Source organism: Mastacembelus armatus, chromosome 15 (genome assembly GCF_900324485.2).
Source record: "Mastacembelus armatus chromosome 15, fMasArm1.2, whole genome shotgun sequence".
NCBI classification, from domain to species: Eukaryota; Metazoa; Chordata; class Actinopteri; order Synbranchiformes; family Mastacembelidae; genus Mastacembelus; species Mastacembelus armatus.
Genome location: NC_046647.1, coordinates 6,149,792 through 6,293,970, shown reverse-complemented (window position 1 = coordinate 6,293,970; position 144,179 = coordinate 6,149,792). Strand labels below are relative to the sequence as shown.

Genomic DNA, 144,179 nt, shown 5'->3' with positions numbered 1-144,179 from the left:
TCTTCAGTGAGGTTTTTTTTTTTTTGAGACAGATGCAGCACACTGTGGAGAGATGTTCTGTCTGGTGTTTATATAGCTCAGCTCTCGCTCATGTCTCTTTATGCAGTTACAGTAAGAATTAGCCGTGAGTAATTGATTGATTATGTGCACACAACAGTCTCCTGAGTGGGCTCAATGCTCATGTAGGAGAGAAATCCCTTACTCCTTTCCTTAACGGTAAAGAAAATTATGCCCAGTGCTGCAAGATAATGCAATTTCCACTGTCTTCAAACCACTGCTGGAAATTTCAGTGCCTCTTAGGAAAAAAGTTTAACAGAGAAGAAGAAGCTGAGACTTTCAACAGCCACAGACTACTGAATTAAGCTTTAGAATCATGTCGACAAATGTGGAAAAATGGGTGACTGGTTCTGAGGACTGAATTTTCAGTTTTAATTAGAGACTGTGCTATATTTAGAGGTCTCTAAGAGAAACTGCAAGCGTAACAAATAATTTTATCGCGTTCCACATCGTCCTTTAATGCAAAAATGAGGAAAGTCTAGATATACTGTATGCTTGTACGGGTGCCAATGCAACAACAGAGCATCACTGCTCTAAAGCTTGAATAGCAATGTCTATCTGTTATCCCCACAGTCTGTCGGTCCACTACTTTGGTCCAAACTGAAATACCTAAACAACTATTGAGATGAGGGGAGATAAGACAAGGTAAACTTTGGATTATTTTGACTATATTGCATAAATTAAATTTGGTACGAATCCCTGACTTTTCTACAGGTTTAATTATAAGGTTAAAATTTCAGTTTGTCCATTACAAAACTAATGGCATTTCCATTTCCATTAGTTATTACCATATTTTCCAAACTATAAGTCATGCTTTTTTTAGTAATCTGATTTGTTGTGTGACTTACATAGCGAAGCGACTTATATGTGTTCATTTACTGTAATTTTGTCACTAGCATTAGAATGCACTCTTGGTGCTCACCTTAAAATAATACAGCTGAAAAGGTAAAAACATTTATGTTCACGCTAATTACAGCTGCTAGTGAGCAAAGAGCTATGCTGCAGACTTCAAAGTGCAGGTAATAAAGTCTGCAGCTGAAACACAGTTTGGAGTGAGTATCGGCATTCAGACAACCTGAGAGATGAGGAGGAGATGATGCTTCACCTTGTCCCTGACATAAGTGGAGTTGTTGAACATTAGTTAACATGGATGAATGAATTTTGTAAGGCACTTCTGGTTGCTATTATGCCTAGACTGCTTTCTTCTTAGGCTAATTTAGACTGTAATTAGTATATTTAGAAAAGGAAGGAGGTGTAACCCCTTTGATTCTGTTATAAAACTCTCCGTACTAACCTTGTGCATATATAGTTTGTTAAATACATGCAAAAAAAAAAAAAAGACAAATTGTGATTTTATTGGGGTTTAAGTCCTGGACTATCTGTTTGCAAAGACTTTCTGAAATCTCCATTTGCCACCTGTCAAATGCATCAGAACAAGACTGCAGGAAGTCAAAACTAACTATGTACTGGCCTTAGCCTTAGGCAGCACTTAATGGACAGATACAAAAGTAACGAGTGTTATTTCCCCCCAAAAAAAGACTGTTTTGGTGTGGTGAAAACATGCAGGACACAGTGATCACTGCATAAGACATTTAAAAAGAGCATCAGTTTGAGATTTAAAGATCCTGTCTCAATTTTCCAATATTTGAATTGACAAAAAGGGTTTGACTTTTTTTTCACTGAGGGTGTTTATCTTTAAATTAAAAGCCTTAAATACAATTATCACTCCTCCAACTAACACTCATTTGAGGGTAGAATCTGAAATGTATTAGTGTCAAGTTTTTGTTGAAAAAATCATAATCAAATCAAATGAAATTAACTAAAAGATTACTCTGAAGCTTAATGTTCTGTTGACAAAACCTGTAGATGCTATCATACCGAGTCTGATCGAGATTTTCATTAAGGAAAGTCATCAAAGATATATTTTATGCCTCTGTGGACAATCTATAATTACTTTTGGATCTTTCCTGTTCATTGCAGAGTTATGCCATTACTGAGAATAACAGATTAGTTATGAAGAAAAATGCAACCATCCAGACAAGTTTATCAGCAGAATAATTAACAGGTCTTTTCTCAATGTTCGATGAATGCTGAATTCAGTCAACATGCAGTAAATAATATTTTTTGTCCAAACATTTTTGTCCAAAAGATAAAAATGTACATTTTAATTTGTGTGATTAAGCATGTAGTTGGATATGGATGAATGGATATAGATGAAACTCACGCCCAAATTGTGGATGCACTATGAAGCAGCACTGCACTGCAGAATGAACCATGGAATTACAAGGGTTTATTTTAAAGCTCATGAGTGTCAAACATGGTTGAAATTGCTATTGTCAGGCTAGAAACATTTGAAGATCAACTACACAGAGGCTACCACCCCCAACTCTCAAATTAAAGGCTGTCAGAAGTAAGTCGAGCATCTGAAAAAGAACGTAAGAGTTAAGAGGTTGGCAGCACTTTTATCACATCCATAAGACAGCACAATAAATCAGATCACCAGGGTATTTCTGGGTTAGTCAAACAGCATTTAGGATTTTATAAGATTCCACAGTGCTGCAACATTAGAGGAGGTATGGATAACAGTGATATACGTATAATAAGAGTTTAATTACATTATAAAAAGCTACCAACTTATTTTTGTTATGCAGATGACTTCTGAAAACAGGATTCATTATGGAGGAAGACATGTCACAGTTGCATTGTGCATCAGAGCTCTACACTGCACAAAGCGCACACACTCAGCTGACTGTGAAGCATTTATATTCTGTGAAAGGAACTTTGAATGGAGGACACTTGCTGGGAAGCTGAAACATGCTCAGTGGCAAAATGTTGCTAAAGTAATTCTTCACCCTAGATGCAGTAAAAGAGCACACCAGGCACCTGTATCATTTTATGTGTGCATGGGAAATGAGCTTGAAATGTGGATCATTAGTATCAGATTTGACTTTTTGGGCTTTACTGCTAAAGGGCAACTGCATTCATCAAATCCTTTAACAATCCATCCATCCATCCATCCATCCATCTTCTTCCACTTATCTGGGACCGGGTCGCAGGGGCAGTAGCCTAATCAGGGATACCCAGACTTCCTTCTCCCTGGACACTTCCTCCAGCTCTTCTGGGGGGACACCGAGGCGTTCCCAGGCCAGCCGGGAGACATAGTCCCTCCAGCGTGTCCTGGGTGTTCCCCGGGGCCTCCTCCCGGTGGAACACCTCCCCAGGGAGGCGCCCAGGAGGCATCCAAAACAGATGCCCGGGCCACCTCAACTGACTCCTCTCAATATGGAGGAGCAGCGGCTCTACTCCCAGCTCCTCCCGGGTGACCGAGCTCCTCACCCTATCTCTAAGGGAGTGCCCGGCCACCCTGCGGAGGAAGCTCATTTCAGCCGCTTGTATTCAAGATCTTGTCCTTTTGGTCATGACCATAGGTCCTCTAACAATCAATCTAGATATTTTTCCTGCTGTATGATCTATAAATCACAGATTTTCGTCATGGGTCTCTATTCCAGCTTTACTACACATTTTCCCAGAAAAACCTCAACAGGACAAATATCTAGAGTTTGACTGGAATAGAAATCTGCAGACTGCAGACTCTAGAAACTAAAGGGAACGCTCAAATGTGTGATGCCACCAGGTAGAAAGTTCATACAGCTCCCTTGAGATATTAATGCATAGCAGGAAGTGACTGAGTGAGCAATAAGAGAGATACTGGAGACAATGGTATCCTTTGTTACTGACATGAGAAAGAATGCATTTAAACTTGTTGAATGTATGTCAACTTTATCTGCTTCACCTGATAAAATCATTAAAAAACTGCTCAAGACTCCTTTTCTCCTTTTCTGCTCTGAACAACATGTGCCCATGATGACAAAAATGTTTGTAACAGGGTTGCACTCATCAGAGTTACATTATTATAGGTTATATTTTTTAAAAAGTAATGGATTATGTAACTGACTATTTGAATTTGGTGGCTTGGCTTGTTTTCTGGTACCTCTAAAAGCTAACCTACTTACATGTTGTGTCTCCTTATGTTAGTCGCTGGCAAGTCTGCACCTGGTTTGGATCAGAGTTGGTGGCTGTATGGGTTAATGAACCCTGCAGCTTCACTGTGAGAAACAAAATTCTTGAGCGTTGTCTTCAGTCACTGGGGCTGATGTTACGCTAAGTTGGTAACATCAGTAACATTCTCTAAACCACAGACTCATTAATTATTAAACAATAATGTCTTGTTTTCTATTTGTACACCTGTTAAAAACTGAAGACACTTTGGTGGAGCAAACGAATTAGTCTCAGGTAATGTAATTCTGCAGTTTAGTAATTAGTCGAGTAGTACTTTTTCAGTGGGTCATGTGTAAATAACGTGTGTGTGAGTAATTGATTTTCATGTAATTGTGACATCAATTACCCTTTATCTAAAGACTGATTATTCAGTGTCAAGTGAAACGTGATTATAATGGCCAATTTGTAAACACTGGAAAAGGGCCTCTGCTGTCATCTTGGGTAATGAGGAGGTGAAGCCTAAAAAGCTGTGATGTGTCATCAAAAATGATTCCAAAAATTCTGTTTGCAAGTGGCTTTTAACCATGAGAAAGATGTTCCACAAATAAATGTCTATGACTTTATCATCCAATGGGATTAGCAATCAGCTACAGTAACATCCCTCTTAATGTGCTCCTTTATTAAATTTTCTTTCACACAAGCTCTGAGATTTTAGGAGCTCAAAGGAAGGCCAAAATAAGACCTCTGGTTAGTATTAATTAAAATGACACTACAAAGCGTTATCATGGTAATAAGAGCCTTACCCATGGTCTTAGCTTTGTAGTCTTTTAATATAAAATGGACCTTGGAGCTTTGGAGGAGACTGTGCACAGACACAGTCAATGCAGCATGGGATTTGTTCTTTACACTTCCCCACTGTATACTGAATAACAAACAAAATCACATCTAGAGACTGGAATGGTAGCATGCAGGCTATAAGTAACAACTTAGTTATTTGAGTTAACATTGTCCAAAAGATGGAGTGCTGACATTTCCAGTGTATTTGGTAATTTTTTTTTATTATTTCAGAGATGGAACTCTGTAACCAGGAAAGGAAATGTAAATGAAACTTTTGATTTGCACCTGCAATTACCTGCACATGTGTAGCTGGATAATACTAGGTGATATGTCAATTCATCCTTCCATTTTTCCATTACTGTGAACCGTACTCCTGAAATGAATGGGGGAAGTAACAAAGCAACACTAAATGTGAATTGAAAAAAAAAATACAAAATATAATTAGTTAATCTCATTCATTCAGATTATACTGAATATTTTACTGTTTAGAAAGATGTTCTTTAGCATCTAACCTTATAGTAAAACATTCCCCTCTCTGTCACAATGTTGCTCTGATGATATATTGTTCAAGTATGATGGATGTTCTGACTGAATCACAATCACAATTCAGATGACTTGTTAAAGAGTTAAATTTCAAACTATGTGCATACAAATTCTCCAATGCTAAATGGAAATATCTGTCATGCTTCAGTGAGGGAGATCAACACATCATGCAAACTCAATCAATCATTCAGTCATTTCTTAAGGAAGGATTCAGGCAAGAAAAAATGTGTTTCACCCTTTTCAAGAAGAGCAGTTAAAGTTCCTAGTTCATTAAACATTCTTGGTTTGGTTGTTTTTAGTGTTTCCCAGTAATCTCCTATGAGTTGTCAACAGGCTCCTCACAGAAATACGTCTCTGCAACCATTTGCAGCCAAGTTTAACACAACAGAATAATCAGTTCTAGAGTGAGAAAATTAAAGTAACAATGGTATCCTGACTAACCACTGTGAAAATGGAAATGGCAGAAACCCAGCAGCGGGATGAACGTAATGAAAATGAAAAGCTGGTTTTCAGTTAGCTTGGCTGCAGAACATGATAAATGACCAATTTCAAATAGAGGGAAGAAAATTACTAACAGCAGTTGACTAAAAGATAAAAGTGGACTTTTTTTTCTAATTTAAATGAATCTCAGTTGTCTGAAGACAACGTAGTGTTTTGAGAAAAAGTTAAAATGTTCTCTACTAAATTGTAGGCCGACACAAGATAGCTGCCTTTGTATAGACCAAAATCAGTTCAGTGGTTCTTACTGCAGAACTGTACGTAACATTTGACCAAAATTGAAATCCTCAAGCTATAAATACAAAATTCTTTAGTTCTAATCAACTATAGGCCTTTTCCTAACCTTTGTCTTTACAAGCATCCTGAAAACGTTTCATAAGATCACTAAGGAAATAGTAGACGTGGTAAAATGGGTCATCTTCTTCACAACTAAAAAAATCAGAATCTTACAGTTTTAGGACACTTCGAAAAAGCTGTACACGTCTGATTCTATGTGTTTCGCTGTCTTGCAGTAAAGCTTTAAATGGACTGTGGCATCAGCTCTCAAACATCAGTGGTGTTGTATTTTGGTAACCCTTGACATGTGACATCAGTGAGCTGCCTTAAGCATTAACTTGTCAAAAGCAGTAATATTGAGACTCACTCTTCAGAATCATTCTGCCAAAACCACTTGTTGGAGCCCAATCTCCGTCTCCTGTGATCTCAAGGAAGCTCACAGCTGAGCATGCTTTCAAACTACATGCACATGTTAATAAAATAATACAATCATCAAAACTGACATTTCTTTTTAATCCTCAACTTTATCACCTCCTCATAGATATAATATATAGGCATTTCAATTAACTGACATCAAAATTGCTATTTATTTCCCAATAAAAAAATAAATGGCCAAATATATATATATATATATATATATATATATATATATATTGTAAGCCAATTAATATCCCTCATTTATCTCTGAAATTTTCTCTTTTGTTGTGTCAGGTTTGAGAAAATCCACACTAATCTTTCCAGTGGCAATCAATAAAAGCAGGACAAGCATGGTGTAAGCCTTTAATCTGCCTATAATAGGCTGCAGTAACAGTTGATCCATGCTTTCTGTAACAATGCTGTGAAACCATTGGTGCTTATATGTAGTTTTATGATGTTACTTTAAGACATTAAACCTCCATTGACAGGGATTAAATGAGAACTCAAACACTTCTTTGATGCTGCACTCTGTGTTTGTAAAAGTGACTTGCTAAATGGTTTTCGCAGGTCCTGTACTCTCTTCCTTGAGTTTGTACTCTTTAGGCTAATACAGTAATCCATCCCCCAAATAGTAAGGCTGAGGCTGTGTGCTAGAACCTAGCAACAGTAACAAACTAGTAACTAATTTCACAAAATACATGTTTTTTTTTTAATATATATATTTTCCAGTTTAGTCTCAGTTTAGTGTTGCTATGTTTAACACTTCATGGCATTGCTGACTGCTTCAGATGACACAAATTCAGTTTTTATATGTTATTTCATTTTTTATTTCGTACAAGCTCAGATGTAATCCTCAGCCTCTTGTTTCAAATCTCTTGCTTTGTTCTTTTGACTTGAGGAGAAATACAGTGCTCCAGTGCTGTCTGAGTTTTCAGTGCGAGGTCATAAGAACAAGAGAGGGGAAGTTATCTGAGGCTGGACTGACACTGAAGGATTTGCCAACATGTCATTGTGCACTTCTTCTGTGGTATAATGTATCCTCGACATGAAGCAAGTCATTAATCATTCCACACAATTTAAATAGATTAATAATTTCTAGTGTTAACCACTTAAAAACTGTCAGAAATTATTACACATTATTCACTACTTCCATTACCTCGCTAATTAGTGGTTAAAGCAATGTGTTATATCACTGTGCACTTTATTTTATTACTTTGTAATCAGCGCCTGCAAAGATGCCTTCATACAACTCCAAAACCTCTCCCCACATCACATATTTTATGGTGCTACTTGAGAAATGAAACAATGATTGTGGTTCATTAGCAGAAGCTTCTCAAATCTCAGTGTATTTTCCTCCACAGGTGAACACCAAACCTCCTAAAGGTAAAATGCTGCTGTCCAGATGCACTTGATAGGATCACAGTGTTGTACTTAAATGTTTTTGATGCTTGAGAAAAGGTTAAGTGTCTCAGCCCCATATCCCCTGACCTCAATGTCAATCCATTACTTTTTATTCTGTTGAGTAGCTGTCCCCTGGCTCTGCTTCAGTTGCAAACAAGTCCATTACATGGCTGGCTGACATCGTGACTACTAGTAAGGCAGGGTCCTCTTCAGGAGTGGTTGTGCGACAGTGTGCTGTCAGCAGCTCCCTCACAAACTCTCTCCTATACTCAGCCCTTTGCGTTTTAACTAGTATTCAACATGAAGCCACTCACACGAACACATCATAGCCCAGCTAAAACAAAGTCAAATTGCGTTCAGGCAACAACTGTCTTGTCTGGGTCTTGGCAAGCTCATCATAAAACTGTTGGGTCAATAATATGGACATGGATTGTGGAGAGAATGGTTGTAAGGCATTTACATTCAGCTGGTGAAAAGCAAACAGTCTTCCCTAATTAGACTAAAACCATCAGATCTTCTTTGCTGAGCAGCTCATACTAATAAAAAAGCATGGTATACTGACAGGAGTAGAAATACACAAGTTCAAGAAAAAAGAAAAAAGTATATTAAGCAGGGTTTCTCTCTTTATAATAGCATAAACAAACTATCATAAAATTCCCCAAGGTTCATTAATGGGCTCTATCCCCATGTTGGTGCATTGCAACAAGGCTGCACTCCATGGTCTTAAGATCTTCAACATGTGAAATTAAAAGTGAATTTAACTTGAAGAGACTGCTCATCTGCTCTTGCAGCACATTTGAGCTGCTGTATTCATTCACACAATGCATTTCTGAGGCAACAATTTCCCCTGAGAAAAACACCCCACAGGTTTTCCAGACTGTCAGTCAATAGTGTGTTTAATGTGGATGTAATTGGCCATGATTGTCACAACCTCTATCATGCCTGCCTATAGTGTGTAAAAATACCCAGTATTTTTTCTGATCCCATTTCATTTTACAGTGAACCGGAGGTGGCTACAAAACACAAAAATACCTCCTCTCCCTCTGCCACCAGGTTCACAAAAACAGAGCCCACAGTCGTTCCTACACACAGTGCATGTGAACACTTGATGTTAGAAGGCTGCAAACCAGTCATCATTAGATCTGAGTTGTTTTTCTTGTAACACTGAAAAATACACATATTGTTCCATTTTCCATTTGCAAGCAGGAACAAAGTGGCTAAGCAAGGCAAAGCTGCTTGCCAAGTATTCTCTTGTGATTTCAATGGGAGTTGATGACAGTTGACGCTTGGATTTGCTTTTTGTTGTGCGTTTCAACTGGAAAAGTCTGCACAAAGGGTTAGTCTGCAGACGCTGCCTCCTGCCTCTTTCTTAGTCACATTATTATTCATTATTATCTGTATATATAGCTTCTGAATAGAGGTTTTCATGGGTCTAAAATGAAAGCGAAACTTGAAACTGAAATGCTAGCAGCATAAATTATTGTTATCAAGAAGAGTCTGTACTGGCGCTACCAATTCCCTGAGCCCAGTGGTACTTTGAGCTAAATAAGCCTAGTAATGTTTTGCAAGTATAATGTTTACCATGTTCACCATCTTTGATGATCTTGTTAACATTCACTAATACACACAAAGTATAGTTGAGATTATCTGTTTTTCAGTTGTTTGATTATAAACCAAAATACTTTACGAATATTTCAAAATCGGTTATGTTTCCCTGATAACGGTACTACAGCAAAGGGAAGGGGATCAATGCTGAAAAAGCATGTGTGCCAAATTTCACGACAGATCTAAAAGATAGTTAGATACTTTAGACTGGACGGTGGACATTTCCACTATGTTACTGTACAGAAAACCATATTGCATGGCAAAAATTAACAAAGAGAAGCCAAATTCAAAAGGGAGCTGAAGACATTCAAACACATTCTGAACACAAATAAGGACAATTTGACCCAGTGATCGGTGTCCTTTTAGGGAGTATGTTGTATGTTGAGTGTATGAATGGTGCTATACAAATAAATTTGCCTTGCCTTGCCTTATGTTATGCTCACAAGTTCATAGTAATACTCAGCATACCTTTGATAAAAACTGCAGATCCTAAAAATGAAAGCTCCATTTTAATGTGCACAAAAAAACAAGAGATCAGTGTTTTCCCTATAATAGTGCAGGCATGCCAAATGACATCCCCTGCCATCCCTATATAATATGACTTTTTCTTTCTCAATCTAATGCTGTCCAGTATACGCTTATTTGGAAAGAATCATTTGGTTCTGTGAGTGTCTGTCAGGTAGCTCCACCCAAACACACCCCTGAATTTGAGTAAAATATAAGTTATTTGGCTGTTACTAATGCTAACATGAGCATGGTACCACTGATGAAGTGGAAACCAGGCATTCACACCACGCTCATGATGAGAAAATGAGCAGTTTGTTTCAAATTACTGAGCAGTTCCAGTTGTATTTTGCACCTACTTGAGAGTTTAGTTTTATTATTTGATAAATTTAATAAATGGCCCAAGACTTTATTGCATGCATGGAAAACCTCTGTCATCCTCATGCCACTGTGCCTGAAACATTTTCCAGAGGAACCAGAAAGAGATGCCTTGTACAAATGGACATTCTTCAGTTTTTTTCAGTCTTTACTTAAATGTGCAGTTCTATTACACATAGAACATCCACTGCAACACAACAATGATGAGTTCAAATGTCATCTGCATGGGATCTTTAAAAGCTCACAGATTCGTGAATGAATGGTTAAAGTGTGCTATTGGTATTTACACTAAAATTAGATGCTTTTGCCGACATACTTGTGGAGCAGACAACCTGCTACAGCACATTAATCCCACAGCTGATTGTGCAAAGAAACACTCCACTACAGAGAGAATATCTTATAGCAAGATTCAGAGAGACCCTGTGGGTTTGCCTTATCTAAAATGTGCAAAGTGTAGTCTGCACTTTGAAAATAAACTGCTGGAAGAGGAGAGGCTTCTCTTCATAGTAACAGCCAAATATGCAACAAAACATCGCATCGTTCTCTCTGTATGAAGTCTGCATGCATTATGACCGTATACAATGACTGCTTCATGTGGTACTGGATCTTGCCTCATCAGTTCTTCTCAGCAGCAGCATGTGGCAGTGACATTTCAATGCTTATTGTTTGATGCATGGGGAGTTGTTATTGAGTACTGATGGGTACCAAGAAAAACTATTCACCTCTCTATCTCCTTAGTTTATCACATACAAAGCTCTGGTTTTGGTTCTAATTCAGACCTAACATGTCTTGATTATACTTCCTGGCTCTGAAGATTCTGTAGATCCCAGCAGTTGTGTTTCAGTCTTACCTGCTAATGAGGAGGATGGTGAACACGGTCCCTCCAGGAAGGGAGAGTGCCATGTCTGAATAAGGAGTGGAGACACCAGGTGGAGTTTATCTGGAATAGGAACACACAGAGGATACACAATTTAGAAGGATGCAAGAAAATATGAATGTTGATTCATTGAAAGTAAAGTCTTAATGCATCCTAACAAGGGGATCTGATAGTACTTGTGTTGAACCAGTGACTTCTAAACCTGCCTTATTCTGCTAGTAGGCACTGCAAATGATCTGTGCCACTTTTCCTATTTTTAATCTTTCCAATCTACAGTTTCACAAATATTTTTATGCCGAGGTGATATCTATCACCCAGGTAACGGCAGCTTCTCTATTTCACTTGATTATCTTTTGCTGATACCTCACAGACAGTGAAATGTAGTACACTCTTTCTAGATGTATTTCTAAAGCACATAGTAAGGAGTTGCAGTGCTGACATGCCTGAGGGACATTCTCTCAGGACCACAATGACCTTAGTTAATGACTTCACCTCAACTCCAAGTCTGGCACTGAGCTTCAGACTTGGATGTAAAATAATAAAGCATATTGCAGTGTCTTTCAGAGAGACCTCTTGCTTCCTATATCTTCCTGTTCTCTCCCTCTCTGGCTCACTTAAGATCAAAGCAGACATGAAAACCTTTACAGACCAGAATGACTTAATCACTGAGACCTGACTGCTGTAGACGGCAAGCTGGGCAAAGGAAATATTTAATGTAAAGTTAAAAGCTACCTTCTGCGGCTGAGGTGTTAAAAGTGGGTTTACTGTGATGCATGTTTGAAATACAGGAAGACCTTTTAGTGGCAATGTTATCTTTTGGGGTACAGCTTTGGTTGCATAACGCAGTTGAACGGTTATGTAGCACGTAAGACTGCACAACACTACTGAAGCTAAAAGTCTGACTGACTGTGGAATTTGCCACCATGCTCATAATGTCCTAATCATACTTAGTAAGCAGTAACCTGCTTTGGACAGAGTACAGCATATGCAGTAAGAAAACACAAATGCTGATATAGAGGATAGAGAGACGTGAGAGTGGTACTGTATCTATCTTCTCATCTGTTTCTCTGCAGCATTAACTCTTTAGTTGTCCTTTTTTCTTGGCATCCTCAACAACTAGAAGGTTTAACACCCTTTTAACTTCCTTCAGCATGACTGCACAATAGATTCTAACCTTACTTTATCTTCCCTTGTGTGAGCTTTAGATGTGCAAAACCCACATAATGCTCATGTGAAGAAGCTAAAAAGAAACTGCATGTGGTTGTCCAGCAAAGGGAGTAAATGATTAATGAGGTACGTTGCCTTCATGTAGCATCATCTAATCTCCTTTTAAATTAACAACTGCCGCTAATGAGAGGTTTCACAGTACCATTTTTCCACTGCTTCCACTACCGAACTGGCCTGCCAGTATCATCAGACCGAGCAAATGAATGTGGGTGCTTTTTCGTTCTCTAGAGTGGATCACTTAGGCTCACTGAAGAATGATAAAAAACCAAAAATAACTGTGTTACAGTTAACCCTGGTTTATGCTTTCCCCAGACAGTATACACTAGGCTGCAAATCAAACACACAATGAGTATGCAGCTAGGGGAATTTAGTTAGAAAGTATTTGCAGCATATTTAAAAGAGTCAAAATATAAAGCTTAGTAAAAAAAAATGCCCTGACCCACACCCAGTTTCTGTCCTGTGACTTTTATTTTGGTAGTGTTTCTTGTGTTCTGGTGTATCCTCTATTGTTGTGAGTTTTACGTTGTCATTGTCATTAGTTTATGAGCAGGTTTTTCAGTTGCTGGTCGCTTGTGTTGTAATGTGAGCTCATCTGTGTTGAGTTGTCTGTGGGCTTTCATGAATCTGTCTCCTGTCTTGTGTTTCCTGGATTGGATTACCTCAGGAATGATTTCACAGACTTTGTGGACTCTGGTTATTGGACTTTTCAAGCTCTTATTCCAGTTAGTGTTTTATTTGTGTTCCCCTCGTGTATCTATGTTAACTGCATGTGGTCCCTTCTCCTTGTCAAATAAATTCACTGCCAGTGCCTGAGTTCTGGCCTAGCTGATCCTTGACAAAAATACATCAATACATTAAGATTTTCTGCTCCTTCATCACACATCATACTTCATATTCAGGTGATTAGGAATATCCTACTTGACTTATCGTTACACTGAACACAGGGCACAAAGACCTGACTACACCTTGGTGAATATTTTGATCGAGATCTTAGGTTAGACTTTGGTGGAAAATGTGGTCAAACCAAGTGCTACGATACATTGATCCATCCACCCATTATCCATACCTGGGGATCTGCTGGAGCCTATCCCAGCTCTCTTTGGGTGAAAGGCAGGGGTACACCCTGGACAGGTCACCAGTCCATCACAGTGCCACATAGAGACAAACAACCTCACACACTCACACTCACTCCTATGGTCAATTTAGAGTCACCAATCAACCTGACATACATGTTTTTGGACTGTGGGAGGAAACCAGAGTACCTGGAGAAAACCCACACAAGCACAGGGAGAACATGCAAACTCCACACAGAAAGGCCCCTGATGGGTTTCAAACCAGGAACCTTCTTGCAGTGAGACAACAGTGCTAACCACTAATCCACTGATATGATACATGTGTATGAAAAATGAAAAATTACTAAATTAATTTCAAAGTGCTTCTTTAATAGAAGGTTGTAATAAGGTTGTGACTGTTATCATAAAAATGATTAGACCTGACATTGTTTATATCATTGTCTGTATAGCTGAAGACTTAGAGTCTAAATGAGAAAACTACAAAAGAATGTATTTGTTGTGTTCTCACCGTCAGGTGTAATTGGATTCATCTGTCACTGTCTGTGGTCAGATATTCGATCTTTTTTTAGAAGAACATTACACACAGCTCTCAGACAAGATTTTGTGGCCTTATTTCACATTTTTACAATAGGCAATGACAGACTAGCGCACAAGGTCCATATAAACATACATGCTAAGAGCGTTGACTACCGCTGTTTTAAGTCTAATCTTCAAAGTACCGAATATAGGCTTCCTTGCTATTTTTAGAGAGGAGGCCATAATTTTGCTCAAGGTTAGGCAGGGCTCCAGCTAATTCACTGTTGTCTACTCCTCAGCCTATGTTAATCTGTTAAATCTCTCCTGGCATGTGCCCGAGCTCAGTGACCATCCTGATGAGGGACACTCCAATGTGGGAGAGTGGGTGAGAGTCCTCCAAAGTGAAGCCTGTCTTTCATTTGTGACTCTAACTACTGGCAATCTGATTTTAAGCTGACTTGAAAGGGACAGCAGCAAATATAAAACGAGATGTCAGGCAGAACTGAGTCACTTCTTCTAATTCTCTGGCTTTTCTCTCCTTGGTTGCTCTTTAAGGTACTTATTCTAAGCACACTGGATGAGTCACATCAACAGCTTGCCAGCTGGCCTCCAAGCTACTACTCCATACTCAAAGTGACCCCTTCTTACGGTTATTCTTATTTCTTTCCTTCATAACCATGACTTACATTGAATAATGTCAATGTTTTTCTCATTCTGCCTTGTGTATTATAAAACCACAGATAATAAATAAACAGAGTATTTGTGGCATAAATAAATATAAGAAGATGAGGAAATTTAATTTGTCTATGTGAGATCATTGTGGATTCCACTGCAATGAATACAGCAAAATAGAAGCTGCCTTGGCCTTATAAATATGTGGTCATAACTATCTGTCCACTTTCTCACCTGGATCTTGCTTTCTCTCTCTCTGCGGCCTCTATTCTGCTCTCTTTCCCTCTCTATCCTCTTCTTTCCTCCTTTGTGCTGACAACCAACAGGCAAACACAACCATAAAGAAAATCAATAATCAAATAAGAGGAATAATTGATCCATATCGATTCAATTTATAACATTATTCTAACTCATTAGGCTGCTGTGGGCAATACAGTCAGGCAGCATCATGTCGATCGGCGTGACTAATCTCAAATGTGACCAAAAATCCACCGGCTAAATTTTTATTTCTTCACACTGATACGTCTAACATTTCCTAGGTTTGTGTGTGTGTGATTGTAGTGTCAGTTTTTCCCCCCAAATGAAGGTCAGTAGAGGTGGGCCTTCGCCTCTGCCTTTCATGTCCTCATACACCAATGGGAGTTTGAAACCAAGACCTGACTGCTACTCAGCGGTGACTGCCTTAGGGAATAAAGCAAAAGAAACAAAAATGTATTGCTTTTGTAAAGCTTGCTTCACGCAGTTCCCTTAGTTTAGGTAAGACAAAATGAGCAATGCAAACTAAATCTCAAATAATCCTAATAAAAAAGACCTGAACATTAACCCAATCTATTTCAATTTCATGTTTACGCTATTATTATTAGGACAAGCATTTACCTGACCATTACTCCTGTTTATAGGTTTATGTAACTGTGGGAAATGAGAAAAAGTAACACATCCAATGTGTAACAAAATTTGCTATGAAAAAATCTATGTGCACCTCAATAAAAAGGTTGGGCAGATCAATGCAGCCAAGGTAAAGATTTAGTCTGGAGCCCTGTTGATCTTACTGTCTTACCTCAGCTTGGCTGGTTTGTTTAAACAAATTGAATATCCATCTATAGAAAACATTTACGAAAAGTGGGACGTAATGGCCTGTAATTACAGCATAAAGCCCAAAATTGTAAATACTGTAATCTATATCCTGTAGCTAGAGTTTTTACGGTTTAGCAAACGTGGAAGATTAATTTGGCCATAAAAATAAGGATATGCGCTAAGCAGTTTGCTAATTGGTCATGTGTTTATGTTAAACGTACATTCATGGGAAATGTAAACCTGAAATTGAATTTTCTTTCATTTGTTAACAAAAAATGAACATATGCAATTGCAGTGTTTCATAATATTGTAAGATACTGCTGTTTAATCTCCACTCTCCCATTAACAATGTTCAGCTATCACTGTATCTGTATGCAGATATAACTGGCTTATAAAACCTTTATAGTATGCCAAATATTAATAATGAAGAATTTCTTAGCCTAACACTAACTAAATCAAAAGGGCTTCTTATTAGACTGTGTTATACTAATAACACAGTCTAATATGATTGGCTCATGAAAGCAGTGTACTCAAGGTTGACCATATGCCTTTTCTTGGACAGAAGAAAAGAAGAAAGAACTGGCAAAATTAAATTATTAGTGGTGCCAAAACAAATGAAGTGTGTGTGGAAAATAAAGATCTTTTATCATGACCATCAAAATGAACATCAGAGTGCTTACACATATAAAATGAAATGATTCTTCCTTAAGTTCAGTTCAGTTTTTCTTTAGAGATTCTACACATACATTGGTACAAAACTAATGCTAAAAGAGTCACTAGACAGAAGAGAGTAGCGTGTGAGTGAGTTTCATCTCTAACTCCTAATCTCTACATCTCCAAATTAAGGTTCTTACCACGTCTAACCAACATCTCCTATTATATAAAAGATACTTGACTTTGTGTACTGCTTAGCTCGTCTGCTGATAGACGCCTTCTCAGTCTCACTTTCTGACTTTGCTTTGCAGACTTCAGCTAGGCAGAGGCTTCTCCTCCACTGTTTCATCTGAGGTTTCAGGGGCTTCAATTCCGACTCTATTTCTCATCATCCGAGGCAGGTCTCCCGTCTCCATCACTGAATTAATACTGGCATGTGCTGGCAATGTTGCTGCTCAAATGCACACCATGGAAATGGAATCTGCAGGCTAGCAATTACAGCAGTGATAGCAACAGTGAGGATGATGAGGTGGTGTCAGAGGAAATGGAAAATTCATAACAACTGAAGTTGACGATGGTTAAGAAGTGGTGAAACTCCAGCAACACTTGAAGAATAAAGAGCATGTAAAATAAATGTGTCCCACTCTCCTCTATTGTTCCCTAATCTTCATTTTATTGCATGTGACCACTAGATAGTTTCCACTGTCCATCAGCACTAGAGTCTGGGCTTTGGCAATATTTCTGTCACATGTGATGCTTGAAAAGAAAAGCCTGAGGGACACCTGTTGATCTTAAGACACATCTGGATGCTGACGAATCAAGAATGTACAATGCCAGGAGGCCCTGTGCCATCAGATTCTATTACTGGTGACATATGACAATGAGTAGAGACAAGGTCCTATTAGACACAAGCCAGAAAGGAACACAGCTCGTTCCCATGATGCACTTGAGCAAGTCTAAAATGGCACTTTTAACTTTAAAATGAAAAATTACCAAAATAACTGTATAAATTCTGCATAAGAGAAAGGCTCCAAATGTTGTGAGAAAAGACAACTGAAATGAATCACCAGAGGCCTATTCCAACCACACAGGGCCATGCTCCCACTTAGCCTCTAGACCACAGAAAACAATCAATAAGCAGATAGAAGAAGCAAATAGAGAGGTGATAAATCAATACAGGGACAACTGTAAAATGGAGACAATGCTGTCACATGTCCAATGAGGCACAGCCACTCCAGTTCTTCACTTTGTTGTTTAAGAGTGTGTCTGTTTTTTGTTGTTGTTGTTGTTGTTGTTGTTGTTGTTTTTAGATCTTCCATGTTGTCCATCTGAGAGGGAAAGTAAATGCCACTCCTAGCTCTGGAGTTCTGATGATAACAAAGAGCTTTTCCATTATCTCTACACAACTCTATTAATGTAAATCTCTTTCTTCTCCCTTTCTGTACCTTCTTGAGACGGCTGGCCTGCACTGAGAGAGCTAAATCTGAAAGGCAGCTGGCAGTTCATGCCCAAGGAATGAACAAAAAAATCTGCACCATTTAAATCTGCCTCACAGTCTGTGTTTCTTTCAGCGATTCCAGGCATTATCTTTGTGGTAAATATAGTCAGAGATATTTGAAGAGCACTATGGGAAGCTCACCATAAGGCTTCATGGAGCATTAGCGAGATTTTAATTACATTTTTATCACAGGATCATAGCATTGCTGGGAGTATTTGTCTGTTGATGGCTTAACTGTTTTTTTTTTTTTTTTTTTTTAATCTGATACAGAGCTGCTGGGTAAAGACGTCACCAATGATAAGAAGTATCTAATACACAAGGTTAGACTGGGTTGTAAATGTCTGCAGACTGAAGAGGTTAACCCTGATAAATTCTCCATTTATGTATCCCAGTAACACTATGAAGGCACAGCTTCACAGCAGGCTGCGCGTCACCCTGGGGGTCTCTATGAAATTCATATGTGACCTTCACTAACTTGTCATTTTGATTTTCCTAAGCTCAGTCCCTGTGCCTAGTTAAAAGCTGTAGTTTTCTCATGCGCCTGATCACAGCGGGAACACTTAAACGGTCCTTCGATTATAAACTGATCTTCGTGATAAAAAAAAAAAAATGGCCCAGGGGAAAAATCAATCAACGATCATGAGGCTTGAGCAGTTAAGCAAAAACTTGTTAACCTCGTAACCCCAATTCACATCAAGAAAGAGCATCATCCAGGCACTGGTGCTCCAGCAGCTTACAGAGGCAGACTTAATGAAAACAGCAGAATTTAGGACGGGGACGCACACACGCACTGAGGCTCGTGCATATAGACACCCGTGCATTTGGCTGTTAAATAACATCGTGATAAGCCTGAAATCACTGGCTACGCATGAACATAACATTTTTTACAGATTGTCGGGCTTAAAAAAAGATCAGTCAGTACTTCAAAGTTACAAAAGACGGCGGACTTTGGTATCCAGCATGTTCTATACAAAGACGCGCTGGTCAGAAAAAGCGCACGAAAAGACGGCAGATGTTTGAGGCCAACGTTTGAGGCGCAGCGAACATGGAGAGGTGCCACTATTATTTTAAACAAAATCACTCAGAGTAATAAAACTTTACCTGCAACTGCCGATCGCCGCGAGCACGTCATACATGTCGGCGCATCTCGGAAATAGGAGTCCGTGAAATGAGAATTTTCCCTCAGATCGGTGTGGTTGTAATTGAGACTTCCATCCAGCACCTGCTGATTCGCGCATACATATGCCCGCACGAACAACCAGTTGTGCTCTGTCAGCGGATTCCTATTAACCACTATGGGCTGAACGCGCCGCTGCGCAATGACGCACACCATGGACTCGCAGCTAATTTGGAGTCTCCAAAGATGCCTAGACACATTCCCAGCGCATCTGTCATGATGGTGTCTGTTGCGCCTCACCATTGCATTGTACGGAAAAACACAACTAAATCATGCAGGTGTTTATTGTTTTTCCTTCATCATCTCCTTTACCTGAAACAAAGACATACTTAATGAATATGTGTCTCAATCCTTATCAGAGATTCACATCGTTTGAATCCAAGACATCATACAGGAATAATGGGCTCTATACTGACATGACACACAGCACATGTGTCTGTTATCATTTTATCTCTGTTTTGGTGCTTTGAAAAAATCAATTGACAATAATCCTGTCAGTGAACGTTTAACGCTCCTTATACTTTCTAACGAGCTTCATAAAAAATAGGCTGCTCTAAAAATTCAGGAAAGGGAGCTGAGGGGGCTACAAGTCAGGAAGGAGGATGTTGTGCCAAGGTGTGGGTCTCTGATGGAGCTTGCCAACCTTCCCCAGGCGTCACCTCATTACTTCTGCGTGGGTGTACCGGGAGGTCAGCCAGTTAGCAGTTGATCCAATCTTAGCTCATGTGCCATAAATGTTGGAGCTCACTCACTATATGGTAGTGAGGAGGAGACAGCTATAGTGGTTGTAAGAGGTCAGAATTTCATGAAACAGCCAGTCTGCCCAGTGAATCCATATGAGTGTATTAGGGTCCGCCTCAGAGGAAGCTGCTCTGTTAGATGATTTTGATTTAAATCAGGACTTTCCTATGGGGATCATTAAAGCATAGCACGTACATGTCATCCTATTTGTCCATGCCATTTACAATTATAATACATGCAAAAAATGAGACAACCTATCTTCTACTTTAGCACTAACAAAGATAAGGAGGAAACAATATATATCTCAATCGTCACAGAGTAAAAGGATTAAGAAGCAGAAAAGCGGCATTCTACAAAAAAACAACAACAGATCATGCTGCTTATTTTAGATGTTACTCTGACCTTTTTTGCTTGTTTGTCTGTTTGTTTTCCAGTGAAGGAAACAGAAGGAAACAATAAAGTATGGATAGTGTTTTATCACTTGATGATGACATGGACCATGTACTGTTTGTTACCAACAAAACAAATCAAGTGCATTTTCACACTATGCCGAAACTACTACCACGTGCCATGTCTTCCTGTCCTTGTATTGCATTACAAGCTCAATATCTTCTGAATATCCTTGATGTTTCAACAGGGGACCCTCCCCCCTGTGGTTCTTTATGCCTGTGGGGACCGTGCAGGGGACAGGTGAAAACCTGAAGGCCATCCAGCTCCAACAACATCCCAGCTGTGATGAATCTTCCCCTCACTTCTCGCCGTGTCTAAGTCACTGGGTTATTTCGCCATGTCCACCTGAGCCCTAATTCATCTGCTGGTGCTGCTGCACTCACTGAACCATTTTGCCCGTGGTTATATGTGCCATGTGCATGTTTTATGCATGGTTTATGTGTGCTGTGCTCTAAAAGTCCAATCACTTAGACTACCAGAGGACACCAGATTAGAAGTGTACCCTGAAACCTAAGCTTTCATGCATTTATCCAAAGCTCTATTGAGCTTTCAAAGGGTCAAGAGTGTGTTACATTATTCAGTCAGTGAATTACAAGCTACTGTTTATGCAGATCTGATGAGAATATTATTAATTTTCCTAGTGTGACACTGAGAGTGGCTCTGCTGCCACTCAAGCATTGCAGTGTCTCTACCTTTGTCCACTGTGTCAGACTGTGCTGGGATTTTAGCATGACCATGAATTATGCAACATTTTGACAATCACAAACATTATTTTTAAACTATTCATTTGTTCAAAACAGTGGCTTCAATAAGTTGCAAGGTGACCATGTGTTCCCCATTGGGGTAACAGATTCCAGTACAAAGCCTCAGAAATTAGTCATCTGTAATTTATTGCACAAACGCAAGAGTGAAGTTGAATGTTATTTGATTATTCAATTCCAATAATAATTTATTGTTTTTGGAAATGATTTTACTTCATTATAGACTATTTTATTTCAAAATGGTATTTACCCATGACCCTTTTATTTCATTTCAAATTTAGTTTTATATTATCACTTTTCATGACAGCAGTGTTGTCACTGTCCTGTTACCTTTTACCTAATTACATACCTCCTATAGCTCTCAAGCTAGATAGCTCAGTATGTGCTTCCTGGTTTAACTGGTTCTGGTCACCAGCTTGACCAACTGTGGTCCCCACTGGAAGGACAAGTGACATTTTATATAAGTGCCATGAAATAAAAGTGTCAATGGGGAAAATATCTTTATAAATTTAAGTCATTTTTACAAAGCAGCAACATGTGCTGAAAAAACATGAAGTCTGTTAAAACACCATAAAACAAGAAAAATGACAATATGTGTCACAATAAACTTTTTTTTTCTTTTTATAAATATTTTATCAGTTGTTGGTTCATTTCTATACTAAATGATGTGCAATATGTGCATGTGCTGATATAAAAATATTTATTATTGTTTCATGCTAGTTTCTGCCGCTACCTTTGGAAAAGATGTTGGAAAATGAAGTACTGTATTTATATTTATCTTGAGTATTTATAAGATAATTAAATTACGGTCATGTACATGTATGTATCAATGGCAATATAATAATACAAAAATGTGAAATGTACCTTCTTGAAGACTTAGACATCTCATTCAGAGAAAACAGAAGTTATTGTATTTGGGCCTAAAAACCTCAGAAATAACTTTTCTAAAATTATAGCTACTCTAGATGGCATAGCCCTGGCCTCCAGCACTACTGTGAAAAACCTTGGAGTTATTTTTGACCAGGACATGTCCTTTAACTCACATATAAAACAAATCTCTAGAACTGCCTTCTTTCACTTACACAACATTGCCAAAATTAGGAACATCCTGTCTCAAAATGATGCAGAAAAACTAGTCCATGCATTTGTTTCCTCAAGGCTAGATTACTGTAACTCATTACTATCTGGATGTCCTAATATCTTAATAAAAAGCCTCCAATGAATCCAGAATGCCGCAGCCAGAGTCCTGACAGGAACTAGCAAGAGAGATCATATTTCTCCTATATTGGCTTCTCTTCATTGGCTCCCTGTAAAATATAGAATAGAATTTAAAATCCTTCTTCTCACATACAAATCCCTTCATGATCAAGCTCCTTCATACCTTAAAGACCTCATAGTACCATATTATGCCAATAGACCACTTCGCTCTCAGAGTGCAGGCCTATTTGTGGTTCCCAGAGTTTCCAAAAGCAGACTGGGAGGCAGAGCCTTTAGTTATCAAGCTCCTCTCCTGTGGAACCAGCTCTCAGACTGGGTTCAGGAGGCAGACACTCTCTGTACTTTTAAGGCTAGACTTAAAACCTTCCACTTTAACAAAGCATATAGTTAGGGCTGGCTCAGGTAACCCTGAACCATCCCTTAGTTATGCTGCTATAGGCCTAGACTGCCTGAGGACCATCGGTGCACTGAGCTCCCCTGAGCTCCCACCATCGGTCCCTCTCTTCCTCTCCTCCCTCCTCACATGTATATTCCACCATTGAATGTCACTAACCTTGTGCTCTCTCTCCCCTAGTTTGTGCTCTCTCCCTCTCTCTCTTTTCTCTCTCTGTACCTTCTGCAGGTGTCCCTGGTCCTGGAGCTGTATATTGCTGATGTGCAGTTACTGGTCCCACCAACCTGCAGTGTCTATTTGTTGTTTATTGTTGCTGTTCTTTTCTCTCTGCTCTATCCACTCACCCCAACCGGTCGAGGCAGATGGCCGCCCAAACTGAGCCTGGTTCTGCTGGAGGTTTCTTCTTCCATTAAAGGGAGTTTTTCCTCTCCACTGTCGCCAAGTGCTGCTCATAAGGGAATTGTTGGGTTTTTTTGTTTTTTGTAAAGTGCCTTGAGATGATTTATATTGCAATTTGGCGCTATACAAATCCAATTGAATTGAAATGAAAATTGAATGATATCTAAGCAGTATTATGTGTGGCTTTACAGAAGCTAATGTGTGCCTCCAATAGACAAATGTTGTTGCCAGAGGGGATTGTGGTAACTGGGGTAAAGTGTTAGTGGTGCCTTTACTTTCCTTCCACAGGAACAGATGTCAGAGGGAGCAGGACTGGCTTGTCATTCCACATGAGGTTTCCATTCCTTTCTTTCTGCTTTCTGGTGTACTCATATTGAATTGCTGTTGTGTCAAGTGTTCCCTGACACCGGTGCTATGATGAGTGAAGTAACCCTGTGAGTACGGCAGAATGATGTGTCACAAAACGGTTGTGTTAGGTTAATGAATAAATCAAAACATGCATGCTGCAATGGAGTGTCATTATCTGAGAGAGTAATTACAGAGCTGGGAAATGGTGTCAGTCCATGGCTAAATAATGGTACCCTATGCATGTCAGTTATTTTGCATAGCTGGAAGGACTCTTGGGTCATTAAAAATACGTGCACCAAGTATTTTACTTGCTTTTTTGTAAAGGCAAAGAACTTCAAACAGGAAGATAAGAGAGAGATCATGTACTATACTCAAAGACGCAACCAATTTCAGCGTGGTTGAAGCAGGTAGAAGCTCTCTGTGTAATTGGTTCCCACGACACATTTTTCTGTTTTCTTCCCCTTCTCCCTTCCTGTGACATCCTTTATCTCTCACTGGTTCCTGTATCTATTCTCTCCATTTCATCCCTCGCTCATTCAGCCACACTCGCTTTGTCTTTCTCTCTGTCATTCTCCGCCTTTGTTTCACTCACACGTGTGCCCACACATACACAAGAAAAGCTTGGCATTGCTGATTGGACGGAAGGCAAATTCAGATATATTCGGACTGGTAAGCATCAAATCCAAGCATTTGTTACTTATAGAGAAAAAGGTTTCAGTTATTTTTCAGAAGTAACATTCTTTTAAAATAGTTTCTGGTCAAAATAGCCTTGCAGATATATCACCTGTCAGCTTGTCAGCGTACGTATTTGATGGGCTGGATTTTTGTCTTCAAATCAGAATTGCCACAAATAAAAAAAAAAAACAAGTTATAGCAACATAGTACTGTAGTCTGAGAAACAAACAATATCTAACCCTGCAGAGACTGAGGAAAGACAAACACTATAAAAAGATTACAACAAACATTATAACTGCAGTGAAATCGTGCTGTTGTTTTTGCACTAAACTGTGTTTCTGTGAGTCATCTGAGTCCACTGGAGACCATCCACTTGGACTGGGGAGTTAGGAATGTGTTTTCTGCATTCAAAAGTACTATATATAGTACTGTAGAAACATGCACAGATACAAATGACCCAGGGTTTGAAAAAACACACACTCTTTACTGGGTTGAGTGTTGTTCCTCCAGGATTGAGAGTCTGTTGAAATGGAGACGTCACAGCCGATGTCATTCTCTCTGATGAAACTCAATTTGACACATCAACCATTACAACATATGTGACAACTGTTGTATGTCAGGAACAGTGTACCTCAGCTGATGTCACTAGAGGCAAGTTAAAAATCAAGCATGAAAATCAGTGCAGTATTTGAAGAACAGCGCATTAGTTTTATACTGAACACTAATACTTAATATTTGTTGGCCAGAGGAGGAGAAGAATAAGATGCACAAGATAGCCTTAAAATAATGTTTTATCTTCTATTAAACATGCACATACGTAAATACAACATTATACAAACTGTACTATACTATGCTACACTCAGTTAGCTCAGTGTTCTTGTTTTATTGGACAATTAGACCAATAAACTGGAAAATGTGCAGGTTATTGTTGTTCTAGGTAAAGTACAGTGTGCCTTGTTTCTATGGTAACATGCTGACTAGTCTGCGTATTGAAGAACAGGATATAAAAATGCTTTAACCAGCTCTGATTTTAAACTGACTGGAGCTTGCACAGTTTGTAAATATTCTAAACATTATCAGCAGAGTACAGTGCAGTGGGAAACTGATTAGCACTGTCGCCTCACAGCAAGAACATTCTGGGTTTGAACATGGGCCGACCCAGTCCAAAGAACATGCAGGTTAGGTTAGGTGACTCTAAAATACCCATAGGTTTGAATGTGGATGTGAATAGACCGGAAATCTGTCCTGAACCCCAACTCTCCCCCGGTTTCAGCTGGCTCATGCTCCTTTGTAACCCTCTATAGGATAAAGACTGGATGGCCATGCCCTGTGATGGACTGGTGACCTGTCCAGGGTGGACCCCTGCCTTTCACCCAAAGAGAGCTGGGATAGGCTCCAGCAGATCCCTGTGACCCTGGTTAGGAATAAGCGGGTATAGATGATTTATGGATGGATGGATGGATGGATGGATGGATAATCAGCAGAGAGCGAATTACTTGCAGGATTAGCCGGAACCTCTTTTGATTGTATTTCCCTCTGAAACTTTTTTGATTAAGTAAAAAAAAAAGTTTGTATAAAAAGATGTCAGAAGAAACAAATATTGCTGGACCACATACTCGGACCTGTATACATTATTAAGAAAGGTTGGAAAATAAATACTCAAGGCAACTCAACTGAAAGTGTAGTGCCTGCAAAGAAGATGCCAACAAAACAAAAATATAAAAATCCTTGTCACCTCTTGCTGTATCTAATGAAAAAAATGAGTGATAACAGGTATCCACAACCTCAAACCTAACAAAATAAATATTTCAGTTCAACAGGCCTGTGTGGTAAATGTGTATAGCTCTATTCTTAGTGCCTGAAAGTTACAGCTGAATTCAATCCACAAATTCAAAGAGTTTCTGTAAATATGTGTATTTCTGTTAGTTGGCACACAAAAGTTAGATGCAATAATAACCTCCTGGGAAAGCTATAACTTTGTGATGGGCATATAGTACATCATTTGTTGCAGTTGCTTCAGTTTTCTGTGAGATTGCTGCTGCTGAAGAAAACATATCATCAGTTATCTAAAGGGTCAGCTACATATTCCACAAACATGGTCCACACTGTTAAAATACTGTTCTAGCGTATATATATATATATATACGCTAGAACTGTATTTTACACATACATATATTGGTGTGTGCACCTGTCATGCTGCAACACAAAATAATGCAATCCAACACAACAAAAGGACAAATCATCCATCCATTATCTATACCCACTTATTCCTTTAACCAGGGTCACAGGGATCTGTGGAGCCTATCCCAGCTCTCTTTCAGGTGGAAGGCAGGGGTACACCCTGGACAGGTAAGGACTAATCACTCCCACAGAAATCACCAAGTTGACAGTTTTAAGTCTGAAAATTGTAGACCTATTGTGGGAGGCACATTATGTGTGGATTTTTTTCCAACAACTAAATCTATTATTCAACCCATCTGGAGGCTAGCCTGTAGGTATGACACCTGTGCAGAATATTCTTTTACACTTTTCCTCGCCTAACCTTGGCATAAGAATCTGCCTCCTGAATTAGGAATTTGACGTCTCACACTGAACAATCACCTACATTTACATGATACCTAGTGTGTCAGCACATGTTGAAATGGCTATTACAAGTTCTTGTTTCTTTGGTGAGATTTAAGGACAATCAAACAAAATCTTTGTGCACTTTGTTGTATAAATCTTTCATTCAGCAGCTTCAGTCTGTTGGTCCACCTCTTTGGTCCAGACACTGATATCTCAACTACTGGATGAATTACCACTACACTTGGTACTTTGGTATTCATACATATAGTCATCAAAGGATGACGTCTAGTGCTTTTGGTGATCACCTGCTTTTCCTCTAACACCACCATGAGGTGGACATTTTAAGTGAAAGGTATCCAGATGGAAAGGTGTCTGTTGAATGGAATGCCATGAAATCTGATTCAGACATACATGTCCCCCTCAGAAAGGTTTATAATAACTTTGGTGATTCAAATTCATCAATAATTATTGACCATTCAATCATAAATTTGTCAAAGTTTTTGATTTTCTGGCAAAATACCTACAATGCTAATGACATTCCCATTACCCTTTGATTATTTGTGTTTAGCTACTGTTAGCACACTCACACACTAAAATTAGATTTCATGATTTCTGCATACTGCATTGTCATTGTGAATATGTTAGCATTAGCATTTAGCTCAAAGAACTGTTTTACACATCTTTACAGTTTAACAGAACTACTAGCATGAGTCTTCAGCACCATCTTGTTTTATATCCCACTGCCCAACCCCTATAAATTATATGTTATATAAAATAAATTATTTATAACACACTATGAAATAGTAGCACATAAGTGTTATCATGTCACATCCATAACTGGTGTATAAACAATTAATGACTGATTGATATCATAGGTTAATTTTAGTGACATCATTAATTACTCAGTAATAATTAATGTAAATATAACTATTTGTCTATCTCAATTAGCCCTGTGATGAGCAGCCTGCCCATCATGGCTGGTTTAAAGTATGCTGGGATAGATTCTGGGACTGATGAACCTTAAAGAAAATAAGCCAACGATCAAAATAAGTAAATGACTCAGATGCTATGCAATCTAGGAAAACACAACAGTATTGACTCAAAAGGCATTAAAGGATCTGTACTTTGGCGCTGACTGATAGATGGTGGATAATGATCGATGATAGTTGCAGTGAAACTAGTAATTTTTAAATATTTCCTTGCCTTCTTGCAGTCTGCTTCTTCAGTGTTGCGGGACATTCTGCTCCACATATTTTGGGTTGTGATTAGGATATGGTTTTGCATAAAATGTCACCATGTGGGAGAACTCATCATGCCGTCTCTTTCAGCATTCTGTCAACACAAACACATCATGAGACACTGAGAAAGCAAAACGATAATAATAATAAGGACAAACATACTTGTAAATATAGTACAGTGGACTAGGCTTCATAGCTGTGCTCCTGTATTTGCATATGTGAATAATGACTCTGAGGTTTGGTTTTAACACACTGCAAATAAACAGCTGATAACCTCAAGAATCACAGCATGAATTTCTTGCCTTTGTTTTTAAAATACACCCGGGAAGCTTTGAGAGTAGTGTGTTATTGCAAGTGTGTTATTTGAAGTCGCTTTTCAAAGTGGCTAAAAATATTAAAAGTTAACTGAAATAGGTTGTGAAAAGATATAAATGTGCTCGAAGTACATCTGAACATTTAAGGTCTCACAGCTTTAATCGAGTAGCACAAGTAGGGATGGGCAACTTGTAGGGACACATTTTGGAAAAAGCTGCATACAGTATCTATATTTCTGTAAACCTGTTTGTTTATGAGATGAGGGTTCGTGGTATCTCTGTACAGAAGATGTACGACAAGCAATGTAGGTAGATTATATTATCAGTAGATGAGAATTCCATACAACATCAGCAACAAGTATGAGTTTATATTGATTCATGATCAATTAAATGAATAGACTTTGATTATTGTATTGTACATATTGTATGAAAATAATGTATGTTTTTGGTATGTGTGGTATCATGTCATCTTCAAATATCATAGAGCTATATTGGGCCATTTCTTCTCTCACTATGTATGAAAAGAGACTAAATACAGTCTTGTTCTAGTGGTACGTGTTGATTCTAAGTGCTGCTGCCATTTTCCTGTTTTGAGGAACTTAATAGTTACTTCACTGTACAATATACACTGTCATATCACGTTTAACCACATTCTGTAAATCGATTATTGTTACACATCCACTCCTATGCCATAATCAGATATTTTTCCTGGATCCTTCTGCTGCTAGATAAACAACTATATTGGACATGATTATGATAAGCCAATGCCATATGCAAGTTTTAAACATCCTGTAATTACTCCAATTCCAGTGTCAGGTACCACTGCCCACAGTACATTTTAGTGTCACATATCAGTTCTTATGTCTATGTACCTTTGAGTACTACCTAACCAGCCTTTGGCACAAGAAATTGTATGTCACTCCTCTTCCATGGCCATATAATGTTCCCCAGAATCTCATTTTGATTCTTTATTGGCAATCTGCAATGACTGCTGACTAGTGGTATATCAGCGCTGAGTGCCAGCTGTACTGTATGTGCCGAGGCAAAGAAACCAGATAAACTGCTTGCATCTTCCAGAAAATGGCCCCAGAGTCAATGTAGTGGATTCCTTATCTGGCAGACAGGGAACCATGCTGTTGCTCATGCAGTAGCACTACATTTTAACAGCCGGTGGAACATTAACACCTCATATACATGTACTTTCAGTATTATCTCTGTCAGGATCACAAACACATGAACTGCTGTTAAATCTCAAAATCAAACTAAAAACTTAAAACTTAATCCCAGTTTCACTTTTGCCAGCTGCATCTAATATATCAGCTAAACATTCCCAGTGCATCCGAACTGCGTCTACTGCAGCTGCCATCTCACACAGCTCCTTTGTCTTCAGCTTTCTCAATGTGAGGTCTCTGGCTAAGAAGTCTTTTTTTACCTTATGATTTTATTACTTCCAATTATTTTGACTTTCTTTTTATCACAGAGGCATGATACAGCCCAGGCTATGTGTTTCATTAAATAAGGCCTGTCCTCTTTCTGTCTAAATGAACTCCGGCCTGCAGGACAAGCAGGGGTTACTGTCATCTTTAAAAAAAAAAATGTAAGTGATCTCCTGTTTTCTAATAGTTTCACATTTTTTCTCACTGGAACTTAACCACTGAAAGCGGTGCTGCATTTGGGAGTTTTAAGCACATGTTTCCTGATTGCTTCTGTTGGTAGATGCACAACTATATTGGTGCATTGTTGGGTTTTTTAACCTCCATTCATCCATCCATTCTTTCAAGGTTGTGGTGTGTTGGAGCCAATCCCAGGTGACAACATGGGTGCACCCAGGACAGATCACTAGTCTATTACAGGACTGACACGTAGAGACTAACTCAAACTCACCTTCACACCTTAGAGTCACCAATGAACCTAAACCTGAATTGTTTATATTAGATACAGAAATACAGAAAGTAATACAATTTTTAAAAGGTCAGTTCTTTTTACAGCTCAGGAATGTTAATATTGTTTCAAATTTTCTGCTGAGAAACTCCAATAGCACAGACCCTGTCCCTCCCATCCTCTTTATGATGAGTGGCCAGATTCAGAAGTGGCTTTAAAATGTTACTGATTGCTTTTAAAGTGTTAACATTAAGGATGTACTAGTACCAAAGTGGAATCTGATTTAACACTGTTAACCATCATGACGTCCTTACAACTTTACACTTGTAATTTGCATTTATAATCTTTCTCTGTTTAATAGTTCTATCCTATAATTTTAATGCAGTCTTGATTCTATTTTATGTTCATGAAGCTCATTATAACCTAGTATTAACTTGGTGCACTTATTGCATGATGAACACACTCAAGTCTTTATAGCTTGACTGTTTAGGTAGAAAAAGGTCTAGTGATTTAATCCTACATGGCTGCAAGTGTATCAGAGTATTAAAGGTCTGTTTCTAACTCCATTGCCATACATGGCATATTGCTTAGTTTCAGCTATAAGGGCCTCCTGAGACAAAGGCGCATTCTGTATTCTTCAATATGTCCACTGATTTACAGTGTCCTAATGAACCAATGAGCATACAAAAGGCAAAAAGATAATCCTTAATTAAGTATACGAATTATAAAGGAGGATGAAGTACTACCTGGCCGTACTTTGACCTGTGCTATGCTCCGCACTTCAAAAAGATTTAAATAGCACCCTGTCTGCCACGCATAATGTCTTTATCTGTGAAAGCAGTGCAAACTAGCAACTATGAAAACTAGATTACGACAAAGCTTAGAGGAGCAGCATAGTTTCAGTGTATACTACATAGTACTGTATTTTTGGCAAAATATATACTGTACAGATTTCCACCTTTTAAATAATCATAACAAAATGCTTTCAGTCTGTTAATGAAGAGTTTGTGAGCATGATGAAGGATGGGCTAAATCATTACCAGTTCACCGTTACTGTTATTTGTCTAACTGACTAAATTTGTGTTACATCACAATACTTTTTGCAATCCCTTGGATCCTATTTGCAGGGGGAGCCACAGCTGCTGTGGGCATTCCCTTTGCTGTAGGCATAGAAAGCAATAGCATTTGGATTTGACTAGATAGAGCCATAGCTGCTGCTGTTGTCATAGCCGTAGAAACAGCCCTACCTACAGCTTGATCTTTAGTGATACAATAGCAATATGAACAGCACCAACCACAAATGAAACTGATGTAACTGATGCAAAGAGTAGACACAGCTGCAGCCAGAACTACAGCCATAGGATATAGTATATTATAACATAGAATAGACAGAAAAAAGAAATGAACTGCAAGGCAATACAAAAAGACTGCACAAATAAAAAAAAATGGCACCATGGCGTTTAGGCACTGTGAGACTTTTCCATGTTTCTGTTAGTGGGAACAATACTGGTTTTAGGAACAAGTGTAAAGAATTCCAATCCTCAAAATTCCTTGAATTTCCTTGTTGTACACTGTGCAGTCTCTCATGTAATATATTAAGTACATTCATATACATTAAGTATATGTAGGTCTTGGAAGTTAAGAAGTTTATGAGGTCTTGGATTTAAACATATGCCTTATCACTTCAATGCAATGGGCAAGTTTAAGTCTGTGTACGCCTGTCTGTTCCCCGTGTAAAATTTATTGCCTTGCATTACACATCTATCATGCATGCACCATCTGTCTGGGGTATTGATTCCATTTTTGTCTCTCTTTTCTACCGTCTGTCTCTTTCACACTGGATTGCTGTCTGTTTAATATCAGTACACTGGCAGTGATCAAGTGACAGGGGTGTACACCATGTCAGATTAGCAAGTCTTCCATATTATCAAGAAATGTGTGGGAGACTACAAAGTCTGTCAAGTGCCAGAGAGGCGCACTGTATAATCCCTCAGTACAAACTCTGCCGGAGGACACAGCAGCTGTTTTTTCAGCAATGCCACAAAAGAAGAGAATAAGGAACAGGGACCATACAGTGGTGAAGGACAACATATAACTGCAGACATGACCGAAGAGATTACAAAGGATTAGTCATTAGTAGGAAAAGAGAATATCATGAAGTCATGACGAATGGTTCAGAGTCAAATGTATCTCAGCTTCATGTAGCTGGTGCAGCTGTTATTAGACAAATCCTGTCTGTGGGAGGGGAGGACACATCTAGTTTAGACTACTGCAGCATTGCATAATTTTTTTTTATTTTTTTTATCTAACCAGATATGTACATGTCTATTGATGCTAATGGCTTACCCCACAGTGAAGACAGTGAGCTATTTCCTCACATCATTTTTCAATTAACATGCATCCCTCTTCCTGGGAGTCCGTTTCCAAAGGGATTTCTGCACTTGATGTTTTTCTGACACCATGAACACGACTGAACAGATTCTCCTCTCAAAACATTTCCTAATGAAAGCCAAAGAGGGTGCTGAAGAACATCCACAAAGTTCAGGATGAAGAGAAGCTAACTTTCAGAGCTCCAAAACACCATAAATTGACTCTTCAAAGCTCAATGGGTGACCTACTTTTGTGCAACCAATTATGTTATTTCTCCCTCTTGCATCTTTTTTAAGTGGGTCAAGAAACATGAGAAATCTGAAAATAACTAACAAAGTTTGGGCGTTTGTACACAGAAGGTGTGATATTTGTTTTCCACTTTTGACTGATGATTAATAAATGTCTTGGGGAGTCAGGATCAATTAAACATGAATTAGACAAACAGAAAGCTGGTGCCATAAATGGAAAAATGCTGAAGAAGGAGACACATCGAGAACGAAGATGTTGAGTTTTTCATTAAAAGGGTTTGGTATAGGAGCTTAACATCAACTTCAACTATGCTATGGCTTTTTGCAAATGCATTATCAGCTCATACAGTACAATATTCTAATACTTGCATTGGATTTGAATTGCAACATTGTTTTCCATATTGTATTATGCACAATTTTCAAACACTAACAATGAACTTTTACGTGCCACTCAGATTAGGAACAGAGGAGGTGGCAACATATAGGTGGAGTGAGAATGTAGATGCTTACAAACAAGTTTTAGTGATAACAGAGCCAAACAAGGGCAGCAATGAAAGAAAATAGGAGTTTACAATATGGATAACTACCATCAGTGGCAAACCAAGAGAATAAGCAGAGTGTAACACTGAGGAGGGCTTTATGACACAGACTTGATTGAAAACATCCAGATGTTCTTGATGAGGAGGCTGGGATGTCTCTGGGAACTCTGCACACGACGTCAGACAGCTCATGTAACCACACCCTGAACACACACACACACACACACACACACACACACACACACACACACACACACACACACACACACACACACACACACTATACACTATACAGCTGGGCTATAACATCCATGATAGCAGAGGGCAACTGGCAACCCCCACAACAATCTGCTACTAAGCAGTCGCCCAGCTGTGATCAATGGAGTCAAAGTACCTGACAACAACCAACCGGCTGACTCCTTGTGTACTTGCATGAGTCAAGATACAAAAAAACGACAGCTTTGGATTTCTTTTCATAATGCACCAAGGTTAAAGGTGCTACAGCAAATGTGTGGCATTAATGAATATAACATAACATTTTGTCTTTTATATCTGGTAGTTGGGGGGGCAACAGTAAATTTGGAGAAAAACCAAAAGAGATATACAGTAATGGCCTCTGCACTCAATGCATTGTAGTTGCATAGTATGAAAATGCAGTTTTTATTCACATACATATATATGTTGGTACACAGCAAAACTTTGTTTGAGGGTGCAGTGTGAAAGTGAACAGTGTTGAATGAAATAAGGCATACATTTCCCCAAATCTCTTTCAAACCTACCGTAGAACATCTTCATTTGATGTCTGTAGTGTGTGAAAATACAAACAACCAAATGAAACATCTGAACAATTAATTGTAGGTATAATTTACTATGACACTGGTCATGGGCTTCACTGTTTAAACTTCCATTTTACAGTGCAGCAATCTCTAAACACAACACTGCTGTATTATTCCCTTTTTCATTTAAAATTATGTAGTTCTGTTAGTCTAATTCGTTGTTAGCCTGGTATTTACTCTCCCTAAGGTTTGGTCTCCAGCTTCTTGGCTCTCACATATATCCGTATGTTCACCAGCTAATATTTAACTAAGCAGCTTAAACTGAAAATTTGGTTAATGCAAACAACAGTAAAACAACCAAAACAGTAACTGTGACCTGAAAAACCAACATAAGCAGTTGGAAGACACTTCATTAGTGTAGATTTAACCTCACGTGTAACTAATTTATAAATGACACATTTTAAAACAAATGTCACAAAATCGCCAAACCTATAAAATGTGTCCAGTCTGTATACACACTGGGCACTGCAGTGATGAAGTTCATAACGAACTGCAATCACACTCACTCAGTATGGAAGAGATGCTTTTTGAGTCTTGATATGTGTGCTGTGCAGGTACTTGCACTTTTCTAAAACCTTATCTACACAAATGACATTAGACAGTGGCTATCAATCACCAGAATGCTGCTTCTGCTCTCTTTGTTAGTGTCAGTATGTTGTTTTCAAATCACCCAGAGTGAGGTGTGTGTTTGTCTTCCAGAAATGGCACGTTTATCTTTCCAGCACATGCACCGCAGAATACTGACAACTCCTCCCTCCCTTGCTGTCTTTATCAAACTGGGGGAAGCATTAGGACAACAAAGGACTAGTGGGAACCAATCCACCAAAAAGAAGAAGAAAAAAAGAAATGACTGGGCGGCAAAGCTGTCAAGTTCTTTTAAAGCTCCATTACTGGTTTCAGCAAGACACAACACAAACATAGGTCTGAGTGGAATTTCAAATGCTGGGTTTAGGTGTGAAACAAGAATAAACCTGCTTAACAACTCGTATGAGTTTCCTTTAATGAAAACAAATAAACAAACAGCGGAACTGCTAAACTCGATATTTTACCTTCCATGCTGTTGTCTCTCCTTTCTGACATCCTATCACTCTTCAGACAGTATGAACTATATTCTTCCATTTTTTAAATTATTTTATTAACATTTTAACATTTTTTGGATGAAAGCTGCTGACACCTTAAATATGGAAACGTGAAAGTGACCATTTTCATGCCAAAAACTTTTTAAGAGAAATCACACTTTTCCACCAGATTCTTTATTTTTGTGCTCGGGTAGAAAAGCAGGTGGCCAAGCTTTTAGAATATGAAACTTTAAAATCTGAAGAATAGTGGATTCTGATTCATATCGGGTTGACAGTCCACTCATCAATTCTCTATTTCTCTCAGTCCAATTCAGGGTTGAGGTGGACTGGAGCCAATCCCAGCTGACGTTGGGTGAGAGATCGCTTGTCTATCACAGAGCTGACACATAGAGACATACAAACACCCGCACTCACATTCACACCTATGGGCAATTTGGAGTTACCTATTAACCAAACCCCAACCTGCATGCCTTTGGACTGTTGGAGAAAACTGGCGAAAACTCAACACAGACTCAGGGAGAACATGCAAATTCAACAGGAGAAGGATGCCAGAGTCACAGAGGAGTTGAACACAGAACCTGCTTGTTGTGAGGGGACAGTGAACCACTATGCTGCCAGGGTTGCTAATATAATCAGCTATTAAATTCATATATAATGAAACTAATTAAGCATATTCATCATATTACAGGACCAGTTTTAATAAGAATTCAAACCAATATTTCGGCTAAGACTTAGTCTTAATGATGCCATATTTGTGCGTTTGTGCATGTGTGTGTGTAAGAGAAATACAAAAGCATGCCTGTGGGCACAGATTGCCTCCAGCATTACATAGGCAGACTAGGCCAGTTGGCAAGCAGGAGTACAGTTTCTGTCAGCAGAAGGAAAACATAACAGAGCCGGAAGAAGGGAAAGAAGTGGAGGAAGGCAAAACACCAATGAACACTCAGAAATAATCAAGCTCCCCCCACCCGTCACCCACACACTGAGTTCTGTCAGTGAAAATACAGCCACCCACTCTCTCTGTCCAAGGTCCTAAACATCGCAGAGCCAAACTGACACAGTTTAGCAGGTTTTTGGAAAAAGCATATGCCTGGTAATCACAGTCAGAGGCAGACAATGGCAGAGTCCTCTGTGCAGCCCAAACAGGTCACACACTCTGTGACAGCAGAGTAAACAGCAGTTGGCCTCAAATGTTTAATGAGGAGTTACAGCCTGGGAATAAATTGTGGTTGGGCTGTTGTGAATTTAGTTATTAATGTTGATTGGGTGAATGTGAGCATAGCAATCAAATTTGTTTCTTTAAGGCTGTGCTGGTGCCATTTAATTACACTTGACCTCCTGCCTGGCAAAATGTCTTTGCACTCTGAATCTTATAACACTACACACATGCACTACACAACTGAACGTGAGCACTGGATGTAAATTTTGGTATTGCCCACTTAGAATGTAAGTCCTCAGGATACTGTGGGAGAAAAGTACAAAACCAAAAACAAATCTACTCATATTCAACCATCTTTTATTGGTTCTGTCCAATCTGACCTGTGATTGATTTAAAGCAAAATCAACAAAACAAGATGGGGAGAACTTAACAGTGCCAAGCCTAACTTTTGATTTGATGCTGTCCCATCTAAGAAAGCTGTTTCAATTAGAACAAAGACAATATGTTGTTGAGGGACTGTCTCTGTCCATTTCCTCTTGTGTGCACTGGGTGATTGATAGGAAACAGAGCGCAGAGGTTTACAGCACCGATATGAAAACACTCACTGAGGGCTGTTGAAACTTTGACCAAATCAAATCAAAAGTACGTGCTCACTGTTGAAGTTCTGCTCTGCTGAACTAGTTGTCAGGCTGTAAGAAAATGACATCTCATTGGGTTTGTCTAATCTGATTGGGTAAAGTCTTTTTTAGATACACTGTGCCAAATTCACCAGTATGAGCACATATTCATATCTAGCTAATAAAGGAAAGTAATCTCCATTAATAGGGGCACTGTTTGTGTGTTTCTGTGGAAGTGGGATAGAACGAGGGAGAGAGAAAATGTGTGAGCGTACCAGGGCAAATGGGCACATCGAGTGATAGCAGAAGCCGATATTCACTCATTGTTTTTGGATGTACAGTATGTGGCAGGAGGACAGAGAGAGTGGGTGGAGAGAATGGAGAGGAGTAAGATTATAATTTGCTCAGGGTTGCATGGTATTTTTTTTCTTTTTTGCTATTATGTTTACAGTAATGCTGTGGTGAAAGGCTGCTGTTTTTGTAGCATTCACCGGTGCATTTCAAATGCAGCAAATTTTTAAATGAAATGTTTTAAGCAGCTGAATTTTTCATTAGCTATGAGTTTATACTGAATAAGGACAGGTTCTTGCTCTTTTGTGCTTTAATTCTAACAGTGCCGTGACAGCTAATGCAGCAGTATTGTCTTGAGGTTTGTGTCACACCACATCATGTCTACTGTACCATGAATGACATGAATGAGACGTGAAGCAGTTTGGAAACAATGTTCAGGTTGATGTAACATTACGCCAGCAGGGCATGTTCGTGGAGCCTGGAACTGGGATGGTTCTTATCGCATATGACATAATTTTCCAGATATCAGTCTCCATGAAATTAAAAGAACAGAAATAGATTTGTGTTCATATATATCTATTTCTGTATGAATTCATCAGTGTGGTTACTGTTTGAACTGAAAAAAATGGATCTAGCCAGCTGGGATGTCAAATGATGGTGTTGTTGCTGCATGACCCATTAGAAGATCATAGTTTATCATTGGCCATATTAAAAGAAACAAAAAAACATTTGGAATATACACGCAGTATAGTGTATAGAGAGAGGCTATAGAAATGAGGATTATGTGGCAGTAGTGATTTAGGTAATTTCTATTTTTTACATCTTAAATTCTTTGCACTTTTGGAATCTAAGTGACTGAACTCAGACCATTTCAGATGGTTTGACACTTGAAAGCTCCCATCTGTCACATCTGCTACTGTTTTTAGACCCTGCCACTCCTACTTGCCCTGCAGTCACCCCGGTGTTCCTGCCACCTGAGGTTCTTGATTTTCCCACCCACCTGCTGCTCAATGCCTCATTACCCCCTGTAGAATATACTAGATGTTCTACATATACTGAATATACTGGCATATAGAGTACCTGCCCTGTCCCAGCAGTGCTCGTGTTGCAGTCACAACTCTCCAGCTGGTTTCCTTGTCTCCTAATCCTGACATTAGTCTGTACCTGTTTTCCTCCCTGTCTATCTTTATCTGTTTCATATGGCTTCACTGACTGTGTGTCTGTTAATGAACCTGCCTGAACTAAGTAAAGAGACTTGCCCTTTCACTCACCTGTTGTTAAGTCTTGCTTAGGTCAATGCATCTGATTCAGAACATCACAGATGTTGGTCACAGATGACCAATGTTGATGTTCACCTGTGTGAATCAGAAGATACTAACAAAAATAATAATTTAAAGATTAACTTTTTTTTTTTTTTTATTTGAGCACAGTGCACATACTAGGAAAAGCTGAGATATGCCTAAATGTAACATTATAATTTTACAGGAGTGGTTACCCTGTAAACCGCCATGTGATGGTGACCTGTCCAAGGTGTACCCCTGCCTTTCACCCAGAGAGAGCTGGGATGGGATCCAGCAGATCCCTGTGACACTAAATAGGAATGTGTATAGATAATGGATGGATGGATGAATGGTTACACTGTAAACCATATATATCACCTTGTTAATAATAATAAGTAGGCCTGATAATAAAACATTATTTATGTAGCACGTTCCATATAAAAGGATGCAACTAAACGACAAAAGGGTCATAGAGTCTCTCTGCTAGGAGACGATTGGCTGACAGAGGTTGTGCCAAAATCTGACTCGCTGAAGTGCAAAGTACAAATACCAATGGAGATCTGACTGAGATGGAAACAGAAGCACACAATTATAATAAGAGCTGTTTTTTATAGTAGTCGCTTTTAATGTTGAACCTTATTAATGTTAAAAAAATACTGATGTGCAGAGACTCCCTCATCCTTCTTCCTGATTTAACTTGCACTGAGCTTCTTTTGTGATCTCAAATCAGTGTAATGTATATTACTGATAACAATCTGGAGTAACTGGACCAATGTGCTGATTATTATTCTAATAAACAATTAGTTACTTCACAGTCTAATTTAACAACTGCTGTAGAAGCATCAATATTGCAGAGGTGTAGCGTTGTTTGAGCTAATGTAAAACCTTTACATTTATCATTGGAAACATTGGGTGCTGCTAGATTATATCTGTGATACATGTAAAGTGGTGCAATAAACTTAATCTACTGCCAGAGTACAAGGAAAAACACTTCACAGTACACTGTTTCAAGGACATACATATATTCTTCTGTAGATGCTCCACATTTAAGCTGAATCTTGATTGTATTCTTATTATCTTAGCCATCTTAAGCATTTGTGCTCAATCGCATCCCTTTCTCAGTAGTTGAAATGGAGAACATCTGGGATGGCACCTCACCCAACATAAAAAAACAAAAGTACACTTTGTAAGTTTAATAGGCTATCGGCATCAGTGTTTTCAGTGTGATGTCTTCGCATCTGCTGTAAGCAGCAGAGAGGCTGTCTGTTCACAGGAGGTGTCTGCAATATCCTTCCACACCATCATACACATCAAGCTGAGATCTGAGCCCTCAGGATCTGTGGGGTTTGAAAGTTTCACTTTCTGCTGAGGATCTGAGCTCATTCTTACAAAATCACTGCATCAGTCAGAATTGGTTCTCAGCTTTGCAAGTTTTCCAAGCTCCTTTTTGCAATATTCTGATACAATACAGTGTTTATCTCAGTATAAAGTGTGGAAATAATTTGTCTATGCTCCGGCCAACATTCATCAGAGGTCTTCCCTACTGTAAGTCCCTTTAATCTAAAACTGTTTTTCTATTGCTGTCAGGCCTGCATATGATCTGAGGAATTGCCTGGGTCATGACTAGACTTCTCTGGCAACTTGACAAGACCAAGACAGATCAGCCAGAGTAACCCTGATACAAGGGAACTCCGAATGAAGAAGTAATGGCATGACAGCATGACCTCCAGACATAAAACTGGCCGGGGTCTCTGGATGAAGCAGGCACTCAGCAGTTGGGTAGCAAGGTCAGTGTGTCATATGACAAACAGAGGATATAAGGTCTTTTTTTCATAAGGCATGCATAGCTCAGAACACTCTCAGCCTGCAGGCATCTCAAAAGAGTCAATTGAGCAATGGATGTGGACATAAGAGGGAGAGGAAGCGAGGGGAACGTGATGTCTCAGTTCACAGAGAATAGGGTTTCAAAAGCATAATAACCCATTTGTGCCATTACATAAAGTGTTTCCTTCAAGTGGATAGTGAATTCAGAGGGAAATGCCCTGTTCTGTACCATTCAGTCTGCGGAAACAAAAGCTATGTGAGCTACAGAAAAGCAGGGATCATCCTGAAGGATGTGAGCGGTGTTCATGTGGTAAACAAAACATTCCCAAACCCTAAAATAAGAAATTTATTTAAAAATGTGTTTATTTAGTAGTTTATTTAAAACTACTGGCCAGTAATTTATTATATGGACACACATAAATGTACAACACATCAAGTTAATAGTAATCACATTACAAAGTATTCTGCCAGTACTGTGAGTTGGCATGTGTTTGACTGGCCAATGCAGCAGCTTGTTAGCTGAGATTGCATTCTGAACAGGAATAGCTGTGCTATTTGCTGGCTGATCGTTTTGCCACAGCCCTCCTCATTCAGCTAACCGTTTTTGAAAGGGTGCAGGGGAAAGTTAGCTGATTCAAAACATTAAAATCTGGTTTGAAATGCAGTTTTAAACTGACCTGGCCAATGTTAGTTTAATTGTCTAAGTTACTGCAGCAGATAAAACCTGATACTGTAGCAACAGTTTTATACGACAAAATTGATAGTTGGTTGTTTTTCTTGCCTTAAATTAAAAAAAAAAAAAAGAGTAGTAAATCTGCCACTTTTGTAAAGTGCATATATGCTATATGAACAGCTTGACAGGTAAAGTGTAATACCATTAACTAGGGTTGGGCTTAACTAGAGTTAAATACTCTGGTATTTTGGTAATGTACGCAACATGTTAAATGCAAGGCACATAATATAATCTGAAGACTACATTTAACATACATCACCAATTTTTAATCCCATTAGATCATAGTTTCCCCTGAGTTATTATATATTTATTTATTTGCTCATATAATAATGTTTATGCAAGCTTCCTAATAACAAATAAAATTTAAAAAAACAATGAAATAGGAAAGACTGACGATGTTTAGGACCAACCTTCCTGTTATTAAATTTTGAGTTGCTCTATTTTGAATAATCCATGTAGTGAGGGCCACTGGGATGCCTTATTTTGGTGTGTGTCCTGAGGCTAGAGCCAATCTGTCAGCAAACAGCCAAGGAGCAACTGAGAAATGGCAGAGCACCAGGCTGTAATAAGAAACACAATGTAAATAGAAATACTCACAAACTTTCCTTCAAAACATGTAAATACAATTTATTACTGATGCAAAATACTATCTCTTAAATTTTGCACTTTGATACATCTATTTTTTTCTTTTTTTCTCCATCATACTGTCACAGCATGTCATTATGAGTTTTTTTAGACACTTTTTTTTATCATCAAAGAGAAAACAGAGGGGGAGGGCGAGGGCTGCTCTTTTAGAAATTGCTTTCATATTGTGACCGTGATGTGAACTTTGTCATCAGCCTATCAACGGTTCTCTTGCAAATCTATGTACTGTAAAATGATATGTCTGATAACAGCAGATGACCAGTTACTCCATTTATGTGTTTCTAGCAAGCACAGTCTGTTTTAAAGTTTGGAACAGAGAAAAAGAAGAAAAAATGGGAAAATGGCAGTAGGAGGATCCGGATGGTTACCATGGTACCTGAGCTCAGTGATGTTGCAGAAGTATTAAATATCACTGTGGGTCCGTTTGCATTTGATCCAACTCTTCCAGACGCAAGCTGCTCCTCCTCCACATTCTGGCAGGGCCGACACCTGGCTGGAGAAACACATCAGCCACCTCAAAAGACAGAAATATTCATGTAGTAACTCATAGAGCAACACGTACAGACATTCACAAATGAACGCAGCACTTATTATAAAACAGCATGATAAAATAGATGCTCATCAGCAGGGTGTTCCATTCTGTGAATGACAATTTCCCCCTAAACTATTCATGAAAATATTATTATTTTCATCTCTGTTAGAAAGGATGGTGTCAGATTTTGTCACACTCGATAAAATCGAGTCAAATATCAGAAACATAGAAATGTCATTTCCATGACACTGTTTATAAAACAATGTGTTTTTGTTGTCGTGGCTTACAATTTTTAGAAAATAACCTGCCCTGGTTCAAAATGACAGAATGTGTGTGACTGCGAGGAATTTTCATGTACGAAGGAGCCACAGCTCCTCAAATATGAGTATAAATTACATGAATTTATTATTATCATGTAAATCATGTAAGAACAATTATACCAAAAGTGGAGAACAGCTCACTTAAAGTGCCACCTGTAGGATCACGCTTGTCTGTATGATTTATTTTCTTAAAACTTAGATAAACATATCTAATACTAAAGCAGTAAACTCAATGAGCCAGGCAAAAAAACTGACATCATACATGATTATTGATATTATTTGATGTATTGAGTTGGCATTGCTACCAATGGCCTTATTGGGATACATTTCTCAGCTCAGGCAAACAATATGTCAGCTAACATTAGGTAACATTGAGCATACCAGTGCCATCAAACCACTGTCCAATTATGCCACTGCTGGTTAAAAAACATTAAATCAATAAACACAAACAGCCTGTGTTGCATTTGGTTCTATGTGTTTTTACCTGTGAACGGTTTGGGGTCAAGTCCTTACACTGTAGCTCATTACTCCTTTTCAACTTCAACACTGTTACTTTATTTAACAATTACATTTAAATAACAACCAGGTCATTAGGACAGCAATAGGCTGTAGAGAAACAGGACTGTAGAAACGGTGAATTATGATAAGGATTATAATACGCTATTTTTTGCGTATGGTAATTTGCAAACCCACAAATATTGATGTCAGTGACAGTGACTGATAATCCCGGAGTAAAGTGACTTAAGGCACAGTTATGCCTATGAATATGAGATATGGTTTATGTTCAGGTCAAGCTGTACTGAAAGTGCTGCCAGGTAGTAGAAAATGTATGATAAAAGTGTAGCCAGCAAGTGTCTTTAAGGGGTTTATTGATGCCTGTCAACAAGGAACCAGAGTGTGGCTAATCATTACTGACACCCTGTCTCTATAAGGTGAGGGGATGGCTTTGGAACCTCTTAACAAGATTGAATAGACTGTATTTTGCTTCAAGCAATCTAAATGGAAACAAGAGCCTATACACATGCTGCAAGCTTGTGTGATCATTACACATCAGCAAAGTTGTGTTGGTTAATTGCTTCTCAGTCTCAGTCAGATACATTAAAACAGTCTGTTGAGCAACTGCACAAATATACACTCTAAAACTGTGTAGTGATGATTTTAGTGTTTAGGGAAAACCTTGGCCAAGATTATATGGTTTATTTTATCAGCAGGACCTGTCCAGGGTGTACCCCTGCCTTCCACCCGAGAGAGAGCTGGGATAGGCTCCAGCAGATCCCCGTGACCCTGAACCAGGAAAAAGCGGGTATAGAAGATGGATGGATGGATGGATTTTATCAGCAGGCGTACAAAATAGTAAGCCATAAATTATAAGATAACCAACAATGATTGTACAACATACAGTTTAGGGGCATGTCTTATAGTGTTTATCACATACTAGTAAAGTATATACATCAAGTTTACAAATCTGGAAAGTTTAACTTAGATCATACATGTAAAATGCAAACAGGAATGCAGGTTGAGTGTAATGTGGGGCTTCTGTTCAGGTTGACATAAATGACTAATCTCTATGGACTGCAACCAAATCAGCAAATGAGTGTTGCTGAATATTGGGCATCGTGTCAGTTATTGCTAAGTATGCACCCAGGGTGCCATCAAATCCAATCCCCATGCTGATGATGTTTAAACAAATCAGTGACATCCATCATCTCCAATGAGAGCATAAGCAGTGAGTCAATACCTCATTAGTCGTTTGAACACATGCTTGTGTAGATAAGAAACTGTGTCTGATGGTCCAGCTCTGACAGGCCAGATTATTTTCAAATGTTGAACTGTTTAAGCTATCAAATTTTTTGGAACAAGCCATCCAACCAAATGTATACCTACTGTCATAAAGTAGAACACTCGAATAGTACAGCACAGTAAACCTGCTGGGTACAAACAGAGATATGATGTGATGTTAACCTACTGTGTTACAAAATCAGATTGCCAAAATCAAAGGGGAAACAAATGTCCAATCTAAAAGAACCTGTACATGATTTATTGCTTATATTTACTTAACACTACTTGGGTAGCAAGGCATCTGCGCCAAAACTGCTATGAGGTGTAACAAATGTGTGCAAATGCTCCACAGCATGAGTGACACTCCTAATTACCCCTATCTAATAGAAAACCTCATTTCTGAAGGGAAAGGAATATGAATATATATGAATATATGAATGAATAGAGACATCATAAGATAACATTTTTTTGAAAGCCAGGTTATTTCACATTAATGAAAATATTTGACTGCCTGAAAGAATTTGAAAATAGACACTTGGGAATAGCTTAGAATTTGGCCTGAGGCTCATTATCCAATCAATGACTGTTGTTACTATGTCTTAAGTTATTATACCAAGCTCAAATGCACAGGAAATTCATCTAAATTACTAACACCTACAGATTTCTGTTTAAAATTCAGGGCTGACTGAACTGAATTTTACATATACTGTAGGTGGTCCTGCGGATTAGTCAGAGACACCTCAGTGACACCAAAAAGACTTACAGTTACAATGTTAGTGTGTATTTTAGGAATTCTAGGAATTATAATGTTTGCCTTTAGATTTGGTATCAGTGTATGAATACCTGCTAAAACAGCTAATTTTAGCATGTTAAAATGTGATCATAAGAACCATTACACTGTCCCTGCTTTCCATGTTAGAATTCTGAGACATTTCCCTCAAAGCACTACTGCAGTAAATTCAGCTTCACACAGCTGTAGCCCCTGAGTCTGGTTTACACTTCATAAGGAGGTTTAACAGTGTGTTCTAAAGGGAACTGCTGGTGCCCAGCTGGAGAAAATTTTAATAAGCATTTCAAAGTTAAATCACATCTTACTAAAATAATATTCATAGCATTTTACCAGTTTTAAACCAAATTTGAAACATTTTATTGTATTAAAAACTTTATTGTAAATCAATATTTCCCTTTATTGCAGGACACCGTTCTCAAAGACTGTTCATGTCATTCATATCGTTCTCCTTTCACATGACCATGACAGAACCGTACTGACTGTCCTGGGAGCACTCGCTCTATGACGCAGGAGCAGTGTGCCATTCTTGTGTATGCCAGCTTTACATGGGCAAAATGATTAATTATTGATAACAGATTGAGAGTTGATTAATAATTTATTTGATTCTGCTGATGTAACATCTTAAGCATATGGTGATATTATGGGGAGTTGCAGAGATGTTGATCCCATCCCAAGTTATCACATCACAGGTCTTGATAATACAAAGCAGTTTACACAATTGTTTTGACTGACCTCAATGAAAGGTGTATTGTATAAGATTGTATTGCAAACAAATACTTTTAAAGATCATATGTCATGTACAGTAAATACTTGTTAACAAGATCCCACTACATCTCAGTGGCTCTGATAAATGGTAGCATAATATTTCATAACTTCAAAGTGTAAAGCTTTTCAAAAGTCTGTTGCATCAAATGTATAATTTTTAATTATTGCACAGAATAGTTTTTTCTGTGGAATGCAATTCAGCACACTGTGAGATGCTAACTAGCTGAAGTAAAACATGATCGTTAAAGGATTGGACTTCTCAGCATGCTAATTTTAATTCTTGTTTCTTTAGAAAAACTGTCTTGTTAAAACCCTAAACACTTGAATTAAAAAATATATTAAAAACGGCAGACAAATCTGTTCTGGCTCGTCTTGTTTATGTAAATGCATACTTAGAATGAGCCTCCTGATGTGAAACACAGGAGTAAAAGCCTTTTGGGTTTGTTGCTCCTATTAATCTCTGGAAAATGGTGGGATGATTAATGTAATTTCAACACTGGTGGTGCATTGTTTATCTTTTTTCTCCACCCTGGTGTGCATCAGTAGTGCTGACAAACCCGCCTCATGTGGTTATATCCTCATTAAATGTGGCTAGCATCTGTACACTGGTCCAAATGGGTGCCAAAGACAACTCACAGACACAGCACATGAATAATCACTCAATGCTATTTAAATTTTCTTTCTCAGAAGATCATGACTCACAAATATTATATTTTAACAAAACAGCACTTATGATGATGTCTAAACAGAAGCTGAATAGAAATAAAATCTACTATTGAGCCCTTTAACTGGAGCTTAACATTAATTCATTGGATTGAACTTCAACTTACTCTTCTCAGTTCCTTCAAATTAAATTCTGAGACTTGTTATTCATGTAATCACAGACAGCTAAGTCTTTCTTAGTGAGTATGAGCCATTTTCTGGAGCAGCTCCAGTGACAGTGAATTAATGTCAAATACTGCATATAGAGTTGTTTTCCCATTCATACTGGCACATATTCTGTTTTATGACTTATTTCTTCTATTTAAAAAACATCCATTTGGGTAATCGTTTCAACCGTCATTGAGGTTTTGCCTAGACACACTGACACATTACATGTTGAAGCCTTGGTCCTAGTTTAGACTTTCATTAAGAATTTGCCTGATTTAAAAATATTGATTGAAATTTATGAGATTACAGCATTGTAATATATTGCACCGGTTGTACTTCATAGAATTATATAGCAGTAAATATTCCTGTAAACTATAAAGCAAGACAGGTGCATTGTTGTAACATACAGAATGACAGCTTGAACAAACACACTTAGCATTTTAAGAACCTATTCATCATAATATAGTACCATCTGTGGTGGACAGATTGCCTGGCTATGGGAGTTGAGAGGCCAGACATAACCTCCTCTCTTATAAATTCATTATATCACGAACATAAGGCAAACTACCTTGATATATAGGTTACTATACATATTTGGGCTTAATCCGTTAAAATAAGCACTTACAGGTTATACAACAAATATTTTTCACAGTGTGTAATTGCAGGAATGATGCGCTGATACAAAGAGCTTATCACACAGAGGCATGTTTTAAATATTGGTATGAAGGGCCAGTTTTCTCACAGAGATTTTGCTTGAGGTCACATCTCCTACATTTACTCACACTTATAAGCAAACACCATCATATGGCATGCCAGAAATTTGAAACAATAAATTCAAGCACCAACTCAAAGCATAAAGTAGGTCAAGTGACAGAGGAAACGGTTCTTTCAGAAAAAAAATTATATATTTCACATTTATAGAGATTCCAAAGGGTGAATATTCTCTTTGTGTGTATTTTTAGAAATACACCATGATGAAGTGCTTAACAACTTTGCTTGAGGGCCATTGAGGCCATCTATGCTGCTTTGAAATAATGGCATGTAATGCATGTCAATTGAACCTTAAATTAGGATACTGAGCCCATTATGGTGTGAGGCACAGCAATATCCCTTGCTTCACTATGTCGTCCTCTATCGCATCAGTAGTGGTTTGGTCAAGGAAATGATATTTACAGTGAGAGGCCTCATTCTAATGATGCACTGTGAAGTTAAGAAGACTTGGGACCCGGGGCATTAGGACATGCTTTTTGTACCTATGTCTGTGAGTATGAGTGTATGAGAGAGGGGGTTATTTTAAAAAAATGTAGCTCCAACGTCACCATTTTTTTCCATTAGCATACTTTTATGGTTTGATTGTATGATTTGATATGATTTAATTTTAGAGACAACAGTGAGCTCTTTACACTCCAACTAGCAGTCAGGCTTGTAATACAAGATGTAATACAATAAATTAATTATTATTACAAACCCAATGTTCTTTGTACTAAAGCAGAGTGCTAACTCTTTTTGTCCAATTCGTTTCCCGTAGTTCAAGCCCAGTTGCTTAGGAACGCTGACTATAAACACTGGTGGTGGGACAGTTAAGGTGTAGCAGTACTAGCATAGATTTAGTTGTTTAATTAAATATTCTGTAACAACAGATTTAACGAACGGAATTCTAGCTTTTTATAATTGTCTGACCATTTCACATTTTGTTGCCTAATTAGTTACACACACCTGTACAGTTTTAATAAGGGTTAGCCTTAATTTTAGCATTAGAACTGGCTATTATTAGCTGTTGTATGCTAGCTAACTAACAGACATAATTAATTACAGAATAATTGCTAAACGTTTAAGAAATTAACTTTCACCAGACATGGACCTGGATATTCGGCTGTATCTAACCAAAGCAAAGGAGCAACAAGGTTTGATATTTGACGTTAACAATTCAGAGCGTTGTGAAAGTCATGTAGCGTTAAGTCCGTGTATATTTAACTTATATACTGTAACGTATGTAGACTCTGAAGCTCTGCAGGCAGCTTACCATTTAATCAACACGGCCACAGCAGGAACCAGCTGTCGACATCTACGCATTACCCCAGATTTGTACGTCTTGTGTGCAGAAGCTGCTCTACAGGTGAGACTATTAGGCAGAGAGAAAATACTGTACAACAGCACAATACAACCACAACATAACCTAAGCCTAACCCCGAACATGGGGGAAATACAGACGAAACACAAGACCATCAACATATGATATTACTCTGTGTCATCATCATCTGAATATACTGTATGAAGAAATATTACGTTTCTTAACTGACGCTATGTGAAATTCTACTGGTACATTTAGAGGAATCTCCACTTTCTAAATAACCGAAATGAAAGACAACCAATGCATAATTGTTGGCAGCCAGCAACAGACTCTGATGGATCATCAGCATTTGATTACCAAATGTGTTGAATTCTTGAGAAAACACATGGTGTGAATGTGCCTATAACTTTGTCCTCCAAGCGCTTTGAATGTCATGCTGTGAGAAGATCATGACTGCCCAGTTGTCACACAAGATATGATACTTTAAGCAGTCTCCAACAGTGGATGATTTGTCTCCAACTGTGAAAAATGTGGATCTCAATTATATTTCTAAATGCCTGCTACTGTGATGGTATGTAAGCATTAAGAATTAATTCAGTCATTCAATTATTAATTACATTATTGGTATGTAGAGAGAATTTACTAGGTTTTAATAAAAATAACAAGGCTTAGCTCATTTTTGGTGCGATGATTTATTAACACCATTTATTGTTCATAGAAGCTACTTCCCTCTTACTCTTTTTCAGTGAAAATACAACTTGCCTTGAAGTGTCAGGCTTAGTTAAGTGAATGGTGAATTAGCTGTCACCTTCATCAGAAGTACATCACAATGTTTTTTTTTAACACATCTCTCCTGATATTAATTTATTGAATGAAATCTCACTGCATCACACATACATTTAATAATGCATAAAACATATAAAAAATTTAGATGACATAACATAACAGCAGATAAGGTTGAAATTTTTATTTGGTTTGGCCTGTTTTTTTTCTGCTTCTCTGTTTTCAGCTAGGGTGTTTGGAGATAAGCTCAGCATGTCTAAAGATGTACTTTGAAGGGAATCCGCCGGCTAATCAATTTTTGTGTCAAGCCCTCCTCTGCCAAGGCCAGCTGAAGGCTCCACCAGTCACTGGAAGTGTGGTGAGAACAATAAATTGGACATATTTCCTCAAGGGGGCTGTGTGTGTTTATTTCTGCCAATGATGCAGACAAAAAACTTTTGTAGAGAGCTACTTTACTTATTTGCACTAAAAATGAAGCAGATGCCCCAGCTTGATAAACAACCAGTAATTGTTTCACCATTTTTTTCCTAATGTCACATATCGTAATGCTCTTTGTTTTTTCAAAGTTTACAGCAATTTAATTTTAATTTTAGTTTTTATTGGTGTTTTATCAAACCAAGGCCTCCACTGAATAACTTAACTTTGAATGTTTGTATGATGTGACAAGTTCTTGTCTCCCTCTTTGCATTGTTTTCTATTTTAGGAAGTCTTTGAAGAGGCTGTCATGTATTTTTTGAAAGCAATTCAAATTTCAAAGCATGAAAGGTATGTTACCTCTCAGATATGTACTTGGCTTTGCTCTAACAATGCCAATAATGTTGACCAAGTTATGCCATGTTCAGTTTATCATCTCTGATGTAATTTACCAATTGTACATGTAGAAACACCTAATGAAAGTGAAAATATTCATAACAGGAAACGTTTTAGCTATGAGAGGTTATAAAGGTTCAGTCTGCTGCACACAAATGTTCTGGGATGTGAAGGCTTGATTTTCAAAGAACAGCTAAAATTTAACATGATTCTTCATGCTTTGCTCTGACCTCTTATTCACAAGTGGTTTATATTCAGCATATATTCTTATGACTTTTAAAAGCTGACTGAAACTGTCTGTGAGTGGTGTAATAGGAGTCATAGGAATAGCTGTAATAATAAAAGTTGTAAATGATATATGTAAGTTTCCCTGTTCATTGCCCTGAAAGTTGTATTTAGAGATACTAATTTAGCCTTTGCCAGCAATCGGCACTGAATCTTTTTACCAGTGAACTCATACCTTGTCAATAAACACGCTGAATAAGCCATCCCAATTAATGACAAGGGGAATAAGTGCAATTATTAAGTGCAAAATTAAAGATTAATTAAAAATTAAGTGTGGAATAATGCACAACATTGGTGACTAAACTAGCAGAACATAAACAGTCTGTTCTCACTCTTTTATGTTAAAAAATTCCTTGAATTCCATATATTTCACATAGAAAGGCTTTTCTGTTGTAGCTCTTTGGGCGATAGTTAACACACATACATTTGCAATTCACAGGATTCTTCCATACCAAGTTGGCAATTGGTCTGAATTGAATTCTAGTAAGAGATGAAATTACTTGTATCTGAATCATACAAATAATTCAATGTTACATGTTTATTTTTCCTGCATGTCGTTCTGTGTCTTGCAGATACAACTTCATGGTGTTCAATGCCTCAGTACTATATTTCCAGACAGTGCGCCCTCTCTTGCAGCCAGGACGATGCCATCACCTGGTTCCTTCTCTGAGGCAGGTGGTCCAAAGTCTAGAGGATGTGGCAGACCAAGATCACAGCTGGAGGGCTGAGCTCATGTTGTAAGTAACCCCAAGTCCAGTCCTGATTCTGTCCATTTGGGACTTACAATTTGAAATTTATAGCTGATTATCATCTATATAAAATAGGATATCTACCATACATGGCTTCTTTTCACAACGCACTGTGACCCTATGACAGTTAATTACATGGTCTTTGAAATATTTTGTTCAGACTGCCCAATACAAATAAGGCAATATAAACAATATATTAGAAATACTGTTCAACTGAATGCAATGCGGTCTTATATCATCACAAATCTGAAAATAACTATAGAGACACAGCATCATTAAAAACATAAGCTTTATAAAGGTAGGACCAGTGTATATTCAAATGGGTATAAATTAGTTAGTTGAACTGTATGGGCAGTAATAAGTCAGCAATTTGGTGTATATCCCAGTGAGAATGCTATAGTGAAACCCACATCATGACAGATGCCTATACTCTGTATGTGGAAAGATCCCAGCTGTATCCCCTTGTAAAACCCCTTGTTTTCTTTGACACTGAAATGTTATTGTTGTGCTCTGCTTCTGTAAAGGCACCTGATCGAATGCCTTGTGGACTCTGGGAATATGGAAGATGCTGCAAGTTTTGCCAAAGTTACAGAAGAATTCATCAAATCACATAGCCCACATCTTTATCCAAGACTTTTTTTGTTACTGGTAACAGCATTTCTTGACAGACATCTTTTGGCTGACCTTTGTTACTACAAGGCTTTTAACCAGACCTAAGTCTTTTTTAGCCCAACAATATAGCCTAAAATACAGGAAAATTCTCTGAATCCCCAAAAGAGCAAATAATCTTTTAGTGCAACTAACTACTTATAAGTTATCAAACATGGAAATTCATCTTTAATAAAAATGTATCTTTTTACCCAGACTCTTGATTTAACCCACTCTTAAACTCTTTAATCCTCTCTTCTTAGGTACAAGAGAAGCTGTCAGAGGGTGAAGTCCTAAGTGAAAGTAGCAGTCAGTGTACCATCTTAACAGTCATTTACAAAATACAGGATTTTAAAAAGTAAGAAGTTATATTAAATTATATTTAAGCACTTTGCTCTAGTAATTTTTTGCAGGAAACAATGTTTTTATGCCGTCATAATTAAAGCAGATATCTTATATCTGTAGCTAAGATACAGTAAACAAGTTGTACTGTGACTGTAATTGTCCACGAAAAGAAGCCATTTTTAATGTTTGCTTTTTAGCTGTAGTGAAACTGTGTTTAGAAGAGCGCACTTTATTGACTGATTGCATGTCTACCATTCAAAGTGTATTAATTGTATATGGTACATTTTACAAAGGGATATAGATAAATTTTTTTATCCTAAAGCTTTTATACCTTCAGCTAACTTGGAAGCTCTGCAAACATTAAACTCAGGTCAGAAGTCTATGGGCGCTCAGCTTAGCCAATGGTAACCTGTGGGTAGATTTATATGGCATCCTACCTACATTAATAGTTCAGCATAGTGGCTGCTGCTGTGGCGTACTGACATACAAACCCAGTGCCCCACCCCTTTTTCTGAAGCCATGTACTCAAGCATGTCAGAGCTCCTCATGGCTTTTCAGATCATCTATGTCGACAGCATGACACAGTCTGATGCAGCCATCTTCAGCATCATTTAGGCTATTTTTCTTAAAGTTTATGCAATTTTTGGTTTGAGAGGGTAAAGAAAAATACAGATGCATGCATATGTTTGGATCCATAATTGCATGTGCATTCATAGACAAGTTTTTTGGTTGTTTTGTAGCAGGTTGGAAGAAATAAAACAGGATAAGCTGACAAAAGAAGATTCTGCCAAGCTTGAGGAGATTTTCCATTGCCTGGTTGATTGTAATAAAGCATCTGCTACCACAATGAACTCAAACCCTCTTCAGAGCCCAGTCCTCCAACCAGCTGACAGGTCTGTGACCCAGTGTGTCCTGACCAAATCTTCTCCCAAATAAGCGCACGTTTCTTCCTTCCTAAACCTCACAACACCATAAACCCACATATGTATATCCCATGGGCAGCACGTGATTCGGATTACTGTTCAGAAGTGTTGTGAATTGTATGAAATGTTTTATCTGGGATTTGCAGAGTTTCCTTCCTCCTGGAGTTGGCTCTGGTGGCCTTGCAAGTGAAGCATCAGAAATTAGCTATCGACTGTCTGAAAGAGCTAAAGTCAGCAGGAGAGGCTGTGAGTGTCCGATATTCTTTTAAGACCTCAGGCCGTAGCATGGTACCATGCTGTAATGATGTATATTATAGGAATATATCAATTTATGTATGACATTTAATATCTCCCTTTAGTATATGCTGTTAAGACAATAGACTATAGATGAGATTAATTTTCTGAACTCATGCCCAGGAAGTAGAGGTTGTTGTATTTTACTCAGCAATGCTGAATTTATTTTATAGAAAGGTGAGCAGTTTTTGCAGAAATATGTTTCCTTTTTGTTCTTACATACTTTTTGAATTAAATGGAATAATTATGTAATAGCAGCAATGAATATGCTAGATCATTTTACATAAAATAAAATAAATAGTTTGTAGATTTGTCATCTTCTCTTTAATGCACTGCTGAAGACTGGCATCTAATACCACGTGTATTTGTCTTTTTAGAGTACTGGCCAGCGGATAATAATGGAATGCATCAACTGTGAAATCAGCCTTCTGAAGAAAGAGGCAAAGATGAATGAATATTCCAAAGCCAGCGTGGAGGTGCTCAATTATACAACTGTATAATAATAATTCTAATTAAGTGTGATAGAAGTATAATAATTTCATTATATATTAATATATTTTCAAGACCCTTTCCTTTCTGACTAAAAAAAATCATGTGGCATGTAGGATCATGTAACCTGATATTTTGTTGTGAAACTGTTTAACAATTGGCATATTGAATCTGACTCATGTCACGAATACTTGCCAAGTGAATGAAGTGTCATACTCTCATCACCACAGGAGAGATTCTAAATCTGTAATTGTTATCCCACAGGCCCGGTTAAAGGAGATCAGCAAGCTGGATCAGTGGCTGCAGACTGCAGTGAGAGAGAGGGACCCTCAGGCTGTGCAGGCAGTGTGTGCTACCCAGTGGAACATCTGCCTACCCCTCTTGCAACACAACCTCAGAAAGCACATCAAGACACCTCTGCTCAGGGTGGTTCAAGTACTGGAAGACATGCAAAGGTTTCCGGCTCCTTCAAATCTATCATGATACAGTGTTATTTGTATGTAGATCAGGGCTTTTCACATTGTTTTTTATTGTTCTTTCTTGAAGCTTGGTGTTCCAAAAAACTGATATACAAAAAGGCTGTGGCCTAATTCAAGTCTAAAGGAGTTTTAAATAGATTACACAACATGTTATCATGGGTGTGTTATATTAGAATTCAAAATTTCTTTTAATGTATGAATGTATAGTTTTATTAATGATTTCTTTCTTTTTGTGGTCGTAAATACTAACATTTTCTTTGTGTGCTTTACTTTGGCCACATTTAAACTTTTATGATACTGACTTTTAAGCATTGAGAAAGACACTTTCAAAAAGTGTATTTGCAGTATATTTCTGTTTTACAACTGAGATGTCATTAATATCTTGTAGTTTTTCAGACCTACAGATTTTTGTACTTATGTGTGTTAGCTTATGTTTTCACAGTACAGTTTATTTTTACAGTATGTTGCTGGTGATGCGCTGTCAGGTCCACTCAGAACTGGCAGTGATCGAAGAGGAAGAGGGCCACCTTGAGGCTTCTTTAACTCACCTTAAGAAAGCCATGCTCCTTGATAACGGGACACAACGAGAACGCCTGTCATCAGCTTTCCGCCTCCTGCAGCTCAAAGGGACCCTCTATCAAACACCCTCCCGGGCCGAGGATAAGGCTGTCGTGCTTATGCAGCAGGTTTTCAGTCTGTCTGCATCAAATAACTACATCAAATAACTACATCTAACACTACTAACTACTAACTGTACTCAGTGTTCTTCAAAAGTGCACAAGGCAATCAAAGATTCAGTAACGAGAAGTTTTTGGGTGTTAGGAAGGTGTTAGAAGGTGTTAAAAATTTAAATATTTGAGGGCAGTGTGTAGATTTAGAATTAGTGTAATTAGTATGCCTAATTAGATAACTTTAAATGTATTCTCCTTGGCCTGGAGCCACAGATGAAAGAAAGGGTGCTTAGAGAGCTGTTAACTCTGTTGCTACAAGTTAATTTTGACATCCAACTTTCCTCTCTGTTTTTCAGGCCAGGGACATGCAGCACCAAGATAAGACGGACAGTCGTACCATTTTGGTCTCTGTGGGTCTTCTTTTGGCCCCTGATGATTTCCAGATGGTGCTGGATGCAGATGACACCTCTAAAAGTACAGAATTTTCTGCTACTTTCTCTTTCACAATGACACAGTGACGTTTTCTCTTACAGAACACTTTGACTGTTATTGGCACCTGGAATCACTCCTTTGCAGTTTCAGAAATGGGCAGTTTATTAATAAAATAGAATGTAAGAATATACCCCAGATACCTGTTATCTAGAGTATCTTCTTCCAGGCAAGTAAAGATTAATTCTTTTCCTTTATACTAAATTTATGGAAGAGACTATATCTACATCGTTGGTATCTGGCTGTTTTATAACATCAAATACTCTGTGTCGACAGAGTTTCGTGGTTTTTGACTTTGTTATACATAAACTTTACATTCATTCTACTAGAAAATGACCTTAGGTCGGTCAATTTGTTCTTTTCATAAGGCATTCATCAGTGCACATTTTCTCCAACCTCTACCTGCTTGGTACTCTCTCTCTCTCTCTTCTCCCTACACTAGTGATGGCACTGGCACACTGTCTGCAGGTGCTTAGTGTAGCTCCTAGTGATCATGGAGCAGAAGGGTCTGAGCTTGGGGAAAACCTTTGATCTTAGACTCATTCCAGGCTCCTTGGTCCACATCACCGAACATTCAGTCCTAATGACCCAGCGAGGAACTTGCCTGTGACAGCTAGTCAAAGTGATTCTACTCCAGGCATTGGTTAAAAGCCTTTGTCCCTAGAGCCACTTGTGTTTTTGTCTACATTCTTCAAGTATCTCCTACATGATGACACTTAATTATTGTGTTCTTAGCTTCAAAGCCAGCACACCACAACCCTTATGATTAGAAGTAATTATTTGCAGCATAATATGATGACACCATTTTTATTGTTCTTCAGACATCCCTCAGTGAATGGTGTGAGCATAGGAGTGTGTGCATATTTTTACTCTGAGTGAGCAGACATGCACAAGAGAATTTTTCCTTCTTTAAAACACTCCAGTCAAAGTCAGAGACCTGCATTCATAATTCAGTCCATGAAACAAATGCTTGAATACCCCTGTTGCTCTAGATGCATCTGAAAACCTGGAATATGCTCCCTTGTTTTATTTTTAGTTCTACATGTCTAATCTGATGATTGTAATCAGTAACATCCCTGTTGTACTGCAGTATTAGGAATGGACCATTTACTCTTGCATCCCTGTAGCTGTGTTTCTTTTTGCTTACATGGAAATGGTATAATAAGGATAATTATGTAACATCCTGAAAAAGATAACATGCTCACTATGCATATGAGTAACCTATATATTTATTTCATGTTTTGTGAATTAGAGACAGTAATTTACTGTAAGTATAAGAAGTTGTGTAAATGAACAACTAGACATTTGGTATGTATAATAGCCAGCTACTTGTATTGATTTATTACTCATGCAGAAGCTAATAAAGTTTTACTTACTCACTATTTCAACAATCATCTAGTTCCCGTAGGCAGTCTTGGGTCTGGAACTGTGGCTCAGCTCTCTGCCAAGGCTCAGCATCACTCTGCCTCTGTACAGAAGGTGGATGGACACCTGGCAAGACAAAGCGATGACACTAACCACTCAGAGAGGTGTGTGTGTATACAGGTGGAGATTTGCATGGATTATTGTGGTTACATGTACGCCTATTCATTTTATTTCTTGCTTCAATCTGATCAGTTGACACTAATGAATGTTTGATATATTGATGTATTTATCTTTTATTAAAGTTGTGTGACTATAGGAGTCTGCAACCATCTCTCACATCTTATTTAGTGTACTCAAGTTCCCATTATCTGCTTACATTATTACAGGTAAACAAAATATGCATCAAAATGTGCATCAAAAATGGCAGGAGAGGGCTGAGCCATCGAGAGTTAAAGGATCCACCATGGAAAAGTTTATTCATGACATTGCAAACAAACAACCTTTGTGCTCTTGGCCTGACTTCCACCTTTGAAAAAGGAATTGGCTCTAAGCTTTTTTTTTTAATTGTCTATTCCAGGGTGAAACTATGGGCAACACTGGTGAAGACAGCCAGGAAACAGGAAGTTTGGGATGTGTGCCGAGCTTCCTGTCGATTTTGTTTGCTTTATGATGATGGGAGATGGAGTATTTCGAAGACTGACAGTAAGATGATAAATTAACCTAAAACTGATAGGAAAATAACAGAAATATTCATAAAACTAAGGAAGTGGGTATTACATTATTAGAATGATTTAAAGTTTGTAGAAAATCTAAAATAAAATTCATAATTCCTAATAATATAATGGATCTGAATTACTTGAGGTGCAATATGGTAATTAAAGAGTTCATATTACAAATTTGTCAATTCTCTCCAGAATGTAGATGCAAGGAGGAAGAGAGCTGTGCAGAATGTGTTCACAGCTGCAGTGAAAGCCAAACGTCTGTGAAGGAGTTGCTGCGCCTTTTAGCTGAAATCCACTTCATTAGTGCTGAGGTGTGTGCTTCTTAACTCACTTCCTAACACATACATGCACACCTTTATTATGCCCTTACAGTAGTAATCCACAAAACCAGATGTACCAGGCAGGGTACAGCAGAGTTTGTCACCTTGCTGAGGGAGGTGTGCAGCTCCTCACCTGTAGCTCTTCATTGAGTTGATATTAAAAGCAACTGAAAAAAGTACAAATGTCAGGTCATGTCAAAACTTGTCCAGGGCCCCGAAACATCCTCAGACGCCTCTAACTATACATTTCTATTTGCATTAACAGAAGCCTTATATAATCCTAATACATTTCAAAGACAGAGAGCAGTAAGCCAAGGCTGTTATCAATAATATAAAGAAATGCTGAGTAACATGCTTGTATTGTTTCTTGTGAAGTCAATCTGAAACCAGTCCAAGAATGGCATACTCCCCCACTAAATATACTACTTTGATTTTGAAGTTGAAAAACTATACAGATTATGGAATTGATAACTTTAATGGGGGAATGGCTGCCCATGGCTTGGTGGAATTTTTTTCTTTTTTTCTGGATATGATAATGGAAGAGAGTTACAGTTGTTGACATTACTGTCTTTACTTGTGAAATGTGAAACAACTGGATTCACTTTTTCTGCTCTACCAGTGTCTATTTCAGGCCTATTTGCAATTAGATGTCTTGAGTGAGATGTTCAAGTACTTTAGACTTGAACTCTTTGTTATTATAAGAATATTTTTTATTTTTGCCTTACCTATGAAACAAAGACCGCTTGCAGTAGTAAACTTGCATTATAAGGATATTTTAACAAACCCATGAGGTAGATGTGTTGTAATTGGAGTCAGAGATTGTTATGCTCATTTTATTAACTTGTGTTTTGTGTAACCTCACTTTCCCCAAGTCTTTATTAAGTCCACGGAGACAGCACTTTAAACAAAATGAACATAGTACTCCACAGCAAATACCTGACCTTACTAAAATACTCCTCTCATGTATCTCTCTTTGTTTGCTGACATATGGGTATGATTTTTTAACAATTGGATTATAATTCATTAAATTAAAAACTTTCTACCTCTCAAACTGACAGTGGAAACAGGTCCTACTTAGTTTACCTGAATTATCCATCACTGGAGTATAACGTTTACCAGTTACCTTTTTTCTTTGACCTGCTACAGCTGAACGTTTAACAGCTGTCATTCACATAGTGGATGGTCTTCTCCGCTCTGTTTATTATTAAGTTTCAAAACAAGATGTCACCTATGATATTGTCTTTTGAAGCTAAGAAATGACTAAATTCTGTCTTGCTCAGGCCACCATACATAAGCTGCTAACAGAGGGAGTGCAGCTTAACAGCCCTGCTGTTCCCCCACAGGAGAGAGGGCTTTACGTACATGAAGAGGATCTACACTGGGTTATCTATAGGTGAAAAAACAACATGCACACACACGTTGACATCGTAAAGCTAGAATATTTTGTCTTTTTCTACGTGTTTCTTTCAATGTACCAAACATTTTTGCTTTATTTGTACATTACAGAATTCATACATCCGTATATTATTTATTTTATATACATTTTGTAATATTACATGCATGAATCCAAACTATGTTTTTACCAAACTACCACTATTACCACTACCACAAACTACCACTAAATATCACTACTACCAAATGTTTTACTACCAAACTATGTTTTAATTTAGTATTATTATTCTATTATTATTGTTAATAGAGCATAATAAGACTTTGGGAAAATGGTGTGCTACAACATACTTAATGGATAGATTTGGGATTTTTCAAAAATTACTGTGCATGTAAGAATAGGTCTTTGTTGCTGTAACTTTTCCTATTCTCTGCATCAGCCCACTTCTCACCAGAAAATACATTTGTTCTGTGAAAAAATGTACTGCATAAGTTTGGAGCACAATGCTGGAGCCAAACACAGCAAGTGGCAGTGTACACCCTAAACACCCCTCTTCCTTGTTTATCATGTAGCAAAAACATGTGCCACCTTCATGTAAAAAATGGATGCACTGTAACTTTGAACACATTACTTTTTACACATCAATTGATTTTTCACCTGTATTTAATGCTGAAAACAAGACAATGTGGGCATCTTTTGGTCTCACACATCTATGACCTTATGTCCTTTCCACACCACTCTACCTCTCTCAACTAGAGACTGGATCCAGGCTTTGTCTGCCTATGCCACATCCAACTTCTTGCGGGCAGCAGAGCTTGGGGCAGAGATCGGGGAGTTGTGGGTGGTTGCAAATGCCACCATTTACCTGTGGAACTACAACAGCCACTTGTTGGCAGCTGGGGAATACCAGTGTCTGCTTCCTACCTTCCAAAGACTGGTGGAAATGCTTGAACAAACAGAGTTCACTGGGTAAGGTGTCTCTAAATGTACATTTCTTTTCCGGTATACAAACTAGTTTGGGCCCAGAGTCCTTGTAAAGTTAATTTTGTTCAAGTGTTAAATTGACTAGTGAAGTATTTTAGAGGTTGAGTCATGGCAACTGGACTTCTAGTTTTTAGAAGGAGCTTCATCAAGCTCCTTGGATGAGTTGCCAGTTGCCATAACTCAGCCTCTAGATAACTTCACCTGGATGGCTGAGAATCTTCACAGACATATTAAAGTATTATTGCAAACATGTCTGAAGTGGAATATTGCATGGCTTTGAAAAAAGCATGAAACATTTGATTTTAGACTGCCTAACTGCATACTAAATGTCTCAGTGGGATTTAAAAGAATTTCAGTGGTAATTTTTATAGCCCACACTGTTGGTTATGTGTAGTCTTTCAATTTGAAAATTATTACTTTTTGAGCTGCATTAATATGTACATGTCTGTAGATAATCATTTTAATGTAGATACAATCAAGGTTGACTTTTGTAAAATGTTTGTTTACTGCATTGTAGTACATTCAGAATAAGCGCTGCTCTTATTTTTGGCTGTGAAAAGAAATGCTAATGAAAACAGACCAAACTGTCCCTTGAGCATTGAAATAATTATGTGAATTTTGGAATTCAGTGACATTCTCATGTAACAATGTATCTTAAGAAACACACTACCAGATTTATGGTAGGGGCACTTTCAGGAAGAATTAAAAGATACAGTAGAAATAAATAGGTTTGGCCTTCCAGCCCAACTTTCAGGCTTTGTTTTTTTCTCAGTAATGTCAGCATGGAGAATTTTTTGTGTTGTATATTGCAGGAATCGGGCTCTGATTGTCCTGTTGTGTGATGCCGTGGCCAAGGGGTTAATTCAGCCCCTGTATGGAGCAGACAGTGTTGAACCAGTGCCACTGGGCGACAAAGGCAAAAACAGTGCTGAGAAAGGGATGAAGAAGGCTGCTAGTGTACAGGGGGCTTCCTCAGACCCTGCTGCCATGCAGGATCTCCGCAAGGCATTAGAGGTATGCCAGTATATGTGTGTGGTAGCAGGATGGGGAGAAGGGCACCTGTATACATGTCTGCATGCATACGTATTGTAATTATTATATTATATTATATATATATTATATCAGCATCATAGATGTATTTGTGAAAAATGGTGAAATTGAGTTTTATGTTTGGCAAGATAAGAAATAATCAAGCTCAGGATAAACTGATGAGGTCTGGAGAAAAATGTTTATTAAAAAGGTTATATAACACATCAATGACTGGTTTTATAGAAACAATAGAAAGCTTGCTTCTTCTGGAAAGTAAGCTTCAAGTACCTCCATTCATAGAAATGTATTTCAGCACCTGGAAAAGTATCAATATGTAAAAAGGTAGTGGGGTTTCTCTAAACAAGCACAGAAAGAAAAAAATTACATTACAGACATTATTATGTCTATTATTAGACATTACATTTTACATTTTGAGGCTTACCACAGACAGACATTGTTTAATTTTCATGCCGTATGTGTTTGTATATAGATATATATATATATATATATATATATATATATATATATAAGCAATATGAGCTCTCTCAAGAAAACTGTAACATGTTAAAACATCACAGCTGAAGCACTCTCTGTCATCCTTTGACACATAATCATTCATGCACACACGTGTACACACTCATGTGTAGCTTTCATATCAGGATAACATTGTGACATTGGAGCCTGAGGTCTCTGTTCTCTTTGCTGCAGTTGCCAATTAAACCTTTTTCTCCTTTTATAGTCAAAGGCCCCGCCATGAATATTGGTGCTAACTACAGATGAAAGGCATTTCATCAGTAAATAATTAACAAAATTTCAGAATGCCTTTCCTTTTCTAAGAAGATATTTTAAAAAAAGATCCATTCCTATACATTTTTTATAATTACACAACAGTACAGCAGGCTCAGATAAAGTATCTGACTTCAAAAAAGTCTTCTATTCTCAGTCTCTTACAACTGCAACTGACGGGCTGACAAAGGCCCAGGGCCAATGTCTACTGAACCTTGCAGAATTTTACAGATAATGTATGGTATGGTATGATATGATAATGTATGTATGTATATAATGTATAATATAAACGAAAGCTCATTGCTGTTTTCTACACTTCCTTCTAGCTGTGTGAATATGCCTTTCGTATATCTAACTGCAACATACCAGGGGAGACTGTTCCCATCGCAGCAAGGAAACAGCTGTTGGTCACATGGGTGCAGACCAAGAAGCTGCTACAGCAGCAGATTGGCTCAAAGATTGTCAATAAAGATGAGGTATAATGCTGCTTAACACTGGCTGCTTGTTCTTATGTTGCTAATCAGTATTTAGGGTCAGTCAGTTAACATTTCAGAGCACTCTGAATTAAAGATATCTCTTTAATTGCAATATAGGCATATCATGCATTAGGATTACAATAAGAATAATGATAAGAATACAATATGAAAGAGTTTTTTATTTTTAAGTTTTTTAATTGTATTCTTGGTACTTTCTTGTCCTGATTAATTAGGAGTTTTTTTGTTTTTAATGCTTGGATACTGACTTGGGTTATATTTTTTCTTACATTTTTTTCTCCACTGGTTTGATGCACAGGGGACAAAGACACTAAAACTGTTTAACAATTTGCAAAACAGCAAAATTGAAGTGTCTGCAAATAGTTAAAGAAAATAGATAAAATAGTTATCTAAGAGAAAAAGAATATGGTGTGTCTCTTTACATGCATTTTTGAACATATTTCTAATTTCTTTTATTGGACACATAATTGAGAGTATTCTGATCTTAAGACTTATGTGAAATTAGTACTGACTGAACTTGTGTTCTGCAAGAATTTAATATAATTATGTGAAAAATAAAAAGAACATAGACTGTGAAAAGAGCCAGATATCCTGTAAAGTGAGGCTAATGCATTTGAAGTTGTGGGTCACTGCATCACTGCAGTTGCTATTGTAGAACACAGCTGGCAGAAGTGCAGTGGTGGGAAACAGTGGTGAAAACTGTGTACTCCATAAAACAACAAAAACCTTCCAGTATAGCATTTTTTTGATACAACAAGGATATGCATTTACTTTCTTTTTCACTTGAAGGGGTTGACATCCTTGTTGTGTACTTTATCTAAGATTAAAATGGCTCCTTAGAAATATTTTTATTGAACTACGGAATATTTGAAATGTGAAGGTTAATTCCTTGCAGAGACAGCTGACAGTGTCACAAAATAATCATGACACATCCACAACATTTTCTGTATTATAGTCTTCTCACAGTTTTCTAATATACTTATAATATTATAGGCTTATGATGCCTGACATTCTTATTTTTGATGTAGTAGGTGTTATTACAGTATTATACTCACTGGGCTGTGATTATCTCCAACTGTCATATATCCAGTTTTATAGTGGGACAAAAATGTGGTAGAAATCATTTATACAATTTGTCAGTTAAATGGACTGTTTGATTAGTCACTGTAATTCTATGGCAATTTGTCAACCAAGAATTTCTTACCCTACTTTAGTCCCTTCAGCCTGATGTGCTTTGAGCCACAGTTAAATGAGGTTGTTTCTTGCCATGCAAATTAGGAAGTGCAGTGATAATATAAATGGGGTTTATTTCTAAATGCAATCAATTAATCATTCATCAACTAATTTTCTACACAGTGGAAAGTTATCTATCACTGGGACCTACACAATATGATAATCACACTAGTCTATGTATAACTTATAAGCATATCACAATACAGTGATATGCTTATATGCAGCTTATATGCACACATATACTGCAGTGTACATGCTTTTCTGTAGGTAAATTTTAGGTTTTGGTGTAGTTCTGTGCTGAACTACTCACTTTGCATTGTACTTTTTCCCATTTGCAGTGTGAAAATGAGGAAGTTTCTGCAATGATGCAGGTGCTGGTTGGGGTGGAGATGCTCCTGTGCAATAGGAACCCGGGGCATATGGAGTTCTCTGTTCCCAGTCTCCCTACAGTATGTAGTGCTCATTGTTGTCCTACAATAGCTGTTTCCCAGGTGGTAAAAACAGATGCCAGGAAGACACTTGAGCCTTCAAAGCCTGTCTGCATCTCATCAAGTGTCAGTATCTTCAAAATACTGTAGCTTCCTGGATTGTCATGCTTTGGTCAGATTATGGTTACCAGAGATTTCTGTGACATTTTTTCCGTGAAGAATTGCTCTCCAACACTCGCGGCTCCTTTTCCACACCTTTCTTCTTTCACTCTGTGTTTCATCTATCTGTTTCTTCTAGGCTCTCTTTTCTCTTCTTTCCCTACTTCTCATTTTAATCTACTCATTCCTCTCTTCCTTTTTTCTTTCTATATCTATCCACCATTCCCGTTATCCCTCACTCCCTACTGCCCTTTCAATTTTTCACACTTCCCCCAATCCTTCTTCTGCTCCTTCCACCTTTCCTTTTCCTTACCTTCCTGTCATTACTGCATACCTCCTGTCATTTTCTTCATTCTTCTTCCTCATTATACCTCCTACAACCTTACTCCCCTGCATGTTTCCTTCACCTCCTGCTTACTTTCACTTTTTTACTCATTTGTCTTTGCTTCCTCCTCCTGGCTTCTCTCTTTCCAATCCTTTGTTCATTTCTCAACCTTCCTTTTCTTTTTGTGTCTGTTCCATGACACTCTTTGCTTTCTCCCTTTCACTTACTTCTATTTTTCCACGTAATTTATTTAATTTCCTTGATGCTTTCCCTTTCTTGATTTCTTTCCCTACCTTCATTCCTCCCCTCTTTTCCCATTTTCTCTTCACACATATTTTCTTCCACTCTTCCCTCCCCTCTGTTCCTATACCCCCTCTTTTCATGTTTTTACACTCCTTCTACTCCTCCTTCCCTTCCCCTCATCACCTCCATATACCTCCTATCACCTCTCTTTTTAAGATGGTGAGCATGGCGTCAGAATGTAGCTGGACTGATCCTGTGGTGGAGTTGCAGGTGTGGTGCCAGCTGGCTGCCTTCTGCCACAATGTCAAGGACCACAGCTTGGTGTTGTGCTGCACAGGGAGAGCTCTGCAGCTGGAAGAAGCAGCGGTGTTGACCCTCAAAACCATGCCCTGCGTTTTGTAAGTGTAGTTGCCTAATTAGAATTTTTAAAGAGAATTTTATATGATCCAGCACAGAGCCATCTTTTTTGTCAGATTTTTAATAAATGGGCAAGAGACACTGCATTTGATATGAGTAGAATGAAAAGCATTATAGGCAGATTTTAGGAGTTGAGATTTTTGCTTCCAAAACCCTCTGAGCATTAGGTGGCAACTTTTATCTTTTATCTATAAATTTTATTTATAAAGATTTTTTTTATATGTTTAAGAGTGCTGTAGTTGCAAGTGTTGCAAAGTTTCAAATATTTCTAAGGTTTGTCAGTTTTGTAGTCAGTTATATCAATTTTGTTTGAGCGATTGAATGATTCTCTTTTAGTGATAGCTAATACATTTTCTCATGTTCCTAGGTATGGACTGACTGCAGTCAATGAGATGCTGAGCACTGCAGCCTGTTTAAAGGGATTGAGCTTAGCCCATGAGTCCGGTGGAAATCTATACACTTACAGAGAGGCCATGAAGGTCCTTCTGACCAGTGTCAGGTTGTGTTCATAGTTAGTTTATGTATTGAAATTTCTTTTTTAAAAGGATTTTATCTCTTTATCTATGGTTACTGACATTTTTATTTCTTTCCTTCTATGCCCACAGCTATGCAGAAAAGGCAGACAGTCCATCATTGTGTGTCACAGCTGCCAGCCATTACTGGAACACATGTCTTCCTCTTATACAGACCCCTAAGGGAAGATGGCAGCTCAAAGAGCCTCTAGAGAAGATCCTGACTGCCCTGGTCCAAATCAACACCAAACATGCACAGGTATGAATCTTCGTTTAGGCACAGTTGTACATTTATAGATTCATTTTTTATATTGGCCTCATGCGCAAGAGAAGATTTTTATGAGTCCCACTCAATTCCTTGTGAGACATGATATTTCCTCTACGTTTACATGTGAAATAGCACAATTTGTTAAAAGTCTTTCTGTGATATTTTGTATCTTGCAGATCAGTCAAAAAATCTTTACCCACACAGCCTACCGGGTACATCATCAAAATCACAAATAGTCTCACAAAGGTTATAGAAATTGCGAAGTGCATATCTCATATTGAAATATATATACAGTACAGTATAGATTTTTGAGATATACAGTGTTTTGCAGCTATTTTCCATTTTTTAAATTTAAATCTGTTACTGGGCTTTAAATACAAGATAGCACACAATTACTGGGTTGGATCTTTGCGATGTTGAATACCTACCATTAGGCAGTTTAAATCCCAAATAGGAGCAATATAAAAGCACATCAACAATGTAAACCACTGAAACAGTCTGCCAGTCTTTCAAGGGAAATGTTCCAGCCCCAGCATTATACAAGTTTTTCCTAAAACTGTCATTTTTTAGTCAATGTCTGGCAGGACAAATATTCATCCAACAGCAATTGAGGAAGGACAGACAGGTCAACTTTTCATGGCTTGTTATTCTTTCATTTCCATTTTTAAAATTGAGTTTGTTTGCTATTAAACATAGTGAAACAGGTGGCAAGGTTTTCAAACTGCTTTTTGTTATTTGATGATAAAATTGATGCTTTTTTCTTGAGATTGCTACAGGGAGAAGTTATGAAAAAACATTTCCCAGTGCTATGCTTGGACAGCCACAGGGATAAACAAAAATAATATAAAATTCCTAATTAAAGTCAGCTTATGTTAGAATTCAGAATAGTGTTCAGTTTCCAAGTTTTCATTGTGAATTTGAATTTCAATTTATTTTTAAAGCACATTCAAAAACCACAACTGCTGACCAAAGTGCTGGACACTCACATATAAAACAACACAAAACATGCATTACAATAATAAGATCACAACTGTTATACTTGATTAAAAGGCAGGCAATGAAGGGACCAGCCTAACATGCAGTGGCAGCACATTCCAGAGTTTAGGGGTGACCACAGAAAAGACACAATCAGCCCTATTCTTCAGCCTTGATTTAGGGTTGACCAAAAGCAGCGGGTCAGCAGACCTGTGGAATTTAGCTGGTGAATAACGTTGTAAGAAGGCAGAAAGGTAGGGTGGAACCAGCCCATTTATTGCTTAAGTCAGCAATAAAATTTTAAACAAAATCCTAAATTCCAAGGGAAGCCAATGGAGGGAGGCCAAAACAGGTGAAATATGCTGTCACTTCATGTTAAAAGCCATGCTCTGGCATTCTTAACCAACTGAAGGCATGTAAAGGGAGGACTGACGAACACTATGCATATATATATATATATATATGTAATATATACTTTTTTTCAATCAAAAGACTTCAGTCAATAACCTTAGTTGAAAACACTGATAAAACAACTGAACACAACGTTTACTTTATTAACACACACACTTTATTCCCCGCGCACAACCGCCTTCCAACTAGCGCCCACACCAAAAAACCCAGAAGGACCTTCTTCCATCTGAACATAGTAGGGAGTAAATAACATATTAACAAACACAATATATTTGACTAATTTAAATTCATTCTCCATTATGACACCCACATTTTTCATAGCTAGTTTTCAAATAGATCAAGCAGCAGATGGTGCCCAGGTGGAGAATACCAGAACTTCAGTTTTAGTTTCGTTGAAATTGAGAAAAGGCCAACCATGCCTTAGCATGTTTGACACAATCCAACAATGGTTAAAACAATGTCATATCACACATTAAAATGGCATATATGTCTGAGTCTGAATGTCATCTGCACAACTTCTTCTTTTCCTTTCGGCTGCTCCTCGCCACAGCGAATCATCTGCCTCCATTTAACCCTATCCTCTGTATCCTCCTCACCGACACCAACTATCCTCATGTCCTCCTTCACTACATCCAAGAACCTCCTCTTTGGTTTTCCTCTGGACCTCCTTCCTGGCAGCTCTAACCTCAGCATCCTTTTACCAATGTATTCATTGTCCCTCCTCTGAACATGTCCAAACCATCTCAATCTGGCTTCCCTGGCTTTTTCTCCAAAACATCTAACATGAGCTGTCCCTCTGATGTCCTCATTCCTGATCCTATCCATCCTCGTCACTCCCAGAGAGAACCTCAACATCTTCAGCTCTGCTACCTCCAGCTCTGCCTCCTGTCTTTTTCTCAGTGCCACTGTCTCTAAACCAGACAACATTGCTGGTCTCACCACTGTCTTGTCCACCTTTCCTTTCATTCTTGCTGACACTCTTTTGTCACACATCACACCTGACACTTTCCTCCACCCGTTCCAACCTGCTTGCACACGTCTCTTTACTTCTTTTCCACACTTTCTGTTGCTCTGGACTGTTGACCCTAGGTACTTAAAATCCTCCACCTTCTTCCCCTCTACTCCCTGTAACCTCACCATTCTACTTGAGTCTCTGTCATTTACACACATGTACTCTGTTTTACTGCGGCTAACCTTCATTCCTCTCCTTTCCACAGCAAAGCTCCACCTCTCTAGATTTTCCTATGCTGTCTGGCTACACTCTCCCCAGCCACTACTTTGCAGTCACTGATCTCATTCAGGTTGAAACGTCTGCACAAAATGTAATCAACTTGTGTGCTCCTGCCTCCATTCTTATATGTCACCCTATGCTCCTCCCTTTTCTGGAAAAATGTGTTCACTACAGCTATTTCCATCCTTTTTGCGAAGTCTACCACTATCTGTCCTTCTGCATTCCTGCCCTGCATACCAAACTTACCCATCACTTCCTCGTCACCTCTGTTTCCCTCACCAACATGTCTGTTGAAGTCTGCCCCAATCACCACTCTCTCCCCACTAGGGATATCCTGAATCACCTCATCCATCTCCCTCCAGAATTTCTTCTTCTCTTCTAACTCACATCCTACTTGTGGGGCATAACCACTGACAACATTCAACATCACACCTTCAACTTCCAGCTTCAGACTCATCCCCCTATCTGACACTCTCTTCACCTCCAGAACATTCCTAGTAAAATGCTCCTTCAGGATAACTCCTATTCCATTCCTCTTTCCATCCACACCATGATAAAATAGCTTGAACCCTGCTCCTAATCTCTAGGCCTTGCTACCTTTCCACCTGGTCTCCTGAACACACAAGATGTCCACCTTTCTTCTCTCCATCATATCAGCCAACTCTCTAGTTTTCCCTGACAAAGTCCCTACATTCAAAGTCCCTACTCTAAGTCCTACACTCCTGCCCTTCCTCTTCTCTCTTTGCCTATGAACGCGTCTTCCTCCTCTCCTTCTTCGACCAGCAGTAGTCCAATTTCCACTGGCACCCTGTAAGTCAACAGCACCAGTGGCGGTCGTTGTTAACCCAGGCTGCGACCGATCCGGTATGGAAGTCATATTTGTGATTCGCATGTTTGATTTGGCTTAGATTTTACGTCAGATGCCCTTCCTGACACAACCCTCTGCATTTACCTGGACTTGGGACCGGTACATGAAGACACTGGATTGTGCCCCCCTGTAGTGTCATCTGCACAACAGTAAATTGAAATTGCAACTTTTGTAATAGTAGATTAATGGCAACATATCTAAAGAGAACAGTCATTACAGAGGACATGCATATCCAACAAGGCTGACAGAAAAACCTGTGACAGTCAAATAAATCAATCCAGGGCAGTACCTTTGATACCAGCACAGTGTTATGAACACTGAATGAGAATACTGTATCCTGTCGTGGAAAAAATACTTGAAGGCAAATCTCAGGTCAAAGGATGGCAAATTTAATAGGCAAGGCAACGGGCAAAGCAACGGAGTCACAACAGAACATACAGCCTGCAGAACGGGTCAATAGCAATTGACCACGAATACAGAAAATAATCAGCTTTTATATCAGTTGAACAGCATTAATTTACACATCAGTCACTCACATGTAAATCATGCCAGTAGTATGGTATACATAATATAATTAGTGTCTCCATGACTTTCCGTCTGCTTCCTTGTGACTACAAAGCCGTGTTAAAAGTCTTTGTTGAATTAACATAGGACACAGAGGGAGGTAGCAGACATTTGTCTGTCAAGGTATAAATTTCCCTCACATATCCAATTCAGCTGTCTGGTGTAAAAAAAGGCAACAAGGACAGATTCAGTACTATGAAGTGCTTTGGATACAGACTGGAACAAAATTTTTGAAAAAAAATAGAAGTTCAGAAATTGGTCTGAAGTGAGAAGGAACTAAGGTATCCAGGTTAGGTTTTTTAAATCAATGATTGCACACTCGTGTGCTTAAAAATATTTGGTACAACACCAGAAGTCAACACCAGAAGTCAAATTGCGATGTATAATTATCTGAATAACAAAAATAATATTGTTAAAAGCAGCATCAGCAAGGCAAGCTTAAGGTTTTAGATGACTGAGAATCACCTTTAAAAAAGGTTGGGGAGTAAACCCAATCCTAACAAATTAGATCGTTTTTTCTGTATGAGAGGCAACTACCTTACCAGGATAATTGAAACAGGTATGGTGCAGGCTATGGTATGGAAGAGGATTTACAGATAAGGATGCACGGTCATACGCAGGGCAAGGTCAGATAGCAATTTATCTTTTACATCAGTGGGCTTTGAGTACAACCAACAACCAGCAGTCTTCTAGTACTCTTGCAACCTAAGAATTAATCTTTTCCTCTTCTATTTCAGAAACAGGGGAAAGTAAAAGGCCTACTGACCTTAACAACACAGCCTCTAGGGAGTTATAAAGCAAAGGGTGAGTGGTGAAAGTACAGGAAAGAACTTTTCTTTTAATTATAGTAGGATATAACCACTGTAAATGGTTTCATGTTTTGCAGTACTTCTTGAATGAATATGAATCTGAATTGCCCTTTGTTCCTCTGTACTCTAAATAATGGATGGAATGAATATTTACATTATAATGATACACTTCCTTACATAGGATTACAGATCTAAATTCCAAATCCATATTTTTGTATATCTACATATGTGTTTCTATGAGCAGATGAAGACCTAACCCTGAGAGCAAACATTTACAGTTTGTTGCTCCAAATAAACATTGATAAAACAAACTGGAAAAGTGCCCTGCAGCTGCTGGACAAAGCAATTAGAGACATGTCAAATACCAGACACAAACTGTGAGTAAAAAATAAATAAATGAATAACAGTGAGAACTGGGAAAATGAGATGAGAGAGACTGGAAAAGCAGAATGACAAAAAAAAAATCATATTATTGTTTTGCCAGACCTCTGCTGAAACGACGTATACTGATGAAAGCACTAGTGGGGGAAAGCATACTGTTGGACACGCAGAGATTACAAGACGAAGGAGAGCAGTGCTGTTCATCTGTGTGGCATCAGGTGGCACTGTGTGCTAGCAATGTAGCTCAACAGCTGACCTGCTATCAGAAATCCATCACCTCTCTCTTGGTAATACTTCCACATAATTTTAACTATTACACTATTTTACACTATTACCAAAAAGCTTACCAAAATTAAATAAGATGGATGTTGAATATAAACAGTATGTCATATGTTATAAGTCCAAATGGTATGGCATTTTAGTATTTTCACTCAAAGGCAAGAATAAGCATGTTGCTCTGTCACCATCTTGTGGAACCACAATGTCATTACAGCTTATTTCAAAATACCCTTTTGTGGTACAATTGAATAGCGGAGAGTGCACTTACTAATCAGTTATTAATGCCACCAAACAACAGCAAAAACAACTCCAAAATGTTCTTCACAATTAAATAAATAAATAGGACATTAAAATTATTAAATATTTGAAAAATAGAAATAAAATACACACAACTTTCTAATATGACCATGAAGTTAAAATAATAGTAAAATAATGACTTTGTCAATCAAAGCCAGGAGGGCAGAACAGTTATATGACTGGCTGCTGGATATTCACTGTTTCCACCCAAGTGCTGACTTCAAAAAAGCAAAATTACCTTAGACCTTCTTCCACAGTTCTGCTCCAAATAGTGCTGGATGATTTAAGTTTTGGCATTTTAAATAAAGTGTGGCATTGAAAAAAGAAGCATTGGCATTGAAACACCTTTTTGCAAATGGGCATTAAAAATATTTTATTTTTGTATCTTTTTGCATTATGGTGAGTTTTTCAGTGATAATCGTTTGATACTATTAGAATCAAAACTTGTCATGTCAATGCACAGCAAGAAAGATTTGACTGTTTATGTGCAAACAACACACTTTATAAAGAAAATAAAAAAGATGTTTTAACTGATTTCTGTGTTTGTGATCTGTGAACAGGGTACAGAGACTCAGTGGCAGAAGGTTAGCCTTATGCTCGAATTTGGTGGGTGGCTGTACTGTCATAATTTTCCCAAAGCTGATGCCCAACAACAGGTTCAGTGGGCCATTGACGTCCTTCTACACACTGAACCTGAACCGGCAGAAGAGGCAGGTAGGACTCACCGGATCATCTTGTTCATTGCATTATGATAGTGCATGTTTATGTGAATGACTAAGCTGTGTTACAGTAATTACATTGCTATGCATTCTACAGTCTAGAGTGAAAGATAACAGATTGTGAGCATTTCCTCAAGGTACATGGGGGCATTAAATGCAAATATCTCAGGGGTCCTTTACCATATGGGTTCAGTTTGTGTGTGTGGTTGCATGCTTGAATGTAGCCTGTATATTTCTATTTTAAGAAATCTCTGATGTTTTATGCTGTGTTGTCTGAGGGGAATAACATCTGGGCCCATATTTACAAAGCTTCTTAGAATCCTCTCAGAGAGCTCCTATCTTAGCCTGAAAAGTCCTAGCTGGGAGTCCTAGCCTGAAAGTGATTTGGGAAACGTCTCAGAGCAACTCTGAGTACAACCATCTGCAAAGGTCTTAAAATGCACTCTTAGTGAAAATATGTGAAATATGATATGATGATATATGATAACAGAATGGACAGTGAAACCATAAAATGTTTGTATTAAGAAATTGTGTAATCATGAATACAGGCTACTTTATGCAAAGTTTCTGTAGGCTAAATATCTTGAAGTTAATTAAAACAGCCAAATGTTGAAAATGTGTCTACCTATTTTCACACAGTAGTTACTATATGTAAGTGCTTACATTACCCTGTAAACATTAAACCGAGCAAATATCGTTCAGAGGAAAAGGAATGGACCAGACAGACACACATCAGTCTCTTGATTTAGGCCCATTAAGTATTTCCTGACATCCAATAAAAAGAAAAAGTGGAAACCAATTACAGAAATGTCCCTCTGTATAATTGACTTTACACTACCAGTCTAAAGTTTGGACACATATATTTATTTAATTCAGTGGAAAAGTGTGCCCAACCATTTGACTGGTAGTGTATTTGTGGTTGTTAAAAGTATTATTAATGATGCTGTTGCACAGATCTGTCTTGTTTCTTTGTGACAGTAAGTTCTTACTAATGTTTATCTTTCCTCTAGAGAATGATTCCAGAAAGAAGGATCTGAGCCCAGTGAAATGTGAGTCCATGGTAGGAGTTCAGGATTTGCTATTCACAAAAGATTTGTCTGATCTGAAGGAAGTGTGGCGCCTTGACTGCTTGATACAAGCACATACTCTACTTGCTGTAATGGCAGACAAGACCTCCCCTGAGCACCAGCTTAACCTGCTCAGAGCCTACTCATTTGTACTTCAATTATGGCAGGTAATGTATCTTCACTGTAACATTGTCTCATCACTCAACTGTGACAGTGTGGATGGGGCTGTTCTTCAAATGCAAATTATGTGCATTGTATTTTATTACAGGTGTCCATGGCGGTGGCTTGTGAGATTTTCAATGCTATGGCAAAGAGTCAGCCACCTCAGCCTCCTCCCTCTGCTGGATCCAAAAAAGGAAAAGACATGGGCAAGAACAAAAAAATGAAAGATGTAAGCTTAAATTTGAATTTGGTTATTTACAGAATTTTAGTAATATATAGTACTACCTCATTAAGAATAATGCAGTCACATCATCTGACCTTCTACTGAACTAACTGCATACTAGAATGTCAAATATGTGTTTCATCTTTTTGACCAGCTTACCCCTGTTGAAGACAAACCTAAACCCGTTATCTTGGATCAGGCACTTCCTTCCACCCCAACAGACTGGGCTCGCTACAGCTGTCCTGACCAGGCCAGGCAGATATTCAGAACCAACAGTAGCCCCTACAGTATCAATACACACAGCATTATAAATCAGGCAAGAATACATACATCTCTCTAATATTTCTGTGTCATGATGACCATCTATCTGCTGAGCTTGATATTAATATGTATATATTTGGGTATAAGCATAAGTAGATTTTTATTTCTTTGTCTCTGTGTTTGACTGTAGACTCAAAGCTTGTTTTATCTCAGTTTGCTGGAAAAAGAACTTCACTCACTTTCACTTGACCACCTGATCCTGCCTATAATGCATCTAGCAGAGACCATTGCTCATGACCTTTTGGACAGAAGGAGCCTTTCTGACCTCTACCGACTTAGGTAAAAACACTCTGTTTTCAGTTCATGTAGAGTGGCAGGGCTGTGCAAAATCTAAAATATTGACTTAGTTATGTCACCTACTTCAGCTGATACTAGTAAAACACCCCCAAATTATTAGCCGTTAGCAGTTGATTTTGATCATTTTTTTCAAAATTGTACTTGGCAAGTATGAAAATGTCATATAGGCAATGCTCTCTATTTTGTAGGGATAGGGACAAATGAGTGGTTTATTTAACCAGTCAACAGCTGCATAATAACAGAAAACTGGAGGACTCATAAGCATCAACTTGTGGCACTATTATTAGGTAGTTTCAGAAATTGTGTTAATGATTCAGTTTTATGTAGTGACTTTGTACATTTGTTGTTGCTCATTTTTTAATTAGAATTGTACAGACCTGTTGTCAGCTGGGTTTGGAAACATACTCCCCATATCAGGAAAAGCTCCTGCTATCTGAGAACCTGAGTACAATCCAAGAACAGGAACAGATGGGGTATGTCAACTCATTTCTAAACACTTAATGTTTGTTATGGTTTAATGACTTATGATATGATATTTGATTTTAGGTGCCACAAAGTGATTGCTCTTTCACAGGAGAGGAGAGCTAACAATCAGGTCAGGCTGTTTTAAATACTACACATTTATAAGGATTTACACTGTTCAACAAAACACCGTTAAAGTTAACAAATTTTAATTTTATTACATTTATTTATTAATTGTATTATTTACTGTAGAATGAAGAGACAAACTATATATTGGTGAAGGAAATTTACTGTGAGCTCCAATTACTATTGTTCTAAAGTTACACTAAGTAATATGAGGGTTTTAATCATTAAATTGCTTGTCTGACAAACCTGGAATGAGCGTTAACTCTTTTTATGAGTCACGTAATATCAAATGATGATATACAAGGTCTATGATTTAGCTTTTGGCTCTATGGCCTAAGAACATAGCGTAGATTTCACTTTTTATTGTAACAATGTTCATGTGTCTGTCCCTGTTAGATAAACACATATAATTCTTTTATGATAGTTAATAATGGTTAGAAACTTTCTCATGCTTCTATGTGCTACGTCTATAACCTGTTAACGTGTTAAGGGTGGGCATTTCATTTTGAAATCTATAGACCTCCTCCCATAAACTTCAACACCAAGATCCAAGAACACACTCTGAACAAGATTTTTTTCTTCTTTTGCTCCCTTTTTTTCACATGGTGGTGTGTATGCATTTTTCTGTTAGATGGCGTGTGTGCATACATGTATGTCTTCTGTGTATCCAGCCTTTTAGGTTGACAGTGTTAAAAGCACTTTCTGTTTACAGTTGGAGTCTGTTTAAAAATAGTGAATTATCCTAGATCTTGGTGATTTTTTTTCAGAATGGAGATTTGGATCAAAATGTGGGGTCTGTGCAACAAATTATACATGTGTGGCTGGACAAAGCTGAGGTTTGCCTCAGTATGGGGCTTTATCAACCAGCCAGGCAGCTCCTGGCAGAGGCCCATTTAGTGGCTGTGGTGAGTTAAAGACAAGACTCATTTATGCTCTTGGCATGCAAGACTGAATCATTTTATACAACTCAAATTCTTACGGATATTTTGGTAACACTTCATTTTACAGGTGTTGTATTTTCCCTCAAAACTCTCATTGTAATTTCCTAAAAAATACTTTGTACTTTGTTGTTAGTTACAAGAACATTTTCAAGAAAGTCAGAAACAATTTAGGACAAATTATAAATGTAAAAAATTGCTACCAAGTTGTTATACTCATGGTGTAAAAAAATGGTCAATTATGTTGAATGTGAATATCCATCAACATTTCCTAGAAATAATAACAAAAATTCTTGTGAATTTTAGGTTGTAATATAAGTTTAACTACTGTACTGAGTCTATAAAATGTTATAGCATGTGTGAGCATCAATATGCATTGTGATTATTATAGTTTCAAACAAAAAACGACAGGTAAGGATTTGCCATCCACCCAATATGCAGCATAAACTTCAGTTAAATTATTACATATCAATTACCAATCCAATCTATAATTTATGGAAAAAGAATTGAAAGGACTGTGTTGGACTGGTGACCTGTCCAGGGTGTACCCCTGCCTTTCACCCAAAGAGAGCTGGGATAGGCTCCAGCAGATCCCTGTGACCCTGGTTAGGAATAAGGAGGTATAGATGATGAATGGATGAATGAATTAACTGAAAGGAAGAATTATTTTTTGTCTTCCTGTTTTTGTCAGGAATATCAACATCTGTTTATGAACGATATATAACAAGCAAGCAACACTCCCGTTTTACCTTTAATGTTGGTACCCTTACTGCTGGGCAATACTATGCTCACTAAAATATTAGATGTCTTTATTGCAAAAGATTTGCTAATATATTCTTATTTGTATTTTTTTGGTTCTGTCTTTTAAGGAAATTGGAGATCAGAAAGCTGTGGCAAGAAGTCTGCTCAATCTGGCCACTCTGGCTTGTGAAGAGCAGAATCATGCCCAGGCTCTGATCCTACTGGACAAAGCACAAACCCTGGGAGGGGACGAGGAGTTCTGGTACCAGCTCACCCTCACCAAGGTCAGCGCTGTAGTAGGTCAAGGAGACCACGATGCTCAAACCAAGGTATAGAATGACCAACTTCTACAGACCAGTTACCTGATTAGTGTAGTGAACACTTTTCCCAACATGTTTTTTTTTCTTTCACAGGTTGATCAAGTTATAAAGCAAGGTTGTTGGGCTCTTAAGGTGGTTCTGGAGCAGCAGACAAACCGAGTCCCAGAGCTCACATTCTTGATAACGTCATTAGAGATGAGGTAACCTCAAACTTCTTTAGTCAAAGTATTGAGATTTCAGCCTGTAAATTGTCTTTGGAAACAAAGTGACTGAACAGTAAACTTTGAAGGATGGATTTAGAGTTATTAAAATGTGTATTTTTTATGACTCAAGCAAAAAGATCTAACTGTGGTACAGTGGCAGGAAGACAGACAGACAATAGAGACACATGTAACTAGAACACAAAGAAAAGCTGACCTAAGACTATACAGTAACTTAGAAACTCGATCATTTACATAGCACTAACAGGGTAACAGATACTAGATTGGTAATTCAAAAAGAAACAAAACATACAGTAAATATCATTAACTGCTGAACTGAACACAGTATTACACAAGTAAACTGAAGTGAAACTAAGGCCACTATAATCAAACCTTAAACACCAAAGAAGCAAACAACGTGCAACTAATAAAGAGGGATCAACAAACATGAAGAAACTAACACGCAAGGCTTGAACAGGAATTGTGTCAAAATAAAGGTCCCAAAACAGGAAGTTGGAGGTACCACTGGCATAAAGATATTTTATAATCCATGAACCAAAGAATCAGTACATCCCTAAAGTATGAGTTTAGACTGTTTCACTCTAGGCTTTCTTATAGACTTTTATATACATGTTTAAATGACTTCAATGTCTTGCATGCATCCGTCAACTTCCTTTGACCCCCACTACTGGCAGGATATGTAAGAGTTTGCAGCCTTTTTTAGACACTAAAGAGTCTAGATGCATTTGTACTTTTTTACTAAACAACTGGATTGAAGTTTTGCACCATAAACCAGGCAGTACTGGTTTATAGGTCATATGTTGAGGGTAAGGAGGCTCCAACACACTTACCAAACGCGTGAATCCATTGTTCTCAACAACACATCTAGAGCCATGAAAACACCCATTGCCCTGGTAATTGTTTGAGCACGGTCGGCGGGGGCGTGAGAGTATCGCGGTATGCCACCAGAGTTCCGCGATACGTACCGTGGGTGGTGTATCTCGGTTTATGATATTGCTACACCCCTAGCACTCATGTAATCCTCACATAATGTTTTTCTGTGTTCCAGAGGTGTCGTGGAATGTATACATGCCATCTGCGGTGGTGAAACTGGAGCAACACTTTACACTGAGGCTGTGCAGATGCTAACAGCTGCTTGTGATGCACTCAGAGAGTGTGCCAACAGTTTTACTAAACTCGGCTACAGAGAACAAGCTGCAGAAGCACATTCAGCTTCTGCAAATGGTCTAAGGTTAGTTTGTCAGGAGTTAATTCAAATTGAATATCAAAAAATTAATATATGCTGCACTTGAAATCATACTGTATTCTATGTATTAATCTACATTTATGCTTATTGATTGGATTTGAAAGTGAAATCTTGGAAGTCCACACATAGTAGTTTAACTTAAGAATGATTTCATAATATAACTCATACACATAACCTGTTTTGACATAGGCTGTGTTGCTGCCTCACTAACACAAACATACTCTGTGTTTTCTGTATCGGTCAACCTTATTTGACATTATCCCTGTACAGAATTTTAGCTAAACATACAGCTGATACAGACAAGAAGCAGCGCTTCCTGTTAAATGGCCTCTCCCAGATGCAGCTCGCTGTCACATCACAGGAGCATGTGGTTCTGAATGCTCAAACCCTGCTACCTCCACAGGAGGAGGTAAATCAAGTGCACACATGTTCCTTGACAGTCTTTCACTGTGATGATGCCAAAAGCCTTAGGAGGAAATGTCATCTCCCAGAAGAAGTACAGTTTGGTGGTTACACTCTAACTCAGACGCTGATTTCTGGCTAAAATTGTTGGCCCACCATGTCCAGATGGCAAAATGTTTAGTCCTATTTAAAGCTGTATCTGAGCATGTTTTTCGGTAGTTAGATTTCTACTGTCTAATTGGCCAAATCACATTTAGTCTGCTGCATGAGGTTTTTAATGTATTTTTTATCACTGCCATATTCTTGCGGTTGTGAGTGTGTGACATCTCAACTAAATATTTCTGTGTGTAGCTGTTCATAACTTATACATGTTTAACAATGTTTTGACTGTGACGGGGTTATTGTTGTAGGAAGTTAATGGCGGAAACCGCAGCACTGACATAAATGACATGTTTGACTCAGCCATTGTGGGCTGGATGGTAGTAGTGTGCTTCCAGCATATGGTGCTGTTGCTCTAGAAATGACTGACCTCCACAAGAGGTAACAGCTGTAATCACTGAAGTCATGATGAAGTATTCATACCTATTTTGTTCCATATGAAGTTCTTTCTTCTTTAAATTAGTGTTTTTCAGTTTGAATCAGACCATTCCTACAGTTTCTCATTTGCAATGTATCTCATCACATCTACCTAAGTTGCTAGTTGGGAATTTACAAAAACCTAGTCCTGCAACCTAACCTATAATTTTAGAATAATTGTTTAAAATTACCATTTTAATACTTGTCAGACTTTTGCTTCTTATTTGAGGTTGGTAGCCAATTTAAATAGGAAAGCAAGTTGACTTTTGTGGAATTTATCATTGAAACATGAGTTCTTTGAGTTTTTTGTACTGTTTTTTTTTGTACTTGTGTATATATATTTAAAAGTGTATGTTATGGGTTTCTCCACGAGCTCCTTCATATTTTTAAAGAATAATGAATGCTCTTTCTCTGTTTTGTAAGCTGGTGCTTTCTGTCCTTTCCAGAGCCATGGCCTGTCACTGGCAGCCCAGCGTAGGTTGCTGCGCCTGCGACTGGGCCTTGCAGATTTTTGTCTGGTCATACTGGAGGAAAACCTTGCAGAGGAGAAATGCCAAGCCCTTGCCTGCCAAAGTAAGACTTCTGCTGAGATAGCACTGGAGGAGTTTACACGCTGTACACCTGAGCCCAACTCCACAGAACAGGTTAGACATGTACAAGCTTAACCAAACCACGGTAAAAATGGGATTTAACCTGGTGCCATTCATTCAGAATATTTATGAAGGATTTTTCACTATAGTGTTTGGTTTGCTGCTGCTATTCAAGAAAACAAAGATTAATGGCTTTGCTGTGTATCACCTTATCCATACAACATGCATTGCTCCTAAAGATGCAACTTGAAACAAAAATAAATAATTTGTGTAAGAATTTCCTCAATTCTAAATGTGCTTTTTACCTGTCAACACGTTTGAAAATCCAAATAGGATATTAGCAACTACGTCTTTCAGAACTCTGAAGAAGACATTGCTCATTTAATAAGTTTAGTTTGAAAGGCTGAGCATGGATTGCAGAGCTATATGACATGTACAGTTCTAAGTTCTTCTATTGTTTTTTATGACTGGTATAATCATCCAGGGAAGATCTCATTTTTTTATTTTTCCTTTTAGTATATAATTTAATTTTATCCATATTTCTCAAATCTTTCTCTATATGTCTCATTTTTCCTAGTAAGCATGTTTCTTGTGATCTGTCTCCTCATTTGAGCCTTAACATTCTTTGTCCTGTCCAGGAATGGGCGAGTGTGGGCAGTACCTTGGGGCAGATGGCTCTGGAACAGTTGGCTGCAGTCGACTCTGACTCTCTGGAAAACATGGAGACCAGAGCTCGCTGCCTTAGTCTGAAGGGAAAGTATTTCAGATTGATGGCTGTGCATGAAGACCCCATTTATCTGTGTGCTCTCTGGGACAGACAAAAGCAGGTAGACAACACAAATGCCCATATACAGTATGAATGTGCACATAATACTCTGTTATGACACAGAAAATTATGAGAAGACTTAGACATGTCAGGGAATTTTGCATGCAGGATTTTTGTGGAATTCTGATGTAGACCCATAAATACACATGAAAGGGCAAATACATAGAGTGAGAAGCTTATAGCAATTAGAGAGCTGGCTGTCCAATTACATAATTTGAGACATGAGGTGATTTTATACTAAAGATTATTATTCTTTGATCTTGAAATATCTTTATGCAGAAAGAATCCTGGTTTCACCCTAAAGCTGTTTCTGTGGAGGAGGAGAATTTAGAAAAAGACAAAGACAGAGAATCAAGCAGAAAAGAGTCGAGTATGACCTCTGCCAGAAGTGCTGATCTGCAGGTACATATCGCCCAACACATCTCTGACTCATCTCTAATCTGACGTTTATATATCAAGGTTCACCTCACATCTCAAATCTCCATGGGGTAAATCTCTGGATGTTCTGCATAGCTCTTGCATTGAAAGTCAGTGTGTCCACATCAAATTTGGAACAGAATGAAATGGGGACAGTGTATATTTAAGTGGCAGCATTTTGGAGTATTTAAGTAAGATTGGTAAGATTGAGGTTTCACTAGGGTGTCTATGAGATTGAGATCTGATGAATTTTTTGTAGCCAAAGGGAAAAAAGGAAATTGAGCATTTCCGAGATATGTGGGACCTGAGATTTTATGCAAAAAAACCAGTAATGTAAATGCTGATTTCAGAGAAACAGTTTCTTCTGGAGTTTGATCTAAGGCCTAGGTTCACATTTTCCAAGTCTGTTTTTGTGCCTGTTGTCCATATTGGTTGTGAGGAGAGTCCCATCCTAACGTAATACTAATGGAAAGACAATTCAATTGAAATTAATATGATACTACACAGGGTAACACACTTGGAAACAAATGTGTGCAGGGTTGACAAGACTGTGTGTATGTGTGTGTGTGTGATGTCTCTTTATTGTGCAGTGGAGGAGGCATAAAGCCCAGAAGATGTTGGTACAGGCCAGTAAAGTACTTGCTGAAGCCATCAACCTGTGTTTCCAACACACAGTGCCTGTTTACATCCTGGCTGATGCTTCTCTCAACATGATGGAGTGTCATGGCCAGTGTGACCCTGCAGTGGCAGGTCAATATCTTGCCCTGTTTCAGGTACTGTGCATTGGACCCTGTGTGCATTTTATACTTAACTACTTGAGCATGTATTCATTGTTTTGGTTATCAGTACCAGGTTTCACTTTCAGCCGTATTGGAGCTACACCCATGTGCACTGTAGAAAGTTCCACATATGGTACATTGTATGAATTAGGGCCCTATATGCTTCTTCCGATCCACTACATGTAGGAATTTGGTTGCACAACGCAATCTCTGGCATCTGGACCCACGTATTATCTTAACTTAACGGTATATTTTAGGATATCATCACCTACTCTAGATCCCACTATTACCAACAGCTTCTTCATCCATCTTTGTTTTATTCCCAGAGCTGCTGCACTGTTGCTATGATAGCTGACATCCTAAATTCTGCCTGTGCTGACACCTGTATGTCCCAGCTCTCAGCTCAGCTCAACCTCCACAGGAAACTGCTCCTCTCTCAGGAGGAGCAGCCCAGGACCATGCTCAGGGGATTGGAGGACTCGCTCAGCAGCATTTCCAAGGTACTAGGTCACCAAACCACAAAACACTTGATTTATGTAACACTTGATTTTTATAATTCTGTCATACTGAACTCGAAGTCTCTTGAAGTCTCGTGACACAGTGATGTTGCTCTTATGGCTTTTGCTCTGGCAGCACTATAGAATTCTACAATCACATAGTAGTAGAACTGCAAGAATATTGTATTTGTGCTTGAGATGTTTATGTATGTGCTTGTATGTGGATTGATTGTGCATTGTTGAACATCGAAAAACTAAGAACCTGTTTGAAGAGATTAAAAAAAAACATCTAACATCTAGATACATTTTTGCTGTCTTAAAAAAGCATGTGATCTATATCTATCTATTATGATATGACAATGTTTATATTCTCAAATTAATTCAAGGCAAGTTAAATGTCTTGTTTAAATATTTCATAACAGAAATAATTAAATCTTCAGTAGCAATTACAGATGAAAGCATGTTCTACATTTTTAACATGATAAAATAAAGAGAATTTAAATGATGACATGGCCATACCTAAAACAGGGTAATAAATTGTTTGACCTCCTCTAATAGGGTCCAGTAATTAAAATAATAACTAGTGGATTGTTGTTAAATTAATACAATACAATTGCTGACACTTTGTTCAGAATTCAGGTTACCTTATCTTTTTATGTCTTCTAAAATTGTGTGATCTTGAAATTGTGATTTGCAGGCCTTCAGCCACCTGACCATCAGTCCCAATCATCTAAACATACTTACAGAGCTTCCATCTAACTTGAAGATCTTACTTCTTCAGCATTCTGAGGATGGGTAATTGTTATTTTGTCTGTTTTTATCTGTTTTCTCTGACTATGCCCCTCATTTTGCCATGCTGTAAATATTATCCCTGTCTTCCACTATATAAGCACTGTGGTAAATAAGTAAATGACTGCAGGTCACAAGAGTCACTTTAGGTTTAGGCAACAGTCATATCTGGAGCAGAAGGAGCTTACTGTGTGTTAGACCTGCAACTAGAGGGCTGATGAATGAAATGACTCATTTCTGTTTGTGGATGCAGATAAAATGTATCTATGTCATTACAAATTAAAGGAGTTTAAAATAAACTTGCAAATATCACATATATTATGCAGTTTAAGTGTAAAAGTCCTTGTTAATGTGTAATTTTAGGTCAGAACTTTATGGGGCCTTCTATGAGACAACCAGTGCATCAGAGGATCAAAAAGGAAACACAACACAATTTACAGGTTTGGTTATTGTGCATTTTTTAAATCAGTCTCCATCAAAGTGAGCAGTCAGACTTTCTACTTGTATGAGAGCTGTGGGCCATTTTAAAAATAATATATACTCCATTTATGTATTTTTATACTCCATCTCATCTGCTTTCAAATGTCATCGCAGGGTATTGGCATACTGTCCTACCTGCTCACATATATTTTTCTGGGAGCAGTCTGGTTGTTATTTAGACTCATCTGAGAATGAAGACAGATTTCTGAAACAGAAAAGACAATGTGGAGAAAACAAAATGAGACAGATGAAGAAAGAGGAAAAACTCACAAAAGGAGGAGAGAGTGGAGGTGCTCGTGTGGACCAATTACAAGTCCTGTGAGTGTATGTCTCATTGTATGTGTATTCTTTTGTTGCAGGTACCCTGACATGCTCTAGGGTGGCCAAGGTTTCAGTCTGCCCAAGGGCTCTGCTGGCATTGCGAGAGCAAGCTCGAGCACTTGGCCAGGAGATTAGACATGCCCTCCTCAAGGTAACCTGTTGGTACAATGTCAAGGTAGACACCCGTGAGGAGCATCAGCTTTTCCCCTCTGTCTATCTCATTATACGTACAGTAAGCTCACTCCACTGCAATTAATATCATATGATGTCTCTTCTCACTTACTCGCCTGGGACAGCTGACTTCTACATCCAAGCACTGTGTAGCTAAAAGAATATTGTACATGAAAATAAGCTGTGGCCTGAAACAAATATTGTACACTACAATACATCTACTGATACTTCCTTCTTTTCCTTCCATACAGAAAACTACTACAGAAGAAAAGTTAGCACCTCACTTCAGAGAAATTGTGCAAGATATGGAAGATTATCTGAATCCACTTCTCACACAGTTTGACTTCTCTTGCTTAAGGTGAAGTGCTGTATATGTCATCAGATTCCCCAGTTTGTCCAGTACAAAGGCTTGACAAAATTAATTGAATTTTCTTAACCTAAGGAAGACTTTGAAGTGAAGAATTTTAATGTTTAGAAGCCCAGAGTTACTTGTCAAAGGTGCTTTTGTATGATAGTAGAGCATATTTTGAATTATTTATAATTCACATGTCAGTGACTCAACTTTGTATAACCTTGATTGTTCTGTATAGTGCTTTACAATAGATCATTTCTGACAGCAGATGTTTTTGACCTGTCAGACACAGATGTTCTGGTGTTAGGGCCCTGGTCAGTTAGTTAGACCTTGACTGCTGTTGCAGGTATGAATGTCCACTGTGAGTAAAGCCCTTTCAAGTGTATGTTTGAAACAAGGTGAGGCTGATCTGTCTCTTTAGCCTGGTTGATCAGATTAGTGCATCTGTCTGCATTCAGAAATGCATGCAGAAAGCTTACACCCAGCAAGTGCTCAATAAGTGCTCCCAATTCCCTTATGAGACGTCAGTCGACCCAGAAGTCGTTCTGGTCCACTATGATGAAGAACATCCCAAATTTCTTATTTCTGCTCTGACTAAGGTGCAGGGAAAATATGCAAGTGAGGAAAACATGGGTGTAGTTAGTGAAATTGGGAAACCCCATGAGTACCTGCAGTTGTTGCAAATGTCACATTCTACACTGTCTGGTTCTATGTACAGTATGCACTTGTCTTAAGGTAGTGTAGCCACACTGATTAACACGTGTCCCTTTTTATTTAGACTCCCAGCTGAAACAGTACCAGCCCCTGAGATGACCAAAGCCAAAGAAGAAGAAGAGAAAGGTTTTTTGTCCAGTATATCACCTGAACTACTATTTCTTATCAAAAAAATGTCCAAATTATTGGAATAATCAATATCTCCTTAATGGTTGATCTTATGATTGTAAGGCAAATACCCGTAATAGTTACACTATCATAAAGTGTATGTAAAAATCAGCATACTTTGGTGTGTGTGTGTGTGTGTGTGTGTGTGTGTGCGCGCGTGTGCGTGTGTATGTGTGTGTGTGTGTGTGTGTGTGTGCATATAAATTACCAGTGAATCCAGGGAGCTATGTGGTGTTGCTGGCAGACAGGAAGTTGCTGGAGTTGCCCCTGGAATCCTTGTCCATCCTACAGGGGGAAGGCCTGAGTTCTATGTCACGCGACTTCTCCCTGCAGTTTCTTCACAGTCGCCTGAACAGAGAAGGACCAGATAAAGGTACAGGTACATAAAACCATATATGAACACTACACATGGATTTCGAACATTACTTATGATAGTGCATGATTAACATACACTATTAGTCCAGTACATTCAAAGTTTGATAATCTTGGTGTATTTCTATATTATTCTTATTCTTCTATTTTCTTTTATCCTATGAAGTGAACAGTTTCAGTCTATACTAAATAACATACAGTATTTGTGCTCCAGAAAGGTGCATGTCAGCTAGCTACAGAAAACACAGACATATGACATGAACATTTTTCCACTAGAACTAACCATATTGGTCATACTTTGCAAGCAAGAGCTGTGACTGTTACATTGCAAATGAGGCATTTTCTAGCCCCGAGTGGGTGCATGAATATTATTAAAAATGTTTCTGTTTAACATGGATTTGGCAGTTCATAGTGAACACAGAAGTGTTTTCCGACATACATGATTTCCCATGGGCATGCAAATTAACATATAGAACATATAATTTAGTTAGAAGTATGGTTAAACTGCATAAATACTTTGCTGTGTAGAAGTAGCACAGATATTATAGCACAGCAAATGCCAGGCTGACACACACATTACTTCAAGCAGGTCTAAAACCATTAAGAAAATTCCTGCTCAACAATCGTTCAACATGTTATTCTTGCTCTAATTAAATAGGCCCCCTGTTTATTTGCTAAGGAGCTATGATTACTCAAATTCTGTCATCTATTCTTAATACAGAGACTTTGAAGTTTGTTGTATTTGTTTGTCTTATATTTGACTTGCTCAAACTTTTTTCAACATTTATTTATTAAGGGTAATGTAATTGCGATGCAATGCTCTGATTCACCCTGTACACATATGTACACCTGGAAGTGGCCCAGTATAGTGACCCACAGTCTGACCTGACCACTGAACAGCTCCAATGGGCCTGTTGGGGCTTGTTCAAGAGCACCACAGTGGTGTTGATGTGGGAGTGGTCAGTGCTGTAAATACAATTCACACCACTGCTTTTTAACTGTCCCACCAAGATTTTAATCTTATGGGACTGAGGTTTGATCTTCTGGTCACAAGCTCACTTCTCTAACCTTTAGGCTACTACTGCCCCAAGCAAGAAACCCTTTGTTGTCTTTTTCAGGTTTATATCTAATTTACTCATTATTTTGTTGGTATCACTCCAGTGCATTTGAACAATGCAGTTTACCTGCCTTATCCATCAGCTATTAATGTTAGAGCAGGGTTTGTGTACAGTATGGCTAGATGCTTACCCCATATACTGTAATTCCTCATCATATATTAGTAAATAATGGCTTACATTTGCAAAAGCATCTTAATGCCAGGATTTAGACTGCAGGCAGCCATCCATAGAAATTAAATCTGTTCAGGAGAGAAAGGTCATTTCACATCCCGCTGGCATGTAGAACTTGCTAAAGTAGATGTCCATTGCCTGAACAATTTATGATTGCCCAGGGGTAATGTACTGTACGTAGGTGGTGGTCATCGGTCACTGTTGACTGAGCAAATCATGCTACTCATATGTGTTTGAAAGGCTGCATAATTTGAAGCTGTCAGCCCAAAACACACTAAGTGAAAAACTGAAAGATGACACTTTTAGAACGTTATTGTGAGTGCTCTACAGTCTGTGTTCCCAGGTTGATGAGAAGATTGCAGGGTTGACAAGCAGCCCAAAGAACGCAAACACCAATGGACACACCACACAGTCTGTATACAATAACTAATTAGGCACTGCCAAACTGGGAACACATCATCAGTGTTTGTTAATTTGAAATTACTTCAGTCTGGCACAGATCAGAATAGTTGCAATGACCACCAATGTATTGTTTAGAAGAATACCTTTGCTACAAACTCATTGTCTAGTAAGATGAACTGTCTTTTTGTATCATTTTAGCCTTAATGTCTCACTGAGCAAATAGTATTATGAGAGAACTGATTATGTAAACTATTTTTCACCAAAAATAAAAAATGAACTCAGTTTAAATTCATCATGTAAAATAAAATAGCTATTTTTGGTGGAACATAAATTGGCCATTGCAGATGCAAAGCTGTACTATAAGCCAGTGTCACTTTTCAACAGCCTCTTGCATTTTGTGTGAGTGTGTGTGTGTATTTATTTCACTTTTATATTGTAAGAAGAATAATAATTTACTAGAAGAATAATTTACTAGAAATTATAGTGAACATAGTGTTTTCTTGAAGTGAACCTGAACAGTGAACCTGTAAATGCATCAGGACATAATCTGGTTTAAAAATATGTTTAAAATTACCTGCTAAAAACATATATAAAAACAGTTTAAACTGAGAAAGATGAGCCTCATGTTCCATTAATATTAATCATTACATTGTGTCCTATCCAGTATCTCTGGGCTTTATTTTGGAGGTCTACTATGAAAGTAAAATCCCAAGAAAAAAATCTAGTTTTGTGGCAATGGTGCTTCAACCCTCTGGGGAGTTGTTTACATTAATATTTTAGTCAGAAAAGAAAAGGGTTTAGAAAGAGCACAGAACCTGACTCTGCAGAGATCTTTACATTTCTAAAGGTTAAATCATTGCCATAACTGAAAATAACTGAATGCTCAAAGGTTACTGTTAAGCTACTGTGTATGTGTGTGTCAGGCGAACATGCATTTCCCAATACTTCTTTCAAAACCTGAATCACCCAAATACATGAGACAAAAAAGTGATTATCATAATTTTGACATAATTTTGATCTCCCGTTTTCCTTGGTGTCAAGAAGATCTAGTGCCTGAAACCAAATTTGAAAAAGCTATGTCTTATACTGTGCAGTGTTTTGTCTGAAGTACAGGGCAGATTAGCACAAACAATAAAAAGACAGGTGGGAAAGGTTTGCTTTTGCCTGTTCCTATTGCCTCAAATTTTACTGTCCCAGTTGCAAATTTTTTTGCTGTCCTCATGCAAAAATTCAAATTACACAGACTGGTTTTACATTTGCTGTCCTGTTGGTTGTACTAAAGTAGAGTGATGCACAGTTTTACATATTAAGAGAAAGAGTAAATGAATGAACCATGCTGGCCTGTTCAGGTGTAGTGGAAACATAAGCTTAGTATGGTGCTGGAGGTGGATGGAGATCAGAGAGTGAGGGAAATGATTTATCCTTAGTGTATAGTGAATTTCAACACCAAATTTGAAGTAATTTGAGCATATGGATTTTGCTGGTGGTAGTAAGTAAAAACGTTACGTTTAAACACTTTTTGTCCAAAGCAAGAATAAGTGCATTCAAACATAATAGAAATAAGAGGTGGGAGTTATCAAAATCCAGTACTGAATACATCTGACTTTAATAATACAAAGGTGAAAATATCTGATAGAACCAGACAGAACTGGCTAGTTGCTCACAATGAAACATGTTGGACTGACTGACCAACTGATGGACTCTTCTGCATCTACATTTACAACAAAATCCCAATGATGAACTTGATGGTCTGAATGAAATAAGGAATTAAGCTGGTAATAAATGTGTGAGCTGTCATTTACAGAAGGTGCGGCCATGAGGAAAGTTCTTCAGTTCTTCAGTCACTAATAAATGTCATTGACACTGCAGATTCTAAAAAAGTTTTCTTCCTTTTTTTCAGTCTCACTGCTGTGTAATCTATCCTGCAGACAAGTGTATGTATTAATTTTGCCTCCTGTTTGTTGCAGTTGAAAGAGACAACAAAAAGGAGACCAAAGGTGGCAAAGGAACTAAGGGGAAGGGAGATCAAAGCCAAGCCATCAAAGCAGTGAGTTTGAGAAATTAATCTGGGTCTGCCAGATCCAGACAGCATTATTGCTTTTACCTGCTGTCAGCACTGCAGATTATTTACATTTGAGGATGTAAATGTGCTTTTGCATCAGATACATAATGTGTTTACATAAAATCCTATTTCTAGCTTCTGAACATGTATTCTTTGTAATTTTGGCTTCTATTTTTCTACCGGCCCTAGAGACACTATTTGCATGTGTAATGTTATATTATTGTATATATCATTTATTTTGCTTTTAAATTTTATTGTATATACTTCGTTTGTGACTGTGCTTGGTTTAAGCATATTTATTGTTCACACAGATACCTGCCAATCATGTCTTTCCTTCAAACACGATCCCAGTGGACATGCGTAACTTCAAATGTACCTTTTTTTTGGATGTGGTTTGTTAAATATTATGTGTAATGCTATAGGTTAGACTAGCTACAGTATTATCTGTATCCCACTGCAGCAAAGAGTTGCACAATTTTTATAGGTCATTATTCTTAACATTCCTCTTAAGATATCGTCGACCCTTACAATGAAGGCAACTTTGGTAAGTAGCTGTAAATTAATTCAGTCAAATCTCTGGCAGAGAGTACATTAGAGTTCATAACACATATATTAACACATTTTAATATACTACTTAATTGGTGTTATCATTTTTATAAAGGTGGAAATGTACTGCATGATGGTTGAAAAAACACTTGCTTATACTCAATTATAATGTGGGTCCAGCTGCAAATATAGTACAAGTGGGGTGAAGTTGGTGCATCTTACATGAATTCTAAGAATTTTAAAGCCAAGTACTGGGGAGATTAATGTTCTCCTTAGTCCATATTGCAGCTTGTCACATTTGGCTCTGCATGTGCTCCTCTTTGCACCAAACCTCAAGATTCTTTAGTTTTACAATATGAACTATTTATAAAGCATCTACTTCTGTGACCTTATGTGAGTGACATTGCAATTTCAATGTAGTGATATACCGCATGCAAATGGAAGGTTGTATAATATTCGTATGCTGTTGTCTGTATGTGACACAGATGGGACCAGTCTGAGTATGAAGATGAACGAGATTTTGGAATCTCACAGCCAGCATTTTAGCCATCTGTGGGAGGGCTTCATGGGCAGCAAACAAACACCAAGGTTAGACACTTTCAGTAGACCAAATTAATGCAATGCAGAATGTCTCTTCTTGGTTTTGTTTACTCTTGATTACTCTATTTACATTGCATTTCAATACACCTAATCTCTTCTTCTCTGCCATCACTTCCTTGTATCTGTCAAGTCTGTCTGAGTTGGAGCAGCTGTTGTGCAGCTGCAGTGCCTTTATTTACCTGGGGATGGAGCACTTCATGGAAAACATCCCACCTGGCAAACTAGCAGCTCTCAATCTTTCTGGTAATGTATACTCATATGCTATCTTCAGTTTTTAATGCTAAATTCAGACCAGAAATAGCAGTTGTAAATTGATTCATCATAAAATAAAATTAGCAAGTGTTAGTTGCTGACAGTCTGAACACAGTTTGGTCTCTTGCTTGTAGCAGATATCATGCAGATGTAATGCCTTGTGATGCTAAGTATCAAGGTTTTTTTTTCTTGATGAGTATTGAGGTCATGTCTTTAGGTTGTTTTTTTTGTGAAAATCTGCATTCATATATTTATTGATGAGTTCTATTTGGATTGTAGTCATACTGGATAAGGTAACTGGTGCCATATTATTGCATTATTATATATTCCCTCAATCATTTCAACTTAAAGTCAGCATCGTCTCAGTTTGCCAATGACTTTAGTATATTTTTAGTGTAATAACCTTTGTGATAAAACTTTAACTGGTCCTTTGATGTTTTTTTTATCCTGCAGTACTCTTAGAACGTTTGAACACTGTAATTTATTTACAGTCAGGGGACAAAAAGACTCCAAATCCATCTACCCCTTCTCAATTATTAGTGGTGGCCTTTTCTGTGCTTCAGAACTCTTTAAATAATAATAATGTTAGTCTTTTTAAAAATTGCCTCTTAGTTTTTCAAACCTGCAAAGATATTTTATAGATAGTACAGCTTGATCTTTATGGCTTGTTTGCTCTCCTTCGTCAGTCATCAAAAGAGGTCTGAATGGCTAAACCTTTTCCATATGATTGACAGAGTGTCATGTTGGCCTTACACATCACCCCGGGCCAGAGATATGTGCCACCTGCTAGGCTAGCGTTATTACTGCTAACTATAGTGTGCCTGACACCATGGTCTGAATTCCAGCTGTTACTTCACAACACGCTGGACCATTTCTGTTTAATTGGCCATCAGGATATGATTAGGCGATGGCAGATTTGTGTATCTTAGAAAAAAAGGTGCCATACAGTACATGCTGCACCACCTGCACTCATACCTCATCTGGTAATTGTGTTGCTTTATCACTTCATCTTTGTCTTGTTTAAATCACAATATCTATTTGGAAGACAAAGCTTGGTGACGGTACTGACGCAGCTTTAACAGCGACACTGATCAGTATATCTGCACTGCAAAGGTTACGGGGACAGCAGTGGGCATATATGCAGACATGACTGAACATGTACAGGAAGTCAGCCAGAATAGCTGCAAAGCAGTGCCCATCCTTGCTGCAACAAAGAAGATGGTGGATGTTCTCACTGACACACACGTGGCGTGAGGCACAGACACCAGCTTTTCACACCAATAGGTCTTGCTCAGGTGTTTGTAGAATAAAAGCCTGTTTGTGTGCACATCTATAGATTTTTTTTTTTGGGAGTTTGTTTCTGTGCCAAAGTCCAGCAGACATTTCTGCATTACTCGTTTCTACAATATTCAGGAAAAAGGTGCAAATGATTAAAATCAAGAGTAGCAGAAAGCCCAAAAGTTCCACTCTGTAAATCGTGGTTTAACAGTTCAACCATGACAGTAGTAGGGCAACATACATTTGGTTACCTTGCTGAAAAGTTGAAGGTGTGTAGTCTGTCCTCTACAACTCTTAATCTGGCAGCTTCCTGTGGCTGCTTCTTCTGATTCAGTTATTCCATGAAATATTTAATAGTTGATATATCAAATGTGCCAGCCACGTCCTTTTTGATACCATCAGCAGTAACCTTGGTGAAAAGATTCACAAATAAAAGCCACCCTGTGTTTTGTAAGCTGAATACTTTAAATATTATCTTTATTGAAGGGCATTTTCAATTTGCATCAGTAGTATCTCGCAACCCTGATACACCTGTCAGCAAAGTGAACAGTTCAAAGCAAAGACTGCTGAAAACACCTTATTTATGGCAATACACAATAGGCATTCTCAAGGCTGTATTCAAGCCTGCATTTATTTAATTCATCTTAAAATGTGGTGAAATCTTTATTCCAGATGAGAATAAGGTTTAAATGCAATCTGTTTTAACTAATAACACAAATCATTATATTTCTATTGTCCATATTGAACACATCATTCAAACATTCACAGTGTAGGTTGAAAAAAGTATGTGAAAAGCTAATTAGAGTCAGGAGTTAGCAAACCTGAGCTCAGGTCAATGCAACAAAATTGGACTTGTTTGATTGATTGATCATTTATTGACTTTGAACTTTGACGCCTTGAACTTACTGTTCACAAGAAGCATCTGCTGATGTGAAGAAGATCTCAGAAGAGTTTAGAAATGCAGTCCACAGGATAATGTCAGAGTGGCAGTACACCAATGAAGCAGTGAGGCATCAGGACAATGACCCTAAATTAATTGAATGAATTAATTGCATTGTAAATCTACTGTGGACTTCAAACCAAATCAAAATCCACCTGTTGAAGTGGTACTGAGCCAAACCAGTTCTGTAAGAAAAACTGTACAGAATTCCTCCTCAAACTCTGCAGGTCTGATTCACAGTTTCAGGAAATGCTTTTTAAGATTAATGTTGCCAACCAGTTATTAAATCCAAGGGTTCACTTCATTTTTCCACCAGAACTATGAATATTTAATGGCTCCCTTCAATAGCGACTGTATTTGTTGTGTTTGTCCTTGTCTGTACTTGTGACAGGTCCATCCTAAGGTTTGCTACTCTGTATATTACTTGATAAGAAGTTTTACATATTTTGTACAGCTCTTAGTGAATAGTTGTGTTTTTTTCTGTTGCCAGATAATGATGATGATGTTTTGTCTTTTCAGAGTGTCGCATGGCTCTGCTCTTTGACCGGGTTCAGAACAATGCCAGCATTCTGCGGCAAGCGAAATTTGACATGCACAGGCGGTAACAAAACACTGTCAATGAATGAAGTTCTATCTCAGTTTTTCAAATAAATCTGCTCATATTTCTTGTCCCTCAAATATCTCTTCTTCTTGAATCTTCCTAGGAGTCAATTTACTGTAGTGACAATTGAGGTTTTTTCATCATTTGTTTTTTGCTTGGTGGACGTTTAGAGAATCAGGGTTTCCCTTTGTTCTGTATCTAAAAATCTCCCTATATATCTCCAGTGCAGGACAGTTTGCGCTGAAGGAACCCCTGGAGACTGCTCTGCTGTTGAGTTTGGGTGGTGTCGGCTGTGTTGTCCTCAATCAGTGGCACAGCAGCCTTCAGCAGAACACACACAACATGGCCACTGTTGTAGACAGTAGGTTTTGGATATTCCTCTATGGAAACAGTGATATGTTTTATTTATTTATCGTCATTTGTGTCACCATAATATATTGTACTTTATTGTACATCTTCAAACGTTCACTTAATGCCAGTGGACTCCATTAGTAGTCTGTGTGTTGCAGATCTACTGAGGTTCACACATACCTCTGGACAGACCATCCATGCCTTAAGGAAAGGGGACAGCTCAGAGATATCACAAAACATGGTTGCAGGATCATATGGTACTGCACATCCTACTTGTTAACTAATTTAGCCTCTTATTTGTATTTCTTTTTACTGTAATTACATTGGAGTCCAAGTGTTTTTTATATGGGTACATCACACACCCACTTTTGCATTTGTTTACAAAGAGAAAATAAATGTCAAACATAATCATTCAAACTATGAATCAGACTAAGCTGGATTTCAGTATATAATTATTGCTTTCTCTGGCTTTCTTCTGCAGATCAAGTGCTTCCCACTGACTCAAAGGAAGACAATGTTCACTGCAAAATGACTCATTCAGCCTACAATTGCATTCTTTATGGGCTCCCTAACTTAATTGTCTCATAATGTTCTGTACAATATTTCTCACTTCTAATTTTACAGTTCAATATCATTACAGGTATACATGCCAGTTAGCTTTGCAAATATTATTGTATGCAAAAAACTAAAGCTACTGTAGAAGGAGATTAAACATTACGTTAAAGATGATCCTTGATTGATACTTGACTTACATTCTCAACTATGTTATTTTCTCAGGAGACTGATTTTAAACCTGATGTTTTTAATATTGTTTTAACTATACACGGCAGATGGGAGACACTGTAACCTGCCTGACTCCATAAAGTAAAGCCATAGCTTTACTTGATTACTTTATTTATTTACTTTTTAGCTTACTGCTCTCTGAGTAGGGTGTTACTGCTGAGTATTGTGTGGATGAGTTTAGGATCTTTTCAACACTCACAATATCAGGTGTTTGGAATCTGTTTTTAACACCAGTCGCCATCATTACCAGTTTTTCATTGATGTGCTTTTGTATCAGATTTTACATAATAGAATGTGAAATGATTACAGCCCAGTGAAATCCACTGACAGGCCCAGCAGTTTTGCTGTATCGGGACATAAATGGGTGAAGTTGCACAGTAAGAGGGTTAAGCTAGAAAATAGTAGTTCATAGTCAGGTGTGTTTTGGTTGTGATGATGCAGCTGTAACTAAGTTCAGCTGCTGCTATCTTATGTCTTGTATGTGTTTACTGTGTCATTTAGTACTTTCCATTAAAGTTCATGCTGATGCAGTTTTTATTTGACACTACTGTTCTCTTACCTTTACATATCACAAGAAATTAATTCTGTATTCATCCATCCATCTTCTATACCCGCTTTTTCCTGAAAGCCAGGTTCACGGGGATCTGCTGGAGCCTATCCCAGCTCTCTTTGGGTGAAAGACAGGGGTCCACCCTGGACAGGTCACCAGTCCATCACAGGGCCACATAGAGACAAACAACCTCACATACTCACACTCACTCCTATGGGCAATTTAGAGTCACCAATCAACCTGACATACATGTTTTTGGACTGTGGGAGGAAACCGGAGTACCTGGAGAAAACCCACACAAGCACAGGGAGAACATGCAAACCCACAACCTTCTTGCTGTGAGGCAACAGTGCTAACCACTCATCCACCGTGCTGCGCCCTTACATTATTCACACATACTGTGCTGAACATCACTATGAAAGGCAATACACCTCTTTTTAGGTGGGCCTCAGCTGAAAGAGGCAGGGTTGGTTCAGCCTGCATGAAAATGAGCCTGTCACAGTGTACTAATTTCAATTTAGAAAATGCCTTTATCAGAAATTGCAGTGCCGTCTTAATCCTTACGGTTCTTGTTGCATTGTAACAGCTGTAATTTAGTAATTTCCTAAAACGTAAATATATCAAAATGACATAACATGAGAGTTTAAATGCTGTCCTATTTATTGGAAATCATTATTGCCATTTGATGCTTCTTCCTCATTAGATTTGGCTGTATTTAGTTTATACACATCACTTTTTAACTTAATATATTTAAGAAGAATATTCTGTGGCACACAAAGCTAGTACTGTAGAGGTCACTGTAAAAAATAAATCAATTGACATTTGGCAAATACATTTATTCACTTTGTTGTGCTGAGCTAACGAAGAAGAATCAATACCACTTTTAAGTGTGTAGAGTAAATATGAAGCTTCTGGTTAGATTAATATAAATACAGGAAACAGGAAAACAGCAAACCTGAAACATAACATTTGAAGCTAACACAATCTGCCGACCAGCACCTCCAGGCAACCAGTGGAGTTACAGCGTCCGGCCAAGAAATAATTCTCTGTAAAACCACAAGTTGTTTTTATGCTTTTTGTGATAATTAAATAAAGATAAAACAAGTTAATTATTGAGGTTTAGAGGTGCTGGAGACTGTTTTCCCTTGTCTCCAGGCTTTATGCTGAGCTAAGACCACTGGAGGCTGCTATTAATTTTGTAGTTACTCTACATAGATGAGTGTGGTATCAGGTTACTCATTTAACGAAATTAAACTGCTACAGTAGAATGATTTTGTGCTCATAAATATTGTTGAGGACCTCCTTTAGTATCTTTTCACTCTCTCTCTCTCTCTCTCTCTCTCTCTCTCACTTTGTGAATATGTGTTTCCTCAGAATTGTATGGCAGCTATGGATGTGGGTCTTCAGTGGATGATACTGTCAAAGATAAGGTGTAAAATACCACAATACTCTCCTGGACCCCCATTTATTGTTTGATTAAGACACTCATGAAGTTTTTCAGTTCTGTAGGAGCTTGGTTTAGGAAGATGGTTTATTTAGGTCATTACATTAGTACATTAGACATTAATGATTAGACGACGGAGCTTCTCCCTTCACTTGATTGTTGATTATTGAATAACATTTAAGAAATTATTGTTTTATATCATGTCTGCATTTCTAATGTCTGGACAGTCTGTTCTTTAGTTGATGACATTCAGAGCAAAGATCAGAGAAAGCTAAGGCCATTAAATAATCAAAATAATCAGATATATCTCAAAGAGTGGAATTCAGAGCACACAGGGACCTCACCACGCACTATTTTTGAACACATTCTTGCTGATTTGTCATTTTCCAAAAAGCTGAATTTCACTTTTTAATTTTGACCAAACCAAAGGAGGCAGAGGACGTTCTTCTCCAGCCTGTTTGACTTCTGCATTCACTGTGTGCGTAAGTAGGTCAGAGAGAGCTTACTATGCAGCAGACTTCTCACACACTGAAGACAGCTGGGACAGGAGAAAAGAAGGCATACGGCCAGGCCATTAATCACACACACAGGTACCACTACTTCTCCAGGAATAAACCCTACTGTAAGTAAGCATCATCACCACTGTGGATGGAGTCCTGCTTGGGTAAATGTTGGCGGAGTGAACCACAGGTGCAGCTCTAGTAATTGGGTTACTGAATAAGGAAGTTTTGATTATAGAAGGGAATGGTAGTTTTACATGAGATTTGATTGGATGTCCAATGGTGGTCAGAAAAACTGGAATTATCATTAGACGAAAGATTAAAAACTGCTTCTTTTTCTCATTATTATTGTTTATTTTTTGGATTTTCTAAAGTCTCATCATGTCCAATGATTGTCACATTATGGATTGATTTAATTTTAATAAATAAGATAAGAAAGAAATGCAGTGCCTGTGTATGAGCCACTAATGTCTGATTAGATGCATAACTTTCATCAGGTGAGATCCCTTGTAGTCCATGTAAGGTATGTGGACTATGTAACTATGATGTAACCAGTTAAGGTGTATTTAAAAGTTTCATTTGTTTGCCTTCTCAATGGAAATGTATCTGCTTCTGAAACTTTTAATTGCACTGGCATTTTGTTCCACCGATTTCAAAAATGACATAGCAGAAACAGAGCCACTACTCAAACACCAAATTATTACCCACAGTTTTGTAAGGTTTCATATTTGGTCTGTAATAATATAATCATATTATTCAAGCTAAAATGCAATTAGACATTTAAGGATTGTGTCTTTCTGGCTGAGCGGACAAGGTTTTTATTGATTGTGTAATTGAATGTGCTGTGCACAGTAAGTATGTTATGATGTGACTGAAGTAGCTCTACTACTTTATGTCTAACATCACATGAGGAGGTCATTGCAGTACATACGGTCATATTAGGATTTGTACATATTAGGATTTGTACATATTAGGAAGAGAAGAGGAAACAAGATTGTCTCATTATTTCAGGCTTCAGAAATTTAGCAGCAGCTTTAGATGTGCAGGAATATGATAGAGATAAGACTTTCCACACACAAAGAACACAGATGTGATATCAGTTATGTTAATCTACTGCAACACAATAACACTAAAGTTTGCAGACAGGAAAAGGCAGTCCCACTGACAGCACTGTCAGTTATTTTAGTATATGACATTTTCTGGGATGATCTTATCCTCACAGGCTTCAGTAGAATTTCCAGATAAGCCAAAAAATGTCACGCTTCCATCCAGCATAACATTATTTTCATATATTTGGTTTACACAGGTTTTTGGAAACGAGTAGGGGGAAATAACTGCAATGTTTTGACATGAGCACAGCTTGTAATAAGAATATTCACAGAAAGAAATGTCTAATATATATGCTGAACTAATTGTGATGCCTTACATCAGCTACATGCTCATCCACCGCTTTTGCCTACTGTCATGGAGTAAACTGATCTAAGCAGTCTATTATGGATCCATCCATCCATCCATCCATCTTCTATACCCGCTTTTTCCTGAAAGCCAGGGTCACGGGGATCAGCTGGAGCCTATCCCAGCTCTCTTTGGGTGAAAGGCAGGGGTCCACCCTGGACAGGTCACCAGTCCATCACAGGGCCACATAGAGACAAACAACCTCACACACTCACACTCACTCCTATGGACAATTTAGAGTCACCAATCAACCTGACATACATGTTTTTGGCCTGTGGGAGGAAACCAGAGTACCTGGAGAAAACCCACGCAAGCACAGGGAGAACATGCAAACTCCACACAGAAAGGCCAGAATGCGAACCCACGACCTTCTTGCTGTGAGGCACTCAGCCACCATGCTGCCCCTCTATTATGGATATAATATGAAAATCATTGCAAGAACTTATGAATGCATCACTTATGAATATGAAGTTGAACAGTGCTGAAAAGGAGTTTCATACTTAAAATACATGTGGCCATAGTAGTTACGCAAACAAAAAGGAAGGTCTAAACAAAACATTGTGAAAAACGCAACTCAGTCTATGAAACAACATGCAGTAAAGAACCCAAACATCATAAACTGCATTATGTAGAGTTCATGTGGTATATCAGTACTCTGTGAGTGAGTGGAGCACAGCTGACTCTGTTTGACTGCAGTCCTGAGATATTTCAGAGGGACGATCTGTTCTGAGCACAGATTGACAAGAGGCAGTAAAGGTCAGGTTCTAAAGAGCAGAATGCAGTTTATATTCTCTCAACATTTGCCCCCTTCTCTTCTTTGACGTATCTCGAGACATTAGTTCTTTCTTTGTTACATCATTCCTCTGTTTGATTGGTCTTTAAATGTTCTCTTTTATCATCTTTGTCTTTATTCTTTTGACCTATCTTAACAATAGTATATAACAAAATGAATCAGTTTTGCATCTGATTTACACTCCTCAAAGCCTCCACACTCAACTGTGAAGGCTTTGTGGTGTAGTTCTGGGTTTGCAGATCTGGGTATACTTCAAGGATCCACTCACCTCTGAGATGTTAAGTCATGCCTCTATTTTTAGACTGGCACAATCAGTGGGCAACATCTCAGCAATATGTTTTCACTCCTATTATCAGGGAATATCTTCTTAACACTCTTCCAAACCTCCACCTGAAGAGTGAAATTCTTGATGTGGCTGTGTTATGAATATAACTTACATAGAAGTTAAGTTCAGAGCTGGAATGATTAGTCAGTTCATTGATTGTTTTGGTTTTTTTTTTTTCAAATGGAGCCACAGTGGTAGGACACAGTCCATAGGAGAGTAATTTAAACCAATCATTTTTATACTAAACATGCTGACTCCTCATTTTTTTAACATGCTATAGTTTTTTTCAAATTAGCTATTTTATTTAATTACAAGTCACTTCATTTAATTTGTTTAGTTTGTTTATTGCTACCTCAACCTTTGTTCATTAGCAATATTTAGAAATTTAGTGAAAGCAAATTATCTTACACCAGCCAACTAATTATTTGCTCTACCCATTCAAAAGCACTTTCACCACTGTGGTGCTCCAGAGGGCTGCCAAACCTGGCAACATCACAGTGACACAAGGTTAGAGATCATGGGTATTGGCTGCATTGTTATCCAGTTATTGCTGCCATGCAAACTGGTGAATAAAGCTTGGGGAGCTGCACGAGGATTATCACAGGATTAATCTCTTTAGGACCAAAGTGACTGACTATGATACATGTCACTAGTCTCACTAAAAATATTAGTTCATGCCATATTGATACCTAACAACAACTTCTGAACTCTAAAGTTCTTCTCTTCTGTATCTAGACATGCTGCAAAGCTCCATACAGTATGTATTCCTACTGCATTGCACTCTGTAAGCCTTCAGGCAGAAAGTCACATGGGGAAATTTATTCTCACGCAGGGAAAAAGAGGGAACAGGAACTGAGTGAAACAGTTACAGGGGTTTTGTGGCTCTGAGGCTGTTTGGCTTCTCAAAGGCCACACTTGCCTTATGAATTCAGCTCTGAAATTGAACAGTGTGTTCAGACAGAACAGTGTAATGATCCACAGTGGACTCATAAATAATACAGAAGTTGCTTCAGTGCAATTTGCTGCTATATGCCACTATAGAAGTATTAGATGTCTGTTTCTGTGTTTAAGGTGTTTTATCATGCCTTTGTTTTATTACATTGCAGTGTGGCAAGAAAGAATACTATATTTGAATTACCTACTCTATGCAGTGACTGTATTATCCTGCTCAGTATACTGTGTTCACCATAAAAACGTAGCATGGATTGTTTGTTCAACAACAGAAGCAATAACATGTTTAAAGTAAAACCTGACAAAATGAGTGGAGGGTCACTGAGCAGACACAACTATGGTAGACAGTTGTATCATACACAAAATCATAAAGTATCTATTCATTTCAAATGTATTGGGACAATTAGGCATTTTTAGTCTCCTGGTTTTGTGGTTCAGCACATTGAATTAGAAATAAAGCAATGGATTCCAGACTAATGTGCCAAGTCTCAGCTTTAATATGAGTTTGTTTACTTGGGTAAAATGGGGAGATATAACCTTTTTAACCACACTGTGCCAAAATTTTAGGGTTCAAAATGAATTGGACACTTGGCTCCTAAATTTTTCAATTCATTTTTGAGCCAGAATTATCTGCAGTTATTAGCAAACTTATTAGTGGTGTGTGTGTGGACCGTCACTGTAACTGAAACTGTCTGTCTGTGCAGCAGCAGAAGATGAGTGTATTGGAGCACAGTGACTGTGGTTAAACCGACATGTTCCACCTTTCTGTCCTTTCCTTACTTACATGTTTCAGGGTCTAATCTTTAATACATTTATAGTTAGCTCAGTCCAGATGAGGTTTGACTGAGGTCTTACTAGACTTCGTTGCCACCTTTGTATGCTATGTGGGTGTCGTGGAGGTATATCAGTGGCAGCTAACAATGCCCACACACACACACACACACACACACACACACACACACACACCTCTGTCCAGGGCGTTAGTGTCATGAGTGCTCATACATAAGAAGGTAAACTGACATCCTTCCAACACATTAGAGAAAATCATCCCTCCCCTGATTGCTTTCATCCATAACCCTTAGATTACTCTCCTTATGTTTTTTATCATTTCACTGTCTTATCACTGGGGATGTGTCTAAGAAGTTATGATTCTGATTAAGGGCTAAATAGAATCGCCTGGCCTCTCATTAGTATAGTAAAATAGCTACTTAGTCAAGAGGATGAATTTCATTTACTGTGCGTGTTGACTATGTGTCTGTGGCCACTGTTCTGATTGCTTTGTTTTTCTCTCCATTTGGTCAATTTGAGCTCCTGATTTCTGGTTCACACTGCTGAATACTGATGGTTGCATATCTATAGTTAAACACCATATGTGCTACATGTGTCTACTGCTTTGCTAAGTTTCCTATTCATTTAAACATGTCAGAGTAGTGGTAAGTTCGACTGGTGTTAGTATATAATGTGTGTTGACTCATAAGGTACACATAGGTACACCTGCGCTGTAGTGAGATTAACAATTAGTAATTAACACTGATTCATAGCCATACAAGCTATTCAGCTGCTCCAAGTAGAGAAGCTCGACCACTGCGAAGTCGCCATAGGAAGGAAAGTGTCAAACACTTACAAGCATGAGACCTCAGAATGTGGTCCCACTTCAAAAGAAATGCTGCAACTGCCACTAGATATGTATTTATAACACAATCTTCATGATAGGCTTAGCTCTTGTTGCATTTGACTCCTGAACACAGGTTGACTGGTTGTAAACATGCTCAGACTCTATCACAAGAAATACCCACTGCCTTTCTCTACGAGCGTTCAAGAGATTCACCTGCAGCTGCATTCATACTTCTTCCATCACATCAGCTTCATAGGAAAAGACTTGTACACATAGCGAATATCTGCTTTTGTATGGAACCGAAGAAACTATCCAGACAGTAAGGATCCCATGGCATGTTGGTGGTGGTGAGAACCCCCAGGCATTGCTGACTGATGGCCCAGTCAGTCTCACTAATTAACCAGCTGGCAGCGTGTCAGTCAAGGCTTGAAGAATGTGAATGGAGGAGGAGCCCTCAGACCCTGAGCTGCACTTATGGCCCCACTCTGAGGGTTTGGACTCCAGGGACTCACAACCAGGTTGTGCTACAGTGCGTTATGATGATTGTTGTTCTTGTGCTGTGGTCATCTTCATGATTGTTACATTTTGATAACACTGGCACAACAAAGTACATTCACACCTGTAGTAGCCAAAATGTTAATGCCTGTCGATATTCATAACATACATTATGCTGATGTTTAGCGGGTATGAGGTGCACATTTCACATGAACTCATTCACTACTTAACAGAAAATGACTGGAATGCTACAGTGATGACGATGATGATGATGATGATGATGATGATGATGATGATGATGAGAGAGGGGACTCAGAGAGCCAACGTGGCTGTATCCATGGCCAGTCTACCAGTGTGGCTTAAAGCGATTCACAACTAAAGCCTTGGCGGTTGTTGCTGGAAACAAGTGAACAATGTAAAACAGCTTTTAAGAACGACATTCTGCAAGAATTCTGCATGGCCAATGACAGTCGGCCGTAAAACATCATTTCTGTAGCTCCTCTTGTAGCTTTGCTCTGTGCTTCAGAGGCTTTATTCGCCCGGCCCCCAGCTCTGTCACAGATGTATCATCAGGATTGCTGTGTTTGTGTTTATTCAGTCATACCAAAATGTAGCACATGTTTGCGCAGCATGTAGTTTGAATAGATATTCACTGTATCACATGACGTGATAAAAAGAGCTTTCATGTGCAGTGTTTGATAAGTAAACTGTTGAACTGGTAATCACCATAAAATCAGTTGCCACACATGCCACCTTACAGCCATATTTTGTATGTTGTTGGTTTTCACTTTCAAATGATAAAGCCACAAAGCCTGTTGAAGTCTGCAGATCTATCTATATACTGTATATCCACATAGATAGATATATAGAAAAACAGGAGGTTAAAGTTATGGGAAAATGCAATATTGGTTCACTGTTAGCCTGAAGTTTGCTTCAACCTTAACAGTTTAAGTAAATGTTATGTAAATACTGAGTTTTTATTTAGTTATTTAGTTTTACCTTACCTTACCTTTAGTATTTAATCTTAATTATATCCATCTTATCTTGGACCAGACCCCCTCATCAGCACTACAGCAGTAAAATGGGATTACTAATTACCAGTATTAACTGACATTATCATGTCCTTTGTTTTTTCTCTCACATTCTGGTCAGAATTTGAATTTAATAAAACCTTTAAAGACCTTTAAAGTGTTCTGCCTTCAGGAAACCGTGGCCCAAATCCTGGCTTCTCCTAATGAAATCGTTAAAAGCAGTGATCAGCTTGGAAGGCGGTGTCTTAGGGATGACCCAAAGGCAATATTCCTCCTTTATCTGACCTAGTTTTGGAACTGCATGTGGAGCCCCTAAAGGGCATCAGCAGTATTATAACTTTATTCAACAGATGATGCAGGACCTGGTTAGAGGTGAGCTGATGCCCAGCATTATAAAGCAAAAAAATGGGCTTCCAGGGTTGGTCCGCTAATCGCATTCAGGACATGGCATGTGAATGCCGGTCTGAAGACCTGTGTTTTCTACAAAAAACTGAGCTGTACCTTTTCTAAAATAATAAAAGAAAACCCACCTGCAAATTTAATCCAGGCATCAATTATGTTTTCAGCATAAATTCGCCTTGTTCTTAAGAGATAGGCTCAAACCTTTGTGCCGATTGCCTGTAACACTATTATGTAACTTAAGTGTGCAGATGTCAGTAATGCACTGATGTCAAGGATAAAGTATGGGTCTTTGTGTCACCAGATAATCCTGATTCCCTCTTGTCACAGCATCACTGGCTCTAGTGCAAATGGACTATCGAATGCCACTGGAGAACAGCCTCAGCTGAGGGATGATGGTACAACAATCAGGTCAAAGAGATGGATTGTGTGCTGACGTCTTTAGAAAATTCTAGGCAGCTGTGGTGAATCACGCAGGAGACAATACTTGACATTATCAAGACAACACATCAGACTGGGTTCAGAGAATTTTAAGGATTTGCGTCTAGGGCAGGTGCAGGGGATGATGCGTGGTCCCAGGTGTTAGAAAATTTATGTTTCTCATCATGTTTTTGTCCAACTGATGGCCTTTTTATATTATCTATGGTGTTGGTCTTTAAAAAGCATCTCTTATGGGGAAAATACTTCAGCATGCAGACTTACTGCTTATTGTCAGTGAAGGCATTGAAACTTTATGTCTCTATGAAGGATTGATATATGTGAGGGTCACAAATCACACCTGACACTTAATTAAATCACTTTTAGCTGACAACAGGAAGTTATGGGCATGTTTGTCTCTAGTCTGCATCCAGATACCTGACTTTGTTTTATAGCTGTCGCCCAGTTTCTCCCATGACTCAAAGTAAACCTTGTTCAAGGGCACTTTGACAGTTGACAACAGAACATTTTTCATCCACGCAGACTTACCCAGTTCAAATCACTGACCCTCCAGTTATTAAGTCATTTACCCAATTCCTTCAGGCTGCAACTAAGTCCCCATAGTGCAGGGGTCACCAACCCTGGTCCTCAAGGGCCACTGTCCTGCTGGTTTTCCAACTAACCCTGCCCTTCCACTTTCTAAATGGCTGAACACACCTGATCCAGGTAATCAGCAATGGGTAGGGCAGGGATAGTTGGAAAGCAAGCAGGACTGTGGCCCTGAGGTTGGTGACCCCTGTCATAGTGTACATACAATAAGTGTTAGTTTACAGTACCTCTGTCATTTGTATGTGCCCTCAGTTTAATCTAGACACTTTGCAACATGCTCGTTCCATCTGAGACCTAGCCACTGTGTTACCTGTTTAGATTTACCATTTACTGATATATTTATGGGGTCTTGGCAGGGAAAAGTAGGTCATTTGGGATGTAGTCACTTTCAAAATGGCACCCACTATAACGAGGTCATAATTTCTTCTCAAAAGGATGTCTCATGCTCAATGGCTACAGAGATGTACGATGTCAAATCAAATTAGCTCTGAAGTCAATGAAACAACTGCCAAATATCAAGAACCAGACACAGTACATCATGTTTTATTTCATTGTCATAAATATACAGAGTGTGATTGCAAGATGTAGAGAAAAGGAAATAAATCATCCAAACATTAGAGAGTTACTTTGAACAGCAAGCGGAAGGAGAGTTGCACTAGATTTTAATGTGGACAAGGTTAATGGATAAGATTTAGATTGCATGGGAAATTGCTTGATCCATAGCTCTATTATTGTACTGTAGTTCAGGGATAGGGCAACCCTAGTTTGTTGATATAAGTAGTGAATACTAGTGCTGCTAAATAACTTGGGATGATGGATTAATGAGGTGATTATGTCATTCAGGTGAAACTGTTCATGAAGCTCGTAGGGCTGACTATGGCCACAGCCTAAGCAGATATGGTATGAGGCCAGGACAAGTCACCAGGTATTTGCTGGGTGGCAAGGACTAGAGAATGGTGTTGCCTGTCATGGGGCCCACCAGATTTATGATGACATGGCCTGATACTCACTGCAAGTCTCAGTGATTGGGCAAAACATCATTTAATATGAATGCTGGGCTGCCACAGGAATGCTTTAATTGTGTATCAACAACTGTTTACCATCTGAAAACATCATTTCAGCCTTGTTGAATATTATACCTAGCATTTGGCAGAGCTGAACGCTGAGGCCACAGAGTTTTCCTAAGGTGCTGGCACAGAAAACGATCCAAAAACTCAAAACTCTATCTTGCTTGTGTGTTGACCATTGTTCTTTTCTATGTGTGATGGCCAAACAGAGAGTGTAATCAGTCAAATGATGAAATCTCATAACCTGTTATCAGTTTAACTAGAATTGTTAAAAGGAGTGCACAAGACTCAAACCAGACAGTCTAACAAAGTAAACAGACTGAAGTGAAAATACCTCAGATGTATGTCTATCTCCGCTTCACATTTGCTTCATTCTCTACCAATGTTCCTTCTGTAATAAGATTACCTTTCAAAGGATCCCATGAACAATCAATTACATTACCTAAAGAATTCAGTCCTTCCACCAGGTCAAACTACATTACTGATTAAATACAGCATAGAGGAGAATCAGCCATGTGGAGACTGCATGCTATACTATTCCTGCTCATTACATGCATCGCTTTTAGTGGTGAAACATGAACAGTGTGTGGTAGAAACATTCTGATTCACTGGCTAATAACTTGGTTTATCTAATGCCATCTTCCCCACAGATGCCATCTGTCCTACCTTGGATGTAGCTCTCTCTCAATGATGCACCTCACTAATGGCTCCACGTCCCTCCCCAGCAGTGTCAGTCAGGGAGCCAAGCAACCATGTCATAGATAATGACCTGCGGGACTCACTGGGTTCCTGATTGATCTTTTATTCTGTGTAGTTCTATGATTTTTAAAAAAAAATAAATTACATGATAAATGAATACTGGTTTCTCCTTTGCAATTTTACAGAGGAAGTGCAGAAATCAATAACCAGGCATCAGCAGGAAAGCAAGAAAATCTACTGGTGGTACTAAATATAATCGGTGTCTGTGGGCCTATGATTTAGTACGTCTTCATTTCTTACAACCTGGATGGGAGAGACTTCAAAAATACAGAAATAAAAAATACAGATGGTGGAAAGTCTCTCATCAATGCCCTCCTGTCAATAAATAATAATGGACAGTCTTTAAACACATTTTAATGTTCAATATATGTAAAATAATATTTAAAATTGCACTAATCAATATTTTTATATTAACAATTCATCAAATTAATGTGTGTAATGTAAACGGGCTTGTTAGTAATGACAAACCCATCAAACATGAATGTAAAAGAGAGTGAATATTGAATGTACATTTATCAGGTAGGCAGGACATATCTCCAGATGAATGCTAATGCTGTTCCATGCCTGGAAATTTAAATATGCAGCTGTCAGCAACATCATCGTTGTCTTCACAGCTATTTCCGCTAAGCCCCAGTGAAGAAAAAAAAAAGTCCATCCACTGTATGGATTGGGGAGCTTTGCATTTATACTTAGACTCAGTGTAAGTTATATTATACCTTTTTCTAAATGGATGACAAATGCACAAATCCAGCTCAAGCCATATACTCCAATATACTCCCAATGTTGGTATTAGTTTATGAAATTCAAGTTGACACAGTTGGATATCTTGACACAGACATCACTGAGCTTACCAGTATCAGCACCATGACTGCAGGCCTATCCTGGTCTTAAATTCAATATTAAAAGCTTATCATGAGAAAAAACACATGTGGACCTTAGTCTGAGACAAAGGACGTGGTAGGGAGGCATTTATACAACACGTTAACGGTGATATTGTAGTGGAATTCCAGAGGCTTATGTAAGCAGGAATTTAAGGGCTATGTTCAGACCAAATCTGGATTTTGTTATTAAGGGATATTCAAGTATTCAGAAAGATAGAGATAAGAGTAGCAGAGGAGGGTGTGCAACACTTATCAAAGAAGGAATAAGATACTGTATAGGCAAACTGAGGTGACACAAGAACTGGAGGTTTTAGTTTTTGAGATAAGGGGAAAGTAAGAAAAAGAAAGTGTGAATGTTAAAATTTTATAATCCATTTAGAAGTTTAGAGAAAGAAAAGTTAGAAGGTTTTGGTAAATGGGAGGGGAATGAAGTTTGTGTCTTGTACAACCATGAATAAAAAATATTACAATGGAAATGAGTAGCCTGCTGTGTGATTCCCAAAACATCACAGCCTTGATAATGAAAGGGAGAGGAAATAAGTTTTAAGTCTTTTGTCAGACTTCTGTCACCTCTTGGGTCTCAGGACATTTGTATTCAGATGTTAGATCTTTAGAGGCAAATGCCTGAGGGAACTGCTCACAATACGACATCTGAAACATTAACATGTCAGATTTATCTTGGTTGGCAAACACTGCACTAAACTACCTAAGAATATCCAGAGTAATTACAACAGTAAAATACTGCTTACTCACTATTGCATTGTATTAGCAATCTAGGAATGTCATAACTATAGGTTAGTAGTAGTTAGTATAGGCACTATTTTATTGCAGAACAGGTACTTGTTCAGTCTGGAGTTGGCCAGGGCTTATATCTTAGCTGATAAAATGTGTCCTTGGTGTATTTCCACCACTGATCATGTGCTTCCTATAGCAGCTGTTACACATATGCTGCACCATGCATCCGAGAGGATGGATCTCAGCGCAGAGTTTTACCACGCTGTAGAAGAGATGGACTGGGGAGACGTGCTTTGCACTCTCCAAGTGCTTATATGTGAAATATTAGCAGACACACCACCTTCCATCTCTGCCCTGTCTCCTTGCTGGGGTGGAAAATGATGCTTCATTTCAGCCAGTGGACTGTTTGAGCAAAGGCACCCCCTCACCCCAGGAGCAACTCAACACAGCTTTGAGCAGCCAGTGATCACTGTTCCTGGATTTAAAGGCGTATAAGCTGCTTCCATTATCTACCAAGAACCCCTCTATGATCCAAGTGTCGCACAGTTAGATCACCTGGACTATCAGGCAGTTTTTCACAGCAAGGGACAGGTAAGATAGTAAAGACAGGTTAGAGATAGTTATTGTAAGAATTTTAAACTCATATCAGTGATGGATGCTTTAGCCCAATAAAAGGCCCTTTTTTAATCTTGGCCCAATAATCTCTTTCTGATTTTATTTATGGAAGAATGGAGAGGTGGTGTACAAGTTCCAGCAGATATATTCGCTCCTCCTAATACTGCACCTTCAGGTTGAAGAGAATGAGTTTTTGCTAGTTTGGGTCAAAAATGCATTTTGCAATGATACACTTTAAAGGGGTTTACATGTGCAGCACAGCAGTCACCAATCAATTATTCTGGAAATTGCTTCTTTCATACATCTTTTCTCAGTGTTTTAAACAGTGGTAATGTGCTCTTACCTTATTTTGTCTGTATTTCTGTAGAGAGAGAAGAGGTAAGAACCAGCGGTGCAGCAGCAGCAGCAGCAAATAGAGTCCTGGGACAAAGGGTAAGTGTGTATATCTGTAGATAGGAGACACTCACACAACCTTTATCAGTTTTCTGCAGCCAGGTTTGTTCTTTATTGAGAGGTGTACAAGAAACATTTGCAAAAACAACCTTGTCATACCTTGACAGTAAATTCTGTCATTTCCTTGAAAACAAATAATTTATTGTCACATGACTGGAGAATGCATGTGCATTTCCAGCATTTGATGAAGCAGAAGCACTGCAGAGCCTGCTCACATTAATGTGGATCCATGGCAGTCTTGTAATATGTTTTTATGCTTATGCTTGCGCCTGTAGTTGTAAGTAGCAGACAGCTGCAATACCAGTGCAGACAGCAGTAATGTCATACATAATGCTGAAAAGATGATTAATAGATTAACACAGTAAAACAATAAAAACAATCCATTGTTGCCTAATGCACAGTTGATACTCTGAGCATCTTGCTTCATTTGATGCCATACAAACTTGGGAAAGTAAATATCATTAGGTGCCAACTTAGGATTCTTGAAATCCAGCAGCCACAGACTGGGCACACACGGAAACGGCAGCAAAAAAAAGCAGATGGTATTCCAACTTGCCTGCTTGCAAGATTGCTGTCGTACAGGAAGCCTGAGCAGATAACGGAATCCATTCAGCAGGCGATAATAACCGTGTGTCAGAGACATGGTGTGCATAAGAAGAGTGATGAGGTCCAAAAGAGTTTCTTTAAGGTCAATCTCATGTGACGTTTATAATCACATTTTTATCAAACTAATTATTGGAGAGAATTTATTTAGTAACCTGTAATCTCTGTAAAATGCTTCAAAAATACATCCAAAAAACAATGGAATTAACACAGTAGAGCACTGTGCCAAAGTGATTCCCCTTTCCAATTAGAGGGAAGAGAAGGTCCATATAATCTCTGAAGACAAAATCTGTCACTGACATTTGGATTTATTTTTAGTCTCCATCTGAATCACCCCAAAGTGCCAACCATGCAGGCTTTTCATTCATACCTGTTTCATCACAATTCTGAATTTTCTGCCTTTACCTTTGTTCCTGGGCTGAAATATTAATGCTGAAGCCTTGACAAAATGATGACACCTTATCAGTTAATGAGGGATTTTTTAAGTGCGGAGGAAATAGAAAGCCTTAATGTCCTTTTTCGACTGGTGGAAAAATGATTGATGTTGTGGAATATTTATACACCAGCAATTAGACCTGGTCTTTTAAATAGTACGGCCTATGACAAATCACTCAACATGTGAGAGTGACATTCATAGTGTTGTTTTGCACATCTTGGCTGGATCTGTTTCTTACGTGCATGAATGAATGATGAACTGGCATACATGGAATCATATGTCTGGCTTTTTGTTTCACTTCTTTTGATTTTGAATTGACTGCCAGATGTCATGAGTGGTTAGCACTGTTGCCTCACAGCAAGAAGGTCGTGGGTTCACAACCCGGCCTTTCTGTGTGGAGTTCTCACATGTTCTCTCTGTGCTTGTGTGGGTTTTCTCCAGGTACTCTGGTTTCCTCCCACAGTCCAAAAACATGTATGTCAGGTTGATTGGTGACTCTAAATTGCCCATAGGAGTGAGTGTGAGTGTGTGAGGTTGTTTGTCTCTATGTGGCCCTGTGATGGACTGGTGACCTGTCCAGGGTGGACCCCTGTCTTTCACCCAGAGAGAGCTGGGATAGGCTCCAGCAGATCCCTGGGACCCTGGTTAAGGAATAAGCAGGTATAGATAATGGATGGACGGATATATACTGTACCTCTCATTCAATAAAGCAAGAATATTGTTAATTATAAGTTTCAGTAGTGGCAATGGAGAGTAGTCTTGATAAGCACTAGAGAAAATCATATTGATATCATCCCCACAGCAAAGCATAGTGGTGGCAGCATCATACTATGGCCAGTGGCCTCTCAGCAGCAGGGACACTGGTCAGACCCAAGGGAAGGATGGATGCAACCAAACTCAGAAGAGGAAGAAAAAAAGCTTAAGACTTTACTGCACGCATCTCGATATTAGACTCTGGACTATCCTACTGTCTGATTTCTAACTATTGTAAAGTGGTGACATTAAGTGATATATATATATAGTGTTGTTTACAGGAACACCACTACTACTGTTGGCCACAACAATCCAAAAGCAAAACAAATAAGGGTCATTGGAAAGTAAGTCATTGCTACAGTACAGTATGTCCATCCATCCATAAATTATCTATACCCACTTATTCCCAACCAGGGTCACAGGGATCAGCTGGAGCCTATCCCAGCTCTCTTTGGGTGGAAGGCAGGGGTACACCCTGGACTGGTCACCAGTCCATTGCAGGGTAGTACAGTATATCAATATACAAAATTGCTTTCACCATGGCAAACTTTTTTAGGGCCTGGAGATGAAATCGATTCCACCTCAGGGTGAATCAATTTTCAGCAGCTAAATTTTGTTCTTGAGGACAGCTCAGTGAGGACAGCTACCTGGAAAAAGCATGGAAACCTACAAGAAGTTTGACAATTAAAAATGACAACCATGTCACTTCTTTTGACTGGTGACAGTAACAGGGTTTGCTGTGTATTGCGGATATATAGTAGACATGTAATTATGAATCCTTCTTTTTTATAGAAATTTACAATTTGTCATCCTCCTGCCAGTTTTTCAATAAGATGAATGCAATTCTGATTTTACTGTCATTCTCTTGATGTCTGCCCTCACAGTCTGACACACGTACACTGATGTTTCTGTGGGCCAAGCTATTCCATGAAATATCTTTATACTCAGTGTTGACAGTACACGTTTACCATGCAATAATTGTACTTACATTGCAAAGCTAACTTTGACTTTGACCTGTTTGAACATATTCATATTTTTTTATTCTCCCCACTGGTTCCCTCAGTTCAGCTGCTGTGTGTATGAGGCCTCCCTTGACACACAAGCAGAAGCACATGTCACTGACGAGATGTAGCTTCATTTCTTTGTCATGATCTGTTATGCTGAGCTTATTAGGGATACACACATCTACCAGGAAGGCACTGAAATAGCATCATACATCTGCAAGGTAACCAAATAGCCTCTTGGGGTGACTTTGATAGTGGCCAACATAAAACATGTTTTCAAGAATTCGAGTTGACTCGAGAGATTTTCGTTTTGGCATTTAGGAGCAGCTGAGGAAAGACAGCGAGAAGACAGTGCTTTCACAGCACTTCAGGGAGCAATATGATTTATCTTGTGTCATTCAGCAGGGAGGAGCACCTGTAAACTGCAGGTTTACAAGAAAAGCAAAGCATGCACCTCAGACCATTAGAGGTCAATTGCTCAGTTAGGTCTTTGGGGATCTTCCGAGAGTACAAAGTCCTTAGGTATCAACGCATTGTTTTCAGAGAACCCTGTAATTAGTGAACCACAAAAAGCAAAAATTTACCTCTGATATTTCACCTGTTATTTCCTTGCTCTTGAGGCTCAATGAAGATGTCTACACTCTGTTCTGACATTTGCAGTTTGATTTTATTGATTAGCATACCTGGTTTTGCAGCATGATGTTCTAACTATGGCTGGATACTTTCCCAGATAGAACTCTTTTTCATAATTGAGTCCCTCTTCCTGTCCAATTGATTGTTGAGCTTGAGGTTCTGTCTCATTGGTGCTCAGCCCTCTAGGCTGATGTCACTGTGGGTCATATCCCTTCTTCGTGCCTGCACACTGAAGAGAGATTTGTTCACATCCACCTGGGGTTGGCCCCCTTGCCCGAAGTGAGTGTCTCAATCACATCCGCAGCTCCCAGATATACAGCGCTGGTTCAGGAAAGTTCTTCCATGTTCTTTTCTTCACCCTAAGCACTGAGAGCAAGATCTTCAGCCAGACGCTATTCTGGCTCTCTGTAACCCCCCCATTGCTGTGGGTGCGGCCCTCATCGCCGTCTGGCAGGCGATGGCACACCGGAATATTTGGCTGCACCTCTCCCCCATCCCAGTGATGGTGAGGAAGGATTTGTTGGAGGCTCCCATTAGCCATGATGGAGCTGTAACAGAGATACAAGATCTGTTATCAAAGGGAGTTGTTTCTGTTGTTCCACCGGGGAATGTGGCCTGTAGATTTTATTCCTGCTATTTCCTGGTCCCCAAGAGATCAGGAGAGATGAGGTCCGTCCTAGATCTGACGTGGCTCAACAAATCAATGCAGGTCACATGCTCACGACGGCCAAGCTCCTGCGGGGTGTTCACCGGGGTGACTGGTTCACGTTGATAGAGCTGAAGGACACGTATTTTCCATTTCCATTTCCATCATTCCCCAACAGAATTCCCCAGAATTCTTGCACTTCTGTTTCCAGGGGATCAGCTACCAGTACAGAGTCTTTCAAGTTAAACAGTGTTTTTGGTGGCCGTCCTGGAAGGAGGACGTTAAAGAATTTGTCGGCCTGCCCCATTTGTGCCCATGCTAACCCTCTAGACAACGGCCATCCAAATTATTACGTCCTCTTCCAGTACTGCACCTGCACTTGGATTGAATATGCACATAACTCACTCCCTTCATCTGCTACAGGGCTGTCTCCTTTTCAGATAGTTTATGGTTATCAACCTCCATTGTTTGAGACACAAGAAAAGGACTCCTCAGTAAGGTCGGCACAATCCTTGTTTAGAAGATGTCATCTGACTTGGAAGAGAGTGAGAGCAACGCTTTTACAGACTGTGTCCGCTTACCAACACTGGGCAAATAAGAAGCGATCCACCGCTCCCAGCTATCGCCCTGGTCAATGCAATTGGCTCTCCACCTTAGATATTCCACTTTGTGCAATGCATTAGAAATTCTGGCCCAGGTGCATTGGTCCATTCCCCATCTCGAAAGTGATTCACCTAGTAGCTGTCATTGTCAGTCTTATTATGAGCTCATATCTAAAAACCTTCTAAAACAGAGGTTTTGATGTCTTGATGGTGCCAAGTTGACTAACCTGGAATTCTTCCCAACCGTTAAACTTGAATGGGAGAGTTGTGTTACTGGTGATAGAGATGTTTGATTTGACAAATGTATGTTTACACCAATAATCTGAAGAGTGACTACATGTTTATTTTTAGTTATGTTAGTAGCGTGACAAAGTCTTCTGGCTGCTTGGTGGCTAATTCTATTCCTTTGGTTCAGACTGAAATATCTCAGCAACTCTGAGATGGATTGCCCTGAACACATGTACAGATATTCCTGCTTCTGACTTAATGCTGGTGATCCTCCAGATTTTCCTTGAGCACCACCATAATATTCACTTTTTTGGTTTTGAGTGAAATGTCTCGACGACCATTCACATTGCTAATAAATTTGCTACAGATATTCATGTTCCCTTTGTTGATTTGTTATTTGTTTCATGTAGAATCATCATCAAGTCAAAACTCTAATATGTCCAATAATGGCAAACCTAATTTCATTTGTTTTAGCATGCTGATAAACTGATATGCTAAACATATAACATGTATATAACATGTACCCTCCTACCCTTAGGAGTCTTGGGACATATATACACAGATATATATGTGTATTGATGTCGACAAGGCCGATAACTTCAGAGTGCTTTCCACAGTCATCCTCTCCACTGCTTGTCACTGCATTGTCATAGATGATAGATGGCACCTGTCAGTGTTTGACCAGATGAGAGCGTGAGCACTTACACTGATTTATGAGAAGGTTAAAAAGTGCCTTATAGATAAATGATTAAGGGAAAGAAGAAAAAGGTGGCATTTACATTTGAGCATCTTCATGGAGCAAACCACATAAGATGGACAATACTGATGGTGTTAATGTTTGCTGTTCTATTTTCATATTTACATGTGGATAATGGTCTGTCATTCACTAGTCTCATTAGTTTCCACTTTGTCTTTTTTTGCATCTCTTTCAAAAATCTTCAGGCCATACCCACCTCCAAGTACAGTACCTGTCCAGCACCAAACAGCAGACAGTAGCACAGTTGGTAACTAGCTTGGAATATTTAGCAGCCAATAAGCAAACACTTTCCCTCAGCAGTTAGTGGAGGTAAAACCAGTATTGATAGGTTGGCCTAAAACTCTTTCTCTTTCTATGAGACTGAATTTAAATCTTTTATATGAGAATCAACCTATGCTCAGTCTAGGTTATATGTTTAAAGCTATGTACCTGTACATACATTACTGAGCCTCAGTATGTGAGAGCATGTCAGCATAGACATGTGACATAGTCTATCAGCCAATCAGCAAAGAAGCACAGCTGAGAAGCAACCATGATTCTTCTGGCTGACAGCAGAAACCTTTACCTCTGGGACCATCACCTCTGCTGCTGTGTTGTGCTGTGCCCTCCTCCTCTTTCCTCTTCTCTGTCTTTGCCTGCACCAAACACTCTTCATCTCAGCTGTCATGTGAGGCATGTGCTTTGACAATCCTTGTAAATATTTACTGTTTCTTCTGCATGATAGACACAGAGTCACTGACACTATTGCTTCAAAGGATGGATTGGGCAGAGGATGGAGGAAAGTCCACTTGAGAGCAGCAGAGATGTGGTTCAAAGACCTGAGCAAAGCACTGAATCTCAAAGTCATCACCTAGCTTTCCATAACTATTCTTCAGTTTTATGTTTTTACATCTTAATGAGTGATTTGTTGATTTGTTCATGTTTTCCTGGCAGTTACACAGTAATCAAGCTAGTAGGTGCCTACAGTGATTGATCTGGTGATGCATGTCTCCCTATTTGTGCTGTGGCAGACAAACCAGCTTTTAGTTGACTTTACTTGCAGGAGATTGGTTTTGCAGTGGATGTTGCCTCTGCTGTTGATGCATTGGTTATCTACTGGAAGTGTAAAACCATGATGCAGTTTGTTTCTTTGGTTGTTTCGTTTATGTATTTATTTCAATGAGACAGTGCAAATTTATCTGCCCTGATGTTGGCAGCTTCAGTGGAAATGTGCCGGGGTTAGTTCAACACCTGAATTGCAGTCGTGGTCCCAACACTAATTAAATGACAAAACATTTTCAACATAATAAAGTTAGAGTAAAGGAAAAACAAAGTAATAAAAAAATGAAAGAAATAGAACATATTTTTATTCTGACACTATTAAACTACCGTTAAAAACACCATCAGCAAAACATCAGAGCATTACTGTATGGGGAGATTTTAATCAGATTTAATTTAGGTTTAATTTAAAAAACGTAGTATGGTGTGCATCTTTTTCTCCCCGCAGGTACAGTATACCAGAGGGCTGATGCTTTCACAGTGAAGGATGATTGATAATACACTGTCCTGTGGAAACTGAGCTGTTTATCCTGGGTGTACTGTTGATAAGTTTAACAAAATGTGTCGTAGGAGGTTGGTAGCATCCCAAGAACAATTTTAAATACGAGCTGCAGGTCCACATACTTACAAACTTTTCAGGATAACACAGTAACACCATTAGCATCTTTTCATCTTTTATTTTTCATGGCTTCCATGTTCTTATGATACAGGCAGAACCCTTCTTTTTCTGGTCCAGTACGGTATATTAAATGCTCAGCCAAGTGAGGATGTTCACTGGTTGAGAGACGGAGATGAAGGTGGGTTGTGGACATGCCTGCCTGCACATCTATGCTGGATATAACACCCTTTAATCTGGTCAGTGTGTTCAGCTATGTTACACAGTGTGTAAGTGACATTTCCTAGTAATGGCACAATAATAGGCCATGTAATGGGGCATGAAAACACTCCTGCAGCTCCCCAGTAGCTGCTATATACAGGGTCAGTTAATACAGTTCACAATGCATCTATCATCACAAATATTGAAAGGATAGGACACTGAAAACACATTTAAGAGTAATTTATCTAATGATATTTATCTGAACAATAATGAGCAGATGTCTACACAGTGTAGCCACACTTCACAGACTCATAGAGCACTTCTCTGTGTGTGTGTGAGGTTGTGTGCTCTTGCATTGAGTCTGATGAGCTGCCATAATTGTGATGGATCTTATGAACATGATTTTCTTTTCATTTTAGTTTGCAGGGCACACTCAGTTATAGAGAAACAACACTGTGTCGTCAGTAAAACACAGAGCAGGATTACAACGCAAACGTTAATGAGCAAGTTAACAAATATTTTCCAATATAATGTTGTCTAAAAGAATTTTACACAGCAGGTGACTTCAGCATTTTCACCTAGGACTTGGGCCTTTCACTCTAATCTAGTTAGTTAGTTGGTTGGTTAGTTAGGTAGTTAGTTAGTTGGTTAGTTAGTTAGTTAGTTAGTTAGTTAGTTAGTTAGTTAGTTAGTTAGTTAGTTAGTTGGTTCGTTCGTTCGTTCGTTCGTTCGTTCGTTCGTTCGTTCGTTCGTTCGTTCGTTCGTTAGTTAGTTGAATAATATTGTGTTTGGGGGTTTGGATTGCATTTAGGGAAATCATATTTGAAAATTATGTCACCTGAGGACAAACAGCTACCCACTATGTTTGTTTTATTTTTAGCTTTTTAGCTGGTGGTTCATCACTGAGCTTTCCAAGTCTGTATGGGTTGACAAGTGGTCAGAACTTCAGAAATCTGGTGAGTGAGTCCACAAACAAACTTTACAGTGAGGCAGCCCCAATTCCTCAGGGGTTTAATGGGAATGCACCATCTGTGAGTACAGATATTTGGCCTGCACATCAAACTAATAAGATCACACTAACTAATCACACCATCAATCAAAGTAGTTACCATCTCTGGTATAATTAATGTAAAAGTACAAAACAGAATAACAGAGGGTAGTTTGGTTTTCAAAAAATATACTTTAATACAGACGTTTTTATACCCAGCATGCAGACAGTATATAACCTGTAAACCCTGACTCAAACTCATGACAGCAACACTCATGACACAAAAAACATACAGGGAACAATTTTTGACATGCCTATGTAAGTACAACACAACAAACACGTGGAACCGTGTCAGAGTAGGGAGCATCAGGAGTGTTAACTTGTCTGTACATTTTGTAATGTGGCCCAGAGTGAAAGCTGAACCCTGATGATGGGGGAGCTTGGAACATTCACATCTTTTTATTTTCTGGCTGTGTCCTCCTGCTGCTCCTTTTTGGATGAAGCCTTTGGCTCACTGGGAGATCTGCAACCACAGGACTGCTTTTCTGGGCTCATGTCCACACATTAATGTACATTTTCAGTAAATAAGCCTTCCCACCCAGTGTCAAAAAATATGAACTATTGTGAAACTTAATGTAGTACATTTATGATCTGACCATCCTTACTGCAGAGGCCAACAATAAACTATTCAAGCCATAGTTTTTTTTATTGGTTTTATATTTGACCTTTGCTTGTCTAAAAACAACTGTGGTGGTTTTACACTGCATTGAAAACATTCTATTCAGATTTTGCACCAAGAGACATATTTGAAAACATCTAAGGTGAAATATTTTACTCTGCTAAACCCGCAGCTAATCTTTTCTAAGTTGGGCCTTTACAACCTATGTTTCCATAGTGTTTGCCATTCGATAGACTGTAGAGATCTTTGGAAACAGTTTGCAAATGGCAGAATGTAGTACAAGGTAGGAGCATTTTGCACCCTGTTCACAAGAGCATTTTCAATTTGCATAAGGAAAAGGGAGAATATTCGAAATTACAAAAAAATAAAATAAAATATGTGTAACAAATGTGGCAAATCAATTATGACGTAAACATCCAAGCCCCACAGAGAGATGATCTGTGTGAAAGAAGAAAGGTGAGACTGTAACGTTCATCAAATATATGAAACACACATTCTCTACATTTTCTTTCATATTTGAGGACAATCTCTCTTTTAATTACATCATCTCGCTGCATCATCTTCTTCTGCAGTGGTTTAATGGTACACACTAGAAAATTAGCGTCATTGGCTGCTCATATGGATGAACCAACTCCCGATGTTCACATAATAGTACACAGAGACATAACAAAACCCAAAACACCACAATAAAATAATGAGAAGTAAAGAGGGAGGTCATTGTCATAAATTAGCCATACTCTAATTTAGTAATTGAAGAAAAGAAAGTAGAAAAATGAGACTATTATCTTTTACTTAGCGAACAGTAACAGCTAATTCATGGCTTGAACATTTTCACATCAGTGAATGAAGCAGTTCTGGTTGTGACAAGATGAAAGGTTAATATAAAGAAAAAACTACCTTCCAAAACATGTTGGCATATAGACCGTCAGCAGCATGTTACACTGTTACTGCTAACAATTACCAACCTCCCCTCTCATTCAGATACAAAACAATATCAAGATTCATGTATGTTTTCGGCCATTTGGCCAGAAATGTAAGTTTAAAATTCACTCTCCTTTTATTTTTGTTCACCACAAAGTTGTGAGAAAACTCTCTTGGTCTCTCTTGTTTCTTGCTGAAATCCACTACTGGCTGCCTAAATATGGATGGATAAAGCATTTAGAATGGACATTAAGTGTGCAGTCATTAAATATCTTAAAACATTAGTTTTCATAGTTGATAATAAAGAAACAAGATTTAATGCAGGGAAACTCTAGTGACCTTCACGACCTTCACGATGTCTCATGTTGTCAGGATACTTGTATCAAGGTATTACAATTCATTTGGAATAGATGGCATTGATGCTTTGAGACCAAATATTGGAGCACACACGGTACACTGCAAACAGACACCACACTGTTACATTTTAACATAGTAAATCACTGTGCAGCGTAGAGAATACCACATTGTTCTGACAAATACCCACAACAGTGAACGAACATGCACTACAACTAGAAGACATTTTAACACTCACTGCTACATCTGCTGCAGCTAAAGCTGATGTGTCCAGCTGTGTGACAGCACTGAGTTTTAATATTGCTGTTGACCTGTGCTTTTAACGGGGATTGTTTTCTAACAAGCATCATCTACACAGTGCTTATAGACAGCTTATTGTAATGCAGGCAGTGAACGGCGATCTACGTGCTGCTTGTAGTTGTGTGTTTGTTGATCCCCTGCTGGCACTTCATAAATACAACTGCAGCAGAGGCAAAAGGAGATTGGCATCTCCAAATACCATTGACCATCTTCACTAAAGATGAAAGCTTTGACCCACACTAGTCCGCACGGGATCAGGTGAAGTGAGAGTATCTAAATCCATAAGACTGCACCGTTCTTTTGACAAGCAGAGATGAATAAGGAGTCCAAAGCAAAGTACTGAAACGGCACAGAAAAACAACACTTTTTCTTCTGCTGCCATCTAAAGGCTTCAAAGGTGAAGGCGAGGATGAGATGAGAAGGGGGGCGCAATGTTGTATTGGAAAAACACTGGCTAAGGCTCAACTCACTGATGTCAAGGTTTGCAGTTTTAGCAATAACTGTTTCTTTATCATGGGGATATGAAGGCAGAGGCTATCAAATCAAATCAACGCTCTAAGGTAACACACTTGCAGGTGTACAATGATTGTGACAACAATGATTGTGACAACAACATTTGTGACGTCCTCCAATATCAGGACAGATGAGTGTCCAGCAAGCAAAATATTTCCACAATATCTAGGAGGTAAAACTGTCTGTGCAGTTTTGCCTTGTGCCCTTTGGGCTTTTTCAATCAAGCCCTGAAGAAACATGCTGGAACACGTTTTGTGTCTATCCTTAATTACTTTTGCAAGTGAACTATAGAAATAATCCACTACTGAAAGCCTGTTATTCCACACTGCACCCTCCCTCTCCCCAAGAAATAAATTAAAGATTTAAAGCTCTTTGAACATCAGAACTGTTTCTAAAACACACTGTCTAATTTACAGAAGGTTGCTGTGGACGCTGGGGGCTAGGCGACACTAAGAGAACACTGATTGGGATGAAGTTTACTGTTACATTGGACACACTTTGTTCTCTGGGATGGGCAGCTGAGCAAATGAACCGCAGTTGGTTGGAGAATTGTCAACCCTGGGAGAAGCATTGCCACCCATGGGGATACGGGCTGCAATGGCCGACATTTCTCCTGTTTGACTCTCGGCTGTAATTCCTGGACGCTCTGAGGTCTGGTTCAGGTTGCTGTCTGTCCCCATGCCAGTGAAGAGCTGAATTAGGCACTTCCTGAACTGTACAGAAAACGAGTGGATTAACAACAGGCAGCTCAAACCCAGCCTAGCATTAAGCTTAACATAGTTTAACATTATCTGCAATTATAAAGTAGCAGGCTTACATTCTTATTCTCACTTGCTCACTGTTTGCTTACATGCCCCTTATGGCCATTAGGAGGCATTACAGTGTACGTCATGTAATTGTAGCTGCATTGCTCACTCAGCCACACACACACACACACACACACACACACACACACACACACACACACACACACACACACACACACACACACACGCACACACACACACACACACACTCACTGACAATGATGCCCTGTCAATATTTGTTCCTGAAACCATTTTCAACCAGTTCTCACAAACAGCCCTACAGTCACTGGTTTCTACATTACTTACTAATCAAAAATACACTAATTGATCCTTTTTAGTGTGAAAGGCCCCACTCTGGGAAGCCCTGTGGGAGAAACCAAGACTCCTGACCCTTAATTACCTAAGTTAAGTGTGCAAGCCTCCTAACAGCTCCAGTAAGACCAGTAGCACTGTGCAATAACATCCCTGTTATCCTCTAATGTCATGAAGAAGCACACAGCTGCTCTGGCAGTGTTGCAGTGTGTGGTGTTTTTAAAACACTCCTGCACAGAGAATAAGGTCAGAAAATGTCACTGTAATGGACAAATGAATAACCTGCAGCATGTTAACCCTCAAAATCCACAGCAGACACTTCCATCTGCTACTTTAAAGCAATTTAAAGCCGAATAGACCTTCAATGTTAATTATAACAATGAAATAGCATTATCATTCTAAGCATCCTGTGCAGGAATGGATGTCACCAAAATAACTGTCATATTTAGTCCAACCTCACCAAAGTGTTCATGTAACATCCATGTACATTAGTTGCCATAGTCATGCTTTATTTTTATACATCTCACCTTGTGTAACTCATAGAGAGAGAGAGAGAGAGAGAGAGACAGAGAGTGGGAGAGGTATAGGGATGATGCTGTATAGGTCAGCTGACTTCTATCAGCACCAGCAGTGTGGCTGAAGCAGCAGGAGCACTGTCCATGTTTACACCCTGCCGATGTCTTAGTGGAGACACTTGCTGACCCACTTAAGCAGTAAGAGCAGCTCAGAGATGAGTGACTACATGCAGTTGTCTGATTTAACTGCGTTTTTTAAGTTTTCAAAGTTTAAAATGGGGCACAGTGGCCTCAATCAACTAGGAATCCTGCTAGAGTGAGCTGTCCAGACAGAAGGATACAGGAAGTGGCCTGTCAGGGAGGTGACCAAGAACTCAAGAGTGCCTGTACCAGGACTTTATAAGTCCTCTGCAGAGATGGGAGAACCTGTAGGAAGAACAATCATCTCAGCAGCTCTCCATCAATCAGGCCTTGATGGTACAGTGGATAGGCAAAAGTGTTGGTGTTCCATGCCCAGTTAGCAACCACACTGTGTGTACCGTGCACGAGACCAACTGAACCACACTACACTTTGGGTGTCGGGCACGACCTGGATCACCTAGGGTGAGTACTGTCACTGTTGCCAAAGCAGCTTCTACAATGTGAATTAGTCCATGTTCTGAATACATCTGTAAATAAGGAATTTCACTCAATACATTTGGAAACTTTTCTAAAATCCATGTTTGCACTTTGTCATTATGGGCTATTGAGGACAAAAAGAATTTTTATCAGTGTAAACTCAAATCTACAACAAAATAAAGTGCGAAAACTGAGTTTTTTCTCAAGCCACTGTATGTAAATTTGGTCATTTCATCATAAATGGCTTTAAATTTATTATCAGTGTTCACTATGAAATGAACTATGAAATGTTTTCACTAATGAAAACTGATGAGATCTCAGTAAATTGGACACAGCATGCTCATGTTTACCAGGCAATACAACACCAATACAAGAGGACTAAAGTTGATTAGTCCAGTATTCTAGGAGCAGTCAGCCCTGCAGGGAACCAGGCTTTCGAATAAGATCACGTCAGATCACAGCTGCTTGACGAAGTCATGAAAATGTTAGTTCCTCAACTTGGCATCAGAATTTTCCAGTACAACCTAGTTCCCACTTAATAACCCTGTCTGCACCTGTCCCTCACCCTACTGTATGTGCAATCACAAGTCTTCAGTGTGTGTGCAGTTTGAAGAACATTACAGCTGCCAGTGCAAGGAAAATACCAGGAAAATACCTTCATATCCCACTTAATAGCTCCAGCCTGCAGCCTTAAAACTTTCTTTCACCAGCTTGCATGGACACTTAATCTTCAAATCAAACTGCACTGAATTTTGAAAACTACACCTATATCTAAGCTGCACATCTATGTGACACATGATTGACATGATGACATTAAATTGCTTTGACCTAATTAGAAACTGGACTGGAGCTCCAGTGGCAGATTTGTCTTTTAGTCCCTACCAAGTCTCAGCAGACAGCAGAAAACAACAAACTGTTTAAAACAGTGTGAAATGATTGCTTCATGGTTTGCAGAGTCAGAAATAATTAACAGAATCTACATGGACACGTGTTAAAGAACTGATGATGCTACTGTTGTGTTCGCAATATTCTTAAAAAATAGCACAATTACATAAACTGCACAGAAAAATGTCAGCTCTGCACCTTCCACTATTTCAAGCTCCATAAACCATACCATAGGTGCCTAATGTATTTATTGACAGCAAAGCTCCATATGGGCGCTTGTACTCTGCGTTCATGTTTCATTTATTTATACACTATGCATTATTGAGAAACAGCTAACACTCAACAACAACAGCTCAGTATTCTGCAGCAGCCTTCTTCTGTCTGTGATATGTACGAACTGTGAAGGAGAAAGGAACTGAACTACCTGCCCCTCGACACTGCTGTAGCTAGTGTGGTACATTGTACCACACTGACCACACCAATGGACAAATCAAGCAGCATTCCTGTTGTTAGCTGAAACAAAATGGCTCTAAAATGAAAGGCTACACTGTAAAAACTGACAGCTTGCATTAGGTTACATGGACTTATATTATCTCTTAAACTCCACTTGGTATAATGAGTTTTGGACACTGAGCTTAAGTCTGTAAGTTTTCAGAAGCTTAACTAAAAGACCTAAATTGTCGTGACTTTTGTTCAGTTTTTCAACATCCCTTTAACTCATGTTCTTAAGTTGAGTTTACTCACATATGTAAGGCAGCTTTTGAACTTTCATTTCTAAGTTTAACAAACTTGAAATTCATTACAGTGTACCTGTTTGTTCATGAAGACGTAAATGATTGGGTTGTAGACAGCAGCGGTCTTGGAAAAGAAGGCGGGAATGGAAGCCAGCCTGGGATCAAGTTCAATGGTTGGATGAGCCGTGACCAGTATAGAGAAGACTGCGTATGGCGTCCAGCCCACCATGAATGCAACTATCATCACCACCACCATGCGGGTCACCTGCCGCTCTGGCTTCCTGGCAGTGGCTAGACGACCATGAGATACCTGGAGGAAATAGAGACCATGACTAACTCTGTGGTACTATGTGGTACTTTATCAGTTAAAGGAGCTGAAACCTCTACTGAATTGTTTTAGTTTCATAACTTTTAAAATAGTTTACAATAGAATATTTTAATTTTGAATACACAATATTTCAGAGTGAATGTTGAATATTATGACCCCACTGTTCTCTACTACTGACCTCAAAGTTAGAGTAAATAATAATAAGTTATTATTATTCATTGTTGATTTATTAATAATAGCTGTATTAATAATCATAATAAGTCTGCTCTGTAAGTACTGACCTTCCTGAGCTTGCGGAGGAGCTTTCCATAGCAGAAAAAAATCACTCCAAGAGGGAGAATGAAACAGGTGGTGAAGAAAGTGATGATGTAGCTGTGATTCATTACATTGGTTGTATACCTGTTCACAGATGGACAGAAAAGTTGACATTCAATTTCAGGGTCTTGAAATCTACAATCTATATTACAGTTTTAACAGGTTATCCATCCATCCATCATCTATACCCACTTATTCCTAACCAGGGTCACAGGGGTCTGCTGGAGCCTATCCCAGCTCTCTTTGGGTGGAAGGCAGGGGTCCACCCTGGACAGGTCACCAGTCCATCACAGGGCTATTTTAACAGGTTATTGTTTTCATAGTATAAATGCAACTTTTGACTCTGTAGCTCACCCAAGGTCAGCCCAAACTTCAGTGTCTCTTTAAGAACAAAATGGTTTACCATCCAGTAATTTCCTAGCTATAAGCTGTCTGGGAAATGGTATTTTGGCATCCAGAGGCCTTTATCTGTTTGGAGAGAAACATGACATTTGAGCTTTATTAAAAGGGAAATTTCACAGCTGAGACAAATCTCTGAGACATAATTAGGAGCCTCGAGGCCTCTAATTTAGTCTAATGGAGTTATTTCCATAAGAATATATACCACTGCCAAATGAAACCAGCTCCAGATTAATTTGTAGGGAGCTACCTGGCAGACAGATTGGTGTGTGTGTGTGTGTGTGTGTGTGTGTGTGTGTGTGCGTGTGTGTGTTTGCATATGTATTTATGTATTTACATCCCTGCATATTAATCCTTCTTAAGCCAGGGAGCTTGCTGAGCACACATACAGTATGTGATGGCGCAGTTCACACACCTCATTCAAACATCATCATGTGACATGAATAGAAAATAGTAGATCATGATCAGTCGTGATTTTATCAGTTTGTTGAAACTAAACTTCATTTCAAGGAATCTGGCTGGCTAAAAGACACAGTAAAACTGCAAGGGTTTTGTAAAGTAGATCTGCACAAACTTACTCTGAACAGACATAAGTGCTGCCAGAAATTCAGGACAATCCTGCTGCTCACTTGTGACCCTCACACTTTAATCATCTATTGTCTAATGTTTATCTACATATCAAATATGTTTTAGGGTCCATGTGGCTCTGGGCCCCCCTGAATCATCCACAATTTCTCCCTTCATTCAGCACCACTAGGCCAAAGAGGAGCAGGCTCATTTTTTGTCTAAATGTGTCCTGATGGACAGTCGTGTTGTCTGTATTAAAACATAATATACTCTGTTTTGCCATTGGATTTGCTTCTCTGTCTTATGCCATTTGCACTAAACTTCTGCCAACTTGGAGGTAAGTCCTTCCAATTAACTGTTGAAATAAAGAATTGCGTCAATCACTCTGTATACAGACCTGGAAGAACCCTGCTGTTTCCCCAGCAGCTCCATCTTTTAGTCAGGAAGCCAGAGTAATTACAGATCCAGTGATTTAATGAGCCACTTGTATAAATCATACAAACTGCATTTAAACACTCTCCATGTGTGCTGTCATTTTTCTTCAGGTGACTCACATGAACCAGTCAAGCTGATTCTCTGGTCTTTTTTACCACAGGGGGACAAAGCTGGATTTCACAGCACTAATGCTTAATACCCTGTTTACTGTATTACTGTATTGCTTATTGTATCTGGTACAAACAGTACCAGACCATAATAGAAAAGAAAGTTTCTACAGAAAAGAGTTTCATTTCTGATAACTTGTCACATCTGGGAAGCATGGCAACTGAATATTAAAAATGGTAACAGCTTTTTCCTCCAGTCAAGAACACATGAAGAACTGGAATGTTATTAAAGAAAATATTTTGGGTTTTTTTTAACTAGAAGAAGAGTACACCTGGTAGAATCAAAGGATTGGATTTAAACTGGCAACTCACATTTGCATATGTGTTTGTAAATGTAAGCAGCATGCTGGGAGCAGACTGTATCCCAACCCCTCACCAAGGACAGAGCCACCTACTAACAATTCACTGAGACCAGCTTCAGCACAATCCTTCAAAACCTTGTATATATGCATTTTAACATTCAGGGGGCCATCTAGTGCAGAGTGTCTACACCTAGTCAGTGATAAAAAAAATATGCACCTAAATGAAATGTTAAAATAAAGGCATCAGCTTGTGCATGTGGCTCACATACCTGTGCTGTTCATGCTCCTGCTGTTAACCAAATGTTTCCTTGTAGAACTCCAGCTGTGTGAAGCCAGAGCTGGATTAGGTCATTTACGCCCTCGGTCTCTTCATAAGGTGATCTCTTAACTGTACTGTGTGAGTTAGTCATTCACGGCACACTTCAGCTGAGCAATGGTTGCCTTAGGAGGCTCGAGGCATACACTGTGAACCCTATCCGCACACCCTTGATCAAAGCAGCCAAATAGCAGCTCCCAAATGGCACCCTGAGGGCCGAGGTTAGAGTCGACCTGTTTCACTTTCTACACATTCACACAGTGTGAGCGGCTGCAGTAGCAATGTAGATCTGAGCCTCTATGATCCTTATGTATTTGTGTGTCAGATGTGTGGTAGGGAAAATAATGGGCATGGGGTTTCTCTGGGTTAAAGGGTGAGCTGGTCCACAGGGGTTAGCCTAAGGTTGAAGTTTTGTATTGATTTAATATTGATTGCGGCAGCTTTGAACCATCAGCTTTAATTACTGTGTGTGTGATGTAAAATGGTTACAGTGATAACCCAGCAGAGTATTATCACCCGACTATGTGCCCAGCACCAAACAGGCAGCATTAGTACCTAGCTTTACCTTGAGAGTTGATGGACAACACCAAAATGCAGCTAAAGGTATTAATATTAGACTTATATAAGGTGACCAGGAACTGCTGAATGAATGGTAATAGCCATATCAAATTTATAAGAAAATAAGATCTGTTTTGGTCCAAAAATCAATAACTGTTTAAAGAGTTGAGAAGTAGGATTTGAGAATAATTTTTCCTCAGGCTGCAGTTATGACATTTAGATCATTTTTTAGACAAATTCAACAGCCTCCTCACTCTAGTTGTGATATCACCAGTATATGTGCTTAATGTTTCTCTTTATAGAGCCCAATGCACAGCATTTCTTATTTTTCAACTAACAAAGATCCAAACAAAATCTTTTTTCAAAGGATTAATGGAATTTTAAAGTTTAATTGACAGTAGGTCAACCTCGTCATCAGTGAGCCTTGGACACCCATGACCCTTTCATTTGTTCACTGTTTGTCTTTCCTTAGAAAACGTTTGGTCAGTACTAACCGCTGCAGACCAGGAACAGCCAACAAGATGTGTAGTTTGGGAGATACTCTGACCCAGTCATCTAGCCATCACACTTTGGTCCTTGTCAAAGTCAGTCGCCCATTTTTCCTGATTTTAACACATCAGCTGCTGTTCACCTGCTGCCTAATATAACCCCCACACTGGCAGGTGCCATAGTAACAAGATAAGTAACAAGTCGCTTTACCTGCCAGCAGTCATAATGTTATGGCTGATTGGTGTATTTTTCCAAAAACAGTTTTTTCTAGTTTTCCAAACAAAATTTCATTTCTCACCAGTCAGGCTCACAGGTGGTTCCAATCTTGCTTATAGTGTATCTGTTCCAGCCCAGCACTGGGGGGAATGTCCAGACAAAGGAGAAGGTCCAGACAAATATCAGACCCAGGATCGCATGCTTCGCTTGGAGTCGGATGTTCCCCAGGGGACGGCATATGACAAAGAACCGCTCGAAGGACAGAACGGCCAGGGACCACAGGGCCACGATCCCTGGGGCAAACAGCAGGAAGTGAATGTGCAGAGTCTCAGTGGGACAGCAGCAGTAAGGAACACACATCACCATTAACTTGTTATTTGACACAATAATAAAAGTAAAGAAATTATATTTGGGGAAGTCACAGTGCATGAGCATATCATGTGCATTTGCATTTATTTTGGTTGTATTCCTTTTTCATCAGAGGTAAATGCAGACTGTGCTGCTGCCAGAAAGAATTTAATGATACAAGGTGGGTGCACTGGGCTGTCTAATAGGCTAAAAAAGGAAGGTTTAATTATGGCGATAAGTCATTTTCACAGATTGTTAATTACCTACCTCTCCAGAGCCAGGTACTCTTAGTGTGAGAGGTGGAAACAATGATGTTCAATTATGTCACACCCATTTAAACAGGAGCCTTTACTGAGGTTCACAAATAAAATGCTGTTTTTGTAGCGTTATAAAGTGGACTAAAACTGACCATCAATGAGAGTGTTTTTCAACTCTAATTGATTTTTAAAAAAACATAAAACATTCTCTTTTATGTCTGAAAGAAACTGTATAGCGTGAAGAGAGAAAAACTATAAATAGAAATAGAAAATATTCTCACCCTGAGCAGAATAATGAGTGAAGCGTGCATCCTGCTCATGGGGAGAGCTAGCTCAGTGTGATCAGCTGTGCCACATCTTCTCTATGCTCTCATATATTTGTGTTCATGCACTTATTCTTATATACCTGTTTCATTTGGCTGGTTATCACAACACCCAGTCCACCATGAAATGGATCCGTCAGCTCAGAGGTAAACCCATACACTACATTATAATACTTTTGTTGCTGTGTCCTGTCATTATTAGTATGTACAGTCTGTAATCTGTGCTAAGACTTCAGCTAACAGACAGTGTGTTGGGGTTCCAGCAAACATCCTTATGGGATATTTGTAACTCATAAAAAAGATAATAGTCTCATTGAATCATATGAAAATGATCGTAGACTCTTGAGCATTTATTATAAATCAACATATCAAATATGGCAACTTGGACACATTGACACTATTATAATAAAGTCAACCTGTGGCTTCATGTGTCACTTCTCCTTGACAGCAAAGTGGGGTCAGCCTAACTGTGTTAGCAAATCCAATCCAAATCCTAAATGAATCCAGTACTCAGAATTAATCAGGCACTCCTTTTCTCTTGCGTTCATGTACTGTGGGCTACTCATCCGATACCTGAGGTCCCACTGTGGGAAACTCTGGACCCTGTCTTACACTGAGCCTCAGAAGGGAACACAGAACCAATCCACTAACTTAATTAAATGTTATTGGTTGTCACATAACCTGCACCACAGTATGTGAGGAGCCTCCTGTCCCACACTGAGCTAACATCTGCTGTACGGCTTTGAATTCTGCCTTAGTAGTTTCTACACATGTGGCAACAGGACAGCAGGTATCATGTGTTTTCAACAATCTCACCTCCAAAACTTACATTATAAACCAAAAGGTGAGTTAGACAAGGGGACTGTTGCCTAAAGTTATATATTACTCTTCTTTTTCTGTTTGTGATTAAAATGTTACTTTGAACACACACATATTAATCTATAGGTTAATGTGGTGTTGTGAATTGTTCTTAATCTCCTTAAAGTATGAAGAAATATTACTTTAGTATCTCTTTAGAAAGTAGTAAATAATTTGACTTGATCCCCAACTTTTTGATTTTGCCTGCCGCAGTTGTATTAGAGCAGACGTGTCACTTTTATTCGACCTCTCTCCCAGGTGCCTACATCTCTGAGCAGATGTTGAAGTCAGTGCTGATGAAAGTCTGCGCATCTTGCGTTTTTGTAGTAGGCTGTATTTTAAACAGCTCCAACACTGACATCTGCAGTTATAAAAGCTGAAACTGTGCAGCCATGCGATTACAGTAACCACCAGAAACAACTGAAAAACCTACCGAAAAAAGTGACAGCAAACCCCTCCAAGACGCACGCCCACCTGCCGAGGAAGAAATACCCCCTAGCGTTTGTCAGGAAACTTATTACTCCACCGGTGAGGGAGACAAGAAAGTCAGCGATGGCCAGATTAACTATAATGTAGTTCAGGGGCTGTCTGAGTTGTTTGAACTTGAATGTGACAAACATAACCAGGAAATTTTCGCTCAGCGACAGCGACGTGACTGTGAACATGAGCACAGCCAGGATAGTGAAGTTCCACTGCGCGATGTTCTTGATGGGTCCATTAAAGGGATCATGAGTAGTAGAGAGTTCAGTCGCCACAGTGTAAGACACAGCGTTCACTGACAGACTTAAAGTATCCATTGTCCATGCCCGGAGTGCAGGCTACTCGCTGGGTAACCCTAACCGAGGAAAAATCCTGTTCGTCCTCTTTTTCTCATACTTACAACTTCACGTGGAGTCACTTCCAGGTAGCCGCGCTCACTGCTCTGCAGTTTACCACGCTGCCTGCGCTGTGGAGCGCACTGTGCGCCACGGGACTCTTCTTTCATAAAGTTCTTGTGTTAAAATCCGCGTTGGCTGAAGCGCACGGGGCCACGGGAGAGAGAAATCCGCCAGGAATGTGTTGTTGAGCTGTTGGAAAGCGTGAGTCTACATGTGACCGCGGAGTAGTTGCGGAGCACACGGTGAAGGGTGCGGGCAGATGCGATGTCTTTAAAGCGCTGGCAGCAAGTGCATCAGTGACCGCTCAGTGGCATGTTGGAAGCTCTTATATAGGCGGCTGCCCTCTGGGAGAGGCGGCGGGACGCGCCCTCTCACCGCGCCCTGTCCTGCGCCCCTTTGCGCGCTGTGGACACTGCTGACAAAGTCTCCGGGATTGACGCACACTAATCCGTGTTGAGTGGAAGTATGTTTCCCTGTCGATATGTTCTTCCCTGTACCTTAATATGAGCCTAACCTTACTCCTAAACCGAACTAGTCCATCTTCTGAGATGCTTAACCTGACCCTCAGCCACGTATCTCTGCCATGTCCAACCCAAACCTAACTTAAGACCTAACCCCAGTCCACAGTCTCACAGCTTCGACAATAGACATATTGTTCAAGAGTGGGATCAGTCCTACTTTATTCTCCAAATAAACAAATACACCAAGTCTTCTTAAAAATCCACCACGTATGTCTGTGCTTTTACACACTGACACGTGTTGATGTTGCCTCTTTAGTGCCCCGTTCAATAATCATGCGTAATTAGGTAAAGCTCACTGTGGACATTGTTCTATTCATAAATTTAAGTACACAGGTTTAATTGTTCTGCGTATTTGTAGCTTTGAATTAGCCTGGACAAGCCCTTTAATCATCCTGTTTATACTTATTGCGTTGTGTAGCTCTTCACATTGTAGTTATGACCTAAATCTAAAATGCCTTGTCTGGATGCTGCCTGGAAATTACAATAAATATTATTCCCTACAGCTGCTAAATGTGGCATAAAGAGGTTGACTCACACTACAGGCTGGGCTTTCATTATGTTGGACTGATCCCTCACCTCACCACACAGCCACACACACACATACATGCACGCATACGCGCGCGCACACACGCACACACACAGCACCATAGCCACATGCTCACTAATCATGTAATGAGCATATCAAAGGACACACTTTGCCCTGCAATGGTTTTCCAATTTCAACCCTGTTGTTCCAAAAATTAAAAAAATCTTATTAAAAAAGTAATTAGTATTTTTTAATGTGCATCAAGTGTCTCACTTTAAAGTATTTATATATTCTAGGTAAATAATAAAAGAACTGTATTTCCACTTAGCATTTTCTGGACCCTACCTGTCTCATCATTCACCAACCTGTCCAAAACAGCTTCCTGATGACAGAAAAGAGAATGTATCATACCAATGAACCATCTCATCAGTAGCTCCAGATGTCTGTGCAGGAGCCTATGACTCTGAGATGATATTAGTAGCTCAGAGGTGGTAGAAAACAGCTACCAGCTGAACCTAATAGTGCTGCAGTAATCAGGTGACCAGAATGCTGCATGGTCCAGTTGCGCTGAAGAGCTGCTTCTGACATTAAGCTGGCTTCACCCAGATGTCCTTCAATAATCATCCTTTTGAAAAGGATAAAGAGTTTTGCGAGGATTATAATAAGAGTTAAAGATTTGTTCTAAATGTATTCCAAATGTCATGTGTGTTTTAGTCTCCACTTTCATGTTCACTTAAAGCCAGAACTTGAAGGTCGAGCCGATGTCAGCACAGAACTTTTCCTCAGAGGTGAACCATCTTCCCCCGTTCTCTGTCTCTGCCCACTCTTTGATCTCATTCCCTCTTGTGGAAGCCAGCTTGTCACACCTCAGTGACCATCCTGTAAATGAGGATTTATTGTCTGCACTGTCTGTCCAACCTTTGTATGACTGCTTTGTGTTTTTGCGGATATGTTCAAGTGCTAATGCCAACTTCAACCTTGTGCTTTGCTCAAGAAGAGCCAAAACGGTAGATCCAATTAGTTTTGGCCCAAAATTTGCTAAAATACTTTTCACAGTTCTTTAATCTCTGCAGCTGCTCTGGCCTACCACCACCTGAAATTACAAACCAATTGTTTGAAAATTTTTTAGGTAATCTGATATTTATTAAATGTACATGGCATATGAAAAACATGACAAGCATAAAAAGAGAATTGGGCTTAATAAACTATTGTTTTAAGCAAGTCTAAAAATGACTTCACATATAATAATATGTATATGTAATAATATGTTATAATATAATATAAAAACTCCCCTGGTCTCCTTACACAAAGTTTTATCACCATTGTACTGGTTGGCTTATGAGGTTCCTTTGCTTTCCTGGTGAACAGGAGCAAAATAGACCTCACAGGCCTTGTTTATTTTACTTCCCTTGCTCCAGATCACCTGCAGTGTGCAGAAACACCCTCCAGCTCTGAAGCTTGTGTTGCTGGTGAGTGTGAATGCAGTTGCGATAACATCCTGTGACATTTTTAGGTGAGCGTGGACATGTGTTCTGCACTCTGGTCTTCTACCTGATACCGCAGTAAAGTACACAAATCAGTTTGGACACAAATCAGATTTCTAAAGCTTTCTAAATCTACTCTCTGACAGAAAGATGTCTTGTCCAGGAATTTGAACTGAAATATTGCACTACAGTATATGGACACAAACACAATTGTATATTCAAGGAGCACAGACATTGTGTTTAAAATGCACTCACAGACCTGTCTGGTTAACAGGAGTTGAATAAAAAATAAAACAGGATTTCTTGTGTTTTTAAAGCACAAGGTTATACACAGTCACGACTAAAACATGTCACCATTACTCTGAGCAAGATTCCAATATTATCCACACAAGGCTTTTCAGATCCCATTCCTGCTTTGAACATGTACTGTAGATTCATAGACTTATACACATTACGTGGCTCTATAGCAGGGGGTCCATCTCCAAGGTGGAGAATGTTGAGGTTCTGGCTTTAATATCAAATATAGACTCAGATAACTCCAGGGTTCATAACATTAATTATATCCACTGTATCTGAACAGCAACTAAAAACAGTGTGGTTGCGTAATGATGTGTGAGTATTCATGTATTCATATGCAGGGATCCATGTAGAGACTGTGATCAGTGCTTCCATGTGAGGCTCTAGCCTTGTGTTGTGTAGACAAACAGGAAAGCAAGTGTCAGCTACAATTTCAAGAAAAAATAGTGACTGATTGCAATTTCCTGGTTAGTCGTGACATGTGATCTGATCTTTTCCAAAGTCACAAATATCAACCCAATATTTCTAAGCCAATAACATGTGATGATTTATAATTAATTAATTATGTATTATTATTATGGTTTTCTCCAGGTACTCCAGTTTCCTCCCACAGTCCAAAAACATGTATGTCAGGTTGATTGGTGACTCTAAATTGTCCATAGGAGTGAGTGTGAGTGTGTGAGGTTGTTTGTCTCTATGTGGCCCTGTGATGGACTGGTGACCTGTCCAGGGTGAGTTTTGAATAATGACTTAGTGAAAGGCTTTACATTGAGGTTTGGCTGAATAGTTTGCTCTCTGAACCTAGGGCAGCATCTGCAGGATTCAATGGATAACTGCACTACCCCCCAGAGATAAAAACACACTGATTACACACAAATCCCCACAGCAACTCCTCCTGTTTATTTAGACACAAATGTCATTAAGTGCCCACAGTGACACAGTGTGGAAGTGGGATGATGCACACTATGGACCCTATATCCTCCATATGTGGGTGTTCATAACATTGTATACACCGATCAGCCATAGCATCATGACCACTGACAAAGTGAATAACACTGATTATCTTGTTACTGTGGCACCTGCCAGTGTGTTGGGTATATTAAGCAGCAGGTGAACATCAAGTCCTCAAAGTTGATGTGTTGGAAGCAGGAAAAACAGGCAAGTATAAGGATCTGAGTGGCAAACAGTGAACAGATGAGAGACTTAAAGTTCTGGGTGTCCAAGGCTCACTGATGGCGAGGTTGACCTACTGTCGATTCAACTTTTAAATGTAATTTCTATGTCTCTCTCTCTATGAAGAGAAACATTCAGTGGCTGTAGTGGTGACATCACAACAAGAGTGGGAAGGATGTTGAATGTGTTTTTAAAAAGTATCTCTAGCAGTATCAACTCCTTTTCATATGTTTTTCAGTGAATGGTGGACAAATGTATGTTTCTCTGACAGCAGAACTATGGAAGCAAAGAGATTCACAGAAGATGCACAGTGAGCTGCAGAGTGACACAAGTGCCAACCTACTGCTGCACTGACATGATGGATGATCAGTGTAATTACAGATCACCTAAGGCTATTTTTAAATGAGGTTTTACTGATTTGCAATTATGTGTAAAAGGTCTGATAGTCAACAGCTATGAGTTAAATGTGTCCTTTGAGATGCTATTGTTGTGCTGTTAGTATTAGCATGCGCTAAAATGTCCTGCAGCAGGGCTCAGGTCAGAAAAACAGGTGCTTCTGTGTATTGACGTCTCATATGTTCAATCTTGTTTAGATTCTTCAATCCATTATCTACTATCTATTATCTTAAATCTCACACAACTCCAAGAACTCCATGGATGTCAAAACAGGAATCTTCTGGGAAGCCTGAAAAAAAGGCAGAAAGTGTTGAGGATTTAGATATCACTGCTCTGCTCTTTTATTTTAAAGGGTGAAAAGTTTTAGCAAAAGAAAAGCTTGTCTGACAGACTGCCACAGCACTATAAGCTGCAGCTACTGTGATAAAAAGACATAAGACACACTCTTCTGTTGTTCTGTCTGTACAACAGAAGAGTAAAAATAAGTTTGGTTGGAAAAGACTCAGCAGAAAACTATCTGAATTTATCCTCTTTGTCATCACCTTCAATGTGTGTATGAGTGTGTGTCTACCTGGGTTCATGTACTTTTTGTCTTCATTTTATTTTTTTGTAAGGGTTTTAGGAACATTGATGGTGTTAGTAAAGCACAAAATACAACTTACACACTGAGGGTATTGTAACATTTCAGTTGAAACATTTCTAGTACATCTCTTGCCAAGAATTACATGAGAAGATCAGTAAGTAAGACGCCACCACCAGCCTCATTTAAAGACTGGAAACAGGAAAACAGCCTGGCTATGTCAAAAGGAAACAAAACCCTCCTTTCCACACCACTAAAACTCACTAATTAACATGTTTGATGTTGCTTGTTCAGTTTGTGCCAAAAACTGTGAGTACATGCACAAGGAAGACTGTTAGTGTCACAACTGGTCTGGAAATCGTTTTTACTCTAAAGATATTTTATCATCAAACATCAGTTGCATTATTATCAGGCCCATCTTCTATTCAGCTCAGTCTGGTTATTTACAGAAAATGTATTTATGGAATGTAAATTAAATAAATAAAATACTTAATATCAAAAATCCTGAAGGTTAAATTTTGGGGGGACTTCAGTTCATGAGTTCAGTATTTGTAAAAGCCCGGACACAGCTCTGCTGGGTGACAAAGACAAGATAAGAGGAACGACGATGATACCAGCTTCATTTGAACTCCAAGTGACATTACTGAATACACAATGTCAGCATGCAGACAGCACAGAGACAGGCAGCACACAGACTGACCTGTAAACCCTGAAAACAAATCAATTTGATTTAATTTAGTAACAATATGCCTCAGTTTTTATTCAAGGAGAGTCATTCAGATTAAATTTGGTTTGTATCGCCCTTTGAATAACTACCAACTGGCTTTGCCGACTATGTATGTGAAGCAGCGATGACCTATGACAGAGTGTCAATATCATTTCTTCACATTCAGCATCAGTTAATGTCTTTTCACTCTTCACTTTTTAGAGATCAAACATCCACAGCCCAAACTGTGTGTGCGTCTGGTCTGGGAAGGGGGAGGAGAACGGAATAGGATTTCGGTGCCTTGTTTTGATGACACTAATCCTGGGACCTTTCTTCATAGGCCAGTTCATCAAATGGCATTACATGTGTCTCTCTCGCAGTTTATTTGCCTACTCTCTTATCTGCCACATGAGAGGCCCAGACAACCCCCCATCAGGAGACAAATGATAAGTGTCAGCGTTTTTCCAGGAAGATGTAGGTAAGGTAAATAGATTGGCATTTATCCCCCCTCCCCCCCAAAATTAGTTTATTGGTCATGATGAAACTAATGCCATGTTCAGCTGGGAACGCTCTGATTGAACGAAAGAATGTAACTCCCAGTCTCAGCAACTACTTTCCTGCCATAAATAAGAAATTAAACAGTGTGAAAGTTATCTAATTTTTGTTCTAAATTCTTGGATGCCATGTTCACCAACATATGTTAATTGGTCACTAACTTGCATGATAGCAAAGTGGGACATAATTGAATGCTCTCGTTACGTTTCACGTGTTGGTGGTAATCAGTCCTCAGACTGTAACCCCTCTTGTACTTATCCAAATCATGTCCCCCTGCCACATGTGGAACCTATATAAATGCAAATTGCCTTTTTGTAGTGGTGCATAATGCCAGACGTTCCCTGTACGTGCTAATATTATGCCACAGTGCTATGAAGCCGCAGCAGCCTTTGTGATTGTAGAGATAAATGACTTTTGTGCTAAACTGTTCATTTGTTGTAACCTGCGGAACCAGAGATCAGAGCATTATGCTGTTCGTTTGGTGTAAGGTGACACTTGTGGGCTGGACTCCTCTAGCGCTGCAGTGGCTTGACCTTTCCAAAATATTCTCTGGATGGTACGTCTATAAATGTCCTATCACTTCCTATTATATTCCCATAGTTCCTCATTTTTTACTTATTGTTATCACTTTTGCATAGAGCAGACATACATTAACACGCTACAGTGTGGCAGAATACGTTGCTGGGTGTGTGTGTGTGTGTGTGTGTGTGCCAGAGCAGATAGTGTTGACCATGATTGGTTATTATTAAATGTTAGTGCTGGCTTAGTGCTGCAGACTGCTTTTCTTCACAGGGTTTCCACTTCTTTGACTTAATTACAGTAACTTTATTTGAAAAGCTGGAGTTCAAATATCTATTTGAATTAATTAAAAAAAAAATCTAAATATAAATTTTCTCTTCTGTGTATCATCATCATCATCACAATGGATTACCAATTTTCAGAGAGGTGTTTTATATTTTTGGTTATGTGTTGTGTGTGTGTTATGTGTATGTCTCTCCTCTGGCTGCCTCAGGTTATGCAGGTGACCGTCCATTGTAACATCTCCTCCTGTAGGCTGAAATATTAGTCAGACTGCTTGGTTTTAATTCAATTCAATTCAATTTTATTTGTATAGCGCCAAATCACAATACAAATCATCTCAAGGCACTTTACAAAAACTAAAACTAAAAACCCAACAATTCCCTTATGAGCAAGCACTTGGCGACAGTGAAGAGGAAAAACTCCCTTTAATGGAAGAAGAAACCTCCAGCAGAACCAGGCTCAGTTTGGGCGGCCATCTGCCTTTCTTTGAATCTGAATATGTGCTGAAAGACATTTCTTAGCATCTAGCTTCATGCTGTCTGAACCATTTCTGCTTCAGTGCAAAACTGCTCTGAAGACGTTATTCTTCAAAAAGACTACTGACTTTGTTCAATTTGTATTAAATTAAAATTGTATTTGTATTGAGTTAAACTTTAAACGTTATATGGCAAGTTTATGCTTAAATCTCATATATCTCATAAATACACCAGTTGAACAGGTCACATCCTTTAGTCTGATAAGAATAAATTATGCAAAGTTTGTGCAGTTAGTAGTTTGGTGAATCCGATTTGCGACACTTGTCCAAACAGACCTCACAGAGAAAAATAGCGTAGAATAGAATTGCAGGGCAAAAATACAAAAATGTACTTGTATGAAGAATTTTGTTCATCATGTTTCCTACATTTCCTCACAATGCAGACTGACACATTTAATACATTTCAGGATCTTCATTAGAATAAAAATCTATGCTTGAACAGGGGCCACAGGGTGGTATGGTGGTTCTGAGTTCAAATCCTGTTCAACCCTGGGGCCTTTCTGTGTGGAGTTTGTGTGAATGTGTGAGTTTTTCTCTTGGTACTATGGTTCCCTGTCACAGTCCAACATGTAATTTGAGGTTAGGTTAATGGGTGACTCTAAATTGTCTGTAGGTGTAAATGAGTTTTCCCTGTGATGTGTCCAGTGTGTACCCTGCCCCTCGCCCAGTGTCAGTGTGGATGGATGGATGGATGGATGGATGGATGGATGGATGGATGGATGGATGGATGGATGGATGGATGGATGGATGGATGGATGGATGGTCTTTGAACAGCATGAGCTAGACTGACCCAAAGGTGGATCAATATCTGACCTTTCTTTTCCAAACAATGATTTAACTCTGTGGTCTAGTTGGAGTCAGGCAGTAAAGGTGAAAACACTGATTAGAGTGATGTTAGGTCTCCATGTAGCTGTTCAGAGTATCGCCCTGTGCTGATATGGGAACTTGACCTAAGGTAGAGAGTGTGATGGAGCAGCTGGCTGTCTGTTGGGAACTTCATCGCTGCAAGAAATCCAGACTGGATGCCCCTGATGCATGTTTCAGCACACTTCTAAAAAAGTCAGCCAGATTCAAATAACCCTACACTATCCCACCCCTCCTGCTGTGTGGCCGTTTGTGTGTGTGTGTGTATGTGTGTGTGTGTGTGTTGTGGGTGTGTGTGTGTGTGTGTTCATTCCTGTTTATGTGAAAAACACACGGATATCTGTCTTTTGTGATGTACTTGGTGTGCCATGTTATAATGTGCTTAGGGGAGAATTCCCACAGCTTTCTTCGAATCTGAATATGTGCTGAAAGAAACTTCTCCACCTTTGACAGGGATTTAAAGACATTTTCCCTTAAGTACAGTATGAAGATGGTTGGTATGGTTCTATTTCCATGTTCTGGCTCAAAGGAGCTATTTAATGTACAGCACATATTATACTTATACATTATACTGGTTTATGAGTCAGGGGGGACTGGAGCCAAAATAATGGGCTAATTATATTTAAATAATTCATTAAAAAATTATTTTTCAAAATATAAAAATAGAACATAATTTAGGTTTATGTCCAGTTTGGTCAAACTTTAACTTTTGCTTTTTTTGAATATCTGAATTCCCCAGAACCAGTTTTATTTTTACAGAGCGAAATCTGACACAGGACTTTTCTCCAGTCTTCTAGCAAAATTTTTGATCACTGATTTCAACTCTTCAATAAAGGCAAACTACAGCAGATACATGATAGGAAACCTCCAGATTAACACATGTTAATTAAAGTTTGGAAACTCCTCAATACAATAAAAACACCTTGTGCAGTTGAAGCACTGTAATTCCAAGGTCACAGGTTTCTACATTCCTGTAATGAGATTTGAGATCAAACACAAAGCACATCAAGGGGGCAGAGGGAAAGGGCAAGGCAGGCGAAGCTCCAAAAACGAAGCCAGTCTCAGCTGTTTGCCTGGAGACTTGAGAAGGCCAGAGAGATGTTGATGTGTTTGTACAGAGAAAAACCTCAAAAACATGACCCCCCTCCCTCCTTATCCCACTGTGACCACATGGGGACCGGGCAGACTTGATCATCACTTCCTTTTTTCTATATTACACAACATGACCCACTTTTTTCAGGTCATCCAGATAACATAATGTATATAATGGGTTATGTACTAGACAGAGCTTCTCAGGCAAACTAAATAACAGATAAGTTGAATAGTTGAATTAGCTTATAATGTCTGGCAAAAAGGGCAGCTCGGTGGATTAGTGGTTAGCACTGTTGCCTCACAGCAAGAAGGTTCCTGGAAAAACCTAACAGGGCCCTTTCTGTGTGGAGTTTGCATGTTCTCCCTGTGCTTGTGTGGGTTTTCTCCAGGTACTCTGGTTTCCTCCCACAGTCCAAAAACATGTATGTCAGGTTGATTGGTGACTCTAAATTGCCCATAGGAGTGAGTGTGAGTGTGTGAGGTTGTTTGTCTCTATGTGGCCCTGTGATGGACTGATGACCTGTCCAGGGTGGACCCCTGCCTTTCACCCAAAGAGAGCTGGGATAGGCTCCAGCAGATCCCTGTGACCCTGGTTAAGGAACAAGCAGGTATAGATGATAGATGGATGTTTTGCAAAAGTATAAATGTGTTTAATATTGTACAGATTTATTCCGATTTTCCTTTCAGTCACCAGCTCTATCTGACAGCAGCTACTTTTCTGAGTTCATCTCTTTAATTGCATTTCTTAGTTCCTTTGAGCAATAACAACCAAAAAACAGTTAAATTCTGAGCCTTGAACAATCAGTCCAGAGACCCATTAAAGGAGTGCTCCAGTGGTTTTAGTGTCTCATGCATTACCCAAGTAAAGTTGGGGGAATGTAAGAAAATGCCAAAATTCTTGTTGAGGAGGCTGATTGTGCTTGACTTGAGCTGCTTTGTATGGCTTCAATGTCCAAAAAAGATCTTACATTTGCCATCATCACAGTGGCACCATCTGTTACTTATTCATAGACTCTTAAACTTGCTCCTCATCTTTTTAAGGAACAAATAAAGTTAAAAAAATACATACATACCTAATGTTCAAAAATTAAAAATAACTTCTGTTTATCTAAAAATATCCTCACAGCATTTGGGTCTCTGGAATAATTTATTCTCCTTGTAGTGGTTTTGGGTCTCTGCAGTCCTTTTGTGTCTCTCTGGTCAGTATACTGTATTTTGAGTGTCTTTGTGCACGCTTTGGATCAATCTGTCACTTCATACAGAGGCATCATGTAAGCTTTATGGTCCCTGGCCCTGTGCCTGCAGAAGAAGAAGCCCTGGCTTTTACACTGTCTTCAGGTGGACTGCATTAGGTCGTTTTGAGAAAAAAAAAACATAGGCTTGTATTTGTTCTACTACTGTGTGTAGGAAAATACAGATACATGAACAGTCAACAGCCTAACAAACTGGTAAAACTGTGCCCAAGTTAGAAGTTGAAGAGAACGGCTTGAAGACTAATGAGCCAGTGAAGTGGATATCCTCTTGAAAAATATGCCAGGGGCTGCTCTCATCTCAGTGATGTGCTTAACTGAGCTATGGCTTAATTCCTCTTTAGGCACACAGACCCTTCTTGAACTCTTCAGATAAACGAAGCAAAATAAACCTAATAACCTGTTGGACAACATGTGAAAAATACCACATCACTACATTCAGCATCTATCAAGCTCAGGAAAATCCCTGTAAAACACAGAAGAAGGAGCAGCCAGTGAATTTATACAGAATCATTGACATGTCAGCCAGCGTTACA

The 144,179-nt window shown here is 38.8% G+C and overlaps 2 protein-coding genes across 6 annotated transcripts; one reads left to right on the top strand and one right to left on the bottom strand.

Annotated features, from left to right (window-relative positions):
- The first annotated feature begins 48,508 nt into the window (after positions 1–48,508).
- cfap46 (cilia and flagella associated protein 46) lies at positions 48,509–95,940 on the top strand. 5 transcript variants are annotated; one of them, XM_026310124.1, is made up of 59 exons: positions 48,509–48,848; positions 48,942–49,060; positions 50,025–50,156; positions 50,502–50,563; positions 51,466–51,630; positions 52,167–52,290; positions 52,554–52,648; positions 53,379–53,528; positions 53,705–53,804; positions 54,230–54,328; positions 54,606–54,796; positions 55,281–55,506; positions 55,848–55,965; positions 57,380–57,509; positions 57,923–58,047; positions 58,260–58,378; positions 59,668–59,780; positions 60,534–60,746; positions 61,574–61,775; positions 62,903–63,052; positions 64,642–64,752; positions 65,675–65,856; positions 66,243–66,374; positions 66,481–66,646; positions 71,442–71,508; positions 71,758–71,890; positions 71,998–72,181; positions 73,031–73,184; positions 74,200–74,423; positions 74,525–74,647; positions 74,796–74,957; positions 75,093–75,241; positions 75,625–75,732; positions 75,806–75,854; positions 76,615–76,752; positions 77,655–77,855; positions 77,940–78,046; positions 79,116–79,298; positions 79,584–79,722; positions 80,738–80,935; positions 81,520–81,708; positions 81,987–82,109; positions 82,715–82,897; positions 83,230–83,403; positions 84,098–84,195; positions 84,553–84,629; positions 85,029–85,165; positions 85,413–85,519; positions 86,292–86,353; positions 86,607–86,774; positions 90,426–90,505; positions 90,832–90,892; positions 91,032–91,064; positions 91,552–91,654; positions 91,797–91,909; positions 94,656–94,737; positions 94,962–95,098; positions 95,247–95,345; positions 95,570–95,940. In XM_026310124.1, the coding sequence occupies exons 1-59, from the start codon at positions 48,800–48,802 to the stop codon at positions 95,674–95,676; spliced, it is 7,725 nt and encodes a 2,574-aa protein (XP_026165909.1). In that variant the 5' UTR covers positions 48,509–48,799; the 3' UTR covers positions 95,677–95,940. The 5 variants fall into 5 exon arrangements, with proteins under 5 accessions (XP_026165909.1, XP_026165911.1, XP_026165910.1 ...); XM_026310126.1 differs by having other exon boundaries at positions 53,376–53,528; positions 85,029–85,141; XM_026310125.1 differs by having other exon boundaries at positions 53,376–53,528; positions 86,607–86,768.
- Positions 95,941–122,719: 26,779 nt separating this feature from the next.
- valopa (vertebrate ancient long opsin a) lies at positions 122,720–132,797 on the bottom strand. Its single transcript, XM_026309488.1, has 5 exons — positions 132,419–132,797; positions 130,282–130,492; positions 126,717–126,834; positions 126,184–126,417; positions 122,720–122,950 (listed from the first exon to the last, which is right to left on the bottom strand). Exons 1-5 carry the CDS (start codon positions 132,780–132,782, stop codon positions 122,720–122,722), a joined length of 1,158 nt encoding a protein of 385 aa, XP_026165273.1. The 5' UTR covers positions 132,783–132,797.
- Positions 132,798–144,179: the final 11,382 nt, after the last annotated feature.

Excerpts from the sequence above, each read along its gene's own strand:
- cfap46 (XM_026310123.1), top strand. The coding sequence starts at position 48,800 with ATGGACCTGGATATTCGGCTGTATCTAACCAAAGCAAAGGAGCAACAA. Across the intron at positions 52,291-52,553 it reads CAAGACTTTTTTTGTTACTG|GTACAAGAGAAGCTGTCAGA; the intron begins GTAACAGCATTT and ends CTCTCTTCTTAG. Across the intron at positions 81,709-81,986 it reads TCTGGGACAGACAAAAGCAG|AAAGAATCCTGGTTTCACCC; the intron begins GTAGACAACACA and ends ATCTTTATGCAG.
- valopa (XM_026309488.1), bottom strand. The coding sequence starts at position 132,782 with ATGGATACTTTAAGTCTGTCAGTGAACGCTGTGTCTTACACTGTGGCG. Across the intron at positions 126,835-130,281 it reads ACCACCTGTGAGCCTGACTG|GTATACAACCAATGTAATGA; the intron begins GTGAGAAATGAA and ends ATCTGTGAACAG. Across the intron at positions 126,418-126,716 it reads TCCTCCGCAAGCTCAGGAAG|GTATCTCATGGTCGTCTAGC; the intron begins GTCAGTACTTAC and ends TATTTCCTCCAG.